This window comes from Anabrus simplex, chromosome 1 (assembly GCF_040414725.1).
Source record: "Anabrus simplex isolate iqAnaSimp1 chromosome 1, ASM4041472v1, whole genome shotgun sequence".
Classification (NCBI taxonomy): domain Eukaryota; kingdom Metazoa; phylum Arthropoda; class Insecta; order Orthoptera; family Tettigoniidae; genus Anabrus; species Anabrus simplex.
Genome location: NC_090265.1, coordinates 1,399,605,666 through 1,399,749,844, shown reverse-complemented (window position 1 = coordinate 1,399,749,844; position 144,179 = coordinate 1,399,605,666).

Sequence of the window (144,179 nt, the reverse complement as noted above, 5' to 3'; positions counted from 1 at the left end):
ATATATAGATGGACGGTTGTTTTACGTTAAAAAGGGCAATTAAGAGTGCTTGCAGCTAGAGCCTGCACGGATGCGGATATCCGCGAAGTTAGTGTCTTGGCGGATGTCAAACTCTATGGCAGTGCGGATAATTCTGCTGATAATTTCTAAATAATAAAGTTTATCGATTTTTACTCAGGTATACTCTTATTTATGCTTGTGGTTAGGTGATGATTGACAGTGCTATGGGAGAATGGTGTTATATTATAAAGAACCTTGGCATCATAAAGCAGTAAATCTGACCGAAGCCTAACTGGCTCTTGCCCGCAATTAGTGGAAGGAAGGAACAGAAGTCAATACGTCGGTAGTTGTCGCAAGAGAAAAACCCTCATAAACCTGTGACTGTAGGGGTAGGTGTCAGGCCTATTGTATTATGTTAACAGAGATATCCGTTTCAATACCTCGGGTGTAATATACTGTACCGGTAGTTGATTATTTACGATATCGGCGGATAACTATTCGGATAACCATTCGCGGGTGCGGATGTAGAAAGTGCGGATGCGGATAATATTTTGTATATCCGTGCAGGGCTCTACTTACAGCCTAGAAAATATTATAATATGTATATAATACTGGTTAAAATAATCATTTGACTTATTATCTTCTTCCTTTTTTTCGCTATTAGCTTTACGTCGCACCGACACAGATAGGTCTTGTGGCGAAGATGCGATAGGAAAGGCCTAGGAATGGGATGGAAGCGTCTGTGGCCTTAATTGAGGTACATCCCCAGAATTTGCCTGGTGTAAACATGGGAAACCACGGAAAACCATCTTCAGGGCTGCAGAAAGTGGGGGTTCGAACCCACTATCTCCCGATTACTGGATACTGGCTGCACTTAAGCGACTGCAGCTATCGAGCTCGGTATCTTCTTCCTACTCCTATTTCTTGATGTATGTAGTACATATGTATCGGTCTCTTCTCGGAGCCTAAGAAATTTAAATTTAAATTTAACTTCCACCGAAGTCCCAGTCTCACCCATGGCAGAGACAATGTGAATGCTGCTAGGGTATGGTTGGTGCTAATTAATAACATTCGGAGCAGGGCCAGTGCGTCTGATTGTTGTGAAACGTGTTGCTCATAGGGTGAGTCGGTGCTGCAAACACAGTTTCTAGCCCAGTGAGGAAGGAAATGTCAAACCACCTCACTCTTCATCTTGCATAGTATGCCATCGTTTTTTGCGATTTCCCTGTATTAATCATTAAAAATAACAATTATAATCTGTTATAATATTACTCCATTACTTTGGGTAGTTGCTAGAGACTGTTAATGTTACTTTTCCAAGTTATGTGACTATGTACTGTATGCTGTGTTTAAGTGTAAGAGAGGGCTGTGAGCCCTAACTTCACCACATGCAAAAGCATAAAATAAATAAATAAATAAATAAATAAATAAATAAATAAATAAATAAATAAATAAATAAATAAATAAATAAATAAATAAATAAATAAATAAACTTTGGCAGTTCTATTTGAGGATCCACTCAGCCTCTGGGCTTACTACTTAAAAGGCAGACACAATATGGGACTTAATTTTCCTGCGTCTGGAGATGACAGTTTGATATTTACCACCTTTTCTCCTATCAACAAGATTTTACAATTCTTTTCATAAATTATAAAAGTTTCGTCTTCCCAGCATTTCTCGCTTTTCGTTCGCACACATTTCACATCCTTTTAATTCAGCTTTTTATCAGTCATCAAAACTATTGATTTTATTAATTTAATGTTTTTACGACTAACAAGCGCATTTCTCATTATTTAAATTGATCAACCACCATAAGTAATGTTATCACATGTCAACTGCTGAGAACTCAAGTTATTTCATTACCTCTAAAGAGAGAAGACTAAACAAACATTTACCTACTCTGTACCAAACTCTGTGCCCTGTCAATCAATCTCAGCAGCACGCGACACTTTGCACAGGTGATACTCGACAGAACATGACTGACGGTCACTCTCCGTGTATTCAAGAAGCAGGAGGATTATTATATCACCATCTCTACACTTATACTTTTAACGGCCTGTTCCTGGTACACCACAGTTACCTAGGTGTTACCTAATTGCGCTTGTAACTTTAACTTCGATGTTAACTTTAATGAGTTTCCGGAAACTTAAATCCAGATTTATAAGCCATGGTAATAAACAGTACAGATATCGTCATGTTTAGTATCTCTCGTTCTTCAATAGATGCCTCTACGTAAATGTTTTTGGGGTTATTTTGGTAATATCTAGTTACTTTTACTAGCAAAAGTTTTCTATAATGAAAACTGGTTGGGAAACATGTACACAGTCATGTCAATCAATCTAATTATGCATGTAATAATCTCTCAAAATATGAATATATGTATGATCTAATAATGCAAAAACTAGATCTATTTCCCCTTCTTTCTTATTCACAGTAAGCAGACTTCGCCTTAAATTTCACCTTGACCGATGTCGTCAGTAAAATGATACAAATACTCCGCAATTACCAAACAGACCACTTTTCACTTATCCAGAACACAACAAGCGTTAAAAGAATAATCATATAAATGAAAACGTGCAGCACACTTTGGAACCTGGAGTACTGAAGTTCTACACTGATGGAGCGATATCCATTTTTCCTCGCTGGAACTGTTGCAGATTTTTTATTAGACTGCAAACAAATCGGAAACTCCCACTTAAAACACGCATATGCTGCTTTTCTCTTCGAGGATGCTGCACATGTACGGCAAGATTGCTATTTCTTTAGTTTTTCTTCCGTACCTCGGCACCGAGGCTTGCGTGGAAAATGTTGCTTATTCCTGCTCGTATCTCTCCGGGAACTCGCTCATTTATCACTCTTCTTTGATAGGTAACTTCACCTGATTCGATGCCAAACCCTTCATGAATTCCATTTGTTTCTGGACTTTCAGAGTACAACTTGAAAAACACGAAAGCATTACAAATTGCGATCTTCAATAACCAAAAGGAAATAGCGCATCACTACATTTTTCATTAGTAGTTCCCTAAGGTAAACCTCGAACTGAGGATTTGTAGTTCTTAATAACTGCAACGGACTAGTCATTTGAGATGTTTACTTACGCTGACCACGTAATATACATTGACAAAACTACTCTCGTAACTGCTGACGTGGGGTCTATTTCAGAAATTCAATCAAACGTAGCGAGCTAACCCTGACCCAGGGTGTGAAGTGTGTTGACACAGATAAGAAGGTATTATAAACTACAGCTCCATACAAGATTTTTAACTAAATAAGTGCAGATGTTTTATGCTTATTGGGAGTCTATGAGACCTCACGTCACTGGTTAAAGGATATAATAAAATTAAAAAAGCAATACAAATCAGCATTTATTATTCATTCATTTATTATTATGCATACCGGTACCTAAGATATTTATTATTTAGCAGAGATATAAATATTAATTGCAAATACTCTATAATTTCAGATTGGGTGTTCACTAACTGTTGGTGGGACTCATGATTCAAAGCCTGGCGAAAGAGATTTTAACCCTATAGCTGCACTGAAAGATCAATTTGATCCTGATGATATATATACAGTAGAGGCGTTATTATTCGAGGAGATTGTAACCGAAACATCTGGGGCAGATGACGACATACAAGTGGAATTAGTGACTAAAGCCGCTGACAACGTGGAAGTAAACGTACTGACAGAAATATTGTCGACTCCAGCACACCCAAGCCCGTTAAAACTACAATGAATGATTATAACTGTGAAGAAGCCCATAACTATTATTTTGGAAACTCATTTTAAACGTATCACCATGTTAAGTCACTGATAACTACGCATCTACAGATAACTGTCATTCCAGAAACCGACCATAAGGATTACAAATCAGCTGAGAAAGTTTCCGGACAAGACGTTTTAATCAAAAATATGGCAGGTTCATTTCAAATTTCGATTATAAATCATACTAATACAACAGAATGGACACCATAACAAGTAAGTTTAAGAAGTGGATTACACACTCTCACTAACAATGTATCTGTAGTTCTAAATTATAAACAACACGCCATTTGTCAACCAGAGGTGTTTTCAATCGTGGTGAATTGGAGAATCAAGTTATCAAGTAATACTACCAATATCTCACGCACGAGTTAATAAGTTCCTTTCTTCTTTTTTTGCTATTTGCTTTACGTAAATCATATCGTCATCTTGGCCGCGGATCGTTAGATTACGAACTACATAGACGATCATTTTAATTCTAAAAATTTTCCGCGCAGTAATTCAAATCCAAGCTGCCTTCGTGAGACACCAGTAGCAATGATACTTGGCTTCAACGCCCCCCAAAATTTGGGATGTGGTTTGGAGTCAAATCGATATCCCCATGTATTTATCAGCTTTCTGTAATTTATAGCTCTGTTTATCAACCAGTCATGCCTGTTAGATAACTGACGATGATATTCAGTTGGACATGACTTAGCAGTCAACGTACTTGAGCCAAATAAACGGTGGCTCAGTGCCAGTTCAGGGGGCTATAGTTAAAATGAATACTGCTCACTTATTTTACTTCCAGTACTGATGTGTCCTTCATTACGAATTTACATATTACATAAGTACAATATGAGCCAGCCCCATCGTGTGGGGATGGCTCCTAAGCCTCTTAACCATAGACCCTGAGTTTGATTCCCGGCTTAACCGACGCTGGAACGGGGTTCACTCAGCCTCATGAGACCAACTGAGGATCTGTGTGATGCTTGCGGAAGTCGTCTCGTAGAGAAGAATCAGGCAATGTGGTTGATGGTATCGGCGTGTTGACCACGTAACACTCCAATACCTATAGCCTATCCGACTAGTCAGCAATTATCCTGGCAGCACACGGCCCTTAAAGAGCTATGTGTTACACAAGTGATAATTAGGTGCAGCTTAATAGCTCATCGGATCTGGATTTATTTATATTTCATCAGTTTTCCTGAATGGGGTGAAGGATGAAGGATGAGTGGTGCTAAAAGGAAGTTCACTTGTGGTAATATTATTGACACCTTGACCAGCCGGTAACAATCACTACCAATTGTTCTCGTCTTCAGAAATCTAACGGTGCTTGAAGTCGGCTACGGCGTCAGAGATAACGTTTGTGGAAACTACTCGAGTATTTAGAGGAGACATTAGCAAGGTACAATTGGATTAGTAATACTACCAATATCTCACGCACGAGTTAATAAGTTCCTTTCTTCTTTTTTTGCTATTTGCTTTACGTCGCACCGACACGGATAGGTCTTATGGCGACGATGGTATAAGAAAGGCCTAGGAGTTGGAAGGAAGCAGCCGTGGCCTTAATTGAGGTACAGACCCAGTATTTGCCTGGTGTGAAAATGGGAAACCATGGAAAACCACATTCAGGGCTGCCGACAGTGGGATTCGAACCCACTATCTTCCGGATGCGAACTCACAGCTGTGCGCCACTAACCGCACGGCCGACTCACCCGGTACAAGTTCATTTTGAGATAACATGTGTTCATTCTTCGTTTTATAATCAACTCAGGGAATAATTTTGCCTGAAGTATAAGCCGCGTATTATCACAATTGAATGTCTAGTTAAATATGCTTCCTCTCTATCAGACGAGGGTAGTTCACAGCAGTTCATACCCCATTCTATCATTTAGTAACATTTAGTAAGTCCTGATGATTCACTTGAGATTAGGTGACATATATAAATCTTCATTACAGATTTTAAGCCTTCAGTCTGCAAGGCTTTGTGAATGCACTAAACGCCTCCACAATCCACCTTTATGGTGACGTTTTGTTCCAAACCTTAAACCTTTAGATCATTAGAAACTGAGTCTAACCATCATCATCATGGTCTCCCTCTATGTCTCTTAATATCCTTGGATATTTATCCGCCTCAACTCACTTCACATGACCCCACTACCGCAGCCAGTTTATGCGTACAGCTTCATCAATCGACTTCATTCCTAACATAGCTTTTATCTCGTCATTCTGAGTGCCTTTTTGCCGTTGTTCTCTCCTATTTGTGCCAGAGATCCTTTTCGGTACTTTAATATGTCCACTTCTAAATTATGAATAAAGCATTTTAAGTCAATCCAGCTTTCACTCCCGTATAGTAAAGTTGATCTGGAAACCGACAGGTGTAAGTACAGTTCGTCCAAGAGCTGAGAAAATATTGTTGATCGCAACTGCGAACTAACTGCATTAGCTTTACTGCACGTTGACTCAATCTCAGTCAAATTAATACCATCCTGAGCGAATAAACATAACAAACACTTGAAATGGTGTACCTTTTCCAGTTTCATATTCTCAAGCGTACATTCATTTGTTTTAGGTTTCTTACCTTCTGACAATTCCTCCTTGGAAAGGCCAATTTTCATATCACACGCATAGCACTTTTTTCACGTTCCAAAATGTTAGATTGCGGGCTTTCAACAGAGTGTGCCATTAAGACCAAGTCGTCTCCATTGGCGTAACTGCTTTAAGTTTTCACTATACTGAATCCCTCCCTTCCACTTTATACCTTTCAGTACATGATCTATGTAAACGATGAACTACAGCGGTGAGAAACTGGAATCTTGTCTAACTCCTGTAAGTACCTTGAACCAAGAACTCACTCTACCATAAATTTTATCATCGCAGCCTAATTGCCAACATAAATGCCTTTCATTTTTTATAACAATTGGCCCTTAATCCCATAGTCCCCCAGTACGGCTAATATGTAGGCCTACACCACCGGTACTCTATCATATACCTTCTCTAAATCTATGAAACATAAACATAACTCTCTATTCCCCTAGTAAAAGTTTTCAATTATCAGGCATGTACAGAATACCTTATCCTGAGAGCCCATCTGCGATCTGAAACCACACTGATTTTCATCAATCTTACTCTCAACCACTGATCACACCCTCCCTTTCAGAATCCCAAATGAAAACCTTACCTGGTATACTGATTAATGAAATAACTCAGTAGTTATTTCAATCCTGTTTCCTTGCTTATAGTAGGTGCAATTACTGCTTGCTTCCAATCGGAGGGTACAGTACCTTACTCATTTTCTAAGGTAATATCATTATCCTATGCAGCATTTCCATCTGCACCTAAGATATTTCACAATTTTTGGTTGTAATTTCATCTGTCCTTGCTAATTTATGTCGTGTCTATTTACCATACTCTCCACTTCTTCAATCATAATTCACTTCAATGTCCTCCTCCGGATGAGCTCGGTTTTCCGTGACGTCAACAAGAAGATTTCCATTTATTTTGAGAAGTCTTGAAGTGATTCCCTTCACCTGTCCAATTATTCACTGGGTTGAATAATGAGCTCACTGATTTATCCAAAACACTACTCATTTCCATTTTCCATCCCTTTGTTGTTACTGTCCAGAAAGCTTTCCCAGCCGTATGTTCGATAATTTCCAGATTATTACGAAAATTATCCCATTATTTCTTCTTTGGTTCAACAATTATTTGTTTCGCTCTGTTTACTTCATCTATGTACAATTCCCTATCTACATCAGACCCTGTTTAGCGCCTTCTTTTTAAGTTCACTTGCTGTCATCACGTCATCATTTCATCAAGATGTTCGCTTTTGCCTTCTGTACATACAGTTGTTCTTAGGCATTCCCTAGCTACTACAGAATCCCTGTTTGTCATCCGCTCTCTTTCTATACACTTAACCTTGAATGTGGAAGAAACTGATGTCCATCCACAGTCGAATATCTTTACCTCAATGATCACCACTCGAGGTATCAAAACCGAGTACCGAACTTTACTGTGACAGATGTTGGGTAACTTTAGAAGAGGAGATGACATTTGTAGACACTGTTTGAACGCTGGGTATAGCACACATAAGTTTTGATGGTGTGATAGTTCGAGTTTTCCTTTGTGGTCTGCAGTGTGTTTTAGCTAGCAATAATTACAATTATAAACACTGCTAGAAATAATACCTATTTCACATGGTTTCTCTCCGTCCCCATAACTTTAACTTCAGTTATACTTAACCAAAGATATTCAAAGGAATTTATATGAATCAACATAGCAGCACTTGTACACTTTTTGGAGATTAGGATTAGTTTCTTACTGAACTGTAAATAATGACTTGAGAAATAATTTCATTATCGTCTTAATGAGTAGGACTGGGCATTCTGTGCCATTATTATGTTATGTTACTCTCGGTGTGTACCACGTCAAATCATTTGCATTTTTTTAGTTATTCCTCCTGTTCCTGGCCTCTTCCCAATTACCTGTGCTCGAAAAGGTTCTCGACAAGTGTTTGCGTGACGTTACATAGTTTAGTCAGAATTAATGAGGCTTTGTTAAAGGTTGTGGGACAACAGATACCGTGTTCGCTGTTCAAAAACTCATTGAAAAATTAATTTTTTTTGCTAGGGGCTGTACGTCGCACCGACACAGATAGGTCTTATGGCGACGATGGGATAGGAAAGGCCTAGGAGTTGAAAGGAAGCGGCCGTGGCCTTAATTAAGGTACAGCGCCAGTATTTGCCTGGTGTGAATTGAAAAATTCAGTGAGAAAAGAAAACATACATGTATATATATATATATATATATATATATATATAGAGAGAGAGAGAGAGAGAGAGAGAGAGAGAGTTTCTTGATCTTGAAAAGGCCTTTGATGTATCGCTCATCAAAGAGTCTGGTATGCTTGCGTGAACATGGGCAGCAAGAGGAGCTCATTAATAATTAGTCCAGAGGTTCTACCGAAACACCTAGCAATCCAGTGAGGTAAGCAGCTTGCATATCAATAGCTTTCCTATTGAAGTTCGGGGTTCACAAAGGCTCTGATATTCACCTTCACTTTTCGTGAACAGACGATCTGAAACATTAGGTCCAATCGTGGAATGACAGTTTTAACAGGTTTGATCTGCAACTTACATCATGAAGACAGAGTACTTGATGACATGCCAAAGTCAGCGTAATATTCTAGTCAATTGTGAGTATATACTGAAGATAGGGTCCTTCAGAAGTCTGGGATCTCTTCTGCACTATAATACCGATGTCAGTGAGGATGCAAGAGCGAGGGTGAACGCTGGATAGATGAGCTGGAGGGAAGTTACTAGTGTGCTCTGTGAGAGGCGGATGCAGAGAAACGTAAATATTAAAAAAATACCGCGCTATAGTTCGTCCGATAGTCCTCTATGAAACTAAGTGCTGGCCAATAGCCAATAACCAACAAAGTAGAACATCAGTCACTCGTCATCGAGATGCGTATGCTACAATGTTCAATGGGCATCTCAAGCCTTGACCACATTCAGAATGTTGCCATCAGATGGAGAATTGGCATCGTCCCAGTTAATGCCAAAATGTGGGGGAATGATTTGTAGTGGCATAGCCATGTCCCGAGTGCTTCACCTAATACTATAGCTATTGGTACTTATCACATCGAAGTAGGCGGACATCGTATGAGAGACAGGCCCAAATAGCGATGTCAAGACACTATTAACGCTGATATGACAATTCTGAGGTTGAAATCAAACGGTGTGTTTGATCGAGTAAAGCAGCTTTCTAGAATCCAAAAATCGGACTCTGCACAAGCATAATAAACACCCCTATGACGATGAAGAATATCAGTTAATGTATATTATTATTATTATTATTATTATTACCGTGTTTTGGTGGATCGGCAGAGGTGAAAGAAGGTGCGGGCTGGAAGGGGTTTAACTACAAGTCCGAAAGACGAATTAAAATTTCAATAAAGGTTGTATTTTCAATAGACAACAAGATTTAACAAATTTTCACTAGGTGAAATAACAATGAAAAATCAAGTACAAGTATAATTTTACAAACTCAAACACCGGTTCCGGGACCTTTACAAGTTCTGGGCTTTGAGCCCCAAATTTCACAATCCTTGGGCAATTAGCCCACCTTTACACATTTGTTCAAAGGGCAGAAATCCCCTTCATACCAGGAGCATAAGCTCCAAAAATCATACCGGGCCTCCTAGAGGCACTTTTACCACAAACAAAGAGCTGACCCGCTCTCAAATTTTCAAGCCTATTGAAGGCAATACCATACTTTACAATTAACTGCCATCAAGGCACAACTTAACAAATATAAACAGGGGTATCTCGTACCCAATCTACTGGGCCTTCGCAGGAAGGAGAACAAAACGGGTTAAGTTAATGGCCCAAAATGCAAGGATGAATGGAGGCGAGTACTTGCACTCCTACAGGAAAGCTTGTTAAAACCTAAGTGGCGCTAGGCCGATTCAACTGTGGCTATTCCCACACTAGGGAGGTGACTCGTATAAGAAAATTTTAATACATAAAGGAAGAGAAGAAAATCGGTTACGAAAACGTAGTCACTTCAGATCAAAATGAAGGGGAGCTCGAGAGGGCTAAAGTACTCTCTATCCCTGATTTACAGTTAAAGTAACATGAAAATTTTACATCGAAATGCTATAGGTTACATCAAAAACGGTTTCGGACCTTCCCCGAGGATTAAACTGCTGAGCTAGCAAGAAAATAAAGATGTTAAACGGCCATTACCTTGTAGAAGAGCTGCTGGCGGATGAAAGAGGCGCTTCCAGCCTCCTGCTATACTTCCATACACTAAGCTAGATGTTGTACGAGTGGCCGAGAGCCAGGAAAATCAGCAGTTTTTATACTCTCAGGGAAGATTCGAGACCTTTCATGATTGAGTAAGACACACCCACATATTGCATCGCTGTGTTGTGATCTATCACGATTGACATAAGATTTGTATACACTGTAAGACAGTTGTATAACCGAGGAAGTTGGTAAATAGCTAATTAGGAGGTAAGCATGCGATGAAAGTTTCATAGGCTGGCGCATCTACCACTAGTAGGCTACAATCTATAACGAGTATGCCTTTACACAACAGCTCCCGTCCTTGGTTTTCAGAACACACTAAGCTACAGAAAATCCACTATCTATACAATCACACAAGTGTACGATGTATAAATCATAGATATAAATTGTACTCATTACCGATTGCTATACATCAATCGAATACGAAATTATAAGTTTAATTCAAAGAGCTCAGCTGAAACTGAAGCATCACACAGAGGGATCGAAATAAAACAACTTTGGAAAAGAGAATTTGCAGGATGCAACTAAATTATACCGACAACAAATCAGAGATGATCTTTGTGTTATATAAAGAACGATGGCGCAATCGGATTGGGAAAGAAATGCTTTCAGATCGAGAAAATGAGCTTACTTTGTTTCTTCCTGGCGCGCGATTCAAGTTGACGAACTCGCTGTACTTGGCAGACACCGAACAGTGTAGATTCGGCTACTAATCGTCACGGATAAATCGTAGCATTACATTTCTGCATTCGGGAGGTGGTGGCTGATCCTACTGTTGACTGTCCTGAGAATGGTTTTTTATGGTTTTCCGTGGTTTACATTATCTTCAATAAGGCGAATGCCAGAACAGTTCCATCTATAGGCCACGGCCGCTCTTCTAACATATGTCACCTCAAATCACAGCAACACATCTCATGGCCTGCGAGAGGGCATCACCCTCCAGGAAGCCCGCTGTATCTCATCGGATAGAGAAAGAAAAACATTTTAATAGTAGTTTAGCTAAATAGCCCATAAAACTGTGTAACTGCCGACAGAACACCACGCTTGCAATGGGCAATTGTGACTATTGCCCTATATGAGACTAACCTACTCCAAAATTATATAGCTTAAGTTAGTGATCGCAATTTTGCGGCCTGTGATTAATGACTGTTTGACTTGCGAGTTTTGAGGTCTGATGGAATTCCAAACAATGCAAATCGATGTTGGTGAAAGTTTGGGGTTTCTGAACTCAAGATCGTAGAGTGTGGAGTAACTTATCGATTTCAGTGTTTGTGAAGTACATGATGGAGAAATGTAAATTCCAAGTACAATATCATTTAGTTTGACCTAGGAACTTGAATATGTCAACGTCACTGGACTTCTGGAAAACAAGAAAACCCGGAACAAATAGCTTTGGAAGAAACTCTTCAAAGCGAGCCAATTTATGAGCCATTGATGCGGATAAATACTATATTAAACTGAATTACAACAGAGAGGTAATTGAAGCTGAAATCAAAGGGCTATCACTCAGGTGACACACATTGATTGCATTAGGTGAGTTTGGGATAGATGACATCCAACTCAGTATGAGGGATACAGTGATCAACAATGAACTAAACATCAGTAACTGCAAATGAGATCGAAATATGATCAATAAGATTTTCAAGGAGCAAGACCTTTCTAACAACTGTTCATGATACTGATCTGAGGTGATGGGTGTATACAAAAACTACCGAAAATGGATTACATTATTTATAAAGTACATTACCCTAGATTTGAAAGTCCAAAATGACCTACAATACCTTTTCACCGAATATGACGTGCCGTGGTCTATAAAATGCTCAATCACTGGAGGAGTAAGTAAGAGAGAAATCTGTGATTTCATTTATTGTTGAACGTACGTGATTTCATTTGTTGATGAACTTACAGAACCAGTCATTCCAGAATTTTCTTTATCTCAAATTCGAAACGCTTATCAGTGTATTTTCAAGTATGAGATTCACATGGACCTTACACCGTCCAACACGATTAGTCAAGACCCGATTTTTAGTGAACTCTGCGACTAGAACATCACGTTTTCATAAAAATCAGCTCATTGAGTCTATAATAGGTAAATTCCTCTCCTTCGTGCTTATTGTCTCACGTGAACCAAAACGTGCATTTGGTTTCAGTATGGAACAGAACCTGGTCCAGATTACAATTTCATATATTATCACTTCAGAATCTAGTGACGTGGTAAATATTTCTTCAAATATAAGGAGATAATTTTCTCTACCTTTGGGAAACTGAAGCCAACGGCTGTAGCCGTGTTGAAACACCGGATCCCGTGAGATCTCCGAAGTTAAGCAACATTGGGCGTGGTCAGGACGTGGATGGGTTGCCACGCGCTGTTGGTGGGGGGGGGGCTTAAGGGAATGGAGGAGCGGAAAGGAACTGGCCACCCTACCGCGCGTAAACTCCGGCTCAGGAAAAACACCTCTGTGGAGGTTCGGACCTGCCTTCGGGCAGAATAACCCTTACCTTACCTTGGGAAACTGAAATATCGTCTGTTCCTTTATTAATTTTCACTCGATCGCCATAACTTCTTTGCAGTTCTTGATAAATATGTGGAATTAAGGACCATTCCACAATTTCTTCACTGATTCAGTCTTCAGATTTATACATTTCCCTCAATGCAAAATATTCGCCGAACACATATTATTATTATTATTATTATTATTATTATTATTATTATTATTATTATTATTATTATTATTATTATTATTATTATTATTAATAATAATTCTTCCAATATAAGAAGTCATTATGCAACTAACTCCAACAATTCTTCTGCGGAATCCTTTTGCTGTTAAAATAGGATTTCATTCTTTCCGAGAAGGCTTGTTTACGTTCTTCCAACCACTTGGTCTGCGCTGTTTTTGTTGTGGTTGCTCTGATGTAGCTTCTCAGTTGTTTACTTTGTGCCTGAAGAAGTTTCTTTCTAAAGTATCTGTTGGACTTATGTTTGCCTTTCAGAGGTCCCTTCTAAGTTCATTAAGCCGGGGTACAGTGTTCTCAAGTGAGGTTACATAATCTATTATCCTCTGTGTCAATCGATTTTCTTGTAACCTAGAGAGATGACCAAAGAATTTCATTCGTCTTTTCCTAATATCAATTTCGATCTTTGTGAACTTTTCTGTTGTTTTGATTGATTGTAACTTGTAAACTTCTTGGGTGTATCTTACTCCTAAGACTTTCCTAATGATCTTCCTCTCTTCTTTTTGATTTAATTATCATTTATTATTATTATTATTGCCCGACTCGTTGGATGAACGGTCAGCGTACTGGCCTTCGGTTCAGAGGGTCCCGGGTTCGATTCCCGGCCGGGTCGGGGATTTTAACCTTAATTGGTTAATTCCAATGGCCCGGGGGCTGGGTGTGTGTGTTGTCTTCATCATCATTTCATCCTCATAACGACGCGCAGGTCGCCTACAGGAGTCAAATAGAAAGACCTGCACCCGGCGAGCCGAACCCGTCCTGGGATATCCCGGCACTAAAAGCCATACGACATTTCATTTTTTTCATTATTATTATTAATGTTATTTGTTTTACGTTCCACTAACTACTCTTTTACGGTGTTCGGAGACGTCGAGGTGCAGGAATTTTGTCCCGTAGGAGTTCTTTTACGTGCTAGTAAATCTACCGACACGAGGCTAACGTATTTGAGCACCTTCAAATACCACCGGACTGAGCCAGGATCGAAACTGCCAAGTTGGGGTCATAAGGCCAGCGCCTTAACCGTCTGAGCCACTCAGCCCGGCTATTATTATTATTATTATTATTATTATTATTATTATTATTATAACCAATATTTCCTTATGAAACTTTATTTTTTAATTATTTTTATCGTTTTATATTCAGTGTTTGGGTAAATTTTCATGTTCGTTTCGTTGCAATATTATTATCTGCGTGTTATATAGCCACCAACCGTATAGTTGAATGGTAGGATTCACTCTATTAAATTCTCCATGTTCTTTAAATGTAGGTAATCTCTGAATACATGTTTCCACATCACCTAGTGGAATAATACACATATATTTTTGTGAATGACACAACATTAGCAAAATAATGGGAATATATTTGGATGATCACGAATTTACTTGTACGCTTCGCAGGGCAATGACAGCAAATATTTCCCTATGAACCTTCTTTCATTCAGGAAAATGATATCATTGTTACCTTTTCCATTCAGTTTTTGGGTAAATTTTCTTACTCTTGTCTGCAACGTCATCAGTTTTAATGTCAGTATTATCATGATAATATGTTACGAGCTCAACTTCGCCTACCTTATGGCTGCTTCTCCGTCTTGATTTAGTGCACACTATATTGCGCTGCTCTATGAACCTTCTGCTTGCTATGCTGTCTCACCACTGCTTCATCTGCTACACCGCCACGCGCAATCTCCGTGACGTCACCTAGTTCTAGTGTGTTCTCGAGCTCGCTTCGCTCCGTGTATATATACTCGCCGCTTTCTCCTGTCCGGCGATCAGGTGTGACTTGGTGTTGTAATCGACAGTGGGAGCTCAAGCCCTGCACCGGCTGGTCCGAGTGCATTTGGACTTTACTTGGTTCTCCGTTACGTGTTGGGTGAGCAGACTTTAACTGTAATTATTTTACCATTCATTTTAATTTCGCCCTCTCATTCATCATATGGGCTTGAATAACGCTTCGATATTGAACTATCGTCCCTTCAGGACACAGCGAAATTTCACGGTGCCAAATTATTGACTTTGACTTTATGATGGAAATATGAAGGAGGAAGCGTGCTGGGCTTCAAGTTTTGAACAGTTGTACTGGAACCTTTTCTCTCGTTTGGAGCGGACATCGTACCCTGGTCAATCCCCTTTCCCTGCTTGAATCTCTTTCCCGATTTTTCCTTCTTTTCGTCTACCTTTTGTTCCTCTAGTAACATATTAATAAATTTGTAGCTTGGTGCTCTGCTAAATTTTTATACTTCATCTGGCGTGTGCCTTTCGATTACTCTGGTGTCTACTTGCTTTAAAAAGAAAAAAAGGTGTGCCTTAGTTTTAGGGGGATAGCCTGTTCTTTTATCAAGTGCCTTTGTGAGCACTGGAAAAATTCCTTTTAACTAATGTTAATTTTCTTGTTCCTGTTTCCATAATTCCTTGCTACTTTGTGGCATTCGCGTGAACATTGGTATAAAATTTTATTCTGGTTTCGTGCTTGGCGCCCCCCCCCCCCCAAGCTCTATTGTGGTTTGGTGATTACCCCTTTAAGATACGTACACTAAACAAAAAAAAGGAGAGAAAACCTGTTGATAATTTTGTACAATTTCCCACTTTAATGGTGTATCAAATGGTCGAAATTCTCATTCTTATAGTGTAAACAATTGTTATTTCTTGGAGTTGTTTTAATATATGTGTTCATTTTTTTTGAAATCTGTGCTTGTGGGAGTTTTCTTGAGTGTTCTCCTCCCCCCCCCCCTTTTCCACGTGTCCCTTCCGCGATAGTTCCTCTGGGGAAAGGCCCCATAATTGAAATCACCACTTGATTTGGGATGTGATCACTGCTATCTGGTTATTCTAGACACGACATTTAGATATTGGTGTTACCTCACTTTACGCCCTTCCCTGCGCATTGCTCTGCTGAGTCCCCTTCCTCCCCGCACCGGCAAGTATTTCTTGAGTCCCTTTGCTTACTTTACGTCGAACTTGGTCGGTTTATGCTTAGTGATTGCTGCAAGCACTCGAAAGTACATATCTGCTTAAATGTGTCAACACTCACCGTAACAAACATGGTAGCAGAGTACTTCCTATTTTGACTGCTTCATTCCTTTGTGTGCTTTCATTCATGGCTTGTTTTTCCGATAATTTCCCTTTAGGGGATGACTCTTCCGTACTATCTTCTCCGCTAACACCAAATTTATCATTACCTAACCCTCCTGTACCGAATCTAATTTCCTTTTCGTCTACCCCATCTTCTTCTTCCCTATATCCGTCTTCCTCAACCCATACACCTCATTTGCAATCCGATGATACTAAACCTTCCGTTTTACTACATCACATGGCCCCGTCGCCCCCTCCTTATTCTCAACCCCCAGTACCTACTACCCCCTCTGTTGATAATGCACTTAATGTACAAATCATTACGCAGTCGTTATTACAAGTTCCCCAATTATCCGCAACAGATCCCCGAAATCTTACCATTTGGCTGTTTTCAGTTCGTAAGTTCTTAAATATAAAAGTTGCCTCCTTTCCCCAATTAATTGGTCTCTTATCCACCAAAACTACGGGTTTTTTCTCCACCTTTTGGTTGGATAATATGTCGAATTTTTCAAATTGGTATGAATTGAGACATGCGATACACAATTATTTCTTGCCCCTAGAAGTCCGTTACAAACTAAGTACAGAGTTCATCAGACGCCACCAGCTACCCAATGAACCTGCGCACGACTATTTGGACTCTATCATCACTTACAGTGACGTTTTGAATGTTTCATATAATACTTCCGAACTGATATCTATTATTCAGTTTTATGCCGCTCCATCATTCCGCATGCTTTTTAATGTTCTTACCCCCCCCCCCCGTTTCCCTTTTTCAACTCTACAATCTTGCTCAACAACATATGATACATTCTCTAGGGGATCGTTCCTACTATGCTTCCGTCTCTCCCCCACCGATCCCTGCTCCTCCTTTACGTTCTTCTTTGTCTGCCGTACCTACCCTTAGTGTCCGTCCTCCTATAACCTGTTATCGTTGTAAATTACCGGGCCATATTGCCCGTCAATGTACTAATTTGCCTTCGGGAAACGCCTTCCACCCGCGTCCTTAGGCAGTAGGCGTTCACATAGGGAAAATCTGCCTCATTCCTCCCAGCTTACCTCCGTACCCCCATCTTCCCAATCCCTTCATAATTCTATTTCTCTCTCACCCCCGAGTTGTCATGTTATGCTCACAGTTAATAACTTTCCTTCTGTTGCGCTCCTCGATTCTGGGGCGACAGTGTCACTCATTAGTTCCCGATTTTATAGCGATTTACTTCACAATAATCCTCATCTGCAATATCTTCCATCTCCCCTTCGATGTCTTTCAGTCTCTAATCAACCCTTAAAAATTTTGGGTAGTATCTTGTTACATATTAAACTCCAGCACCTTTCTTGGCCTTTCACTTTTCAGATTGTGGAGGACTTGTCCTTCCCGGTTATCTTAGGTTATGATTTCTTTTCACATACTGGTCTTCTTCTTGACTCTGCCCAGTCCAAAGTTTCTTTTTCCTTTTCACACAAGTCTGTTCCGTTGATTAATATCTCTGATTTTCCCTCTCCTTCACATTCTCTACTTCCTGTTATTAACTCTATTCATTCTAACCAGGTTCAAGCTTTGCTCACTGAGTTCTCTGACGTTATTACCCCTAATTTGGGCACGGTTAAGAATTTTTTGCACATATTGATCTAGTGGATTCTACCCCTGTCCGTTCTTCTCCCTATTTTCTTAGCCCTCCTCGGATGAACACTTTAAATCAATTGATTCAAACAATGCTTAAAGATAATACTATTATTCCATCATCTTCCGATTTTGCTTCACCTGCCTTTGTGGTCGCCAAGCCTGATGGTTCTGCGAGATTTATTGTGGATTATAGGAAGCTTAATGAGAAAATCGTCTATGACTCCTATCCGATGCCTAAATTAAATTCGGCATTCCAACATTTTTCCGGTTCCAAATTTTTTTCAATTTTCGACCTCAATTCTGCTTACAGTCAACTTCCCTTAGATGATCTCAGTTCTCGGTATACGGCATTCATTACTCCTACTGGGCTCTATCAATTTAAAAAAGTTCCCTTTGGCCTTAATCTTGGCTCCCAAATAATGCAGCGCTTTGTTGACTCCCTTTTTGCTGACATTAAGTATAAGTATCTTTTTCATTTTGTTGATGATATCTTAGTTTTTTATCGGGATTTTGACTCACATTTGTCTCATGTACGCGAAGTCCTTACTCGTCTTCGCAATGTCGGCCTCACCGTTAATCCTTCTAAAGTTTTGATCGCCCAAACTTCGATTAAATTTCTTGGCCACATATTGAGTTCTGATGGCATTGCTGTTGATCCTGATCGTGTCTCTGCCATTAATAAGATACCCCCTTCTACGAACTTGAAACATTTACGTTCCTTTTTGGGAATGGTTGGCTTCTATGCCAAATACATCCCTAATTTTTCATCTATTGCTGATCCATTGAATAAACTCAAAAGAAAAGGGGTCAAATTTCACTGGTCCCCTCAGCAACAAATGGCCTTTGATCTTCTTAAATCGAAACTATCTCATGCTCCCCTCTTACAAATTCCTGATTTTAATTTTACCTTTGAATTATCTACCGATGCCTCAGACATTGCCATTGGTGCTGTCCTTCAACAAACTATTAATGACCGAGCGCTCCCCGTGGCCTACTTTAGTCGCCTGTTATCCCCTGCTGAACAAAAGTATTCTACTTACGAAAAGGAAGCCCTGGCTCTTATTCTCTCAATAGAACACTTTTCTGAATATCTCGACCATCGCGAGTTTATTGTCAGCACTGATAACCAGGCCCTTTCTTGGCTCTTACATAATGCCCCCAAAATTGGTCGTACTGGTCGTTGGTTACTCCGCCTGTCTCGTTTCAAGTTCTCTTTAAAATTCGTTTCCGGTTATAATAACTCTGTCGCCGATGCTCTTTTTCGTCTCTTTGATGACCACCAGCTTCAACCTTCCGAACTTGATTCCCTTCCTATTAACTCTGTTATTTCCGTCTCTTCCTTAACTAACTTTCCCCTCTCTTTTCAATCTTGCTTGCACCATCAACAGCATGACCCTTACTGTCAACAAATTTCCCAAGAAATTACTTCTCCTGATTATTCTGGCCCTTTTCGGGTCCACCACCAACTCCTTCTTTTTAAACCTACTCCTAAGGCTACTCCTCGTCTGGTTCTTCCTTCCACTCTCCGGTCTATGGTATTTCAATATTTTCATGATTCGCCTATCGGCGGCCACTTTGGGAGAGCTAAGACCTACGCTCGCCTTGCCTCCCAATTTTTTTGGCCGCAGATGCGTAAAGACATTTTTTCGTGGGTTCTATCTTGCCCTTCTTGTCAGAAACATAAACCGTTAAATCACCTTCCTTACGGCTCCTATGCCGCTTCTCCCGCCACTTACTCGTCTGAAAAGTATTACATTGACATTGTTGGGCCTATTGTTAAATCCTCTAAGTCCAATTCATACATCTTTACTCTGTTAGATGGGTTTTCTAAATTTCTTATTGTTCGTCCTTTGAGAAATATCTCTTCACAAATTGTTATTAATCATTTGTTCAATTACATTTTTCCTATCACTGGCCTCCCTAAAGTTCTCATTTCTGATAATGCTTCGATTTTCACCTCTAGACAGTTCTATAATTTTTGTTTTTCTCTTGGCATAAAAAAGGTTTGTACTTCCCCCTATCATCCTCAGGCAAATACCGTCGAACGCTACCACCGTAACCTTAAAACATTTCTATCTATTTTTCACTCCCATAACCAGAAATCATGGGATACCGAACTCCCTTCTTTTGTGCTCGCCCTCAACTCCACCATCAATTCTTCTACTGGTTGTACACCGGCTAAACTCTTTCTTGGCCGTGAGTTGAATACCCCCCTTGCCCTTACGTGGGATCTCCCCTCGCTTTTGGATACACCCTCCGATCGTCTTAATCACTCCCACTTGTATTCCGCTTATCAAAAGCTCCTTCAGGCCAGTAAAGTTCATAAAAATCTGTGTAATTCTCGTGCCTTACCTTCTAAATTTAAATTGTTTGATTTAGTTCTTCTTAAAAATCATCCATTTAGCTCTGCACCTCAGAATATTTCGGCTAAACTCTCCCCTCGTTGGCTGGGTCCCTTTCGTATTCTTTCTTTTCCCTCGCCCAATACTGTTCAGCTTCAGTCTGTGGAATCCCCTACTGATCTCCGAAAGGCTCATTTTTCTCGACTAAAGCCCTTCCATACCTAATCCCTACGTTCCCATTTTTTCCTGTGGGGCGGGAGAGGGGTATTGATCGGTTCTTTTATTCCTTTTGTATTTTCTTGGTTTTACGATATTAATTTGCTGTCCATTACTCTCCTTCCTTCATATTTCTTAACAAATTTTTTTCCCTTGTCTCTGCTCACCCAGCTCTTCTCCCACTGCCGAAAATTTCATGCCTGATCCTCCCCCTCTTTTAACTAAGTTTTGTCTTGTTATCCCTTTGGGGTATATTATTGATAAATATTGAGAATTTTTTTTTACTGTCATATTGTTATGCAGAGCACTAGATAATTTGGTTTGATCATTTAAATCATCCTGGTTGTTTTCTTGCTCTCTCCTTTCCCCCCGTCCTTTCCCCCCTTATTCTCCTCTTATTTTCTTTGGTGACTTATTCTCTTTATTTCTTCTTTCCTATGATGCTGCGTCTTCCTGTCTGGCCCTGAGATCGCGCTTCCTTCAGACTTCGTGGGACCTGGTGCTTCTATTGTCTTCATGTTATCGTCGGTTCTGCCTTTTTGCCTGTCATCGTTTTCGCCGCAGTTGGATCTCCGCCACTCTTCATCTTCGTCCGTATCGCTTTGGACCACCGGTACTGCTTTCACTATCTTCTGCTCTCATTTGCCGTCTCGTCAACTTTGGACACCAATCCTTCGGATTTCTCCTGGTGGTGGGAGTATGTTACGAGCTCAACTTCGCCTACCTTATGGCTGCTTCTCCGTCTTGATTTAGTGCACACTATATTGCGCTGCTCTATGAACCTTCTGCTTGCTATGCTGTCTCACCACTGCTTCATCTGCTACACCGCCACGCGCAATCTCCGTGACGTCACCTAGTTCTAGTGTGTTCTCGAGCTCGCTTCGCTCCGTGTATATATACTCGCCGCTTTCTCCTGTCCGGCGATCAGGTGTGACTTGGTGTTGTAATCGGCAGTGGGAGCTCAAGCCCTGCACCGGCTGGTCCGAGTGCATTTGGACTTTACTTGGTTCTCCGTTACGTGTTGGGTGAGCAGACTTTAACTGTAATTATTTTACCATTCATTTTAATTTCGCCCTCTCATTCATCATATGGGCTTGAATAACGCTTCGATATTGAACTATCGTCCCTTCAGGACACAGCGAAATTTCACGGTGCCAAATTATTGACTTTGACTTTATGATGGAAATATGAAGGAGGAAGCGTGCTGGGCTTCAAGTTTTGAACAGTTGTACTGGAACCTTTTCTCTCGTTTGGAGCGGACATCGTACCCTGGTCAATCCCCTTTCCCTGCTTGAATCTCTTTCCCGATTTTTCCTTCTTTTCGTCTACCTTTTGTTCCTCTAGTAACATATTAATAAATTTGTAGCTTGGTGCTCTGCTAAATTTTTATACTTCATCTGGCGTGTGCCTTTCGATTACTCTGGTGTCTACTTGCTTTAAAAAGAAAAAAAGGTGTGCCTTAGTTTTAGGGGGATAGCCTGTTCTTTTATCACGTGCCTTTGTGAGCACTGGAAAAATTCCTTTTAACTAATGTTAATTTTCTTGTTCCTGTTTCCATAATTCCTTGCTACTTTGTGGCATTCGCGTGAACATTGGTATAAAATTTTATTCTGGTTTCGTGCTTGGCGCCCCCCCCCCAAGCTCTATTGTGGTTTGGTGATTACCCCTTTAAGATACGTACACTAAACAAAAAAAAGGAGAGAAAACCTGTTGATAATTTGTACAATTTCCCACTTTAATGGTGTATCAAATGGTCGAAATTCTCATTCTTATAGTGTAAACAATTGTTATTTCTTGGAGTTATTTTAATATATGTGTTCATTTTTTTGAAACCTGTGCTTGTGGGAGTTTTCTTGAGTGTTCTCCTCCCCTCCCCCTTTTCCACGTGTCCCTACCGCGATAGTTCCTCTGGGGAAAGGATTCTAGACACGACATTTAGATATTGGTGTTACCTCACTTTACGCCCTTCCCTGCGCATTGCTCTGCTGAGTCCCCTTCCTCCCCGCACCGGCAAGTATTTCTTGAGTCCCTTTGCTTACTTTACGTCGAACTTGGTCGGTTTATGCTTAGTGATTGCTGCAAGCACTCGAAAGTACATATCTTTTTAAATGTGTCAACACTCACCGTAACAAATAACATGATACAGAAATAGAAATTCTGGAGATGCTATTACTGAATTGTAACACTCATCATTTAATGCATATATTTTTGTCTTCTTCTATGTGTATTTCCATAGAGCGTGCCTGAATGTGATTCAATGCAAGGTAAGCTAAAATAATAATAACAGTTGAATTCCCAAGAGCGGCTTCAGATTAATAACTAAACGTAAACTCATATCCTCGCCCTGATGTGATGCAGCTTTTTTAAAGCTCACCCCCAATACAGGTGAGCTGCATGCACAATTCTAACCAAATTCCAGCCCTCCTGCTATTCTTCAATTTCTGGTAGTACCAGGAACCAACCCCAGGCCCCAAAGAACAGCAGCTAATAGAAAATCAACGCGATTTGCTCTAGCTGATTTCGATCAAAATAGCATAATGTTATTTGTATACCTTGTCCACCCCAACAGCTGTGTGCGTACAAGTGACCTACAATTGAAATTTTTGCAGTTACTATTTATCTCATGTGGATCCCTCAATTTTCCTCCTCTGCGGTTCAGTAAAATAGTGTAATGGTGGATGATGTGTCCCATTTGATTGGCATTCCTGCTCGAAGTCGACTTCCACGTATTGGCCCAGCAAAGTAAGTTGACAATATCTAGTCACCGTGTCGCGGTTATTTTAATGTTAATCTCTATCCCTAACAACCAAACACGTACGTAATGTGTTTACATTTCCATTCATCCATCAATTATTCCTATTTTATTCCCTCTCGTGATTGACATTAACAGTTGAAATTACTAAATTATCGTCTGGTTTACCACTCTCAACATTATGACATAATGGAAGTATTGATCGAATTATTACTCCAGTTCCATTCTGTGTGATTGTAGCAATGTGTACCTGACAATTAAAGTAATTACCACAATGAAATAGCTAACGTTGATGCAGGACGTGTATGAAATTTGGAGCTATTCCTGTTAATGCCTCCCAATTCAATCTGAAATGACACTAACATTTTGTGACGCTTTATCTACTATATTTATCCAAATAATTAGTGCATCACAGATATGAACTACAGTTTACGTCCCACTATATACGTAATTTTGTTTATCGGCATAAACATGGATAACCCCCTAATTTTTATTAAAATCATGCATATTGTGCTACGGGCAAAGACGGTACTGTGGTTGTTATTCTCAGATTATAAAATAACTCAGGTAGATGTATTGTTATTTGTATCCGGTTATTACATTACATTGCCTCGACATGAACTAAGCCATATGCTCATATATGTGGCACATTGGTCTTCTAGCAGTGATAAGCACCTGAAATACCTTATTGTAGTGAACAGAATGATGATTTTCGATTCTACATTTCATGAAAGCAAGAATTCAGAAATTGTTCATATAATTTTGGGAGAAAAAGCTGACTCGTACCATGCGGAAAAATTTCCTATTGAAAAAGAAACTTGAGGTAAATTAATTTATGAGTTCACACAGCTGATAATTTTACACGTTTTCGAGTGATGTAGGAAGAATTAATTTGACGATTGCTCCTCCAGTGGCAATTTGTATTCATCACAGAGTCCTCTCCAAAATATCTATTGGGAATATTAAAATTAGAGAATTTTCATGTTTCCATACGGTACAGTAGCTGACCGAGCCGTATATATGGCAGTTTTTGGTCAGCATTCACTTCAAAATATATTACCATACGATACGATGGCTTACTGATCACTATTAGTATAATTATCGCTATCAGTGATATTAAATAATATCTATATTATCATCATTACCATTGGCTTTACGTCGCACCGACACAGATAGTTCTTATGGCGACGATGGGATAGGAATGACCTAGGAATGGGAAGGAAGCGGCCGTGTCCTTAACCTCGGTGTCAGACCGTTCACATTTCAACGCGTTACGGATCATGGCCACCAACGAAAGCGAAAAGTCTTAATCCATCCGGATTTCACTGTCGTAAAGCGAAGTTAGTCTAAGAACAAACCCGTGTAAAGATAGCTTCGTCCTGGAGCTGACTTACTTCATACAGAGTAATGTTGATAGCAAATTTGAACTAGTTACATTAGCATTGCTGCACCTTGATTCAATCTTCCTGGGAGCTTACACATCATAAATACTTGACATTACCTACGTGTTCCAGCTTTGTATCCTCAAACTGACATCCAATTCTCTTAGGTTTCATGCCTACTGACATCACTTTAGTGTTGTTAAGTCTAATTATCATGTCACACTCGTCATATCTATTTTCAGCGACCAAGATATTAGACAGCAGGCTTTCAGCAAAATCTGCCACTAAGACAAAGACGTCGGCAGAGGCCAAACTGGTTACTATGTTTCTACCCAACAGAATCCCTCCCACATCTTTACACCCTTCACTAAAGTTACTCAACCACTCAACGCGCACATCGTTCCAAAATGCCATTGAACACTGATGAACAACAATGGTGATGGAGTACCTTGAAGCACGAACACATTCTACCACCAATTCTCACCAGAGTCCAATTGTCATCATAAACGCCTTTGATTGCTTTTAATAATCGACCCTTAATCCCACAGTACCTCAGTTTGGCGAACAATTTTTCTCTCGGTACTCCGTCTACATGCCATCTACGAAACATAAGTATAACTGTCTATTTCTCTCGCACCATTTTTCAATTACCTGGCGCATATTAAAAATTTGTGGTCTGAAACCAAACTGGTTTTCATTCAACTTATGCAACCACGCATCGCACCCGCCGTTCCAGAATGAACACCTTGCCTGGCAAACTGACCACTGAAATACCTCGATAGTTGTTGCAATTATTTCTGGTCCCTTCCCTATAGATAGGTACAATGACTGCTTTCGTCCAATCAGAAGGTACCTTACTAAAGATCCGTGCTCATTTTATTAATCTATGAAGCCATTTCATCCCTGTCTTCCCACCATATTTTAAAATTTCAGGTCTAACTTCATGTACGGATTGGGAATGGAGCTTTTAACGTCCTTTCTATATCCGTAAGCGTAATTTCACCAACATCAATATCCTCGTCCCCATGAGCTCGATTGTTCGCGACGTCACCAGAAAAATCATCTTACATCCCTTCCATCTCTCGAGTGATTCCCTGGAATCTATATGTGTTCATCTGATTTATCAAAAACACTATTCGTTTTTTTTTTTTCCCCAGTCTTTCTGAGATTCGTTGTCACTGTTCAGAAAGGTTTTCCTGCCGCTTTGCGTAACCCTCCCAGGTTATTACCGAAATGTTCCCACGATGTTTTCTTGAATTCAAAAACTACTATTTTCGCTCTGTTTCCTTCATTCACATACAGCTCCCTGCCTGTATCAGTCGTTGTTAGGAGCCATTTCTGATACGCGTTCCTTTTACGTTGACAGCATGCTCTCTCTTCATCATTCCATTTAATGTTGTTAACTTTATTTTCCATCTTCACATACAGTTGTTTGTTTCTGCTACAGCATCTCTGTACGTCTCATATTCTCTTTCTACATCATAAACCTGTTTACTCTCCAATCTACGAGTTGGCCGTGTGGTAAGGAGCGGGCGGCTGTGAGCTTGCATCCGGGAGATAGTGGGTTCGAATCCCACTGTCTGCAGTCCTGAAGATGATTTTCCGTGGTTTCCCATTTTCACACCAGGTAAATGCTGGGGCTGTACCTTATCTAAGGCCATGGTCGCTTCCTTCCAACTCCTATACTTTCCCTATCCTATCGTCGCCAAAAGACCTACAGTATCTGTGTCGGTGCGGCGTAAAGCCACTAGGAAAAAAGAAAAACTGTCCAATCTTTGGAAGTTTGTACTAAAGATGTCCATGTACTTCTGTCTAATTTCCACGTCCTGCAGATTTTGTACCTTTATTCGTCTGCAGACAGATTTAGTTTCCCCTATCATGGGCCTAGAGATTACAGAGTGCTGTGTATCATCACAAATCCGCAGATCACCCGCACATTCCACACCGATTTTCTGAATTCAAAGTCTGTTCTTAAATAGTCCACTAGCAAATTTACCCGTGTTTCGCTACGGTATTCTACATTGTATACGGATATCGAAGTAAATTACTGTACATCCGGCGAGTAAGAATTTTTTTAATTGCATGTCTCTTAGCGTTATCCGACAAACTGCATTGGGGGGGGGGGTTCCAATACGTTGTTTCCAATGTAAAGTGTGAATTGAAGAGTTGTAATGATAACGGCAGGCTAACTTGCCTACTGTCATTCAAAATCGAGTTGGGAAGTTAACATTTTAATGTCAGGCCCCGTCGCCTAATGCATGGTCTCAATCGATTTGGGAAGATTTCGTTACCATGGCAGCCCCCCTTTTCCTACATCCGGATAGACTACAGTTAAGGAGTTTTTATGATAATGGAAGGCAACTTCCCTACTGCTAGTAAAAACTGAGTTGTGCTGTTATCATTTTAATGACAGCTCATTTTTCCACTGCCAGTCACACCGAGTTGGTGAGTTTCCATTAAAATAGCAGGTCATTTTGACTAATGCCAGTCACATTTTAGATGGATATATTTGTTTATAATGGTGTACATCCTTGCCTACAGCCAGACAAAATCGGGTAGGGGAGTTTTATACAAAATTTCACCCTCCATTGCCTTCTGTAAGTCAAATATAAATAACATGGTTCGGTTCAACAAAACTCCATTCCACTGTGGGCTTCGCAGCTATCGAAGTCAGTCGCAATCCTTGATAATGCCGAACGCAGTCTTCGGTGGAACGTCAGGATCATCATATGTTCGTGAACCACGGCCTACAAGCCCGAAAAATACAGACATGAATATACTTTAACTTATTTTCGTGAAACTTTACCGAATGTGATATCATTTGCGTTTTAAGATGTTTATTTTCTGGTATTTTCCTGAAACTGTACTTAATGTGATATCTAATCATGTACATTTCCACATTCGATAGATTATAACAACCGTATTCCCCTTTTGAAACTTAATTCTTCATAGATAGAAAGGTCTACTAATCTATACCACGAAAGTCAAGGTAACTGTTTTCTGACACGCCATTCCCACTGCTTTCATGTCCCTTTGTAAGGTACGATTTCCCCTGGATAATACGTTGTGTGTGGTATGTGTGGTTAGTGCCTTCTGGAACTAGAAACTCTAGATGTGTTAACATGCCATTGCTGCATTATATGTGGCTTTAAAGAATTGTGAGGGAGGACATAAGCCTTTTTTTACCGTCTCTTTCGCAGTAGCATACAAACAATATTTATAACTCATATCTTGAACACTAATTAAGACACAGTTGAAAAACTATATGCCATGAATATGTATCCGCAAGAGATACTACCGAGACCGTATATTAACGATAACTGTGAACTAGCGTTTACTGCAACATTTTGGCCTACTTTTATAATATTAAAGGAACGTTTATGAGGGAAACTTTTGTCCGTCTGTTATCTGTGTTCTTCCTTAAAACTTTCTGCTGCGTTCAGGGATTTCTATATTACTTCGTAACATTTTAATGATATGCGGAAGGAGAAGTTTATCATTCTATTTATTTTCCCATTTATCTATACAAATAAAATCGTAAAGACCGTTTGTCTGTACGTTATTTGAGTGAAAGTTTCTAATCGTTATCCATTTCATGTGTAATAGTGACTATTTAACGTAAGAAACTTCATCTTGATTTACCCGTATTGAACTGAGATAATAATTTCGTGTGGCTATTTCTAGCCGAGTGCAGCCCTTGTAAGGCAGACCCTCCGATGAGGATGGGCGGCATCTGCCATGTGTAGGTATCTGCGTGTTATTGTGGTGGAGGATCTTGTTATGTGTGGTATGTGTGGTGCAGGGATGTTGGGGACAGCACAAACACCCAGCCCCGGGCGATTGGAATTAACCCGACCGGGAATCGAACCCGGGACCCTCTGAACTGAAGGCCAGTACGCTGACCATTCAGCCAACGAGTCGGACATTGAACTAAGATTACAATTACTTATAACATCTTAGTTTCCAATACAAAAGCAATGTTGTCAAATGTTTTTACAACATATCTTTAATTGCAGTACTAGTTTCGGCGCTAATTACGGCTCCATCATCACTGCGTGACAGTAAAGAGAAACATGGCAATAGTCTACACATAAAATATAGAACAACATATTCATACACATAACTCCTTAATATCTTGTGTTAAATAGTGTTAAGTTAAAAATTACCCCAGGTTACTACAAGTTAACAACTTGTGGGTCAAAAATTAAAAACATAAGTTAAAAATCTCATCTCAAGATGATGAGTTGGATACATTATTTAGTAATACTTAATACATTTTACGCTCTGTATATCAGTTCGTTGGTTTTGAACTCCAGGGTCAAATACAATATTAGACTTAAACAGTGTAGATCTAAATTCAAATTTGTGGTATTAAAATGTTCATTCCAGAAGAATAATACTTTAAAAATCTTATGCCTATAAAACTCGTTGTGTTTCGTTAATTTATGTTATAAATAGTAAAATACGTTGTCTTCTAAAACTTGGTAGTTGTAGCAAAATGTAAACATTGTGTTGTTGTCTGATTAGGTAGAACTGTGACAACATAGTTGTTCTCCAGCCGCTGCACTAAGTCTACGGCCGTTGAGAGATCCGGTATTGAACTGAGAAGCTTAGTCCGTTCAACATCTTCAGGGCAAATATTGTCGCAGTTCTATCTAATCAGACAACAACACAAGTTTTACATTTTGCTACAACCACCAAGGAGGAAGGCTTCTCGGAGACAGCTCATCGACGGCCGACACACATTATAATTCTGAAAATAAGAGAACCCATCGTGCTTATCAGATATCTGTTCCCTGCGAATGGCACTAGGCTACAGCTAACGGCATTGCACAGGCATGTGATCGGGGCAGTTACACTCACTCGCTTTGACAAATAGGAATCTGTGTTCATACCAAGAATTCCGCTTATTTCTGCAAACTAACCATTTGAGTTCAAGCATTTGCAGGTCCCTATCAGTCCGTGCATCACGGTGACAATCAACAGTAGAGGTGGGGACGGAGCGAGTAATACCGATGAGTAATCCGGTTATAGCGGTAGAGCGCACCACCGATCCCCTCCGCTTACAACTGCGAGTACTCGCGGAGGACCTGAGCACAGTGTAGCGCACAACACACGTACGAAAGTACCTGTATTCAATCTGTGTGTTTCGAATGTACGTATATATTTCCTACGCTTGTTATGTTTTGTAGATAATGTAAAGTCTGTTAGATTATATTTGTGGTGTTAGTGTGATATTTAAACATATTCGCAGATAGTAGTTAAGTTATATTTTTAGAACATTTAAAGCAATTTAAAGAAATTTTTACAGAACGTTGTTCCACAAATGCCACGAAAACCGTCGGATGCCTGGCAGTTTTTTGACATCACTGATAATAGGAAACACGCAAAATGCAAATTTTGTAGCCGCATATACGCGACGGGTGGTGGCACGTCAAATATAATATAATATAATATAATATAATATAATATAATATAATATAATATAATATAATATAATATAATATAATATAATATAATATAATATAATATAATATAATATAATATAATATAATATAATATAATATAATATAATATAATATAATATAATATAATATAATATAATATAATATAATATAATAACTGTATTTATAGAAGCATTCTACTGATAGCTGTTAGGCATTGGGACGTGTAGTAGTATATTGTCAGATATGTTTTGTAATCAGATTTGCAGAGAAGGACATTCCAGTCAACGTTCATTTACGTAATTACTTTTGTCATCCTGTAGATGAAATTATGTCAGTGTTTTTCATTATATTCTGATAAGATTCTTTATATTCAGGTTATTCTTCTCATTAACAGTGTACCGTAACACATGAACTTACGAAATAATTGTTAATACATTACTTTTCTGTTAACTTCCAATCCCCTTGTATACAAACCCTTTCGGTAGGTATGCGCCATACTTTGTTTCACTATTTGAATGAGTTAACTATACGAGTTACTAACATTTATTCCACATACTACCTCCTACTCCCTAGCAGTTACGTATATAACAATTATAGTGAATATATATGCAGTTATTTACAGTTGTTACGTTGTGAGAGAAGGGTATTAATAGGGGGATGCAATACCTTCGCAGTGCCATACCTATAACGTGTTTAAACGTCCCGCGTCAGGACATTCACTCGGTAGTTCACTCGGTACTACCGGATGATGATGTCACAACAACTGCTCCGCTCCGCTCCGTCCCCAGCACTAATCAACAGACTACAGTACCACACCTCAGGTCGACCTGCTTCTCCAACGCCCAACTGTATGTCGAATAGGCCTAACCCCGTGTTAGTAGCAATAAATTACTCTACGCTTGTGTTCACGTAGAATCATTATTTAGCACTGGACTTCTTGTTCTTATCTTTCCAGAACTTCCTCTTTCTTTCACTATGGGTTGGTCTTTTCTTTTGTGTCCAAGAATTTTTGAGTTTCAATATTCTGACTGTTGTGTTTTTGGAACGTATGTGAAAATATTTTCAGTTTGAATGTGGTCCGTGTACTTGCCAGGTGGTCAATATTAATTTCCGCAAGGTCCTTTTATAATATTCTTCCTTAATAGCGTTTAAATCTCCAGGCCCTCGGGCTGAGAAGCGGTCGTATGGTAGACCATAGCCCCTCGTGGCTGTTGCGCCATGGAGAGAAAATATTGTTTAAATGACACCATCAGATGACAATGTAATTGTGCACATACAAATTGCCTATTTGCAGTTTGGATGGAATATTATTAAACAGACATAAATAACGCATGTCTAACTAATGTAAACGACAAAATAAAACAGGAACACAGTCAAAATCCCTTAAAAATAATTACCCTTCCAGTCTGCTGTAATCAGGGCTGAATTTCCCACACTACAACAACAAAGGTAACTTCAAATGCAACAAAAATCTACCTGAAAAGAATAGATAGGGTCTACAGATTAGAGATCCACAAACTAATTCAGAATATGCAATATTCACCTCGATGTATCCCATCTACGATAGTCATCCTTCCATCATTACTGGGTTGCTGGAAAATTAAACAAACAGATTCCTAATCTGCCCATATTTTCTTCACGCGACTTGCGGTAGAAAATAGTTAAAGATGATCTTGATTCCAGAGTCTTAAACACATTACCATGTATCATCGACTTAGATGATCTTTCACTCACATTAAGTGATAATTTGATCTCTACAAGAAGACGCAGGTAATCTATCTATATATATAAAACTAGCAAGATACCCGTGCTTCGCTACGGTATTATACTGAAATTTATAATTGAATGCTTATTGTTTTAGATATATAATCCGCCGAAATTCGAGATCTGACTCGTTTTCTATTATTTTACACCACGTTTCCTCCCATTTTTCAATATTACTTTCCAGCAATCGATTTCGTACTTCCCGGGCTAGGCTCAGGTACTCCTCCTGGTCAGTTGGGTCCGTAAATCTTTGCCATCTTTTCCTTTAATCATTTTTAATATGGATAAAATCCTTTAGGAGATCCGGCGTGGTGTCATATTGGGTGATATGGCGGCACTGAACCCGCGGCCGGACTGCATTCTTAGTCATTACCCGTCCAGGAGCCGTTGCCAGCGCGGTCCGCACATTTGACGACGGTCCGGAACATTATTATTATTATTATTATTATTATTATTATTATTATTATTATTATTATTATTATTATTATTATTATTATGTGTTGCTGGAATGGCTGATGACAGGGAAAACCGGAGTATCCGAAGAAAAACCTGTCCCGCCTCCGTTTTGTCCAGCACGAATGTCACATGGAGTGACCGGGATTTGAAACACGGAACCCAGCTTTGAGAGGCCGGCGCGGTGCCGCCTGAGCAACGGAGGATCCTTGTAAGTACATTAATAACAGTAAAATCAATTGGTCTCACCTCCTTCTACACCCCACCGCCGTTAAGTTTATTTACCGCCAACCCCCCCCCCCAAAAAAAAATTAAAAGAAGGGTTGTTTCTTTATGTTTAAGGGAGATTCCAAACACCAATGTTCACGTCTCTTACCTTCAGTTTTGAGATATAAGTATCCCCATGAAAGTAATTTACTTTTTTCACTTCATTTCACACTACCCCCCCCCCACCTAAATGAACTTTCCCGAAAAAAATACTTGTTTCTTTAATAGTAAAGGATCTTCTAAATACCAATTATCACGACTCTAACTTCTTCAGTTTTTGATCTATGTGTCCTCATGAAAGGAATTCAACTCCTTTTCATTCCCGCCCTCCAAGATGGTTTCCCGCCCAAACCGCGTTTTTCTTTGTTTTTAAAGGAGATCCTAATACGAATTTTCACATCTGTAATAACTTTAGTTTTTATTAGAAGTATGTATTCTCATACAATTAAGCCAATTTATTTTTCAATTCTTTCACCCCCCCCCCCCTCCCGCTTCATTGGATTTTAAGAGAATACGTGTATTTTTACTTTTAAAGCAGATTGAAAATATCATATTTCACGTCTGTAAAATCTTCATTTTTGATATATCAGTAGCCTAATTAAAAGAATTCAACACCATTTTCAGTCACTTTAACCCCCCCTCCACCCAGGTGATATTTCCGAAAACTAAAAATACACGTTTCTTTATGTTTAATAGAGATGAAAAATACCATTTTTCACTTCTGTAACATGTTGAGTTTTTTAGATATACTCTAAAAATTCTCATTTCAAAATTTCACCCCTTTTGAGTTCCCCTTAAGTGGAGTTTCCAAAAACAAATCACCTATGTTTCTTTACATTTACAGGAGATTCCAAACACCCACTTTTTACGTCTGTAACATTTTACGTTTCCAAGATATTCTGTAAATATAGTCTTTCAAAAATTCACCCCAATTTGTCACTCCTGTTTAACCGCCAGAAATTGGATTTTCCGAAAACAAAATATACGTGTTTCTTTATTTTTAAAGGAGATTCTAAATACCAATTTTCACATCTATAACCTTTAAAAGTTTTGAGATATAGATACACTCATTTTAAAATATTACCCCCTTTTTACCCCCTCCCTTAATTGGATTTTCCAGAAACAAACAAAAGTGTTTCTTTATTTTTAAAGGAGATCCCAAACACCGATTTTCAGGTCTGTAATATCTTCAGTTTTTGAGATATAAGTTACCTCATTAAAGGCATTCAACCCATTTTCCACCCCTTTTCACTCCTCCTATTGCGATTTTCCGAAAACAGAAAAATACGTGTTTCTTTATTTTTAATGAAGATTCTAAATACCAGTTTTTACATCTGCAAACTTTAAAAGTTTGGAGATAGAGATTCACTGATTTTAAAAATTCACCCCCTTTTCACCCTCCCATTAATTGGATTTTCCAAAAACAAAAAAATACGTATTTCTTTATTTTTAAAAGAGATCAAAAGTACCAATTTTCAGGTCTGTAATATCTTCAGTTTCTGAGATATAAGTACCGGTATCCTGATTGAAGGCATTCAACCCATTTTTCCCCATTTTCACCCTTTTTCACCCCTCCTATTGGGGTTTTCAGAAAACAAAAAATACGTGTATCCTTATTTTAAAAGAAGATTCTAAATACCAATTTTTACATCTCTAAACTTTTAAAGTTTTGAGATATAGATACACTCTTTTTAAAATTTCACCCCCCTTTTCACCCCCTTAGCGACGGAATATCAAAAAATCCTCTCTTAGCGAGCACCTACATCTTAATATGAATATATCCCCAAAATTTCATTTCTTTATGTCCAGTAGTTTTGGCTCGGCGATGATGAATCAGTCAGTCAGTCAGTCAGTCAGTCAGTCAGTCAGTCAGTCAGTCAGGACAAGTTATTTTATATATATATAGATAACTTGTCTTTTATATATATAGGTAACTTGTCCTGACTGACTGACTGACTGACTGACTGACTGACTGACTGACTGACTGACTGACTGACTGATTCATCATCGCCGAGCCAAAACTACTGGACATAAAGGAATGAAATTTTGTGGATACATTCATATTAAAATGTAGGTGCTCGCTAAGAGAGGATTTTTGGATATTCCGTCGTTAAGGGGGTGAAAAGGGGTGGTGAAATTTTAAAATGAATGTACCTATATCTCAAAACTTTAAAAGTGTACAGATGTAAAAATTGGCATTTAGAATCTTCTTTAAAAATAAGGAAACACGTATTTTTTGTTTTCAGAAAATCCCAACAGGAGGGGTGAAAAAGGGTGAAATTGGGGAAAAATGGGTTGAATGCCTTTAATCAGGATACCGGTACTTATATCTCAGAAACTGAAGATATTACAGACCTGAAAATTGGTACATTTGATCTCTTTAAAAAATAAAGAAACATGTATATTTTTGTTTTTGGAAAATCCAATTAATCGGAGGGTGAAAAGGGGGTGAATTTTTTAAATGAGTGAATCTATATCTCCAAACTTTTAAAGTGTGCAGATGTAAAAATTGATATTTAGAATCTTCATTAAAAATAAAGAAATACGTATTTTTTTGTTTTCGGAAAATCGCAATATGGGGAGTGAAAAGGGGTGAAAAAGGGTTGAATGCCTTTAATGAGGCTACTTATATCTCAGAAACTGAAGATATTACAGACCTGAAAATTGGTTGTTGGGTCTCCTTTAAAAATAAAGAAACACCTATTTTTTTTGTTTCTGGAAAATCCAATTAAGGGGAGGGGGTGAAAAGGGGATAATATTTTAAAATGAGTGTATCTATATCTCAAAACTGTTAAAGGTTATAGATATGAAAATTGGTATTTAGAATCTTCTTTAAAAATAAAGAAACACTTATACTTTGTTTTCGGAAAATCCTAATAGGAAGGGTGGAAAAGGTTGAAAAGGGGTCGAATGCCTTTCATGCGTCTACTTATATTTCAGAACCTGAAGATATTACAGACCTGAAAATTGCTGTTCGGGATCTCCTTTAAAAATAAAGAAACGTGTATTTTTTGTTTTTGTAAAATCCCATTAATGGGGGGTGCAAAGGGGTGATTTTTTAAAATGAGTGTATCTATATCTCAAAATTTTTAAAGTTTATAGATGTAAAAATTGGTATTTAGAATCTCCTTTAAAAATAAAGGAACACGTATTATTTTGTTTTCGGAAAATCCCAACAGTAAGGGTGTAAAAGGGTGAATAATGGGTTGAATGCCTTTAATGAGGCTACTTATATTTCAGAACCTGAAGATATTACAGACCTGAAAATTGGTATTTGGGATCTACTTTAAAAGTAAAGAAACATGTATTTTTTTCGTTTTTGGAAAATCCAAATATTGGGGGGGTGAAAATGGGGGGTGAAATTTTTAAAATGAGCGTGTCTACATCTTAAAACTTTAAAATTTACAGATGTAAAAATTGGTAGTTAGAATCTCCTCTAAAAATAAAGGAACACGTATTTTTTTGTTTCCTGTAAATCCCAATAGGAGGGGTAAATGGTGAAAATGGGTTGAATACCTTTAATGAGGATACATATATCTCAGAAACGAAAGATATTACAGAACTGAAAATTTGTATATGGATTAACTTTTAAAAATAAAGAAACACGTATTGTTTAGTTTTTGGAAAATCCAATTAATGGCGGTTAAACAGGAGTGACAAATTGGGGTGAATTTTTTGAAAGACTATATCTACAGAATATCTTGGAAAAGTAAAATGTTACAGACGTAAAAAGTGGGTGTTTGGAATCTCCTGTAAATGTAAAGAAACATAGGTGATTTGTTTCTGGAAACTCCACATAAGGGGAACTCAAAAGGGGTGAAATTTTAAAATGAGAATTTTTACAGTATATCTTAAAAAAAACTTAACATGTTACAGAAGTGAAAAATGGTATTTTTTATCTCTATTAAACATAAAGAAACGTGTATTTTTAGTTTTCGGAAACACCACTTGGGTGGAGGGGGGGGTAAAAGTGACTGAAAATGGTGTTGAATTATTTTAATTAGGCTACTGATATCTCAAAAATGAAGATGTTACAGACGTGAAATTTGATCTTTGCAATCTGCTTTAAAAGTAAAGAAACGTATTCTCGGAAAATGCAATGAAGTGGGGGGGGGGGGGGTGAAAGAATTGAAAAATTAATTGACTTAATTGTATGAGAATACATACATCCAATAACTCTAAAGTTGTTACAGACGTGAAAATTCGTATTTGGATCTCCTTTAAAAACAAAATCAAAAACGCGTTTTAGGGGGGAAACCATCTTGGAGGGCGGGAGTGTAAAGAGTTGAATTCCTTTCATGAGGACACATAAATCAAAAACTGAAGAAGTTACAGTCGTGATAATTGGTATTTAGAGGATCCTGTACTATTAAAGAAACAAGTATTTTTTGCGGGAAAATCCACTTGGGGGGGGGTTAGTAGTGTGAAATGAAGTGAAAAAAGTAAATTATTTTTATGGGGATACTTATATCTCAAAACTGAAGGTAATAGACGTGAACATTGGTGTTTGGAATCTCCCTTAAACATAAAGAAACAACCCTTCTTTTAATTTTTTTTTGGGGGGGGGGGTTGGCGGTAAATAAACTTAACGGCGGTGGGGTGTAGAAGGAGGTGAGACCAATTGATTTTACTGTTATTAATGCACTTATAAGGATCCTCCGTTGCTCAGACGGCAGCACGCCGGCCTCACGCAGCTGGGTTCCGTGGTTCAAATCCTGGTCACTCCATGTGACATTCGTGCTGGACAAAACGGAGGCGGGACAGGTTTTTCTCCGGATACTCCGGTTTTCCCTGTCATCAGCCATTCCAGCAACACATAATAATAATAATAATAATAATAATAATAATAATAATAATAATAATAATAATAATAATAATAATAATGTTCCGGACCGTCGTCAAATGTGCGGACCGCGCTAGAAACGGCTCCTGGATGGGTAAAGACTAAGAATACAGTCCGGCCGGGGGTTCAGTGCCGCCAAGGCACCCAATATGGCACCACGCCGGATCTCCTGAAAGATTTTATCCATATTAAAAATGATTATAGAAAAAGATGGCAAAGATTTACGGACCCAACTGACCGGGAGGAATAACTGATCCTAGCCCGGGAAGTACGAAATCGATTGCTGGAAAGGAAGATTGAAAAATGGGAGGAAACGTGCCGTAAAATAATAGAAAACGAGTCAGATCGCGAATTTCGCGGATTATATACCTAAAACAATAAGCATTCAATTATAAACTTCAGTATAATACCGTAGCGAAGCACGGGTATCTTGCTAGTGTTATATAAGTATCCAAGCGGTACAATTCGGTACATTATCAGCATAGGGTAACACTAATCTGCACTTTTAGTACCATAATCGGGGGATACTTTTACCCCTAGGGGTTACTTTGACCAGAAAGACTGAAAAATATTCTTTGTTTACTCTTTCTGAACTCACTTGGTTCTAATGACAATCGAGAATGCAGATAGTTTTGTTGATCCCTACAGATGGCTCTGGTAACTTAATCTTTTTTATGGTGTTGGACAGCCTGACTGTTTCTTGAATATTCATGTCAGTTTCTCGCTAAAAAGTGCATGTGGAAGAAACATCAATTGTAGCCCATCTAGGAGGAATATTCTGCAATTCTGCACCGCTAGGTATGTACATATGTAGTTTATCTTTCAAAATATATCCTTAAACATAGGACTTAATAATGGATTACGTCAATTCCAGATAAATTATTTATACATGCTCCATAAACTATGAAATTGGGGATACTTTGACTGGGCAGTCAAAGTTACCCAGCGTAGTCAAAATAACCCCAGTCATGTATAAAAAGTGATAAAACATTTCCTTTATAGGTTATACCCTTACATAATGAAGCCACGTGCTAGGCGATATAAATCCAGCATTGAAGAGGATATTCAGAAAGCAATAGATGATGTTAAGGGTGGCAAGTTATCAATGCCCAAAGCTGCAAAATTCTACAACATTAGCGAAGGAACACTATTCAATAGGATCCATGGCAAACACTACAACAAATTTGGCCGTCCAACAGTGTTTGCAGATATAGAGGAGGAAGCTTTGTGCAGTATGTATTAGAAGTGAGTGAGTGAGGTTTCCCTTTTGATCTTCAAGACTTGCGCTATCTAGGTAAACTTTTTTTTTTTTTTTTTTTTTTTTTTGCTAGTTGCTTTACGTCGCACCGACACAGATATGTCTTGTGGCGACGATGGGACAAGGAAGGGCTAGGAGTGGGAAGGAATCAGCCGTGGCCTTAATTAGGGTACAGCCCCAGCATTTGCCTGGTGTGAAAATAGGAAACCACGGAAAACCATTTTCAGGGCTGCCGGCAATGGGGTTCGAACCTACTATCACCCGAATACTGGATACTGGTCGCACTTAAGCGACTGCAGCTATCGAGCTCGGTAGGTAAACTATATTTAGATAAAGTTGGGCGTAAGGTACCTAAATTTGGTCCAACAATTTTTCCTGGTATAGAATGGGACACTGGTTTCATGGAAAGACCCAAAAATTTTCTGAATCGTAGAACATGTTAAAATTGGAAACTTTCGAAGGTTGAAGTGACTTCAGAACATACGCAGGGGTATTTTGTTCACCTGAAAAGTTCTCTTAAGGAAAGTGGTTCTGATAAATGATTCCATTCGAGCGAATATTTTATTATGATGGAACTAATTTAAGTGATTACCCAGATGTAAAGAAATGTTTGTTCAAGCATGGCAGAAAGTATCCTGAACGGATCAAAGGCTCAAGCAGAGCAAGTGTGTGTGCAATGTTTTGCGGCTCTGCAGCTGGATTCCTTCTCGCATCTTATGTTGTCTATAAGTCTGAACATTTGTGGGGAAACTGGATGCAAGGTGGGTCTAGGAACACGCGGTACAACAGAAGTCGTACTGGGTGGTTCGATTCCACAATATTTTTGATGATGATGATGATGATGCTTGTTGTTTAAATGGGCCTAACATCTAGGTCATCTGCCCCACAATCTTTTAGGACTGCTTTCAGATAAACTTCATTCCCCACGTTAGGCACTTACTTACACAGGGTAAAGAACCAAGGTGACGAAAATTGCTGGAGAGATAAGCAGGTATGTCTTCCGAAATTACCTGGTACACAAGAGTATTTGAATGTAGTTTACGCCTGTCGTCTAGTCGTAACCAAGATAATTGTTTATAGTAGGGAGAAACTCAAGCGTCATACCGTAAATCCATACAAAATTTGTATAGATTAATCTAATAATGTGCACTATAACACTGAATATTTAATAGGTATTTTATTTTCCTGTTTCACTGTACTTCAGGGCGACACTTAGTTAGGCAGTCCAGTGTTTAAAATAAGATGTTACCTTAGTAATTCGACTCCTTCAGTCGATTCTATTGAATCGTGCCTAATATAGCTACAAAATGTAACCGTCAAGCCAGCCAGGATCAGGAAACACAAGCATGTAACTTTTCATTTTACCGTCTGATCAGAGAACTCCTCAAGAATCTAGAAATGTCACAATTACCCGTTCATCTGCACCACCTACAGACTTCATTCCGTGGACAAGCTTAGAAATAACAATTCTCTTGTACAGTACTTAATTATTTTAATTTTGAAAGGAAATGAACTTACGACCCCCATTGGTTAATATGACCCCTTCCTACATAGAGTCTTAGAAAATATTGTAACGTGTCTTCCACAATCGTTTATTCATTTGAATTGATAAATAATCACATCAATATTCTGCTATCTCACCTTTCTTAACTAAAAACCAGGAGTAAAAGTTCGAATATCTTCTCCTGTTCCTAGAGATGGCACCGTTCTTAAGTGCCAAGGAAAGAAATATGAAGGCTGCAAGTAGAAGCGTGTCTGTGCATACGAAGTATACATCTGACCTTGTCCCCTGGCCCGCCAGATAAACGGAGCGATGAGCGCCACTAAAACAATGATCATATTTTATTCAGACAAATGAGAAAGCACAAGAAAGTCAGTGTCATAAAACAGGAGGAAGATTACAGAACTAAGTGGTTACATTAAAAGTAAAAAGCCACTTGCCTTCCCCGTCTCAGTGGCTAGTGAAAAGAAAAACTTTTTCTTCTTGTATGGAATTTTAATGTCTACAAAGATCTGCTGATATGAATGAACGGACGAACGTTATACAGTTTAGTGTAGAAGTTAATTATACAAAGTGAGCCTTAGAGTAATTTCATCAGAGGATGGAGATATTTTAAACGTAATTCCTTGCTTATGTTATTTAAGTAGGGATGGCACTTACACGTTTTAATATAGACTCCCTTGACCTTTGCTTTCAAAGCTAAGAAGATGACTTTACTTTGACCTTGCTCTATTGATGCATATGAACATCCTTATAGTTTTGGCTACCTCAAAGATATTTCCTTTTCATTCGTTGGGTAACAGCATCGTCTTCATCATCATCATCATCATCATCATCATCATCATCATCATCATATTTATTCTTCTTCTCCTTCAGTTTCTTTGCCCTAAATTCTTTCTTGTAACTCTCCAGCCAAGTCTAAATTAGTCTCCTATTTCATATATCTCACTTTACCTCATCGTACAAGGTGTTTCATACAGAGTCTTAGACAACGTGTTCGTCACTAATATACTTCCCATATCTCTAAATTGAATACGTTTCATTACTGTCACACGTGAGTACAAGCAATTATTCTTCTTTCTCGCAAAATTACCTTACCTCATTTTACCTCCCGCAGATATACTCTCACTATCATGGGGCATCTGCAAAAATATCCTGATTGTGACACATTTGCAGTCGTTTTCAATTTTTAGCACTTACTGTTCCAACGTTCTTCATCGTACGGTGAATATAATAAAATACGCCCATTGTTTGTGTTTAGTGACTAGGAGAATATACACGAATTATCATTATCTACCAGGAACCGGCCAAATATCCAGCCGAATAACGTTCGACCGGGGGGAGCTCTGGATCTTATGCTGTAATACATACATGTAGAATTTCCTGGAAAAGCATTAGAGTTAAACATAAAAGTCATACGATCTTTTCTCTCAGAAACTACATTATAAGCACTCATGCAGGGCGCTTTTTGGCGATAGTATCAACCATTTGCCCCATCTTTTTCTTTCCAGCGGATGAAAAAGGCACAAATTCAGTAAAACCTGCATATTGATGGCCACTACGTAGGATATTTGTATTATTGAACAATTAGAATAGGCTTGCATTTAAAATTATTATCTGAGGTATATCACTACCGAATTTCACCTCAATTGGTCGATTAGGTTTGGCGTGATAAAACGAGAAATGAAGAGACACAGTCTCATTTTAAATTAACCGACGTAAAAGTAATTTCATCGATAGTCCGGTGGCCGCTTGTTCGCTAGACGCGTACTGGCGTATAAAAGGAAAAGCCAAAATATGTAACGTTTCTGTAATATTTGTTGTAACGCCCTAAATCTGGTTACTTCAAATCTTACAATTATGTGCTTGGTATCATTATTTTTAAATTTACCCATGTTTTATGTACTACGGTTTTAAATTCCTTTTAATTTTTAAGATACTATATTAAAATATAACAGAAGTTACAAGTTTTAATTTAATTTCTCCCAGACTTCCGAGTGTTTTGGAGCTTTAAGCGTTCTTGAATTTTCTCTATTAGAAATTTGGTGTCAATTAGGAAAGAAGGATGTTTTGTTGTAGGATACGTCTACACATACCACATACTATCAATATGTCAGCTATAAGGTTCACATCAATATATATTTATCTTTTCCATGCCAGGTAACCATGGCATCTGGTCTGAGAGTAAACTACTTTGCAATTAATGTATTTTCTGTTCAATATTTTAAAATAAAACGTGCCTGGTCATGGGATAAATCCTTATCAGATTGTATGACAAAATTTCATGAAATTCTTCGTTGGGGTTTATAGGCTACGAGATGTCCGTTCCAAAGGTTTTTCATCCTATTGTATAGAAAGATATGTCGTGTTCTTTCCGGGGTATTTACATGTTAAATTTGGATTAAATTTCTTCAATCAGCTAAGCTAATGTTGTTAACCTGTCACTTAATGACATTCCAAAACCATTATGTTTGAGTGGGTAAACAGGATATATTGCACCTGCCCCGGGCTCGGCAGAGTGATGAATATAAAATTTAATTTCACAAATAAATATTTGGATGGAAACCTTTTGGATGAGAAACTTCGGTGATCAAACCCGGACATCGAAGTCCCATCCTCCCTACCTTCACCTGGCATTACGGCTTCGCTCAAGAGCATGCGGATGGATGGTGAGGTTCGTAAGTAATGTGGGCAGTTAATCTAAATATATTGAAAGCAGGGTGCTGTAGTCAGAGGAATACGATATATTACTAAATAAGAATGGGTTGTTCCCAATTCAAAACATAATTTTAATAACTATCAGAGACACACGAAAATATCTGTAACACACGAGAAATGTCATACAGTTGCCCGCGTGCCAATTTTAAATACCGAATTATTTACATGGGAAATGCCGTTTGTCAGTCTTTATCACTTCTGAATCTCATTCTGGCATTCCCAAATCAACTTATTAACACTGTACAAATATACATCACACTCCCTAATCAATAGGATACGTCCCATTATCTAACTTTCGGTACCCGCAGGTATCCTATATATTATTACCTGACAACACATATCAATTATATGAAAAGGATGGCATTCTCGTGAGAAAATATCATCTCATAATGTCATCGTATTTAGACATTTTATGACACACAGTTCCGCATATTTGCCCAATCATGAAAATCATGTCGTCGTTTATAGCTAATAAATCTACTCTTTCACATTAATTATACATCACACTATCGCCTATACGTATTTCTCCGGGTCATTACCTTATTTCAATATTTTACAAAGCGGACATACGACGTTGGTATCCTGTAAATCACCATACACCGAAATAACACATAAATATAAACACATGTAGGAATGAAGCAATCATGTGTAAATACATCAACACAAGATCTAACATACACTCTTTAATGCCTTCTGAAACTGTGACACATATCAGGTCTCCCGGTGTCGATCGAAGGACGTCGATACAATCCGGTGTCGAACCATGTTAATTTGATTTCGAGGTGCTACCTGAAATCCCTTATACAATTTCATTTGAAAATTAATTTTGAGGATTACTTCACCTATCGTATCATGAAATATACAACGTTGATTGTAACAAGTTATTGGCATGTGAATATTTCATACAGTGCGAAAATGAGGGAAACATTCCTATGTAATTCATGCGAGCATTTTGACAGACATAACGGGCCTGCCTCGGAGGCCTGGGCACTTTACCTCCTGCCCTATATTCTGAAGGCCATAAATCTCTTTCTAAGAAAGCCCGTCTTTGTCAGCTGGGAGAAAACTTTCACTTGACCCCAGACATAAATACGTAATTCTCAGTTCAATTTTCTCGTAATCCCCAGGTAAATAATCACTTATGGCTACCTTCAAATATCATTTCATCTCAATGCTTTGACCATATTCTGTATTGGTTCACTTCATTATTATTATTATTATTATTATTATTATTATTATTATTATTATTATTATTATTTGTATTATTATTATTATTATTATTATTATTATTATTATTATTTGTATTATTATTATTATTATTATTATTATTATTATTATTATTATTATTATTATTATTATTATTCTGTCATCTTAAGCATTTTCACATGACCGTTTCGCCCTACATTTTACACATTTTAACATCAAATCCACGTTATTTACACATTGAGAAGATCCTAAATCTACAGGTATTTACTTAACATAACGCTCACTGAGGTAACTATCTCGATCATTGTTCGCACCTCTAAATCATGTCTCCTCCTTCCAGTTATCCATTATCAGTTATCAAAAGGGAGGTGACTGTAAACATGCATTAAAGTCGTGAAGCAATTAATATATATATTAAAAATTGATGGAAGACCCATCTCAGCTAATTGACTTGGAATGGATAATGAAGTCCGCTGAATTATCAACTAGACCCTTACGAATACTTCATTCAAACATAACTCACTATGGGGTCTTAGACACTATATCATGCAAACAACCACGGAATAAATTTGTGATTAACCCATAATCACAGACGACAAAAAGAAATCAAACTAAAAACTACCTCATTGAAACACGCATATTGCGTCACCTATACGTTATCACATATATCAAAATGCATGCTGAAAAATTATATTTACAAAGTTAAGTTTTACATATTAATGCGACACTTCTGATTTTCATGCCTAGGAATATCACGTAATGTACTCATCAATTGCTGTGTGTAACCATGCTGTCATCGGAGGATATCAAAATGAATTTAGGCCTCCATCACTGACGCCTCGTCAACAGGTAGTCCTAGGTTCATATTCTTCGGGGTTGAATCCATGCTGTCTTGAACTGCAAACTCTTATTTTAGGAAGTTCTGTGTGGTCCTTGACATAAATAATGCAGGCACACCAGCGCGTTCTGGCAGGGTAGAATCCTGGGTTCGACGAGCACTTACACACGTGTGAACAAGGGAAGAATTGGTAATCGAAGCACTGTCTATATGTCTTCGAATAACATGATATTGATACACCCACACATAGACTCCAATAGACTACCCGAGTAGCGGTTGCACCCCCTGAAGACCACTACTCGATTTCCTTTCATTATAAATCGATACAATTATTGGCTTTATTTGTTCCTACGTGAGCGTCACTTATTCATTTATGGAACACTTCCTGGCTAGTCTAACAACCTATTCTTGTTAGGATTATTGTCTCCTACACTGCACATGCCTTAAATGCCGGTACAATAATTATTTGTGCTCTATATTCAATAACTCACTACGTCGTGACGATTACTTGAATATTATCCGTTCTTTGAAACATGTCCCTGCGAGCTGTCACTGATATTTCCTGTCTGCATTCCTTTAATATATATTGGGATTAGAATTGTATATATCCACATACCACAATGATTATTTCACACAAGAAAAATGGGATTGTATTAGGAACATGTATCGGGCTAACGAAGAGTAGACTTTCTATCGCACACTCACTCTCCTTCCAGCCTAATGAAGTGCAGTCGAAAAACATACGCAAACGCACAAATTCAACGTTATAAAGAAGTCACACACGCAGTGCACACTCACGAAAATACCAAAACAATTCACCGCGGAGTGGCCGAAACTGACTAATGACTGGTCCGGAACTGGATCCGTGCCTCTTATACAAATAAAACCCAGTATAGAAAGACAACCCAAGACAGATGTAGTTGAAAACACAATAGTGCTTATTAAATTACACTTTGGCTAAAGCAAGGATAAAGCAGAGTATAACATACAGTGGAAACGTAGGGGAAGTGAATACAACTTACATGCATAATCATGGAAATTTTAACATTGCTCGACATGTCTGGGAGATCGTTTTAATGTCAACAGCTTCTCATTCAATTGTATCATATTTTCTCCACATAAATATCATAATTTAGAAGCTGGAGAACAATAATCGATTTACGATATAATGAGATAATCTCAAAACATTTCTTTCATTATGCGGAGAAATCGTATAGTAACGAACTGGTAACCACAACCTTATCAGAAAAAAGGGGGGGAGGTCACACACATCAAGTAAGAATTCTTCTTCTTGCATAACCACTATCCACACGAAATTAGCATCGAGTATAAAGATATTACATGGGAAAGAAAGTACTTTTGCCAAAAGATGAACCGTGAAATACAAAGAGGTTATAGGGAAGTGAGGGAGGCTACAAGTTGCCACAGCTAGACCAAAATGAAACATACTTCCAGAGCATAAAATAAGAAAAAGAGAATGAGATCTCAAACTGCAAATAAAAATGGCAGGATCAGCCTAATATTGGGGAATTAAACAAGCAATATGCCCACCCAAACAGAAAAAAGAAAATAACGACCGTAAGGAAATACGAGAAATAAAGATAGCACAAACTCGTCATTCAAACTATCCATTCATATATGAATACAAGTAGACAAAATGTCCAAGGTATCATAAAAGTAAAACAGACACACACTGCGATGGAATCTCAGCAGCACAAGCATGTAAGCTCATAGTATATGGGCTTGATCTCAAAGATTAGATCCATGTTTCAGGGTGGCCAAAAATATAAGACAAGGCTCACCCCATTGCATAAAATCACAGAACAATCATACAATTGGAGACATTCATATCTGCTCTAGTGGCGAAAATGAATTGAACCAAGATAGCGTAATATGCACACATAACATAATTAGCCCAAGATTACACATCGAGAAAGGAGACCTAGGTACAGGTCTCGAATACACAACCAAGGCAGACAGACAATGACACACAAAATGGGTCTGTGTTACCTTCTTGCCCTTACATAGCAGTATAAATACATTCAGGAACAAATAATAATTCGAAAAGAAAACAGAGAATATCACATTGCAACGATAAAATGAAAAATAACACAAATGGGATCACAAAGACATTAAATCGAGTAGCGTGGCAACCAAAGTAAAAGGTAAAATAACAAATACCTGCCGTCAGATTACGTACACACAAAGTGATCCTGAACATAAAGTCAGGACAGAGAATTATGTAAGGCAAGGTTTGCATCTCTTTCAAAAACCATTTGTACAACAAGATTCACATTTCGTAAGACCATCTCGTCATCTTTTTGTTCAAAACCCCCCTCCTGTTCAAAGATATAATGAAAGCAAGAGGGTAGGGAAGAACGAAATGACTTGGAATATCAAAGTGGCATGGTAGCGCCATCTGTCAAGTTAGGGAAGAAGTAATTGTCAAATCCATGGAAGTTACAATATTGGAACAATAAACATGTGGTATAGCCTCTAGGAAATAGAACAATAGCACAGCTAGAGCGATGAAGTAAAAGAGCATTTGGTGCGGCACAACTTCCGTCTAACACAATATCAAGCAACAGTGATTTACACTGGATAGCAATGAGTACCACAGGTTAATAATGAGCGAATTAGTAACACTGTCTGACACACTGGGTACTGGACGAATGAGGTAACGAATGAGTAATTAAGGGCTGTCCTGGTATCCTTTTATAGGAAATGCGGATCGACGAATAGGGAGAGGGTAAGCTCCACCAACGGAGCACAAATCACTCTGCTAATAATGATCCATCAGGGTCGTATAAATATTCATTTTGTAGACCTTGACTTCATCTTTTCACTGATCTACTTTCGTGTAAATCGCTTCGCTGATCCTCTGTTAATCTCTGTGGTTTCAACAAGGAAATTAGTAGAGGTGTCGACTTCCCTATCTCTGTCAAGATAAGCTCTAGGGGAGATGTGCCCCATCACCGTACATCTGGCTAATGTGCGTCATTACTAATACGTTCGTTAAGTAATAAATCTTCTTACATAATCAAATATTGTAAATCATGCTGATTTCAATGACTCCTTACTTGTAAATTTCTAAGGCTTGTACCGACATAGTATTATTAGTATTATCACTTGACGTGCGGAATTTGTGAGTTGGTATTCATGAATATACAGGAAAATCGCTGAGAATATACAATTCTCAAGTTAGAACCTTGTAAAGTTAACTCCGCTTCCTCACATAGGCAGTCTCTGTTTCCTTTCCGCTCGCACGCTCGGGAGAGTACTTTCAAGGTTTCGCTGTATTGAGAGATTTCTCCCTGGGTACGCGCAATTAGAGCTTCACCCTTGTTACGAGCAAATATGTCATCTAATGACGCGGAAAACGGCATATACTGTACGTCCCGCTGGGTTTCATGACATGCCTGTTAGTATGGTGTTGAACGGTTACAGTATCATCACATTCATTCTCTGGTGAGCGTCTGACAAAAAATTTATCTGTCCTGACTTACGAGTACATTGCCCAGGAAGCACCATCGTGGGCCTTATTTATACGTGAGGAAAAGACTGAACCATCTGAAGACATGTCCGCAATACCAGAAGAAACGCTTCTATGGAGAAATAGAGATTATAAAATTCTACAGCTTGTGACTGTGGAGCTCAAGAACTGACTTCGAGAGACATTGTGAAGGACTACCGACTGAGAAGGTACCACGGACTTTTCAAAGATCCCATCGATGGGATACGTTCAATTCTAACCTGGCTGTAGTCACTAGTTATAAATTTATTAAAAAGACTTATTAGCCCAAGAAGGTTATTCCCATCCCCTTTAAGTACATAAATATGTATAGAGGTTATGCGGTGGCCCGTTCCAGAACTTGTCTTAACCACCTTAAGCGAATTTTTTAGGAAAAGCCGAAAACGGGTTAATTTTGTAACTTTAGGCTCACTTATATAATTGTTTTACCATGTATTCAAGTATAAGATCAGAGGGTCATGTTAGAGAGGAATTATAAATAAAAATTAGTAAAACATCAATAAATTCAATTTGTATTTTGGATAAGACGAGTTTTTGACCGTCCAGTCAGTAAATCTTCCCCTGTACAACTTATTAAGAAAAAGAAAGGACAACGTTTGTTAATATCATATAATATTGGTAATAGAATACACCGAACCATCTGTAGTACGGTACGGTGTTAGATTTCATGCAGCCTTTCGCTTCAAAGGAATAATTATAACATGCGAAAATTTCTTCTCAGTAAAGAATCTTCTCTCCAAGAAACTGATGAGGGAGAACGTATCCTTAATTGGTATACTGAAAAAAGACCGAAGATAATTTCATCTGTCTGAGAAGTTTCGTGTTGGATCAATTTACAACCGCCTGTGTGTCTCTCACATAATAATCACTTCCTATCAGGGAAAGATGCCCCCTCCTGAGCACGTTGAAAAATGTCGCAGTAGTCTAATAAACAACAAAGGAACTCCCCGAAACCGCGAGTTTTATAATTCTACTAAGAGGGGAGTTGACGTTCGAGATTAAATGTCTCGCCTGTATAAATGAATAAATAAATAGTTGTCTTAGGTGGCTTAGGTACGTTTCCTCCTACGTACAGGGCTTAGCTGGAATCAATGATTTGATTCCATACAGTTGGGTCGTGGGTATAATTGGGGGTTCAGTCTAAAAATATCCGATTCTCAAAATAACCAAAATTGAAATTGACAGAAAACAGTATCAAAATATCCGCAAGAAATGTGTAGCCGAGACAAATAAGCCAATGAGTCTCAAAATATCTGAAGAGTGTAGGTAACTGTATGGGAGACAGGGGCTTTAAAAATAAACAGTTTTTAAGTTTACAAGCTGAGCATCATATCTTAATTACGGTGACGGTGAGGATGAATTGTTACCTTCATACATTTTATGTAGAAGATTTTCTCGACCACTTCGTCGACCAGTGGTTGAAAAATCCACTTGATCTGTGGAATTATCATGGAAAACGACACCGAAAAATCAATGCTGTTTATGGATGAATTCTTTGTTCCAATCTGATAAAAGGAGTGGGTACCTTGTCTGAAAACATGCTGAAACATCCAATATTCAAATAGACAGGATGGATATGAATCCCGAAGATTCGAAGAGAAGACTACTGCATTTAAAACGAAAGAACCAAAAGCTTTACAGATAAATAGACTAAACTGAAGACATCGACAAAGTTTTGAGAAAAATTTCGTCAAAGAAATAGACTGAAAATGGCTGCAATATTATCACCTAGAATTTGTAATAGTCCGCCTCTGTGGTGTAGTGGTTAGCGTGATTAGCTGCCACCCCCGGAGGTCCGGGTTCGATTCACGGCTCTGCCACGAAATTTGAAAAGTGGTACGAGGGCTGGAACGGGGTCCACTCAGCCTCGGGAGGTCAACTGAGTAGAGGTGGGTTCGATTCCCACCTCAGCCATCCTGGAAGTGGTTTTCCGTGGTTTCCCACTTCTCCTCCAGGCGAATGCCGGGATGGTACCTAACTTAAGGCCACGGCCGCTTCCTTCCCTCTTCCTTGCCTTTCCCTTCCAATCTTCCCATCCCTCCACAAGGCCCCTGTTCAGCATAGCAGGTGAGGCCGCCTGGGCGAGGTACCGGTCATACTCCCCAGTTGTATCCCCCGACCAAGAGTCTGAAGCTCCAGGACACTGCCCTTGAGGCGGTAGAGGTGGGATCCCTCGCTGTGTCCGAGGGAAAAACCGAACCTGGAGGGTAAACAGATGATGATGATGATGATGATGATGAATTTGTAATAAATATTTTCATAGTCACCTTTGTAAATAATTTGTAAATAATAACATGTTAAAAAGATATAGCTACATTCAAAAAATGGTACTAGGGCTATGATTCACCAGTTCATGTCATCCGTGGGTTGTATATGTTTGTGTACGGCTATATGGCAGACATTTCAAGATGTATGTACCATTTTAGATCACTGCACGCAGTCCGTCTGATGCTAACAGGTAAATCTTTTCGCGTCCTTTTTGTATTACTTTGTGTATGTTATAACAATATCATACACAGTTCAAAAAATAGGGGAACATGTTTTAAAAGTATGCCATGCTCCACAAAACAATACCTCACATCCAGGTATATTACCAACTAAACCTTTATTCTTTAGCGCTGAAGTATACAAAAGAACATCGATGGATTCACGTTCATTTTCAGAACACAAGGTCACGTTGCGGTATCAGATCCTATTCTACAATCCGAGCGTGTTCGAGGTCTTGGAGAGTCTGTGGTGGATCAGGACGCCCATGGACACTTCTGTAAAGCCTATCCCACACATGCCCGATGGGATTAAGGTCGGAACTCACTGCTGGCCATTCCATCTCTTAAATGTCCAGTTCTCGCAAGACAGATCGGATGATACGCGCTACATGATCCCTAGCCATGTCGTGAGTGATTACGAATTCAGGCCTAACACCGTATGCAGCAACCAACACATGCTGTAGCATTATCTGCTCAATGTACCCCGTAGCGATAAGATTACCGCAGACGACGACAAGATCCGTACGACGATCAATAGTGATGCCCCCCACACCATCACAGAGCCTTTTCCGAATCGGTCGCCTTCCTGGACAGCATTTGGCGTGTACTGCTCACCACTGCGTCTTCCCTACACGTTGACGTGCATCACGCTGTGTCAGGGGAAATCTGGACTCGTCTGTGAACAACACAATTCTCCACTGGCGAAGTTGCCAGTTGACGTGGGTACGAGCAAACAGAAGACGAGCTGCGCGATGTTGCTGCGTTAAACGGGGCACTCGAACAGGATGTCTAAGTCGTACGGACACTCCTCTTAACCTGTTCCTTACTGTCTGGTCAGACACCGTGACTTCAGTGACCCTCCTGAGGTCTTGTGGCAGTTATTTAGCAGTTGCGAAATGACGCCGCAACGCACAGATGATCAGATATCGGTCATCCTGTTGGGTTGCCATGCGTCCAGGACCTTGTCCAACACTCCATATGAACTGGCCTGTTTCATGGTAGCGATTCCACAAGCGTTGAATAACTGGCGGAGAGACATTGAGATCCACAGCAACACGACGAAAAGTCCATCCTTCCTGGATCATAGTGGCGGCCCTTGCGACTTGAATCTAGTTAAAATAACTCATGGGACGTGCTATTTTGCGTACAATGTGTTTAAATGACCGCAGTAGCCTGTGTACCTCACAACGACACACGGACGCACCGCTATTCAATTTGTTTTGAGGGGTCACCTGACAGTTCAGTGCATGGCTACGCCTAAAGATGGAGTATTACTTTGATTTGACATACTCTGAGTACCTAAGGTCTCAAGGTTGCTGTGCGACCATTGGAACCCCATCTACCAAATTAACGTTCACATACCAGACGTTACAATACATGTTCCCAATTTTTTCGAACTTTTTTTAAGTGCCGGGTGTTTTAAAATAGTACCACCGATGGAAATTCGGATATTTTGAGACTCGGATAATGTGAGACGTCACGAAATTAGGGAGGAGGACTATTACCTCGCCCAGGTGGCGTCATCTGCTATGCTGAACAGTTGCCTTGGGAGGGGATGGGAAGATTGAATAGGATGGACGAGGAAGAAGGAAGGATGTGGCCGTGGGCTTAAGTCAGGAGAAGTGGGAAACCACGGAAAACCACTTCGAGGGTGGCTGAGGTGAGAATTGAACCACCCTCTGCTCAGTTGAACTTCCGAGGTTGAGTGGACCCCGTTCCATTTGTCTTACCACTTTTCAAGTTTCGTGGCAGAGCCGGGAATTAAACCCGTGCATCCGGGGGTGGCAACTACTCGCACTAATCACGACACCACAGAGGCGGACTACAGAGATTTTACACCAGAAAATGTTACCCGACGGTCAATGTAGTACAAGAGCTCTCCTCTCCATCCGTGTTATCAAAGAAGGGACTTGTGTTTAAACTCACTGAAACATCGGAAGGGAGGAAAGTGCACAGAACCTGCCGAATTAGAGGCTGCAAGGATTGCAACAAGAAAAATGAAAAGTATGTGCAGTAGAATACATTTGCGTTAGCCATGTGGTTAGAAATTGTTTAGCAAATCTGTTGTAGATGTTTGGTTAATGTGGCGGATTCTATTGAAGTGAAAAAATGTTCACTGTTGATGTTTTTTGCTCTGAACATTTTACGTAACTTTACAACTAGCAGTTGTGTAAAATGAACGCTTGCTTATGTTGCTTCTTTATTATCTCTTTAATGTATAAAAATTGTGTGAATATACATAAACAATTATAAGCTCTACCAGGAAGTTCCAATATTTGCAACCGAGCGAGTTGGCCATGCGGTTAGCGTTGTGTAGCTGTGAGCTTGCGTTCGGGAGATGAAGAGTTCAAATCCCACCATCGGCAGCCCTGAATATGTTTTCCCATTTTCACAACAGGCCTCACTCCTTCGTTGGTGTTTGCTTGGGGAAGTATTTCGTAGTCCGCCTCTGTGGTGTAGTGGTTAGCGTGATTAGCTGCCACCCCCAGAGGTCCGGGTTCGATTCCCGGCTCTGCCACGAAATTTGAAAAGTGGTACGAGGGCTGGAACGGGGTCCACTCAGCCTCGGGAGGTCAACTGAGTAGATGTGGGTTCGATTCCCACCTCAGCCATCCTCGAAGTGGTTTTCCGTGGTTTCCCACTTCTCCTCCAGGCAAATGCCGGGATGGTACCTAACTTAAGGCCACGGCCGCTTCCTTCCCTCTTCCTTGCCTGCCCCATCCAATCTCCCCATCCCTCTACAAGGCCCCTGTTCAGCATAGCAGGTGAGGCCGCCTGGGCGAGGTACTGGTCATTCTCCCCAGTTGTATCCCCGACCCAAAGTCTGAAACTCCAGGACACTGCCCTTGAGGCGGTAGAGGTGGGATCCCTCGCTGTGTCCGAGGGAAAAGCCGACCCTGGAGGGTAAACAGATGATGATGATGATGAAGTATTTCGTAACTTCTCTCGAGGTCACGGCCGCTACTTTCCCAATACTAGCTCTACCCATTCTTTACGCTGCTACTGTCGTCACCCCTGAACATGTTTTCCTTTGTTTCCCATTTCCACGCCTGGCAAATACTGAGGCCGTGCTTTAATTAAGGCTGCGGTCACTTCCTTACCACTCACAGCCCTTTCGTATCCCATCGTTGCCATAAGACATACCTGTGCCAGTGTGATATAAATCAGATAGTAAAAAAACAAAAAAACTCACCAGAGTCGTCGGCGTATGCCAGTTTACTATATTGCTATCAAACGGAATTCCAAACCAACTATTTCATACCTTCCAATAAATGATCCGTGTGTACTGTTGACTCCAAAGGACAAAATGTTGAAATTTGTGACGTCAATTCTTGGGATTCTGCCTCCTCTAATAATAACTGCCTAAAGTCACCGTGATCCAAAATAAAAAATCTGAAATGTTCTTTTCAAATACTCTGAATGTTTATGATTTAAAGCAACGAATTTGAAGGTACTTTTCCAATCCACATTGTGATCTGGGAACCATAAACAGACACCATTCTAAAGTCTGAGGTCAGGCCACATTAAAACCCACTTCTAAATATAACAAACAAACTACGGCGGTTCTAATATTTCACCCTGCGGTATGAGAAATGCACCCACCATTTATTCACCGAAGATTTATGTGTCCCCCGACATAATTTGTTGGCACTCTACTGTAATTAGTCTTCGCAGTGGCACATAGCTGGGGAGGAAAATACATCATCGTAATGAATACTGGATCACCAGCTTTATCATTTCTTCTCGCGGCTTATCGCAGGGTTCCTTTATCCCTCCTTGTTCCACTTGCGTTGGCGTTTGCTTGAGGGAAAGTATGCTGGAGAGATATTTCGTAATTTATTTTGATGGTTTGCCACGCGGAGAGAAGAGATATTACCAGAGCTGTACAGGAGTAATATAAAATTTAAGTTCAATCTACTTCCACGTGTTAAAGGAAATGAGCATAAATAGTACAGGGTGACCCAACTGTCCGTTGACATTTTAGGAGGCAATACTTCACATGGTATATTGAGGAGGAGAGGTAATAATTGACACTCATGATTGCCACAACATGGGGTTTTATTAACACCAAAGTAAAGTAAATAAAGCTTCATTATCAGTACCTTTTCTGGTAACGTCAACATGCCACGATTTCAGGCGAATCTAACGCTCTCTCTCACGACAGCTCCTTTTATACCACACACAGATCTGACGTCTTGCTGTCCAGTGCCATCTGTTGGTCTTTTTGTGCACTCGTTGGTGTCATTAAAACCCCATGCCTTGTCAAGCATGTGTGGCCATTTGTACCTGACGTGTTGCTCTCCAGCGCCATCTGTTGGTCATTTTGTGTACTTTAATTTTTATCCATAAAACTCCATGTCATGTCAATCACGTGTGGCAATTAGCACTTCTATACCTACGATATTCCATGAAGTTTTGTCCCCTAAAATATTAACGGATTTTGGGTCAACCTGTACTTTTGTGAATAACAGCTACACCGTAGGTTGGCATTTAAACTGATTACGAAACTTTTCCTTTTAGTTCCTTACAAATGAGGGCATGAAAGGAGGTGGTAGTTTCACGTGAGTGTTGATGTCGTGATCCTAGGTAAGTGGTTGTGCTTCACAGGGACATGTCTTTCCATTTCCAGAGCTTCACAAATTTTAGTTGAATTTCAAATGAGAACGCATCCGCGATAAGCCAGTTACCATTTTATTAGACTATTATACCCCCATTTTTGGATAAATTTGTGGAATAACAGAAACTAGTTGCGTAAGCGCGGTACATGTATAACTGTAATATCGTCAGAGAGATACATGGAATAAATCACTGATCTTTCGCCCACTCTTACTGTATGCAGGGGCTCCCTGGTTGAGGTGTTGAAGGCGTGCTCGTTTAACCCAGAAAAACGTGGGTTCAGTTGCCCGTCACGAAGTCCAAAATTTAAGAACCGAGATATCCATTTCCGGAAGTGCACGTGGCCATGAAATTCACTCGACCTACTAAAAGGTGAAAGGGGAAAGGTGACCGGTCGTAAAGGTAACCACTCCACCCCACCGAGTGCCGAGGTTACGGATAATGGCAGCCTTTACTTTCCACCAGTCCTAGGGCTTACATGACCTGTATAGAGATAGCTTTTCTTCTATTAATGATTTAGAAGGTACAGCTCCGATTGAGCCAATAGTAGGTTTACATCGTTATTACTGAAGATATTTTAATTAATATGAATGTAACAAATTTTAAAAATTTCGCTTTCCTTTTGGTGAATGAAGTTTGTCATTTATGACACCATTTTTTCGCAATGAGTGAAACGTTTATCACGTTTGGCCAACTGAGTAAAAATGGGATTTTATTTTTCAAATAAATGTAAAGAGTATACACCTTGAAAACTAATAAAATACTATTTATGATGTGAAAGTAGCGATCATACAAGACAAAGAAACGTAATTACAATTCCGATGTTATGATTTCTACAGCTGAAATGCGATTATTTAAGGCCAAAGCAAGAAAAATACCTCAAAAGACCTACTTACCCCTCATTACTACGATATCGCTTGTAGCTGGGCTGGTCAGGAACGAGAATGAATAAAAATCCAGAAAATCGAACACAATGTAAAATAGTCGTCTGTAAACACGTACATCAATTCATTTATATCGACCCCCAACATAAAATTTGCGTTTTCTAATGTTTTAATTCTGAAAAATTAGGACTTTTGAGAACAATGTATATATGAGCGATGGAGTAATAACAGTGAAAGTGAAAATGCTCAGCCTCTTTCCAGTCATTCTACCGAGTCTAGAATGGTTTTAATGAAGCCCCCTTCTAACGGGATGGATAGGAATTGTACCGGTTGCCGAAGCCTGTCCCACTCCTCGGGGCAATGATTAATGAAAATGAAAATAGAATTATATTGGAGAGTGTCACTGTAATGAAAGATGACAGGGAAAACCGGAGTACCCGGAGAAAAACCTTTCCCGGCTCCGCTTTGTCCAGCACAAATCTCACATGGAGTGACCGGGATTTGAACCACGGAACCCAACCATGAGAGGCCGGCAAATTCTACAGCCCGAACTACGGACGTCCTAAAATTATAATAATAACTAGCAGATGTACCCGTGCTTCACTACGGGATTCTCAGAAAGACTGACTCTGTGGTTTTCCTAACTGAAGTCAACATAGGTCATGACAAAAACGTCAGTAGGAATGTAGCGATTAAAAGCAATGTTATCATATAAAATACTCGATTAAATGAAAAACCGCACTTTTCCTCACTTTTAACGAACAGTACTACGGTACCGATCGAACAGTCCGAAGTTCCAGAGCTGGAATGACCAGGCCGTAGACTGCCGTAAACACTCCTCTGCCATTATTCCGTAAAATATGCACACTGATCGTTCCAATCAGGGTAGGGATTGAATAGCTCGAATGCTAAGATAAACCAGTGTGTTACGTACCAGTAGTACCAGAAAATTTATGAACCATAGGAACTGCGTGCTAAAGAAGGAAGTTATCTAACTCCCCAGCTACTTCAGGCCAACATTCAGGCAGGCTGTTATTCTCGGTACGACCGTGCGTGTTGGCCGTGCGGACAGGGGCACGCAGCTGTGAGCTTGCATCCGCGAGATAGTGGATTCGAAACCCACTGTCAGCAGCCCTGAAGACGTTATTCCATGGTTTCACATTTTCACACCAGGCAAATGCTTGGGCCGTAACTTAATTAAGGCCAAGGCCGCTTCCTTCACACTCCTAGCCTTATCCTATCCCATCGTCGCCATAAGACCTATCCATGTTGGTGCGACGTAAAGCGAATTGAAAACCAATACTCGGTACGCAGCAGTAATCCTGTATATCGGCAACAGAAGAAACAAAGCACATCACAACAAACAATGGTCAATGTAATGTTATTGTTGATCAATTTTATGACCTTTCCATATTGTAGCCATTCACATTTAGTTCTCTTTAGACCCTGTGATATTAGGGCGTCTTATAAAATTATTTATAGCGTAGATTGTAGTTCCCTATTCTCCGACTTTACATACCGATTTTCATTAAATTCTGTTTAATCATTTTCTCATGACTGGGCGCCGATATGCACTTGGTAACAAAAATACAAATCTTATAAATAAAGTTGTAGGGGGTCCGCTGTCTGTAATTTCGTTTGTTTTGCCAATTTTTCAGATATTTATCCGTTTTAGGTCAACTCAAGACGTAATTGGTGGTTTTTACTTTTCGTGTCTGTATGTCTGTTCCACCATCGCGGCAAAACGGCTGGATAGATTTCAACCAAACTTCATATTTGGAGTATTGTTTATCATATGTGTTAAGATCACCTGCACTTCTACTACTTCCTTTTTCCTTAAGTTATTAACCAATCAGAAATGCTTGTATGTATTTTTCTAGCCAAGTAAAATTGGGGGTAGCCTATGTACAGGCTTTCTGCCTGCGTCAAGAGAGTTCGGGAACCCTACTCCTGAGTCTCTATAAAAGCTGTTCTGTCACATTCATCGCTCCGATCTAAGTGTGTTTGTGGCATAGTAGGGGCAGGGGGAGCCTTTCCCGTCGCTAGAAGGCCCAACAGCTCAAGGTAATGGCAGAGATCGTTTAAAATATGTGTTAGCTCCAGACAGATAACTTGAGGGGAATGTTTGAATCTTATTTCTTAATGTTAATTTATAAATATCACCTTTTAAATGGAAAATTTTCAGGCAAGTTTAAGGACTCTATTCAAATCCCGGTTAGGAAATATGTAATTTGGGGAACAAAGAGTGTTCACCCTCTTTAATTCCCATTCAACTCGGTTTATGGGTTACTATGATTTTCTAAAGCTCTAAATTCTTCAAGCCACTTTGGAACTTAATATTTCGCAATATAGTCACCCTCTGTAGTACAGGATTAGGCTCTGTAACTTCGGGCCATTTGCCCATGTAGGTTTTTTAGTGCATTTCATAAGGAGTGCAGTATTTCGCCTCCCAGTATTTTGTTCATGGTCGATCTCTTAAACCTTTTCTTTAGTACACTAAAGCCATTTAAAATAGGCACTTATTGCTTCTGTTTAAAGTGTCATTAGTTATCGGGCTGAAGTTAGAGTACGCACTGTCTTGAAATTTATCTAGTGTAAAATTTGACAGAATACTTGTGCCTCCAAGAGGCTGGACTGTAGTAAACTTTTGCAATGTCCGTGTGTGGAGCCAAATGTGCTATTTGATACAGTGTAACTTTGCTACAAAGGTCATTGCTTGTAAAGTATTGTGTCGATAATTTTCTCTATGCTACCTGATTTTTCGACTTATACTCCTTGTTATCCGAGATGACGATCTCTTTAACTGTTAGTAGTTGTTGCTAATTGAGATTATCTATAAAACTTTAAACTAAAAAAATGGAAATAAACAAAATTTCAGAATTTCGTGCTTTAAATTATGCTTTAATCCCTTCTTGGTTCACCCATTCATCCTGGCACCTTCTTACACGTCTGTAAACCACGGAATTTCCGTAACAATAATAATAATAATAATAATAATAATAATAATAATCAGCAGCAGCAGCAGCAGCATTATCTTCATCATAATCATCGTCATCATCATCATCATCATCATTTGAAGGTGCACAAGGAGAAGAAGACGGATTACGGTATAATGTGACATTTAACGTGACTTTCTTCATGTATCGGTAACGTTATTTTGTACATTCATAACTTTATGAAGTTTACTCTGAAGTGGCCATTGCATTGAGAAAGAAATGAACAATCGATGTAATATTTCATAACATTTCTGTTCCCCTGAACCATTCATGGCCTTCTATACATCAAACATAGCCTTCTCCATTGCTTCAGTAACACGCATCAATTATACCTGAGAGTACAGATATTTATTACTATAACGTAAACGTACATATTCTAACAGTCCTAATACGTTATATATAAATGTACTCTTATCGATGTGTTCCTTTCAATAGATCCGATATTTTTACTGCGGAAATATTATGTATAACAATATGTAGGCAACTTTCGTTGCCTGCATTTTGTTGCACTCATGTAATATTTCCACCCATGAAAAATGCCCACTTCACGCACTAGGTGCATAAATAACAGCTATTATTACACCAAATCCGTGCTGGAAGCTACAAAGTTCAACAAAATTAGAGGAACATGTCTTGTAACGTCTGGTATGTGAAAGTTAATTTGGTAGAAGGGGTTCCAATAGTCGTACAGCATACCTTGAGACCTTAGCTACTCAGGGCATGTCAAGTCGAAATTATACTCCATCTGTAGTCGTAGCCATGCATGAAACTGTCAGGTGACCACTCAAAACAAAGTGAATACCTGTGCGTCCGTTTGTGGTTGTGAGGTAAACAGACTACTGCGGTCATTTGAGCACGTTGTACGTCAACCAGCACATCCCATGAGACATCTTAACGAGGTTCAACTCGCAAGGACCGCCACTTTGATCCAGGAAGGATGGACTTTTCGTCGTGTTGCTGCGGATCTCAATGTCTCTCATCGCTACAGTGAGGCAGACCAGTTAACGAAAAGTGTTGGACAAGGTCGTGGACGCATGATAACCCCACAAGATGACCGATATCTGACAATGTGTGCGTTACGGCGTCGTTCAGCAATTGCCAGAGAACTGCAGCAGGGTCATTGGAGTCATAGTGTCTGACTAGACAGTAAGGAACAGGTTAAGAGAAGTGTCCTTACGACCCAGACGTCCTGTTCGAGTGCCCCGTTTAACGCAGCAACATCGCGCAGCTCCCCTTCTGTTTGCAAGTACCCACGTCAACTGGAAACGGAGTACTGTGTTGTTCATAGACGAGTCCAGATTTCCCCTGACACAGCGTGATGGACGTCAACGTGTATGGAGACGCCGTGGTGAGCAGTACATGCCAAATATTGTCCAGGAACGTGACCGATTCGGACAAGGTTCTGTGACGGTGTGGGGTGGCATCGATTTTGATGGCCGTACGGATCTTGTTATCGTCCGTGGTATTCTTAACAATGCTGGGTACATCGAGCAGATACTGCCACAGCTTGTGTTGGTTGCTGCATACGATGTTGGCCCTGCATTCGTACTCATGCACGACAATGCCAGGGTTCATTTAGCAAGCATCACCAGAGCTGTATTTCGCGAACTGGATATTCAAGAGCTGGAATGGCCAGCAGTGAGTCCCGACCTTAATCCCACCGAGCATATATGGGATGGGCTTTACAGAAGTGTTCGTGGGCATCCTGTTCCACCACAGACTCTCTAAGACCTCGAACAGGCACTCATTGAAGAATGGGACCTGATAACGCAACGTGACCTACATCGACTTCTACGGACCATGCTACTTAGGTGCCAAGCTGTAATAAATGCTCGTAGATGACATACACCACACTGAATCTCTCCAACTGTGATAAAAAAATCCACCCTGGAGGACAGTCACCCCTTTGTTTCCGCCCCTATTTGGACATTTTCATTTGTACTTTGAAAATGAACGCGAATCCATCGATGTTATTTTGTATACTTCAAGGGTAAAGAATAAAGGTTTAGTTGGTAATATACCTGGGTGTGAGGTATTGTTTTGTGTAACATGGCATACGTTCAAAATATGTTCCCCTATTTTCTTTGAACTGTATGTGATCTGAAAATCGTTTGAATTTTCTTGAAGTTACTGAGTTTTTTTTTTCAAATTTACTGTTTCTAATTGTCTGTCATCTTGCATTCGGGGGATAGTGGGTTCCAGGCCCACTGTCGGCAGCCTTCCGTTGTTTCCCATTTCAAGACCTAAAGCGTAACCGGAGTGAGATGCGTCGTTGCAGTCCATCTTGCAATAATAAAACAAAAACTCGACAAGTTTGAGTTTTCTAGCCTCTCGCTCCAACTCCAAGCACGTAACCTACAAGAGGAGCCCTTGTTAAACTGAGCAACCCAGTGGAAGGTTGGGTATCCAACCCCAGCGGGAAACTGGGTCTGTGAGCAGATCAGTGCGGGAGGATAACCACTCTATCATTCATTAGGGTGTGGTGATTACTACGGTATATATAGCATGTTGTAGTGCTTGTAGCCATAGGAGCGCAATCAGGGTTAGCCGACAACTAGAAAGACGCTCCGGGAGGATACCATCTTAATCTCCAAATGTCGAATAAGGTACAACTCCAGCTACACCAGATTTTGTTCATAAGGTCTAACAACCTCAGCACTTTTTGGATCTCCAGTCGTCGTAGACTCTATGCCACTGGGCCAGCGTCGTTAAACTTTCAAAGGCCGTGTGACTGTTGATATTCACCAACATTCACAAATAAAAAGATTTCACGCACTGACGTCGTTTGGAAAGCAACACCATTTCCAGACCTGGCAAATGCTGGGACTGTACCTTAATTAAGGCCAGGGCCACTTCCTTCCTGCTTGTAGCCTGTTTTTATCCAAACGTCTCCTTGAGACCTAACTGTGTTGGAGCGACGGAAATCAAATTGTAAAAAAAAAGAAGTGTATGATTTTGCTGGGTGATCTCAATGCAAGAAAACCACGATAGTCCCTACAAGAATGAGCATAACACTGGTTGCTGATAAAATAGGCATTTGAGGTAAGGATGAAAGGGAAATGCAAGTACAATAAGTGAGGAGTTTTGAAAATGACAATGGGAATTTTGAGAAAAGTATAAAAATATGTTAGCAAGAAAAAGAGTAGAAAGGAGGTGAGCATTAAAGATTAGCGATACTGATTATTGGAGAGTAACAATTATTAAGAGGTTTATTAATGGAAAATTTATGTTTGATATGGCAGTCAACTGTTGGATAAACCTGGCATTTCTTATCACAGAAAAATTGAATACCAGAACAATGTTAAATACGGCGCAAGGAACGTTCCCAGTCCACTGTATAACATAAGGAGTTGTAATGTAACCAAAGATTAGAGTGAGTTAACGCCGACAGACTACCTGATGTAAAGGCCAAGGAGAGAGGAGAAACGTGTCACAGACGTCGATCAGAGGTATGCTTTTGTTGGATAGTTCACTGTTTTTACCAGCAGTATTCAAATCCGACTTCTAATTCTGACTTCAATGTGGGTGGTACCACTGGCAACCTAGTATTTGAAAAGGTTGATGAGAAATGCTTGTCTGCGGGAAAATTAGATTTTAAAGAGTAAATTCTCCCGGCTCTGCCTGCAAGCTGTAACTGAACAAGTGAAGTGGTGGGTAAAACATAGACCCAATCGGGAAATGCTCTATATGGAGAGATTCTTTCAAAACAGACGACTGTGTGGTGACATAATTACTCCGCTCCCTTTGTTTCACGCTACGTTGAAATGCAGGAACACGACGGCCTGATCTAGATCTGTCGATGGATGTTACTAATACCAACGACTGTAGTGAAACCGCAGCTCGGTGATCCAACCACCAGTGGATGGTAGGATTTATCTCCACACTGTAATGTAAAACGGAAATCATGGAAGCCAGGGCAATTATCGCCAAGTTCAATCGAAACCACCAGAACGTTGCTTACCGTATCTGAATTTCTGAGTAAATGGACATTCAGCATTCCGCAGGGTAGGTAACACAATGAGAATACCTTACACCACAGTTGAATTCCACCACCTGTAAATACAATCTAGCAGTTGAGTGTGCATTCACTATTCACAACTCACCCATGTGGAGGCAACGTTCTTATTTATTCCCGTCGTAGGACTTCCTAATAATTACACAGTAAATAATTCGTGAACCGGCGGTCAATTTGTATCAAGGAGAAATGTATATTAAATTATAAATGCCGATAATTATACTAAACTTGTCTTAGGACATTGAAGTTTAGATGTTATATTTTGTTACGTTATACTTGATAGATTTGGGTGTTATACATAATAGACGGAAATTATTCATAACCAGCAAATGTACCCGTGCATCGCTACGGTATTCTATATAGTATACGGATATCGAAGTAAATGACTACCGAGCTCGATAGCTGCAGTCGCTTAAGTGCGGTCAGTATCCAGTAATCGGGAGATAGTGGGTTCGAGCCCCACTGTCGGCAGCCCTGAAGATGGTTTTCCGTGGTTTCCCATTTTCACATCAGGCAAATGCCGGGGCTGTACCTTAATTAAGGCCACGGCCGCTTCCTTCCAATTCCTAGGCCTTTCCTATCCCATCGTCGCCATAAGACCTATCTGTGTCGGTGCGACGTAAAGCAAATAGCAAAAAAAAAAAAAAAAAAAAATAGTACATCTACATGCTTTGAATAAGATTTCTTTAATTGCATGTATCTTAGCGTTATCCAGAAAATTCAGGGGGAGGTTCCCATACGTTGTTTCCAATTTAAAGTGCAAGTTGCGAAGTTTTGATGATAATGGCAGGCTCAAATGCCTACTGACATTCACAATCGCATAGGGAAATTGTCATTGAATGGCAGGCCCCATTATCTAAAGCGCGGTCACAATCAATTTGCGGAGTTTTCGTTGCAATGGCAGGCCCCTTTCCTACTTCCAGATAGATTACAGTTGAAGAGATTTTATTACAATAGCAGGTACTGCCAGTCAAAATTGAGTTGTGCTGTTATCATTACGATGACTGGCCCCGCTTATTAATGTCAGTCACACCGAGTTGGTGAATTTCCATTATAACAGCAAGGCCACTATGCTTAATATGTTACATTTTAGATGGGTAAGTTTGTCTAAAATTGCGGGCACTCCTTCCTGCTCCCAAACACCACAATCGGTTAGGGGAGTTTTGAACAAAATTGCATGGTCCCTTGACTACTACCAATCAATTAGAGACAGGGATTTTTCATTACAGTGGTAGTGCCTCCTTACTAATGCCAGTTACACAAGAGTTAGGGAAGGATCACATTCCTACAGCCAATCAAATTCGATGCGGAGAGTAATGATTACAATAGCATACGCCATCCTGCTGAGAGTCACTATCGATTTGTAAAATTTTACTTATAATAGCAGATACACCCTTTCTACATCGCTACAAATCGTCTTCAATGAATATATATATATATATATATATCGGTATACGAAGTATACGCATGCTTACAATATTTCAAACCTTCATTTACAGATTAACTGCTGCTAAACGATACACCATATCGACAAACGGATTGTACCATAAGACGCCACATTTAGCGGTCTAAATGGCTGGTCTTAAGATATTTTCTCCTGTCTCATGTATTTTTGTGTAAAATTGAGTTAGAAACGTTGAATAGCGGGAAATTTGGGTTCGGTTTTCTCACAGTGCATTATTTTTGGGTAGTAATATGACAGTTACAAACACAGAATTTGGTTCATGTATGAATACTGGGTGGGCCAATGTTCGTGTAGAATTAGATGATTCTATCTTTCGCATGAGTGATTCCAACTACGATTTATAGGAGCACAAAGAGCAAAATGTCGATATAGAGAAAAGTCATAGGACTAACGTTCCAGATCACCACAAACTGAACGGAGATTGTGCTATCCGTTTTGTAATAGGACTTATCCTTTAACCGCGATATACCTCGAAACTGAGGTCTGCACCGTCATTATAATTGCCTCAATATTTTAGTATTCTTCGGGGATAAGAAGTAAAAAAATTAAAGATGTTGAAAGTTTTCTGTCGGTTACCGGCTAAAATGTATAATTTTAGTAATTTCAATTTTCTATCTCGTCTAGCAGATTGTGCTGCAATCTTGATTTTGGGCGAGGGGGGAAAACTTAGGACTTTCAGGAAACTAAAGCTAAAAAATGTGCAGATGGTCATTATTACCCCTTAAACGGATAGCTGTACGAAAATTTCAAGAAAATAGTGAATGCAGAGACACACGGTTCTTACGATTTCATTTATATAGATAAGGAATCTCCTCCACGTACAACACCTTTTGGGCTATGTCCGCTGGACTTAGCCTGCAAAACCGACCGTTCATGAAGTCTTCCTTATTAATTCTCCTGCCGAAAAATTTCCCACAAGGAAAAGGTTTTAGAAATGGATTTCCATCAAGTTTGGTTGATTTACAGTCAGGTTGGTCTTGTATATATTGTGGGAGAGTAGAATTACCGTTTCGGTTCCCTACAGACCCCCAATCCATTGCGGGAATTTGATATGGTATTGACGTTAAACACTAACTTTGGACAGGTGGATGCTAAACATAAAGTTTGTTTGAAATATATTCAGTAGTTATCAAGTTATATAAAAAAAGTTATACACGCGCCCGCTCTTGAGGTAAGTCCGGTGGGACTTGTACCGAATAACGGTCCGTTAATTATACCTTCCTGATTAATCCTCGTATCAAAATGATGCACAATAGAGGAAAGTTTTAAGAAATTGATTTCCAATTAAGGCAGGTAGATTTCCATGACGTTTGATGGAATATATTTTGTGGGAGTGCAAAATCACGGTTTCTGTTTCATATAAACCCCCAGTCTGTTCAGGGATTTAGAAACAATATTGATCTTAAACCTAACCAAGGGCAGGTGGATTCTAAATATGAAGTTTGGTGGATATATATCCATTAGTTTTCAAGTTATATACAAACAGACAAACAGACACCAAAGTTATAAAATATGCAGATGTCATTATTACACGTGAAACGGATAACTGTACGGAAATTTCTCCAAATTGGTCGATGTACAGCACACGTTCAGTACGATTTTATTTATATAGGTTACAAAGGGAAATGGTTCATATTTGTATTCTTAGCTTGCGTAAATCAATCGTATTTAGCAGGTTATATGAAAAATCACCGTTGGTTGACGGTAAAAAATAATAAATTATCGTTAGATGTCAACAATTGGCATGTGCTTATGTTAACAATGTTACAGAGGGACACTTCATTTGACGATGAAACCAGGGAATTTACGGAGTGAGTAAGAAAATGTGCCATTGCAGGTGGTCAATTGTATGAGAGGTGAACAAACAATGAAAACCACAGTTTAACCAAATATACTGCACCCGTACTCCCAGGCTTGGATTATATTAAATTTACGATTTCATATCTATTTCATTCTGGGTGCTCAACTTCAGAAGAAAGAAAAATAGGTGCAAAGGTACAAGAAGCAGGATGCTGAATCTTGTTTGTTTGTTGGTCTTAGATACTGGGCCACAGATGACTGCAAATAGATGAGGTGAAGGCAACTAGTAGACTTGTCGAGAATTAAGACTCAATTTGAGTGAGAGAGAAAGCTATATTACGATCTCTTTGAAGATAGCCCACTACACCTAAAAGCCCATCTCGAATGGTGGATTTCAAGGCATCGGAACTTCGACACTCATTTCTCTATGACATAGACCGGGCTTTATGAATGTATTTCTGACAGTAACCCGAAGTTAATGTCAACTATAGTTACTTTTGGTGTGTTACGAATTAAGGGAATTTGCACTTACGATCATTTAAAATACGGTTTGGTTACTCTGGACAAGTGCGTTACATTGTCCTTTGTGCCCCAGGCATCATCACGTGACGGAGTGATGAAGTCGGTCGGAACTTTGATGCCGAGGACTATAATACTAGTGACGCGTACCATTTAATTAATATCCTTCGCATGTCCAAGGAACTCCGGATGGAATATTTGCCAAGTGTAAGGTGTCAAAGGACGAATTGTGAATCCAAGAAATTTTGATACAGACCTTCTGTGACTGTTATCACATGCTAGTGCGTATCTTGGTTTTTCTTTAAAACAGATGGAGCGTGCGATAGGGCGTCTTATTCTTTGAATCGTTGACCGGGTCGGCCCTATTATAAGCGCGCGGGTTTTGTCAGACAAAATGAATCTTAGCACAATCTGTGAAGTTAATATTTTAGTGACTTTTATATTTCCATCAAGGAAAATGTTTGAAATTTTTTTTGACTTCGGAGAAATCAATTCATAGCAATTAGCTTGCACTGGTGTCAGCCTGTGAAAAGTGCGTTAATGCAGGTCACCAACGATAGAATTGTACAGGCATGATTTAAAAGGCTCGACCGTAGAAATGAATAGTAAAGAGGACAGGTGTTTCATTGAGTGATCTTAACTAATCAAGAATGAATACGGTGTGAATGAATACAGTACTTCGAACTCTAATAAACTGTGAGTAGTCCTCCGTACGGTGGAATTTATAAGGTAAGTTCAGAAGATCATTTGATATTGTATTCTGAAACACGCAAGTCGAAGGACCATGTCCGTGCCATGCTCTGTCATTCAAAGAGCCGATCCAGTGTTCAAGAGCAGATTGTAAAAAAAAGTACTGGAAACCCAGAGGGATGCGTGATAGGTACAGAACTATGTGAATATAAAGGAAATAAACAAAATATACATGAGTCTCAACAACAAATGGTAACATGTATTTAAAGGACAACAGGCAGTGAGAGAATCGATAGGATTGAAATTGAAAAAAAAAATATTTCGATGTTCATAAAGGAGGTTACTCAATTAATCAAATGGGCCACAGAGAATTACAATCGAATAAAACGCTAGAGTGATAATTAAGCATTTCCTAGCATCGGGGATGCCTACAAAATACAGTGACCTAAAACCAACAAGAAGGGAACAGGGAGAGGGCAAGCCGGGGGAGAGAGGTCGAATCCTGTATCAGTGCCTTATTTAATGAAAGCCAAAATGAAGCAATTGAGCACAGTTCAATGCTTAGGATTTGCTTTAATGATACAGAAAACAAGTCCTTCTCCACGTGTTTCCGGACGATATTTTCCACAAAAATAAATTTTAAACTATTGAAGATTAAGTTCTCACTATTGAAGAATAAACGTGATATTAGATAAAGAAAGGAAACAGAGTTCAAGTGGGGTCGGTAGACGAGGAGTGGGTCTCGGCCCCGAAGTGGTCACAGCTGGTCCGCGGTCCATCAGCCCTGCATTCTGACCGGCCAACCGAGCATCTTATCCGAGCATATTCACCGTAACAAATATCCTGGTTTGAGAGACGGTGTCACCCTGAGAGGAGGAATGAAAACATTTTAGTAGTAGTTCAAGTAGACATGGCTGGTCCGTGGTCCAGCAGCTCTGCACTCTGACTGGCCAACCGAACGGACACGTCTCTACCGTGGCTATACACCTCTACATTCGAGAGACGGGACAGGGCTGGACATGACGGCTGTTGTGAGAATGGTTTTCCGTGTTTTTTTCATTCTCCTGCACTAAAGCGAATGCCGGGACAGTTCCTAGTATAGGCCACGGCCACCAACCTTTCGCCTTCCCCGAACAGCCCCTTCACAGTAACAAATCTCCCGACCTGACAGACGGCGTCACCGTCTAAGAGGCCCGCCTCCCCCTTCAGGAGAGGAATGAAAACATTTTAGCAGTAGTTCAAGTCAAAGTCTGAAGGGCAAAGCGGGAGACAACTGTGAGGAAGTCAAGATACTTCGTAAGTAGCTACTATTTAAGGAACTGTTGTCATCCATTCTCAAATATAAGTTTGTATTTGTATGTGTGTGTACTAATTGGGCCATCATACATTAGATCGATAAAACAGACAGGATTGTATTCGTAATAATAATAAATCTAGGAAGGGAAAATTTTAAGAAAAATATTTGGCCCAGATCGTATAGAGGGAATGTGGATGAAAAAATAATCTCAGGAAATATATTGCCATTATGAAAAAATATCTCGCACTTTTCGGAAAAGACGACTGAATTTCTTGGACACATTATCAGAATAAACACCAAGAACACCTGGCTTAGTGAAACTGAAACGGATGTTCAGGAAATCAACATCTCAGATGCAAATTCAGAACCAAAATCGACAATCACCGATTTGAAGCCAAACCCGACACCAGAGCCACTATTACTTGGACAGAAGAACGAAGGAAGAAGCTCAGCGAGAGAATGAAGATATTTTGGGAGGAGGAGAAGGCCAACACATCAGCTAAGCTGGTTCAGTCGAAATCCTAAAAATGGTATAACGATGTAAGGAAATAAGAGGAAAGCACTCTATCAAAAGTGAAATTAAGTAGAAAATTTTCTAAGTTGTTTGAAATTAAAACTGGTGTCAGGGTTATTGCCAATTCTCTTCAAAATTATGTTAGAGAAATTAATAGGGAATGGGAAAAACTTTCCAAGAAAGGCCTTTTAAACCAATTAGACCTACACATTGCAGGATCGAAGAGCGGTGTCAAAATCAATTGCCTAGCATTTGCTGATGGCCTAGAAATCTTGTCCAGAAATATAGATATGCATATGTATGTTATACAGTACTCGCAAATGTACCCGTGCTTCGCTACGGTATTCTACATTGTGTACGGATATCGAAGTAAATAACTTTTTTAATTGCATGCCTCGTGGCATTATCCGAGAAACAGCATAGGGAGGTCCACAGACTTTGTTTCCAAAGTAAAGTGCGAGTTGCGGAGTTGTGATGATAACGGCAGGTCCATTTGTCTACTGCAATTCACGAAGGAGTTAAGGTTTTTCGTTTAACTGCAGACCCCGTTGCCTACTGCGCGGCCACAATCAATTTGGGGAGTTTTCGTTACAATGGCCGGCCCCATTTCCTACTTTAAGACAGATTACAGTTGAGGAAGTTTTATTGGAATGGCCGGTACCTTCCCTACTGCCAGTCGAAAGTGAGTTGTGTTGTTATTATTGTAATAACAGACCCATTGTCCTAATGCCAGTCAGCTTACTGCCAGTGGCACCTAGTCGGCGAGTTTCCATTATAATAATAGGTCACTATGACTAACGTCAGTCACATTTTAGATGGGTAAATTTGTCTATAATGGGGGGGCACCCTTGCCTACTGACAAGTAGAAAAAGACTGCACACTCCCTTTCCTTCTGCTAGTCAAATGGAGAGAGGAATTATTCATTACAATGGTACAAAGGAGTTGGAGGAGGACCCCATTCCTACTGCCAGTCAAAGTCAATGTGTGGAGTACTCATTACAATACCAGACGCCCTCCTGCTGACATTCACTATCGATTTGTAAAGTATTAATTACAATGGCAGACACACCCTTTTTAGATCGCTACAAATCGACTTCAATGAGAAAAATATTGATCGACATAAGGAAGTATATACATGTTCACCATCATTTACAGAATAACGGCTGCTAAACGGAGAATCATATCGAAAAATGGATTGTACGATAAGACGCCTCTGACCTTGTTTAGCGATGTAAATGACTGGTCCTATAATATTTTCTCGTATATCTTCTATTTAAAGGTAAGAATATTTTAGAAACGTTGAATAGGGTGCATTTTAACAATTTACATTATTTTTCGCATACTTATATGGAAGTTAGAATCATGAAATTCGGTCAATGTGTGTGCCAAATTTAATGATCTTATATTTCCTATAAGTGTGCCAAACTATGACCTATACGTGTAAAAAGCACAACATTTACGTACAGTCGAGAAATACAGCCAAATCTAACGTATAAGAGAAAGAGAGAGAGAGCTACGACAAAAAGTTATAGGACCAAAAGTTGTATATCACTCCAAATTAAACAGAGATTGCGTCATCCGTTTTGTGATACGACTTACCGTTTAGCCACCAAATACCTCGGAAAGAAGGTCTGCACCGGCATTAAAATTGCCTCCATATCTCGACATTTTTCGTGGGTTAAAAATAAAAATTTAAACATCTCGTAACTTTTCCGTCGGTACAGGACAAAAGCTATGATTTTGCCAAATTTAATTTTCTTGCTCACCTGGCAGATTATGCCGCCAACTTGATATGGGAGAGGGGGTTAAAATTAGGACTTTCAGGAGAATTTTAAGCACATGAAACGTAAAGTTTATCGTTTTGTATAAATATATCCGACTGCGTTCTTATGAAAATTTGAAACTCCCAGCTTATCCCCCTCAGAGAATTTTGAGAATTTTCGATATTTTTAGAGATCTTGAAGTGATCAACTTGTATGGTACCAAATTTATAAATATATATATACAGTACAGTATATATAGATCACTCCAAACAGACTTCCATTTATTAATATGGATTATATTTCACCCCCTACTGGTTGTAGGGATGTCTTACTCCCACAGTGTATTCTGCAGGTAGTAAGTCATACGTGTAACCATTTTGGTTGATAGCCACGCGTAATGTACATACGTCTATTACCTCGGTCATCTTGAACAGTTTATTGTTTCACCATTTCTCACCCATTGTGCCAAAGAGGGATGAACTTGGACTTTAAAAAATCCGGAATGTTACTGTTCATCTCAGTGAACCAGAAAACTATGGATTAGACGTTATTTTCTATCCCCCCAGAAAAGGGAGCTGAACTTTAACTTGTAAAAAAATCGGGAGTGTCACTATACCTCTCAGCGACGCCGAAAACTGTGGTTACGACAATATTGTTCATTATTTTTATATCTATCTGCCATCTTTCATTCCAGCAACCCTCTCCAATATCATTTAATTTCATTAATCGTCCATTAAGCATTGCTCCAGAGGAGTGCGACAGGCTTCGGCAGCCGGCACAATTCCCATCCTCGCCGCTAGAAAGGGGCTTCATTCATTCCATTCCTGACCAGGTCAAATGACAGCCGGGCTGAGTGGTTCAGACGGTAAAGGCGCTGGCCTTCTGACCCCAACTTGGCAGGTTCGATCCTGGCTCAGTCCGGTGGTATTTGAAGGTGCTCAAATACGTCAGCCCCGTGTCTGTAGCTTTACTGGCACGTAAAAGAACTCCTGCGGGACTAAATTCCGGCACCTCGGCGTCTCCAAAAACCTTAAAAGAGTAGTTAGTGGGACGTAAAACAAATAACATTAAAAATGACTGGAAACAAGCTGTGGATTTTTCGTTCACTTATCCAGTTACCTTCTTTTAAAACATTTATCTCTACCAAATGATTCATGCCAAGAACATTCTTGCTTTTTAAAAATGCATGTTCCAGTTTAAATAATAACTCACTACGTAATAAGAATAAGAATAAGAATAAGAATAAGAATAAGAATAAGAATAAGAATAAGAATAAGAATAAGAATAAGAATAAGAATAAGAATAAGAATAAGAATAAGAATAAGAATAAGAATAAGAATAAGAATATTTTCACACCAGGCAAATGCTGGGGCTGTACCTTAATTAAGGCCACGGCCGCTTCCTTCCAACTCCTAGGCCTTTCCTATCCCATCGTCGCCATAAGACCTATCTGTGGCGGTGCGAGGTAAAGCCCCTAGCAAAAAAAAAGAATAAGAATAAGAATAATAAGAACAACATTGGTTTTGCCTCCCACTAGCTACTTTTTGACGGTTTTCGGAGACACCGAGGTACCAGAATTTTGTCCTGTAGGAGTTCTTATACTTGCCACTAAATCAATCGAAACAAATCTGACGCATTTGAGCACCTTAAAATATCACCAAACTGAGCGGCGATCGAACCTGCCAAGGCCAGCGCCTCAACCGTCTGAGCCATTCAGCCCGGCTGAAATTCAATTTATATTGTCATGAAATAATGTAACCCATTTCCTTTTCAAGTTTTGTCTGCAGTCTCCAATGGATGGCAACATGTGCAACATTTTAATTTGACGGACATTTTGATGTATTTACTCTACCAGATTGAAAGGGGAATCGGAACTGTCTTGGGCGCCATATTGCTGTTTAAATTCATTTTGTCAAATACACGCTGATTGTTTCACCAGAGATCCTTTTCCTCTCGGTATTTTATAAATTTACTAACTGAATCAGAGAAGGAGCCTTTTCCGATCTTCAAAACTTTTAACCCTCTTCTCGGGGCTTGAGCCAGCGAGCTCGGACTCCGGCAGGGAACAGATGTGAAGATTAATTACGAATTGAAATACAGAACTAATTACTCTTAATTTACGTTTAAGTTTACCGACAAAGACGGGGCTCAACTTGGGCAACACTTGACTGCGACCAGCATTTACTTATCTCTCCGATCTGAGGCTAAGCTCTCTCACAACACTGTATATGTTGTCTGGAGACTGAGAAAGCTGCAATATGCGTGTGGTAGTTCGAAATGAAGCGTTTAGGGATGCGGCTAGAAAGATCCACCATTGATGTAGCGATATCCGACCGTAAAACCAACAGCCCAGAGACTATTTAGATCCTCAAATAACACAACGTGCGCCTCTGTGGTTAGTGGTTAGTGTGAGTAGCTGCCACCCCCGGAGGCCCGGGTTCGATTCCCGGCTCTGCCACGAAATTTGAAAAGTGGTACGAGGGCTGGAACGGGGTCCACTCAGCCTCGGAAGATCAACTAAGTAGAGGTGGGCTCGATTCCCACCTCAGCCATCCTGGAAGTGGTTTTCCGTGGTTGCCCACCCCTCCTCCAGGCAAATGCCGGGTTGGTACCTAACTTAGGCCACGGCCACGCTTCCTTCCCTCTTCCTTGTCTATCCCTTCCAATCTTACCATCCCCCACAAGGTCCCTGTTCAGCATAGCAGGTGAGGCCGCCTGGGCGAGGTACTGGTCATTCTCCCCAGTTGTATACCACTACCCAATGTCTCACGCTCCAGGACACTGTCCTTGAGACGGTAGAGGTGGGATCCCTCGCTGAGTCCGAGGGAGAAACCAACCCCGGAGGGTAAACAGATTAAGAAAGAAATAACACAACGGAAGGTTGTGCAGTTATACGAAAACCACAAAAACCGATGGTGAAGCGAAAGTGTACTAATGGTGAGGAATGAGGTTGTTCGTATTGTTTTCTTCCATGAACCATAAAATGCTGTTGCAATCTCACAGCCTATGGTAGCGTCTTTCAGAGTATCCAGACGCACTAGCCGTGTCCTGAATTCTGAATTCCATTACTCAGCACCATCCATACCTCAGCAGCTTCCCTAATGTGAAAGCCATCGATGTGTCTAAGAATCAGTGAATGCTACATTTTTTGCTAAAATAGTTATAAAAATTCTTCATTTACCGTGAAATAGCCATTCGTGTTGGGAGTGGCATTGGGGATGATAATCTCCCTGAACTTACATCAAGACAATAACCGCCATCATGAAAACGATAATAGGCTACTTTAGTTTCTGAATTGAAATTAACTTAATATGAACTACCCCGGAGGATCAGTGTTCAACTCCTGGTCCCTAGTTTATATGTTCTATTCCTGCTAAGGCAGTTGATTTTTAAAGCGCAGTCAAACATTTGAAATCTTTTGGCATTCTATGTCATTGTTGTTGGCATGTTTACGATATCTGATGTTGCTCTCAGAGGTGTTCGGCAAAAGTAAATTATGTTCCCTACTATACAGATTTGCTCCCTAGGTAAATTTTCAGTGTCATATTCTTCGATTCAGAAGGTTTGTATTCGATTCCGTACCGAATAGTCGCATACGGAGAGTCTGGTTAATTCCTACAGCTTGGGGCGGATTGTTTGTTTGTCTCGAGACGTACCTCTTCACACACACACACACACAATGCACCGTTCTAACAATCACGACAATAGTGAATGTATCCCTCCAGTTACGATTGGCGTCAGGGAGGGCATCCACACGTAAAACAGTTTGCAACCCATGAGGGTCTGGTAAAAGTTGTGAAGGAAGAAATTGAAGAAGTACTATAACCGTGAATATCATCTCAGATAAATCTTTCTCTTCCACATTCTTCTATTCCTTTTAATTTAACATCTCACATTCTTTTATATCTTCTAATGTTTTTGGTTTACTACAATCCTTGGCACAGATTCTGAGACGGCGGTTCGATATTCACGATACGGCAATTCTAACATGTGAAAAAATACGAAAATGTGCTCCATAACTGTTGCCAACCTTTGGGAGGATACGGCACGGGAGGAACAAAATCATACAAAATATTTATCTAACAGAATTTAATGCCTCCCTAATTCCAATCCAGGTAATTCGTTTTATTAACTTAGAACTTTGTGATAAATAAAGATGAATTCAAGGGGACATTTTATGTTCAACGATGTTCAATTGGAAGAATAATTTCATTAAATATTTGTCATGCCTGTTGTTTAATCTATCACTTAGAACTCACCATTCAAAGAATTTTCAAGCGTATTAGGTTCTTATTTAAATTACGATAACTGTCTATATAAACAAGTGGGAAACAGAGTAGATATAATGAGCCATATTTGATAACAAAATTGACTGGTACATTGATTTTCTAAATCTGTAGGATTTCAGTTAACGGACTGAGTTCCTCATTTCTGTTGTTTTATGGTAGTTTCACGTAATGAAATTGAGCATTGATCGAGGTGGTTATTGTTTTAAAGGTACTTTCACAATAATTACACTCTTTTAAAAATAATTGTAAGAGTAAGGTGTCTTCCGAACCAGAGAACTCAGAAATCTACAAAAGAAAGTGAAAATCAATGAATAGCGTGAAAGTGAATCCGTAGCTTCACAAAAGTAATACCGTCGGGTTAGGTAGAACAAAGGAGTTTGAATAGAAACGGTGAACGTGAGAATCCTGGGACTAGTAAAGGGAAGCAATGCCGGACTCAACTAGAGTTTCCGAAATTGCCACTTTACTCTCTTATGTGTAAAGCTTCCACGGGATAGTTCTCTTATGAATAACTGATTACTGGTACGAACTAAGTTAAAATCTCAACTCAAAATATATGTTGTGATTGTACTGGTCACGTCTAATTTGTTCATAACTATAACACCGGTTGATCACAGGTATTGACGCCTGAGTACAGATAGAACTGCATAGCCAATCTACCACAAATGAAACACATTATATTCTATCACACATCATGCACATGGTTTCAATGACGATGAAATGAAATGGCGTATGGCTTTTAGTGTCGGGAGTGTCCGAGGACAAGTTCGGCTCGCCAGAAGCCGGTCTATTGATTTGACGCACGTAGGCAACCTTCAAGTCTTGATAAGGATGAAATTATGTTTAATACGACATTTACACCCAGCCCCCGTGCCAACGAAATTAACCAATTATGGTTAAAATTCCGTACCCTGCCGGTAATCGAACCCGGAACCCCTGTGACCAAAGGCCAGCACGCTAACCATTTAGTCATGGAGCCGGAACTTCAATGACGATATTTAACGAAGTCTCTTAAAATTAAAGATCAATGATAATAATAATAATAATAATAATAATAATAATAATAATAATAATCGTATGGCCTCAGCTACCGTGTGCAGACATTTCAATTTGACGCCATCTGGCTGTCTGCTCGTCAATTTCGACGTTCTGTTTTACTCTAGGCCCCCACTAGATGGCAGACCGAGTAAACCGAAACTCTCTTGGGCGTCTATGGCTGAGATTTAATGAATTTTGTCGGGTAAACACCATATGTGTCACCAGAGATCTTTTACATGCCGACATCGTACAACATGGAGTGTCGAATGGACATTTTTCCGCCCTTAAAAAATCCGACTACCTCTGCCGGGTTTGAACCCGCTATCTTGGGATCCGGAGGCCGACACGCTACCGCTGATCCACAGCGGCAGCTAAGATCAATGATGAGAACAACAAACACCACCAAATTGGAGAGCGTGATTTGATCACATTTAAACTGAATGTAAGGCTCGTGTACGTTTGTTACAGTTCTTAGAAAGTCGTTTGTACACATATTACGTTCTCGCGATGTAAATTCAGGAAGTGTACGAAAAGAAAGCAAGAAAGACATGTTTGGACTTAATTCTGTCCCCCTGTGGGTGAGGGCGGTAGAATAACACCCACAGTATCCTCTACCTGTCTTAAAAGGCGACTAAAAGAGGCCCCAGGGGCTCTGAACTTTGGAGCGTGGGTTGGGGACCACGTATTCCTCAGCTGAGTCCTGGCATTGCTTCCACTTACTTGTACCAGGCCCCTCACTTTCATGATGTCTGATCTCACCTGGTCAACTCTTGTTCTTTTCCGGCCCCGACGCTATTAGGTTTGCGAGGGCTAGGGAGTCTTTCACTTTCACGACCTTTCTGGCCCGTGTCTTTCTTTGGCTGATACCTTCATTTTTCGAAGTGTCGGGCCCCTTCCATTTTTCTCTCTGATTAGTGTTATGTAGAGGATGGTTGCCCAGTTGTATTTCCTCTTAAAACAATAATCACCACCACCACCACCTACTTAATTTCGTGGTAACGATTGTAATGCTTCAAAGCGCCGGATGAGATGCCAATGTGTTGTCTGTTGGGTGATACCATAATTCTTTAGTACGCGGGTAAAAATACGAGAGCAAGCCCGTAAATCGTGGCAACAGTTATTTGTTTTATGCCAGAATTCAGGATCACCCCAAAACTTGCAAATATATGCTGAGTATCGCTTTTAGGAAAACTATAATTAGTTTATCATCCCGTCTTAACTATATCCAGAGGAAACAATGCAGGAGGTTGGACCCTTCAACGAACGAAGGTATCAGTAAATGAAAGAGTAGAGTTACGAAGGACATGAAACTGAAAGAGTCTCTATACCTCGCAAGTCTAATGCTGTTGTGGCAGCAAAGAGACGAGCGTTAACCGAGTGAGGTAGGTTAGGAAGGATCATACTGAGTAGCCTGACACAATTGCACCGCAGTACTTCTATACTTCGCTGTGAGTGGAAGGCTTCTGTATACCCGCTAAAGGACACGTTACGTCCGTTCCGTAATGTGGAAAAGAATTTTTAGCTTGACTGGCGTAGGGGTGTAGCGACCCCATTGCCCAGTGGGAAACCGCTGCAGTCAGCCACCTGAGTATTGGCGGAAAAACCATAGCTTTTGGGGGGATGGAGGAAATACCTACTCCCAGCTCTGACCAACTAGGGTGAACATTATCCTGGAAGAATATACAAAATGCCCTCTGGGGTTCATTACTTCAGTTGTAACAACGCTACCGGTACTGCAGTAGCCCAGCTTAATACTTCGGCTTGTGAAGTAACCATGTAGCACATGATATTCACTACTTTACCCCCAGGGGGTTAATCCTCCGTCGACCTCGGTCGACGCAAGCAGGTTGTCGGATTCTGGGGAACCTGCATCGTATGCGGAGGGAGAGTCGAAACTCCTCAATACCTCAACGTCCTCAATACGCCGGACACAAAAGATCAGACCAAAGAGAACCTTTAAATTAGGAACCATCAACATACAGACCATGATCAGAGTGGAGAAACTGAAACAAGTCCTAGGTACAATCAGAGAACATGAAAACAAGATTCAGAGATGAAAATACGGTGGAATCACAAGGATATGTAATATTGAAGGGAAAACTGGGTATCAGGATGAAGCAACAGCCGTTTATGGCTGGTACGGCGTTTATAGTGGACCGAAAATTCTTGAGTAGTATCATTGACTGGAGGGGTGAGAATGAGAGTATGTCATACTTGATGATGAAAATTGGCAATAAAACGTAGACACTTGTCAATGCACATGCCCCCATAAATGATAAGGACAAGAAAGACAAGGCAGGGACAGAGCTCTTCTGGAACGCACTGGATAAGGTAGTAACGGAAGCAAACAAGAGAGGTGTCACGATCTTGCTGGGGGATTTCATTGCACAGCTAGGCATTGAAGGGAAATTCAAAGGCCCTCTAGGGGATTACCCTGCGCACAAGAAAACAAATATGAATGGAGAAAAGCTTGCGAATTTGTGCAAAAGACGTAAGATGACAATCATGACCACACACTATAAAGCCAAGGCGAGTAAAAAGACAACCTGCCTAAGTGCGGGCAATATAATTGGTAAAAGGCAGATAGACCACGTAGCGATCCTAGAAAAAACCATGCGGAGATCATGAACATCGAAGTCAGGAAAAACAGCAGAATGGAGTCTGACCACTATCTCACTGAAATCAAATGTAGATGGATACCAAACAGACTATCAGAAACACGAACACAAACTCACACCAGATCGACAGAGAACTGCTGAACGAAAAAAGAGATCAACGCATGAAAGACCTGGCAGTGAAGTGTAAATGGAAAACTTAAAGACAAGGTTATGGAAGAATACAAACGAAGGGCCTCTAATAACAAGATAAGGAAGCATGAGTAATGGACAGAAGAATGTGAAGAGGCAGTAGAGTACAGGAGAAAGATGCGGGTAAGGAGGCAGACTACCAAGATGGAAGAGGACCTGTCAACATTTGAGACAGCGAGAGGGATGGCCGCCAAGACGATCAGGAATGCCAGAAGGAAAAGGTGGAATGAGAGACTGGAAAAGGAAAATGGCGTATGGCTTTTAATGCCGGGAGTGTCCGAGGACATGTTCGGCTCGCCAGATGCAGGTCCTTCGATTTGACACTCGTAGGCGACCTCCGCGTCGTGATGAGGATGAAATGATTATGAAGACGGCACATACACCCAGCCCCCGAGCCAGCGTAATTAACCAATTATGGTTAAAATTGCCGACCCTGCCTGGAATCGAACCCGGGACCCCTGTGAACAAAGGCCAGCACGCTAACCATTTATCCATGGAGCCGGGCGAGAGGCTGGGAAAAGCTGATGATGCGGTTTAAGAAAAAATCACGATCATTCTTTAAAGAGATAAAAAGCAGGATAAAGGGTTATGTGGCGAAATAAACTTTTGTGAAAGGACAAGGTAGCGAGTTGAAAATAGGTGGAGAAAGACATTCGCGATGAAATTTCAAGATATTTCAAAGATCTACTGAGCACAGAAGCACCCATAGGGAGTAGCCTATGACACTACAGTACAACAGAGACGAGCACCCACCAGAACAGAAGTTGTGAAGGCAATCAAGGATCTCAAGAACAACAAAGCGGTAGGTAATGATGGTACATGCGCCGAGAAGATCAGAATGGGGTGGTCCTGCAATGGAAGAAAGCATGTGCATAATAATTATGGACGTCTGGATAAATAAGAAGGTACCTAGCGACTGGAAAGAAGCCATAATTATACCAGTACATAAGAAAGGAGACAAAAAAGTAATAGATAACTACAGAGGTATCCCGCTGCTAAACATTGGGTAAAAGATACTCTCGAGATTACTGCTGAATAGAGTGGAAGCACAGCTTGAATCGACCACTGGAGAATACCAGGGTGGTTTCCAGAAAGGGAGAAACTGCGTAGAACAGAGCTTTGGACTCAAGAGAATCATAGAACACAGACACGGGAAAGGAAAGGACACAATAGTGACATTAATTTGTAGACTTCGCAGAAGCCTACGACTCGATAGACAGGAGCACACTACTGAGCATCCTACGCGACACAGGATTGGATTCTACGACGCATGAATTGTTGGAGGAAATATTGGAGGCTATAACCGCTAGAGTAAGATACCGGAGTGTGTTGTCAGTCAGTTTCGAAATTAAGTCAGCTGTCCGAAAAGGGGATGGTCTGTCGCCAATATTATTTAACCTAGTTTTGGATGAAGTGGTGAAGCAGTGAAGACAGTTGAATAGAACCATGGGAATTGAAGGTGTACGGATTGGATATAAGATCAAAAACAATGTCATATTGGATTGCCTTGCCTTCGCAGATGATATGTTATTGTTACATGAGAAGGAAGAATACGCGAAGTTGGCACTAGCAAATCTAGCCGAGACTGCAGCAAAGGTTGGTCTAAAAGTAGTCTACAACAAGGCGAAGGTACTGAATACGAAGACCGATTAGAATGTAAAAGGCCAAGTGGTAGAGAGATTCGACAGCTTCCGGTACTTACGTGAGAACATCACGAGTAAAGTACAAAGCAGCAAAAGTACCACAGTCAGAGCTCAAATGCTGCTGCAACTACGATATGCAGCCATGACTACATCTGGAAAAAAGAACCTCTCGAGGAACGCCGAACTGCGACACTACATGATAACCATCAGGAATGCTCCATTATATGCAACTGAGACGCTGATATTGGGCAAGAGAGCATGCATACAATTGGTGAAGGAGGAAAATAGAATCTTGAGATATATATGGGGCACCAAAACGCAAAATGTAATCGGGGTACACAGATCAGATATGAGAGTATAGAACCAATCTCGAGTGTGATACGAAAGAGAAGGTTAGGATTTGTTGGACATCTCACTAGGATGGATGATACCGAGCTCGATAGCTGCAGTCGCTTAAGTGCGGCCAGTATCCAGTATTCGGGAGATAGTAGGTTCGAACCCCACTGTCGGCAGCCCTGAAAATGGTTTTCCGTGGTTTCCCATTTTCACACCAGGCAAATGCTGGGGCTGTACCTTAATTAAGGCCACGGCCGCTTCCTTCCCACTCCTGGCCCTTCCCTGTCCCATCGTCGCCATAAGACCTATCTGTGTCGGTGCGACGTAAAGCAACTAGCAATAAAAAGGATGGATGATAGTAGGCTGACAAAGAAGATATGGAATGCAACCTGTTTAACTGGAAATAAGTGGATGAAGGAAGTCAGAGAACATTGGGAGATTACTGGCAAAAAGGAAAAAATATCACTGATGACAGTACAGGATAGGTCCAAATACAAAAACTCGTGGAAGGTCACAGATGGATGGAAACCGGGATCCAGATTCAAATCACGGAAGCAGAGAGAAAGAGGAGAAATGAGAGAATGAAGAGGTATTGGGAAGAAAGAAAACGTGCCAAACAAGTCACTCGTGATCCTCAGGGGTCTTAACGAACCGAATAGAATAGCACTCTTGACTGTGATTCCATTGTCGTCGTCGTGTGAGATGCAATTTTGTGTGCGGCAATGCCTTATCACACCATATTATTATGATTCAGAATCTTCTTTTCCTTTTTCTACCGCTTTTCCCACAACTGTGGGGTCGCGGGTACGAACTGTGTCGCACATGTGGATTTGGCCCTTCCTGACGCCAACCCTATATGGAGGATAATATTATGATCCAGAATGAGGTTTTATTTATTTCGTATGGCATGAGGATACATTGTTACAATTTGGTTATTAACTATATTTATATATTTGAGCTCATCAATATCTGCATTGCTGCTAAAGCTGAATGTCCAGTTTTGTTAGCCAACTCACAGCTTCATCACTGGCCTCGTGGATATCCTTTATTGTCCCACTGAATCTTCGGAGTGGGCACTCTGTGACGATATGTTGAACGGTCTGAGGCACATCAGAGCAGTCGCAATAAGGATCGCTGGTAATCTTCCACTTGTGTTTCCAGAAGTTGCATCTGCCATGTTGAGTTCTGATCCGATTAAGTGATGACCAGATTTTTCTGGGTAAGTTGAAACCAGGAGGTTGCATAACTGGATCCGAAATTAGACCTAATCTGTCAGGGTTTGAAGCTGCCCACCCATAGCGCCAGGCAGTGTTAGTATGAAATTCATCTTGGACTAGCCTCTTTCCTAGTAACCAAGAAGGTTTCCTAGATTTCAGCCTGAGATCTTCACGTAGGCAGTCTTGATGTATTGGTAGAAGAGGATTGTCACAGCATTTAACCCATTCTTTCTTCAGTGCCATTTGTCTTCGGAGATGAGGAGGTGGAATATTTGAAAGAACTGGTAACCACTCCAAAGGTGTGGATTGGATGGTTCCTGATATAGCCCTCATTGTATCGTTTAACTGAGTGTCTATCATCTTTGTATGGGCACTGTTGAGCCATACTGGGCAGCAGTATTCGGCTACTGGGTATACTAACGCAAGTGCTGTAGTTCGGAGGGTGGATGCAGATGGGCCCCAGCTTGTTCCTGTGAGTTTGTGCAGGATGTTATTGCGGGTTTTGATCTTGGCAGATGTTTTGCGTACATGTTCGCTGTAAGTCAAGGATCGATCCAAGGTAACGCCTAGATATTTTGGATGAGGATTGAACTTCAGTATATGACCTCTGAATTGAACCTGTGGGGCATAATTAGCTTGTCTGTTGCTCAAATGAAAGCAGCTGACCTCTGTTTTTGTTATGTTTGGTTTCAGTCGCCAGGTTTTAAAATAATTATCAATTCTGCAGAGATCTTTAGTGAGTGTGGTTTCTGCTCCAGCAAAATCACTAGACTGGGCTGCCAAACAGATGTCGTCAGCGTATATAAACTTCCTAGCATTAGTTGAAGGTAGATCTGCTGTATATACGTTGAAGAGCAATGGGGCTAGTACCGATCCCTGTGGTAATCCGTCACTCAGTTTGTAAGTTTTACTTATGTTGCCATGTAGGTGTACTTCCATCATTCTATTAGCCAACATATTATTCAGCAGGGTGGCAAGCGTCTTACAAGGGATTAACTTCAGGAATTTGAGGATCATTCCTTTTCGCCAGACTGTGTCATATGCTGATGACAGATCTACGAACACTGCTACGGTCTTCTTTCGATCTTGAAATCCCCTCTCAATATGGGTGGTTAGGGCTAACACCTGGTCGGTACAGCTGCGGCTTGGTCTGAAGCCAGCTTGTTCAAGTGGTATGTGCTCTAGGATTTTGGCTGAGATTCTATTGTATATTACTCTCTCCAGAATGAGGTGTTCATATGATATTTGAAAAACTGAGATGTACGTAATATCAGAATGTTCATGTTTCACATTCCACAGGTACTGTGCATTTGGCACGTTATGACGAAAAATATTACAGTCACGCATCCTACATTCCTAAGTCTGGTTTTAGGGATTTCAGGTAATTAAAACGCTGCAACTCCACACTACTTACTTTGATCTGTTTCTTGATCACCCCAGAAAGTTTAGTGATGATTGCCGTTAGGCAGCTTATCATACTACCTTGGAAATAAAAATACACAAAATACGAAGTCAGATTAAGACACAGTTTTGTCAGGGAATATACATTCATTGCTCTTGATAAACTTTACGTTCGTAATTTAACACATCTCTGAACTACCTGCAGAAACAGAATACGTTAAGTCCATTACTGATCATATGTGCAGAGTATTCAGAGGTCCATTAAGCAGTGATTCATAGTATCCAATTCGAATATGGCTCGTTAAAAACAGTTAGGTGAAGTGTTATACGTATAGGAAGGAAGCTTGTACAGCAAGTTAAGAGATTGGTATTCGTTTGTTCTACTATTTGTCATTCCTCCGTGAGCAGGTTGGAGAGGCCCCATTGTTTTCATAATATTCAAGGGGAGTCCAATGGAGGAACAAACATGTTGCAGATCTTTTGTACTATGATAAAACCGCCATCTTCAGATAATAGAGCACATTTTTTGGAGAGCAGACACACATCTTCAACATGAAAGTAGACTCAGTGTACACTGGAATAGAAAATGCTAAGAGATTTGTCCCAGTATACTGTCCCCTTCAAAAGTGGTAATAATTTAATAAAAGGAAATGATTTATTTCATCAGCGTGTTGGAACATTATTTAATCGCCAAGAGGGTGAGATTCTGTATTTCCGTGCTAGTGCGAGCCAGCCACTTGCGGACCGGTTTTTCCCGACCTACTTGGAGAGCGAGGAAGCAGGGTGTAGTTCCTGTTATGTGGCCTTCAAACACATGTGTGCGTACCACATGACCCGGCGAGCAGCCTGATCTCAATCGATCAATAAATGGAAAGTCAAGTGACGTAAAACTGGAGCAACCAATAAAAATGACAATCTTCACAGGAATGCAACAAATCCACCAATTAGATGTAATTAAGGGGCGCACCTACGTCTTAGGATAGGAAATTAATGATAATTCCAGAGGAAAATTTTTGAGAGGGTTTTGTACTTCTGGACGCTAAATTTGAGCATTACTCTAACTGCAGCTACGGAAGAGACTGGACGTCGTTTGCTTCACTGGAAGACTTTACATTAGAGAAGGCAGCGATGACCGTATAAACAGCAATTCAGACACTCGGAAAATTTAGCGACGATTTTATTTAGGGTTGTCCTAAGATAAGTGTCTACATCCAAATTATAAAGCATCGTGAGTGTATCCTGGGCTATTGTTAAGACTTTTGGTTAGTTTCAGCTTTCTACGAGAACTTGGAAGAAGGAAGGTCCTTGGTTCGAGTTCACTGCAAGATGGTTATCCAGTTCGGCGAAGAATACTACAAGTTCCTGTGTATCTTCAGCTCCTCCATGAGTCACTAAACATGTAAGGCGTCGGACATGGGCGAGACTTCGTTCGATGGAAAGTGATGTGACCACGTGCTAGGTCATCAGCCAAAATCCAGTTCACACCAGCCACATGAGTATTCTTTAAGAATTCAATTTCTTTCTATCTTTGTAAAATGTTTGTAAGCGTAGCCTTACCTTATTCATTTAGATTTCTGTTAGTTTTGCAGTAGTTAGACTTTTCATTCTTCTTTCTTTGGTGAGAGGTAGTTAGTGCCCTGGAATGAGTGTGTGTTTGTTCTATTAGTTAGAAATGAGTGTATGTCATCGAGAGAGACCTCAACTGTCCTAAGAATTTAGAAGGCAGGAGAGATAAAAAAAAAATGAACCCCGCGTTAATTTTGATTGGTTTTGAAATAATTTGGAAATTAATTGAGACAAATTAGGACAGTGTTCTAGTGTTTTTCTTAGTGTAGAATTTCATTCTATGATTGTACGACATGTTTGTGGGTTCGAGTTTGTTTAGAGTCATCCGAGTAACTTCATACGACAGCTTTGCGAGTCAGATTATGCACGGTCAGGAATGTAATAATAACAATAATGAGTAAAAATAATTAAACCTAATTACGCGCTAAAATGATTTAATAAGGTCATGGGTTTAATGTTAGTTAGTTTTGGAAAGTATTATCGTGTGCTCACTTTGTGTAAAGTAAGCCTGGGACATGGCAATTCTCCGGACGGAGTACTGACGCATTAGATGTATGTTTTCTGCGCTATTAATTTGAGTATGACTTACAGATGGGCATTATATTTTGAGTAATAATTTATGCATCCATTAGAGTCAATTTTGGGAAGAGATGTGTCACTGGACATGATTTCTTCGAACTTCAGTGCAGAGTAATCGAGAGCCACGACATTATAGGTGAATAAAAATAAATGCCGCAACCCATGTACCGTAAGCGCGTATTCTAATATTTTGACCTGTGTTGTAGTTTTTTCTACTTGCTTCATTGGGATGATTTCTGTTTAAAATATTCCTTGAACATCGTTGTATAGTTATTTTCTACGTATAAGTGATAACCTTAATTCTATCACATTCTAAATTGATACCTGGGATGTGCGTGATAGTGTCATCTAGAGAATGATTTCCCTAATTTGCAGTAAATCCTGAATTTAATAATAATGGGTTAGTGTTCGTGTAAATAGTATTATAATAATGCCGTGTACCCATGTGTGAATGTGTGATGTGTTATTTGATCATATTCTGTGTTTTTTTGAATATTTCTTATATGATTTTGTGACGATATTCTCCATTATGTGCGTCAAATTTTTGACCGATTTGTATTATTTCGCGTGTCCGTAATTGGATCAATTTTGAATCTTTAGAAGATTTTATTGTAATTTAAAGTAGATTAGGGCCTAATTCACTAAGTTAAAGTGAATAAGAGAAGGCAACGTCCGTGGACTGATGTCACGAGATTTAATTATTAGTTATTGTACAGTCATTTTCTGCATAAAATTGAGTAAAATTTAGGTTGATATAAGTTCAAGTACAAATTTATTACAAGACGTTTATTCAATTAATAATTATAAAAATGAAGTAATTGTTAAAGGGAAAGTCTAAGGAAGACTTGCTAACCATAAATTGATGAATTAAATAATTTCCAATAATTTAAATAAGGAAGAGAAAATAATCATTTTCTTGTAAAAATAAGCGAAATCCAGATGGGATATTTTAATTTAAACAATTTGATTATCATCATAGGAGAATGATATCAGATATTATTTTGTTTTTCAATCAATTTTTCAGTAAATTAATGATTCCTATATTTATTATTGCAGAAACGAACAGTCGTTGAACTTTAATTTGAGCGAGATCCCTCATAAAAGATAGCACGAGGAGAAGATATTTCAAGAATCAAACCCAGATTTTGTGAATTTAATTGTTTTATTTAAAAGAGTGTCAGTTTTAATAAATGTGTAAACCTATTTTAGTTTCCTTTCATTTGTCGCTAGTCCTTCATCTATCCCTGCCTTTAAAAATTTCTGCACTGCCGATAGCGAACGGTCCACCACTGAGACCCTCGCTCTCCGGCGAGCTGAGCCCGGCATAAAGGGGGCAATACGGAATGCAGGATTGTCTGGTAATAATTCAATTTACTCGATCAACAATGCTTCCGAAGAAAAACTATTCCTGCAATTTCATTGTCAGATAATTAGTACTACAATGAAGAATGCTCCTAAGACTCTGTTTATTTGATATTGTCCCTGAAGTGCTACACGTTAGGTGCAATAATCTGCTAACATCTCACGTTATAACTGATATCTTCCAGGACATGCTGTTGATAATGGTCGAAGCGATTGTTCTGAAGATGACTGGTCATTTCTACCATCTTGAGAAGTAACCATCAAGTCACATACATCAGACAGTCTGTGATCCATGAGAAAATCAGTTCGTTTGTTAATTTTGTATTTCAGTACGTAGATATAGTTTAAAGTGTAGTTGTATTCATGCAGTTTTTAAATTTAAAAAATGGTTCCACGGCACAGACATATTTTTGGAATCCATCCATAGGTTGAAACTGATTTATCTCAAAGTTACAATTTTGACTTGGTGCCTTTTATTTTCAAGACCGAGGTATGCAAAGATAGACCCCGGTAAAAATGCTAGTACTAACGAAGTTTGAATACGTTTATATACGTTAACCAGTTGTGTACCACACCGGGTTCAAAATTACTGCGTTAATCGCACAGAAAGCTGACCAGCCCATCCTACTTCTCTGTTGGCATCTAGAACCTGTAAGGAGATACATTTGGTTTGGTATTATATTCCCGCCAAAATGTACGAATAATTCCAATCAAAGTGACTTAGATATCATTATAACACTTCACCCAGGTGCATTAGTGAATTGCCTCTTAATGGGGTCCACATTTCATATTCCGACGTTACCACATAATTTTTTCTAAAAGTTAGGATCTCAGACTGTGTACTGAGGAACAAATCACTGTCTGACGCAAAGTTTCGATCAAGTGAATTTGGCTCGGTATGCGAAATAATTCATTTCCTATAAAGGAATAACTGTTCGTACTGCATAAGACGCTACCATCGAAAAATAAACCAGGAACGTACAAAGACCTGGTGCAACATTTTTTTTCATATCTGGACTAACAACAAATTTACACCGGTAGTAGTTTTCTACCGTTATCGCAAATGTAATACTAATATAAGCAGGAGACAATATGAGTTTAAATTTACGTCCTCACGGTAAGAGGTGCGTTTTGTAGCTTGTAATATGCAAAGAGCCAAGATTACTGCAAGCTTATGAAGCAGTCTGGATGAGATAAAGAATATTATCTCCTTTTGCGCCGAGCATCTTACATAAAGAGGTCTATACATGTGTATCCCTGGAACAGGCAAGAAGACTTACATGGAAATTTAGCCTGCAGTAGCGGCGCGGTATTCATAAATGAGTTTTGGAGCGGAAGGTATTTTTAGAAGAGGACTAGAAGGGTAGCTAATAGAACGCCTGTGAGGGGAATGTCGCTTCTTATGAATGACTGTCTCACATCCGACGCCCTCCCCCTCCCCCATTCAGGGCATTATGACTCGGAGGCACCCATCATTTTACATTCACTTAATACTTTTATTTTCTGTACCATATATCATTAGTTTCGTGACATTAAGCATAACATTTCAGTGTCATGATTTATTTTTACCACAGTCTGGCCTTATCGTAGATAGGAGTTCGTGACAGTGATGAAGTTTCGCTATATACCATATCAAATGTGACACAATCGACACTCCATTCCGGTCTTTCCTTAACATAAATAATTAAAATAGAAGATCATGTGAATTTTGATTCGAAGTGTACCATCTTAGCCGCTAAGTAAAATAAATACAGTGTGGGCATATACCTGCACTTCCATACAATCGTTACTGTTGCTTCATGCTGAGTGGCTCGGACAGTAGAGCGCAACCTCTCTGAGCTCAAGTTAGCGTGTTCGATCCGAGTTCAGTCCGATGGTATATGAAAATGCTAAAATTTTATTAGAACGAGAATGGTCTCATGCGGAACAAAATTCCGGCATGACTGAGTCTCTGAAGACCATAAATGTTTATAGTGAGTCGTTAAACCAATCATGTATGTCTGTTAAGTCTTATGCTTATACGGAAACAGTAAGAGCCGATAATAGCACCATACTAAGGCGGACGAGGAATGATGGGAAGTGAAGTAGTTAGGCATTGCTTTCCAGAATGGCCTAGGAAAGTGAAAAGCATCCTTCATAAAAATGTTATTACTAATTCTCCGAATGTCATTACTCAGCAGCAGCTCAATTACCGTCACAACTGTTAATGAGACTACGAATCCAGTGGAATCTACGATTTAGTCCAGCCTGTGCCATGAGGCAGATGCAAATACATTGCATCTAAAAAGAAATATTCACTGGTGGATTATCGCATATGAGGAGCCTCCTGGCCGTGGCGGTAAAGGCGTGCTCGGTTCACCCGGAAGGACGTGGGTTCGAATCCCGGTCAGGAAGACGCAAACTTTAAGGAACGATATTTCCACTTCCGGAGGTGCATATGGCCCTGAGGTACACTCAGCTAACACCAACAATGAGTACCAGGGGGCAAAGGCGGCCGGGCGTAGAGCTAACCACTCTACCCCATCACGTGCCAAGGTTACAGATAGTGGAAGCCTTTACGTTCCACCCCTCCAAGGGCCTTCATGACCTGTACGGAGATGACTTCGCTTTGCTTTGAATTATTACATATATTTTACCTTAAGACCAGGACACTGCCCTTGAGGCGGTAGAGGTGGGATCTCTCGCTGAGTGCGAGGGAAAAACCGACCCTGGCGGATAACCCGATAAAGGAGAAGAATAAGAAGACTCCTTAGAGTAGTGATATATTAATTTACCACCACCAGTTTCTCACGAACAAATGCTAGTGTGATTCATTTTCAGTTCTCTGTATGAGGAGAAAAATGGCTTCTCGTTAGTTTACTCTGCATTTTAAGTAAATTACAACCATAATGAATAGAATAAAAAGTCCGACGATTTCATCTTCATCACGTGTTAAAGTCCTTGGATGTCCTCTGCCACCTTTAGCGCTGCAGTCGCTACCAGTCGAAACTTGGAGCGTTATTTGTGGTACGCAATACGGCAGTCGACTTGAAATTATTGCTACTTGTTACGGTCGTGACATTTCTTTACATTGGTTATTTGTAAATATACTGTACTATCTTTCGTACAGAGACATTTGTTGTCTCACACGTGACTAAAATAAGCGTGTGTAAATGCCTTTGCACTGGTAAGTTCCAGGTTGGAAGTCAGGTTTTAAGACCCCAATTCTAATGAAGAAAGACAATTCTTCCCGTCACCAAAAGACGAGAGTTTATTCGCGAGTTGGTCGAAACGTTCTTCACGCCAAGATTTCCCTTTGAGCAACAAAAGTTTTCTGCATCTGCATTTTCCAAAATATATTTGCGACATGTGATCACTTCACTATTACAGCGATGTAGAAGAACTTCAAAGGCTGAAGTGGAAGCTGGATCTCTCAGCAGTTCCACACATTCTCCCATCTTCCAAAGTATATGTCAATTCAAGTGCAACACTGGTTAATGAAAAGGATCCCCCGCCCCGGAATTCACCATCTGTCTTCTCTCGATCATTAGCAAATCGCGTGATAAACCAGATAAAATCAGTGAAAGTCACACACATGATTTCAGCAAATCTTCTTAAGCTACCCAAAAGGTGTCAAACGTTTCCGGTCGATGAGGTAAGATTCTGCATATAATTAAGAATATAATTAATTGGGTCGCGGCTATTTTCCCCAAAATACTATGAAGTATGAAGTATTAATTGGGCAGTGATATGCCACAGAATTTAAGAAATGTGTATATGTCATTAGTAATTTATTTCAATAATGCACGATCATTGGAGCAGAGGAGGCTTAGAATGCCGTAAGATCTAATTCACACAACAGCGGTAAGTTCTGCATGAATGTTGTAGTATTGCAGGACTGAAACGGTTATTTCACATGTTTTTGGAAAATTATTTATGTCAGACGTATCTCCTGGCTGTAAAACGCCTAGTAAATATCGGATTACTTGGCTAAAATATCAGTTCACTTTTAGGTTACGTGTTAACTTTTACTTGGGTCGCGGCTATTTTCCCAAAACTACTATGAAGTATGCAGCTCAAAACGAGCAAAAATATTTACTCTTTGAACTAAAATACAAAGGAACCAATATAAGTCAATAAAGTAACAACTCATAAAATATTCACTGGCAAATATCTCCGGTAAAATGAAATGGTGTATGGCTTTTAGTGCCGCCAAAGTCCAAGGAAACGTTCGGCTCGCAAGTTGCAGGTCTTTTGATGAGGATGAAATGATGATGAAGATGGCACATACATTCAGCCCCCGTGATAGCGGAATTAACCAATTAACTTATTGTTAAAATTCCCTTCCTCGCCGTGAATCGAATCCGGGAACCCATTATCCAAAGGTCAGCACGCTAACGATTTATCCACACAGCTTCTGGTGTCAAGGTCGATCACAAAAGTGGATTATATTTTCATCGCGAACACTTTCTAAATGAAACTCTGTCAGATGTTCTTAATTAAGCTAGTAAGCACTGGAGGGCAACAAATAAAAACTAAAATTTTAAAAATATTAAGAAGCACTTCCTACAATTCAATCAATAATTTAAATAACCTTAAGGCCCGGTCTAGAAAGCCAAGAATAACGGCCTAGAGGATTCGACGTGCTGACCACACGACACCTCGTAATCGGCAGGCCTTCGGGCTGAGCAGCGGTCGCTTGGTAGGCCAAGGCCTTTCAAAAGCTGTAGTGCCATGGGGTTTGGTTTGGCTTGGTTTGGTTTGGTTTGGTTTGGTTTGGTTTGGTTTGGTTTCGTTTCGTTTCGTTTCGTTTCGTTTCGTTTCGTTTCGTTTCGTTTTTATGCCTTATGGCGGCCATGTCTATACATTCAGCAGTACCGAGCGAGTTCGCCATGCGGTTAGAGGCGCGCTACTGTGAGCTTGCATTAGGAATATTTTTCAATGGTTTCCCATTTTCACTACAGAAAATGCTGAGTCTCGCCATTTCCTATCCCATCATCGTCATAAGACCTATCTGTATCGGTGCGATATAAAGCTAATTGTAAAGAAAAAAGTAATTCAGCAATGGCCTACTGACTAGTCTAGCACTCTGCAGCGGCGGAACATGTGAATTAGCCCGAGTCAGATCACTACATTATTCTATTCTCAAGTAAAAGACAACGCCTGTGGAGGTAAGAAAGTATATCGCTGCCCGTTTGGCGGGAACAGAGTGACTCTGCTGTTTGTTTATGCGAAGTTAGAGTCGAATTTCTACATTTCTTCGTTATTTCACAGAGCCACGGTAAATTCCCAACAAATTCTGATATAACATAGTTTTAGCATCATCATTTACAGTAAATAAATTGTTTTATATTCCGAAGCGTATAGAGTATTTTTGAAAGCATGTACCCACTCTCTATTGAAGCGCAGTTCTGCAAACTAAAGTATTCAGTAAAATTGACAAGATATCCAATAAATTTCCGTATATATATTTGTTAGTGGTTTAATATCTCGAAAACACATCGAAGGTTTTCAGCAGCAGAATGATGGGGAAAGGTTGTTGCCACCTCTTACCCACTACTAGTCCTTTCCCATCCCATCGTCGCCATAAGACCTATTGTACCTGTGCGGGTGCGACGTAGAGCAGATCGTAAAAGAAAGAAAAGAAAACGTGAACACAACGAAAACTGCCTCGATGGACTACATATCCATATGTGGCTGGCAGGCGTGACCAGTCTTCAAATTACTAAACATTTTGTAAATAAAAAAAAAAGTAAGTGATTAATTAAAACGTTTCCGCCTTTGTGACGTAGTGGTTAGTGTGATTAACTGCAACCCCCGAAGGTCCGGGTTTCATTCTTGGCTCTGCCACGAAATTTGAAAGGTGGTACGAGGTCTGTAACGGGGTCCACTCAGCCTCGAGAGGTCAAATGAGTAGAGGTGGGTTCGATTCCCACCTCAGCCATCCTGAAGTTGTTTTCCGTGGTTTCCCACTTCACCTCCAGGCAAATGCCGGGATGGTGACTAACTAAAGTCCACGGCCACTTCCTTCCCTCTTCCTTGTCTATCCCTTATAATCACCACATCCCCCCACAAGGCCCGTGTTCAGCATAGCAGGTGAGGCCGCCTGGGCGAGGTACTGGTCTTTCTCCCCAGTTGTATCCCCCGACCCAAAGTTTCACGTTCCAGGACACTGCCCTAATGTTCTAGAGGTGGGATCCCCCAATGATTCCGAGGGAAAAGCTAATATTTCTAATTATAATGCATGGTAATTTCACGTAATGAAATGGCGTATGGCTTTTAATGCCGGGAGTGTCCTAGGACAAGTTAGCCTCGCCAGGTGCAGGTCTTTTGATTTCACGCCCGAAGGCGAACTGCGCGTCATGATCAGGATGAAATGATGATGAAGACGACACATACAACCAGCCCTCGTGCCAGCGAAATTAACCAATGAAGGTTAAAATTCCCGACCCTGCCGGGAATCGCACCCTGAACCCCTGTGACCAAAGGCCAGCACGCTAACCATTAGCTATGGAGCCGGACATTCCACGTAAATTGTGTAGTTCAACGGCTGTACTAGGTATACGTCTTTTTTGCGCCTGAGTCTCACCCGCTCTAGAACCTGTCTTCATTTCGCGACAAAGCCGGAGTACAGTAGTTCTTTACACTACTTTTATTACACCAATCAGAGGGAGAGATAGATATATGTTAAATGGAGGAATTATTTTCTGACATTACGTTTAAAATATAATTTTATCCTTCTTAATCTGTTTACACTCCAGGGTTGGTTTTCCCTCGGATTCAGCGATTGATCCCAACTCTGCCGCCCCAAGGGCAGTGTCCTGGAGCGTGAGACATTGGGTTGGGGGATTCAGCTGGGGAGAAAGACCAGTACCTCGCTCAGGCGGCCTCACCTGCTATGCTGAACACGGGCCTTGTAGGGCCTTGTGGGGGATGGGATGATTGGAAGGGATAGACAAGAAAGAGGGAAGGAAGCGGCCGTGGCCTTAAGGTAGGTACCATAACCGCATTTTGCCTCGAGGAGAAGAGGGAAACCACGGAAAATGTCTTCGAGGATGGCTGAGGTGGGAATCGAACCCAGCTCTACTCAGCTGACCTCCTGAGGCTGAGTGGACCCCGTTCCAGACCTCGTACCACTTTTTAAATTTCTTGGCAGAGCCGAAAATCGAACCCTGGCCTCCGATGGTCGCAGCTAATCACACTAACCACTACACCACAGAGGCGGATAAAATGTAATTTTAAGACATGTATTTCCTCTACCTTCACATGACACTTGTTGCATGCCCTTCAGGATGTTCTACACAATTTAATTCTAAAATGTCTCTAATGAGAATTAAATGTGTTTGTTCGGGCTATGTAGTGCATGCCACATATTTATCTTTCCATTCCCACATGTTTACATCATATCATAAAGAGGAGAAAGTTACACTACTAAAATTTAATTTATTCACACAAAATGTTGAACAAGTGAGATGAAAATATCGGACACTGACATAATAACCTATTCATCTAGGCAATTGATTCTTTCCAGCGGGTGTCGAAATTTTTAAACGTTTTACATAATCTCAGTGGCAATGTCACGAAATAATTTGGGTTATCAGATTGTGTAAAAATTCGTATATCTAAGGTATTACAGAGGAGATTGCAAGAACTACAAATACGTGCTTATATTAGTTTTGCTCCTTGGCTGAATGTTCAGCATAGACTTCTTGGGTTCAGAGGTCTCCGGGTTCGATTACCGGACAAGCCGGAGATTTTAACAAATGTTTCCCTTGACGGTGATGTTCGTAGAGTCATGAACATTACTGTTACTCACATTCTCCACCCCACACAACACTGTCGTTCACCACAATAACACTCAGTTTCCTATAATGGCAAACGCCGCCAACACTTATCGAGGTGTCTGCTTTAAAAGGGCTGCACCAGGCCAGAAATAGACACATGAAAGTAATATTATTTTCTTTCCTAATCCGTTTCCCCTCCAGGGTTGGTTTTTCCCTCGGACTCAGCGCGAGATCCAACCTCTATCGCCTCAAGGGCAGTGTTCTGGAGCCCGAGGCTTCGGGTTGGAGGATACAAACGGGAAGGAGGACCTCGCTCAATTGCTTCCACTTGCTATGCTGATCAGGGACCTCGTGGGGAGATGGGAAGATTGAACGGGCTAGACAAGGAAGAGGGAACGAAGAGGCCGTGGCCTTGATTTAGATACCACCCCGTTATTTGCCTGGAGGAGAAGTGGGAAACCAAGGGAATCCACTTCGAGGATGGCTGAGGTGGAAAAATCCCTCTCTACTCCGTTGACCTTCCGAGGCTGAGTGGACCTCATTCCAGCTTTCGTAACACGATTTCAAATTTCATGCCAGAGCGGGGAATCGAACTCGGGTCTCGGGGGTCGCAGCTAATCAAACTAACCATTGTTTTATTACGAAAAACCGCATAAATTAAAGGAAAGGGGAGTGAATATCCTTTAAAGAGCCTCCGTGGCTCAGGTGGCAGCGCGCCGGCCTCTAACAGCTGGGTTCCGGTGTTCCGGTCAATGCATGTGAGATTTGTGCTGGACAAAGCGGAGCAGGACAGGTTTTTCTCCGGGTACTCCGGTTTTCCCTGTCATATTTCCTTCCAGAAACACTCTCCAATATCATTACATTTCATCTCTCATTCATTAATCATTGCCCTAGAGGAGTGCGACAATCTTCGGCAGCCGGCACAATTCCTATCCTCGCCTCTAGATGGGGGCTTCATTCATTCCATTCCTGACCCGCTCGAATGACTGGAAACAGGCTGTGTACTTTCACTTCAGTGAATATCCTTTAAACGATTCAGTGGAAAGAGGGTGAAGGACCGCCTCTATGGTGTAGTGGTTAGTGTGATTAGCTGCCACTCCTGGAAATTTTACATTTGAAATTTTAAATTTGAAAAGTGGCACGAAGACTAGAACGGGGTCCACTCAGCCTCGGAAGGTCAACTGAGTAGAGTGGGGTTCGATTCTCACCTCAGCCATCGTCGAAGTGCTTTTCCGTGGCTTCTCACTTATCCTCCAGGAAAATGCCGAGATGGTACCTAACGCAAGATCATGGCCGCTTCCTTCCCTCTTCCTTGTCTATCCCCTTCGATCTTCTCATTCCCCAATAAGGCCCCTGTTCAGCATAGCAGGTGAGACCACATGGGCGAGGTACTTGTCCTCATTCCCAGTTTTATCCTCCCTACTCAAAGTCTCACGCTGCAGGACACTGCCCTTGGGGCTGTAGAGGTGGGATCGCTCGCTGCGTCCGAAGGAGAAACCAACCCTGGAGGGTAAATGGATTGAGAAAGAAAGAATGAATTAGGGTCAAATCCTAAGGAATGAGCATCAGTATCAAATAAAATATCAGAAATATATATACACTCAACTCTCGATTAACCGGGATAATGTAGAGTTAGGGCTTCCGGAATAAATAAAACCGTGGTTAACCCGCAAAAAGTTTAAAATTGTTAGTGTTTTTAATATCATGGTTTAGCCGCAATGCGTTTGATCCGATTACGGTAAATCGAGAGTTCACCAGCCCCTAATTCTTTCGGAGGTACGTAACCCAGCTAACGAGTATATCATAGTCATCCGAAAAACATAAGTACCTGCTTCTTCATTGCCTTAGTACAACAATGCGTTTATATAATTTTTGCGAATATGATAGGAAGCATTTAGGACAGTGTTACTTTTATTACTTAAACTATAATGAATATGAAAACGATCACAGCCGCGAATTACACTGTCTTAGGATTGAACGGGAAGTGTCTATAAGGATTAAAACATGCTAACAATGCAACGTGACACGGTTGTTGCATCAGCCAAGCTGCATGGAAGTAGGTTAAGCATCAGATTGGTAACCATTTTTTTCGATTAACGCCGCTTACAGAGACTGCAATATGACCGCATATCATCTTGTTTAAAGAGTGAATTTTTATTTGGTCCGTTTTTATCCGATGTTACATATCCAGGTTGTACTACAACGTGATTATCTGTAGGTAGGAAATAAGGTACCCTGCATATTCAGAGTAACAACTGTTCGAAATGCTAACATTTCACGGTGTTCATTTAACATTTTACCTTTACGGAGCACCGTATTTCTGTCTCTCTTCCGTTCTTAATCCGTTTACCAACCAGGGTTGATATTTCCTTAGGAATCAGCGAGAGATCTCACCCTTACCACCTCAAGGGCAGTTTTCAGGAGCAGAAGACTTTGAAACTGGGATACAAGTGGGGATGAGCACCAGCACCTCGCCCAAGCGGCCTCAACTGCTGTGCTGGACAGGGAACTTGGGGAATGGGAAGATTGGAAGGGATTGGCAAGGAAGAGGGAAGGAAGAATTTTTATTTACAAGTTGCTTTATGTCACGCCGACACAGATAGGTCTTATGGCGACGATGGGATAGAAAAGGGCTAGGAGTGGGAAGGAATCGGCCGTGGCCTTAAGTGTGGTACCATTCCGGCATTTGCCTGGAGGAGAAGTGGGAAACCACGGAAAACCACTTCTAGGATACAACTGGGAAGAATGACCAGTCCCTCGCCCAGGCAGCCTAACCTCTTATGCTGAACACGGGCCTTATGGGTGATGTGATGATATGAAAGAATAGACAAGGAAGAGGGAAGGAAGCGGCCGTGGCCTTAAGTTATGTACCATCCCAGCATTTGCCTGGAGGAGAAATAGGAAACCACGGAAAACAACTTCGAGGATGGCTGAGGTGGAAATCGAACCCATTTCTACTCAGTTGACCTCCCCAGGCTGAGTGAACCCCATTCCAGACCTCGTGCCACTTTTCAAATTTCGTGGCAGAGCCGGAAATTGAACCCGGGCATGCGGGGGTGGCAGCTAATCACACTAACCACTATACCACAGAGGCAGACGTCAAAGTCATCAATGATGGTTTACAGTGTTAATTTAACTTCGTTACATTACAGAGCACGTGGCATAACATATTCATTCGATCGTATTACGGTTACCTGTGTTATTTCAGGGTACAATAAATCACATGTTTGCAGGATGGTCCATTGTATTTGGAGCGGAATTCTGCATAGTAGTTTCTCTTTGGTCCACCTCTGTGGTGTAGTGGTTAATGTGATTAGCTGCCACCCTAGGAAGACCGGGTTTGATTCCCGGCTCTGCCAAGAAATTTGAAAAGTGGCACGAAGGCTGGAACTGGGTCCACTCAGCCTCGGGAGGTCAACTGAGTAGAGGTGGGTTCAATTCCCACCTCAGCCATCCTCGTAGTTGTTTTCCGTGGTTTCCTATTTCTCCTCCAGGCAAATGCTGGGATGGTACATAACTTAAGGCCACGGCCGCTTCCTTCCCTCTTCCTTGTCTATCCTTTCATATCATCACATCACCCACAAGGCCCGTGTTCAGCATAAGAGGTTAGGCTGCCTGGGCGAGGGACTGGTCATTCTTCCCAGTTGTATCCCAACGTTTCATGCTCCAGGACACTGCCCTTAAGGCGGTAGAGGTGGGATCCCTCGCTGAATCCGAGGGAGAGTCCAACCCTGGACGGTAAACAGATTAGGAAAGAAAGAAAGAAAGAAAGAAAGTTTCTCTTTGCAAGGTCTATGGATCAATTTTTAGTGATGGCACACAGGAAGGGGAGGGTCTCATTGGCAATAAGGAGAAAATTCAGGTTATTTGGTGTTCATAAAACTAAATATTTATAAGTAGTCTGCCTCTGTGTTGTAGTGGTTAGCGTGATTAGCCGCTACCCCCCTAGGCCCGGGTTCGATACCAGGCTCTGACACAAACTTTGAAAAGTGCTACGAAGGCTGGAACGGGATCCACTCAGCCTCGTGAGGTCAACGGAGTAGAGGTGCGTTCAATTCCCACCTCAGCCATCCTGGAAGTGGTTTCCCGTGGTCTCCCACTTCCCCTCCAAGCAAATGCTGGGATGGTACCTAACTTACGGCCACGGTCTCTTCCATCCCTTTTCCTTCCCTCATCCTTGCCTATCCCTTCCCCCACCAAGGCCCCTGTTCAGCATAGCCGGTGAGGCCGCTTGGGCGAGGTATTGGTCCTTCTCCCCATTTGTATCACTGATCCAAAGTCTGAAGCTCCAGGACACTGCCCCTGAGGCAGTAGAGGTGGGATCCCTCGCTGAGTCCGAGGAAAAACCAACCCTGGAGTGTAAACAGATTAAGAAGGACAGAATTATATGGATCTTTAGGTTATACGCGTTATTTGGGTTGCCTGTCCCCGAAAAAAAGAGGAGCTGGTGAACCTCCAGGTGTATTACTGGGTTGTTCGTTGGAAACTAATGTAGGATACTGTAGTATTATTATGTATTTAGCGCGTGGCGTTTAATGCCGGTAGTGTCCAGGATGAGTTCGGCTTGCCTCGTGCAGGTTCTTCTATTTGACACCCATGGTCGACCTGCGCGTCTAGGCGTCAGATGGCACAATGGAGACATTTCCGCTGGTTTTATGACAGCGGAGTGCTTTTGTGAACGGTACGTGTCTACTGTAGCTGCACATTACTTGTATATATCTATATATATAAAATAAGAGTTTTGTCTGTACATTGCTCAGAATTTGAAAATAATGGTATTTCTGTATCGGTCATGTCCATAGTAAAAAGAAAATGCACTTTTTACTTTTCCGTAATTTCTGTCTGTCTGTCTGTCTGTCTGTCTGTATGTATGTACACGCATCACGAGAAAACGGTTGAAGAGAATTTAATGAAAATCGGTATGTGAAGTCGGGCGATGTGCCTCTACAATCTAGGCTATAAATCATTTTACTCACACTGAGTGAAATGGTAGTTTAGGGGAAGGCCAAAAATAGAATTCTCAACTATTTATGTTATTAGTGGTCGTATTTTAAAGAAAATGGGTATGCAAAGTTGGGAAATAAATTGCTACAATCTAGGCTGTCAATAATTGTATTCACACTGAGAAAAATGATAGTTTAGGGGAAGGCCTCAAATTTAATTCTCAAATATTGTTGTTATTAGTAGTCCTATCTTGATGAAAATCGGTATGCAAAGTCAGGAAATAAGTCACTATAGTCTAGGCTGTAAATTATTTTATTCACGCTGAGTGAAATGGTAGTTTAGGGGAAGGCCTAAAATGTAATTCTCAAATATTTCTTATTAGAGGTGTAATCGATGAATGCTACATAACTAAGGTTACATAGTATTAAATTTCCTATTATTCATGTCTTATACATTGTTACCGTACTGGCTATGATCACAAAGATATTCATGAATTTGGATTTTTGTTACTAAGTCCATATCAGCGCCGAGTAACGAGAAAATGGGTAAACAGTATTTAATGAAAATCGGTATGTAAAGTCGGAGAATAAGAAACTAAAGTTTACGGTATACAATATTTTACAAATCACAGAGTCGAAAGAAAACTAAATGTGTAGGCCTACAATATAGAAAGCTCATAACATTGATCAACAATAACATTACATTGACCATTGTTTGTCGTGATGTGCTTTGTGTCTTCTGTTGCCCCCATCTCCGGTAGATAGGATTACTGCTGCGTACAGAGTATTTTTTATTTGATTTACGTCGCACCGACATAGATAGGTTTTATGGCGGCGATGGGATAGGAAAGGGTTAGGAGTGCCTTAGGCCTTAATTAAGGTACAGGCCCAGCATTTGACTGGTGTGAAAGTGGGAAAACTACGGAATACCATCTTCAGCGCTGCCGACAATGGGGTTCGAATCCACTATCTCTCGGATGCAAGCTCACAGCTGCGCACCGCTAACCACATGGTCAACTCGCCCAGTCGTACAGAGTGTAACAGCCTGCCTGAATATTGATGGGAAGTAGCTGGGGAGTTAGATAACTTTCTTCTTTAGCATGCCACTCCCCTGGTTTATAAATTTTCTGATACTACTGGTACGTAACACACTGGATCATCATAGCATTCGGGCTATTCAATCCCTACTCTGAGGCACTGATTGGAATGAACAGTGTGCATATTTAGCGGAATAATGGCAGATGAGTGTTCATGGCAATCTGCGGCCTGGTCATCCCAGCTCTGGAACTTTGGACTATTAGATTGGCACCGCAGTCTAACCGCAGCACTATTCGTTAAAAGTGATAAAACGTGCGGCTTTACATTTGATCGAGTATTTTATATGATAGCATTGCTTTTAATCGTTACATTCATACGTTTTTGTAATGACCTATGTTGATTTCAGTTAGGAAAACAACAAAGTCTTACTGAGAATCCCGTAGCGAAGCACGGGTACATCAGCTAGTAGTAAATATACGCACCAGAAAGTTGACTTCTATTTCCACACACACACTAACCTCTCTTAGTCCTCCTCATAGTATTCACCGTCCGACTCGTTGGCTGAACGGTCAGCGTACTGGCCTTCGGTTCAGAGGGTTCCGGGTTCGATTCCCGGCCGGGTCGGGGATTTTAACCTTAATTGGTTAATTCCAATGGCACGGGGGCTGGGTGTATGTGTTGTCTTCTTCATCATTTCATCCTCATCACGACGCGGAGGTCGCCTACGGGCGTCACATAGAAAGACCTTCACCTGGCGAGCCGAACCCGTCCTGGGATATCCCGGCACTAAAAGCCATACGACATTTCATTTCATAGTATTCACCACTGGTCTGAATGACTCGGGCTGTTGAGGCGCTGGCCTTCTGACCCCAACGTGGGAGGTTCAACCAGGCTCAGTCCGGTAGTATTTGAAGGTGTTTAAATACGTCAGACTAGTGTCGGTAGATTTACTCGCACGTAAAAGAATTCCCACGTAACTAAATTCCAGCACTTTGGCGTCTTCGAAAACCGTTAAAGTAGTTAGTGGAACGTAAAGCGAATAACATTATTATTATTATTATTATTATTATTATTATTATTATTATTATTATTATTATTATTATTATTATTACTAATATTGAAATGCCTTTGCTTCTTAATCTTCTTCATCTATATACCCTCCAGGGTTGGTTTTTCCCTCGGACTCAGCGAGGGATCCCACCACTACCGCCTCAATGGCAGTGTCCTGGAGCGTGAGACTTTGGGTCGGGTGATACATCTGGGGAGGAGGACAAGTACCACGTCCAGGATGCCTCACCTGATATGCTGAAAAGAGGCCCGGTTGGGGAATGGGAAGTTTGGAAGGGGTAGACAAGGAAAACGGAAGGAAGCGGCCGTGGCCTTAAGTTAGGTACCATCCTGGCATTTGCCTAGACGGGAAGTGGGAAACCACGGAAAATCACTTCAAGAATGGCTGAGTGGGAATCGATCCCACCTCTACTCATTTGACGTCCGTAGGGTGAGTGGTCCCCGTTCCAGCCCTCGTACCATTTTCCAAATTTCGTGGCAGAGCCGGGAATAGAACCCGGGCCTCCGGGAGTGGCAGCTAATCATGCTAACAACTACACCACAGAAGGGGACGAAATGCCTTTTACAAGATTATTTCCGTTGTGAAAAGTCACCTGTTGAACATTCAGATATTCGGTTGGTGAAATTTTACATTTTCACTGTCGTACTATACGGTGGAGAAACCACGACACTGACTGCAATCACTACAGAAACAATTAGAAGCGTTTGGGATGTGGGTGTTCAGACACATATTAAGAATCTATGGAACAGACCACATATTAAGTATTACGGAGACTCAGAAAAGACACAGGAATTATTAAAGCTGTGAAGGAAAGGTGAAAGAAACAGAAATAGAAAGTAACAGAGTGAAACAAATAGTTGTTGAATCCTAAAAGAAGTCGTGGGAAGATTTTGGTAATAACCTGGAAGGGCTAGGTCAAGCAGCAGGGAATCCTTTCTGGACAGTAAAAAAAAAGAATCTTAGAAAGGGATGAAAGGAGGAAATGATCAGTGTTTCGGTAATTGATGTGAACTCATAATAGATTCCAGGAAATCACTGGACAGGTGGAGGAAATACTTTGAAAATCTTCTCAGCGTAAAAGGAAATCTTCCTGGTGACATTGCGAACAATCGAACTCATGGAGAGGAGGAAAATGATGTTAGTGAAATTAGGCTACGCTTGAAGAGGTGGAAAACGTGGTGAATAAACTCCATTTCCATAAAGCAGCAGGAATAGATTAAATTAGACCTGATATAGTGCAGTAGAGTAGGAAGGCAGGGATGAAATGACTTCAGTGAGTAATAAGATTAGCACGGAGTGTTGGTAAGGTACCATCAGGTTGGACAAAAGCAGTAATTGCCCCTATCTGTAAGCAAGGGAACAGGACGGATTGCAACAACTATCGAGGTATCACACTGATACGGGCTTTTTTGAAGGGATGGTGCGAACAGTCATTGAGAGGAAGTTGGATGAAAACCTGTGTGGTTCATATCACAGAGGGGCTCCCACGATCAGATTTTCAGTATGCGCCAGGTAATTGAAACATGCTACGGGAGGAATAGACAGTTATGCTTATGTTTCGTAGATCTAGAGAAATCATTTGACAGGGTACCGAGGGAAAAGATGTTCGCCTTAGTGGGGGACTATGAAATTAACAGTAGATTATTAAAATTAATCAAAGGCACTTGTGTTGGCAATCGGGCTGCAGTGAGAATTGAAGGTAGAATGAGTCCTTGTTTCAGGGTACTTACAGGGTTTAGACAAGGCTGTAATCTCTCACCTTTGTTGTTTGTAATTTACATTAATCATCTGCTGAAAAGTATAAAGTGGCAGGGAGAATTTCAATTAGGTGGAAATGTAGTAAGCAGTCTGGCCTATGCTGATGACTTGGTCTTAATCGCAGATTGTGCCGAAAGCCTGCAGTCAAATATCTTGGAACTAGAAAATAGGTGCCATGAGTATGGTAGACAATTAGCTTCTAAAAGATTAATTGATGTCAGTAGGTAAGAAATCCAAGAGAACTCAATGTCAGATTGGTGATGCAAATATGGAGCAGGTAGCTAATTTGAAGCCTTAGGGCTGAGCAGCGGTCGCTTGACAGGCCAAGGCCCTTCAAGGGCTGTAGTGCCATGGGGTTTGGTTTTGGTTAGCTAATTTGAAGTATTTAGGATGTGTGTTCTCCCTGTGTGGTAATATAGTAAGTAAAATTGAATCAAGGTGCAGTAACGCTAATGCAGTGAACTCGCTGTTGCTGTCAACAGTGTTCTGTAAGAAGGAAATCATCTCTCAGACGAAACTGTCTTTACATCGGTCTGTTTTCAGACCAACTTCGCTTTACGAGAGCGAAATCTGGGTGGACTCAAGATATCTTATTCATAAGTTAGAAGTAACAGACATGAAAGTAACGATAATGATTGCTGTAACAAACAGTTGGGAACAATGGCAGGAGAGTACTCGGAATGAGGAAATAAAGGCTAAGTTGGTAATGAACTCGACGGATGAAGCTGTAGGCATAAACCGGCTTCGTCAGTGGGTACATGTGAGATGAATGGAGGAGGATAGTTTACCTAGGAGAATAATGTACTTTGTAATGGAGGGAAAGAGAAGTAGAGGGAGACTAAGATGACGATGGTTAGACTAAGTTTTTAACGATTTAAAGATAAGAGGTATGGAAATAAATGAGGTCATATTGCTAGTTGCAGATAGAGGATTGTGGCGACGTTTAGTAAATTCACAGTGGCTTGCGGACTGAACGCTGAAACGCATAACCGTCTAAAATTATGATGTATGTATGTATGTATGTATGTATGTATGTATGTATGTATGTATGTATGTATGTATGTATGTATGTATGTGAAGAAAAGAAAAAATTAATATCTGGGGCACATAGTGAGGCATCCTGAGACGTTTCGATTCCTTCATTTAATACTTGGTGTGGACTGCCTCGGGTGACATGGCTAAAAAAACTTAGAGAACGACATAACTATTTCAAACAGCAGTCAACAAAAGTAAAATTGCCACGTGGACCGCCAAAATCCGGCAATGGATCGGCACCCGAAGAAGGAAAAACTTTTTTTAACGAACTTGTTGTTATTAAACTATCAATAAGTAGATTGTTAAAATTATTTAAATTTGGTATCCAATTTTGTATCCCTGTGTGTGACAAATGTTACTACTGCTATGTTCCGTGCCTTATTCCTCGTCCCCCGATTTCTATCTCCGTCATGCTTGCGTTCTTTCGCTGATAAGTAGTTGTACGGTATTGGCTATAAACGTACGAAATACGTAATTTCTGTACACCTTCTTGAACAAAATTCATACTCAGCGTCCTGTTGATTAATATGTTTATAAGTAAAGGTAAGGGTGTATTCTGCCCAAGGGCAGGTCCGAACCTCCCCAGAGGTGTTCCTGAGCCGCAGTTTACGTACGGTAGGGTGGCCAGTTACTTTCGGCTCCTCCATTCCCTTACCCCCCCCCCCAATAGAGCATGGCAACCCATCCAAATCTTCACCACGCCCAATGCTTCTTAACTTCGGAAATCTCACGGGATCCGGTAATACATTTATAAGAGGACGATAATTCAATAGAGTGATGCAACACTTGCAAGCTGATTTTGAATGAGTTGGTAGTATTGGATATATTACTATTGGTTTGTCTATGTTCCTTCCCTTGGAATATAGGAGTCATTATCAGCTGAAAAATATTCTCAAAATGACAGCAGATGCTTTGAATATTAATACGATGCGGAAAGTTAAGTCGAACCTCAGTAGCATAATAAAACACCGGACACCGGTGGGAGCAGGTGTCTTCGGGTACACAAACACTCATTAAACTTTAGAACCTGCCATCGTAAAAGTCACTTGACCAACTTAGTAGCAGACCCTCCAATAAATAATTAATGAGAAATTTGTCGCTTCCTTAACGGAGACACCAGGATGTCTGCACTACATCGCATTGTAGAAGAAAATACAGTATTTTATATTCGATTTGACTTGTTCAACGTTCTATTGCTGTGAGTTACATTGTAAGTTACTTTCTCCAGCCATAATTACTGTTACAAATTATTGCAGTAACAATGTAAGTAGCACAGACTGGAAAAGAGAAATACACTTTTCTGTATGAATTAACATGTATTTATACAAGATCTTTAGGTATACTATGATAAATTACACCATAGATTGCGTAACGCAAGAAATTCATAGGATAACTGGATAGGATAGTCCTCATGGCTATTTCTAGATTGTCAGTATTAGGATGTATCTTCTTACAGAACACTTCATCAAGCAATGAAAACACAATTCGTAGATTTTAGACTATCAGACGGCCAATCACCTACCGAAACGAAGTAAAAAACATTGCTTGTAACCATTCTTGACTGCAATAGCTTTGTGCACTCGAGTAGACACCTGCTGACAAATCCAATGCCAACCAACAAGGCCGTAGCCAGCTGCAGCGGGGGCGGGGTTAGGGTGTCAGAAACCCCTTCCCCAAAATGTTAGGGTAAATTAATATTTATTTATTTATTTATTTATTTATTTATTTATTTATTTATTTATTTATTTATTTATTTATTTATTTATTTATTTATTTATTTATTCAATTTTCGTTTAAGGAATTCTGTAACTTTATTATACTTGCACTGTCTGCACAGCGAAATGCACGCTTGCTTCTTCCCTTCTATGAGAAAACGTCTATTAACCACTCGCTTCTTGGAAATCCTCCCGCCTAGAGCTAATAGTACTCGTCCCCATCGGTCGCCAACACGTGTTCAACAATGCGGAGGCTGGAAATAGAGGCTGAAGCACGCCACCACTCCAGTAGTTGAAACATATTGTACCTAACCGCTCCTTGTGTGAGTTGTTAGGCACTGACTGTTTTATAAGTGAAATGAAATAAATTAAATTGTCATTTTTTGTGTGCATTTGTCACACAAGAGGCCCACAAGAATGAGATATAATTAATAAGTTTACATGCTTACGAATATAAATGTAAAATAATAATATACATTAAATGAATGAATGAGACAATAATGTGCAAAAAGGGCCATAGCCCTAGTGGCAAATGTCCTAACCTGTCTTAACTAAACTACTTCCCCTTTTCCATACATTCGCACTAAGCCAAGCATTCACTAAAGTTTTTTTTTTTTTTGCTAGTTTCTTTACGTGGCACTGGCACAGATAGGTCTTATGGCGACGATGGGACAGGAAAAGCCTAGGAATGGAAAGGAAGCGGCCGTGGCCTTAATTAAAGTACAGCCCCAGCATTTGCATGGTGTGAAAATGGGAATCCACGGAAAACAATCTTCAGGGCTGCCGACAGTGGGGTTCGAACCCACTATTTCCCGGATGCGAGCTCACAGCTGCGCGCTTCTATCCACACGGCCTATTCGCCTGGTACTAAAGTATTTATAAAGTATTCCTAGATGAGAATGAAAGATGAAATTTGGCACCGATAAAGTAGTTAGTGGGACGTAAAGGAAATAGCATTATGATTCTTCTTCTTCTTCTCATTTTATTATTGGCCTTAGATAACTTATTTGTTAAGAAAGCAAACCCTCGAAAATAGTTGTGATAGGAATAAATAAATAACTAATACGCAATCCTCCTTATACAATTGATGGTGACGATTTAGAACTTACTCATCATCTACATATTACAACATTCCATTTGACGAACTGTCGCACATCTCAGCTCTCATAATTAGAGAAGTGGTGACTTTATGTTTCATCTCAAGATAGAGCGGGTATTTGTTAATGGATAACGTTGTTGCAATGACGATGAAATATCCTACAAATTTATCAATATATTAGATTATTATGTAAATATTTTTCTTCTGCTAAGTATTTGTTTTTTAAATTTGGATTAAAAAACCGACTTTCTCCAGCTCGAATTAGAAACTAATATTACAACAGATTGCACTTCTGGGAAAAGAAAACATTAATTGCTCAGCTAAAGAATTTTACAACGTTAAATTTTCGAGATCCTCATTAGGCCGAGTAAGGTGCAACTTGAAGGAAATTTCATCATCAATGGATTTTTCTTGATACTCTGAAGGAGGAATTACGTTCAATTTTCTTTCAGTATTTGAAGTATTTTAATAAGAATGCGTTGTGAACGGTCGAGAAATGTTTTAATGATTATCTTCGTTCATTATTTAAAATTCTATATGGAAAAATCATGTTATTTTAATACTGGTGAATGGCATCGGGCGACTGCATGTTTAAAATGAAGGTGGGAATTGGGTATCATATCGTTACGAATAAAATTCCATCTGTTTCATTGCTCTAATTTCTTTCAGTATGACCTAATAAATGCGCAAGCACATATTTAAACACACACAATTGTAACCAGTTATGAATGGCTACACTTACTAACTATGAGTCTATTCACAAGCCCCTCTTTCTTATGGCACCGCAGATGGTCCATCCCGTTGTTACCTGAGGACGGCTTATCCTAACAGTCACTTGCCCAAGTCCAGTCAACTCATACAGCAGCTGTGTGTAGGCCTCTGGATTTTAACACAGTGCCACTGGCTACACGACACACGATGACTGTTCATTGGCTTGACTCCACAAATGGTCCAGTAATTCACAGAGCCACATGCAGTGAACAACTAAATAGCTCAAAGTATCCAACAGCAGGATAATACTCACAACAGCGAACATTAACATAGGTCCATTTACCTTCACAATCGCCATAGCGGCTTCCCTCGCTGAGCCTCAGTTCACAGAAATAAACGAACACACTGTACAGTCTTCCGTTCTTTCGTGCCCACCTACTCACTGGTCTGTCCGACATCCCAACAACAGCACGTTCACAGGAGCCTTGCATTTATATCTCGATGTTGGGCCACTAGAATATTCAGGGTTCGTCTGGAGATCGAACTTTCACGTCGTATCCTCCAGAAATCACATGGAGGAACTAGATGAAGGGAACAATAGAGGAAGGGCCGTGGGGTGTACTTAGGCGGGCTGGGAAGTTCCGCGAGCTTGCTTAGTCATCCTCTTTCAGGTAATACCGAAGGGGCTGCGACAAGGCTGACGGTCGCTTAAGCACATAACATCGCCCCCCTTCGAGAGCTGATCTTCCCGATTAGTTACTTTCTTCATCTGCTCCAGGTAAGGTGCCAATTGGTCCAGATGCACCACCATAATCTTCTTTCTCGGGCTCGTTGTTTACGATAGATGATGTCATATATCCTCTTGAATACACGTTATGAACCTTCCCACGCCGTCTGGAGTTTGGGGGAAAACCTCTCTTCATTATGGAGTTATGCAGCCCTACCCGGTCTTCTTCCAGATATCCGGTAGCGTCCGTTCGTTGGTCGTATCGTACCTTCATTCGGTCGCTCACTATTTTAAATCTTTTTTGGACAGCGGCGTGTACACCATAGAACATAGAACATCTCCTTATTGCCCACCCTAGTATACACCATCGGCTTACAGGCAATAAAGACAGAGCGAAACACAAAAAGCAATATCTACTATATCTCTCTTTAAACTACTTAACTACACACTCTAATTTAGTGGCGCCTCGCACATGCGGAATACCAGACACCATGCACGGCACCATACTTCACTAAATCTACTGAGCTGCCTCTAACATGGGCGGATATCCTAACCGCATGTTAGGGCACCCCTACATCAACTCTAACGCGCTAACTATTTATTCTACTACCTACAACTAATTAACAGAAAAACTGGCTGTCGCAATATCGCCCTGGCAAGGAAACAGCCCGTCCAGCCCGTGATACCACTGCCAGCCACACCCCGTGGGTCAGATATCTGCCCCAACCTACAGCTAGTTGGCAAAGTGCTTCCCTCCCATTCTTCGCGTGGCGAATCACATGAGGCGGAAACCAATCCATCATGCGACCCGTCACGCTCTTATCTATTGTCCCACCTACTGAATCCGAGTCGCCTTTCTTACACATTACCTGCATCCATCTTTGACTCTCCTGTTCCACCACGTGCGGACATGCTTATTGTTTTCACCCAGGGATGGGTCAGTCCCACCCCACCCTTCACCTATTAAAACTCCCACTCCCTATCCCATATCTTTCAATCTCTCTTTCTCACGTAAACACTCCTTTATCTACCTTATTCGTAACTTATCCTCTGCAGTTTACACACTGCTTGCACATTTTCTTCCACTATGTCCTAGAGTTAATATTTAAACACTTTTAACAACACCGAACTTGCCAACAATTCAACAGTTTCCTTATTCCTCACAGTCCTTCCATCTTATTTGCGTCTCTTAGTCTAAAACCAACTCACTAATTGCACATTTCTTTACATTACCAACTCAATAACTAATACCAACTCTTTACAGGTCCTCTCTCATCTTCCTTTCACCTATCTTCTTTATAACAAGGTTTTCCTACCTCACACTTATCTAGCATTTCCTACTCATCTCTTGATAGAATATTTTACTAATATTTACAGGCTTTTTATTGTATCTAGATTATCTATAATATAACACATTTATCAACTCATCCTCATCCCTATCTACCTATTACCAACTCATTTCTTAACACCAATACCTCCCTCTTCTTCCAATCTCATCCAATACTTCATCACCCTCTTAGCTATTGTAATTTCTATCGATTCTTTACATACTAATCTAGCCCCCACATTTGCAGTGCGTGTACACCACCTAGTTTCCTTGCTAGACCGAGACAGTACTCGTCGGTAGAGGCAAGATGATCGGCAGGTCGACCGAACACTAAATCCACCCGGAAGCGCATTTCTCTCCCAAACAACGTCCTTGCTTATATGCATCCAGTGCGCTTCAGCAATCCATCCCTGATCACCAGGGAGTCCCATTGCGAGCAGTACGACTTAGTTTTAGGGCTGAGGTTACTGATGTTTTTCTATCCAGGTCTCGGTATGCGGGCGATAATCCACTCGGCCAGCAGTCCGATGTACTCGCCATCCCTCAGTGCATTAATCCAGGCTTCGCGACTCCAGCTTCCTTCGAACTCTACGGTGGTCCTTCGGCAGGGAATGCCGTATTCACCTTCCCAATTGGAGCAGAACTTGCAGTATTCGGGACAAGGCCTTCGAGGCGGAGCGTCGTTGTTGGAATATAGTTGACCCTTGTGGTGTTCGATCATATAATTTTCCTGCTGCAGTCTCTCAAGCCATCATGCGAGCTGTCCTTCCGTGTTCTTGAAATTTAGAAGCGACCTGAGTGATGCAGGATCGGTTCTCATAAGGAATGCGTGGCCATACAGGTACTTACGAAAATGTTCGATGGTCTTAACAATGACAAGCAACTCATTCCGGGTGATGTAGTAATTTCTTTCCGGCTTGGAGAGGGCCTTGCTGAAGTGTGCAACTACCCGCTCTTCGTTGTCCAAGATGTGAGACAGGACGCTCCCAATACCAAATTCACTACCGTCCGTGTCGAGCACAAATTTCATCACAGCTCTGGGATATACCTATACTGGCGCTGTACATAGTGCGTGCTTCAGGTGTTCAAAAGTTTTTTGGCATTCCTCTGTCCAGGTGAACCGTTGGTCATTCTCCGTATGACGATGCAACGGCTTTGCAATGTTGGCATATACCCTGACGAATCGACGGTATTAGGTGGACAGGCCAAAATAGCTTCGAAGCTGAGACTTGTATTTAGGTACTGGCCACTCCCTCACCGTCATGGTTTTCTCAGGATACGTTCGTCTTAAAAGATATGGCCGAGTTACTGTGCATCCTTTCGGAAGAGCTGGCATTTATTTGGGCTCATTTTCAGCTGGGCTGCTCTCAAATTTCCCAGAATCTTGTGACGTACCCACTTGGCCTACAGATGTATGACAAAATTACAACGTGGCGGTCACTTTAATATTAAAATAAATAAATGATATGTCATTGTTTCTCCATAAACAGTATCCCAAGGGCGCCAGTCTTCAAGCTTATGGCTTAAAAACAAAAGTAGATAATTAATAATAATAATAATAATAATAATAATAATAATAATAACAATAATAATACGTAATGAGACTCAAAAAACTCCCAGGGGTGAGGTGAACGGAACACAAATCATTAAGTACACTAACTTGCAATTTAAGGATCATTAATAATAATTTCAGAACATAAAAATTAAAACAGCTATTTATTAAGATGAAAAACGTGACGTAACGGCGTTTTAACGAAATCTGAACTTACGGAAGCAAAAGAAAAATTGAATGAAATTAATTTTAAAAATGAACTGTTGCGCGAAGACTTGCAGTAACTTATGCCATAAGCTCACCATATGTAGACTCTCTTGTCTTGAAGCTGATGATGTGTGGATCTCGTACCGGCTGCCTTCTCTGTTGTTGGATTCCAGTCCTACTTCTACATTTCCTGTCCTTAACACTTCCTACTGTACTCCTTACATAAAGTAGTAATGAGTCCTAATTTTAAATGCAAAAGCACCTTGGGTTATGTTCATGGAGAGAATACACTTGTATTCTTCCGTATTACGGAACAGTAGCGTAGCTAAATTCATAATAAAAGCTCTCCTCCCCTATACTAGTCAGAACCGGTCTCCCGTTGACTACCTCTCTTCATTGAGATAACAATTCCCAATGAGAGTAACTTTTGAGCAGAATATACTCAGATCCGAAGTGAACTAAGTTAAAATCTTCTACGACGTGCAGACGTAGAATCGTAGTAAGAGTCTCTTCCAAGAGTGAGAATCAGAATGTTCAATAAGAATGTGAATGTGAATCTCAATCTGAATAAGAATGCTAATAAGAATGTCCTCTCCAGCTCTTGTCGGTGGTATATATCGGTTCAAAAGTCTCCTTCCATCAGCCATATCACATGGTCCAGTAAGATTCGAGGTCTCATCCCTTCTCCGATGTATTGCTGTGAATCCATTACGTTGCTACATTACGATCATTCAAATAGGCTGAACTTTCCCGCTGAAATAAAGCGTCCCGAAGCGGAGTTTGAAAAGTGGGTGTTAATAATGTATCAACTGTCTCTTCATGAGGTAGAGAGGGTAAGGTCTCTCGTAACCTAGATGACGTACTTATCCTGGAATTGGGCTTAAATTAGCCTGCTGACTCGGGTCACCTCACAACGGCCATTGGAAAATTTACTGCAAGTTATAAATACGCATGATGTTGAAATACTTCACCGAATAATTTGTTCGTCCAGAATACGTTATAGCCGCGATACAAAGAAATTAAATGATGATTGAAATGGATGATAAAAACCCTATATATATTATAACCTTCCAATGTATATCAGGATGAGATTGGTGAACACATTGGAAGTTTATGTTGAGAAATAATGTCAATGAAATCTTATGTCCGGTTATCACACCTCCAGGTGAATTTGAGTTCGGTTGACTTGTCCAATTATGTGAACGGCATCGCTGAATTGAAGATAGCGGCGGATTTATAACAAGCTCTAAACCCCGTGGTGCCTTGGAAATATTGGTAGGCAATTAAACATCGTGGAACATAGGGCAGGATTAAATGAATAATACACATTCCTCAAGCAAAGTTCCTGAAATGCGCATGAACGGCAGAATATCAATGACAGAATGTTACTGAGGGCCATGAAATGTGCGAATAATAGGTTTATATGAGAGGGCCATACCTTGTACATCTAGTCTCGCACGATTCGACGATCGAGATGATGAATGAAACTGTCGATTACTAACCTAAATACGAGGCAGCAATTATTAAATAAGTTCCTTTGCGAGTACAGCTGATTTATACGAGATCGTTACGCATTATGTGTCAAATGTTTCCAATTGTCAAGAACATATGGGAGCTGGAAGCATAGAAGAATTCTAAAAAGCAAACCGTCTGCGATTATTATGTTGTTGTAGAATTTGTTTTGTCTCTGAGGAAGTTGACTCTCAATCTGTATCTTAAAAGGATCGGAAGCGAAAATTCGTGAGAGAAAGATTGTGTTGAAGAGATATATTAGCGTGATATTGGCATATTATAAACATATATTATATTGTAAAACAAGATATCTTGTTATCAAAAAACATAAAGGCAAGTGTGTTAATTGAACTGTAAAATTGTAACAAGGTGTATGACCCTGTCCTAATTGATATCTCTGAGTTTCAGGTAACATGGAACCGTCAGTTATTGGTTATACATATGAGATGACTGCACGTATTAACATGAACAACTAAAATAGAGAGACCTCGAAGGATCTGGCCAGGAATGTGATGGATACTAATGGATGAATATTATAATTCAGAGCTGAACACGGAAGGTGGCACCGTCTTGGAGCAACAACCCAGGATGAGTACTTGAATATCGTCTATATATTCCGCCATGTAGTTGCTTATTTTAGATGTAGAGTAGTATTTATTTTAATGTCGATTTGACATGTATAATTTTCAACTTGAAGGCGACCGTTATTTGTTAATCATTGCGTTGTATTACTTATGATCGTTGCGTCTAGTGCGGTGAGTCAATCTATGTTGTGATAATATGCGATGGGTCGTGTGAGCTTTCTTTTAATGTCTTCTAGCAAGGATTTACGGAATGATTTTCGGCATCGATGATATTGGTACCGTAATGGTGTTATTGTGATGAACGTTAACTTAACTCGGGGCTCAAAATACTTCGGAGGAGCTCGGTATTTGCGACGGGCGATTCTATGGTCTTCAAATATTATGTGCTTGTGCAGAAATACGGTGTTTGATAATGGAAGTGTGATATTATTGTGGTGATATGGTGTTAATGCGGCAACGTATTTAGTAGTCTTTGACGTAATTGCCTGAATAGATTATTCCTAGGTATTGTGAATTCGCTGTGCATGACGATTTGTGTGACGTGATAAGGTGTTTGATACGGTAGGATCTTTGAAAATATGTATGCGGATAATGAAATGTGGATGGTTATAGACGTGTCATTAGGATTGCGTATTTTATGATGATGTAATGTGAAGGTCCTGATGATGGCATTGGCGTTAGGAATTGTGTTGGTCATGCGTGAATTTTGATGTTGTTGTGATGAATGATTTATTTAGGCACGAGGCCGTATTTAAGAATAGTGTTGTAGGATTTTGCACTCACGAACACTAATAGATGGTCGTCACATTTATCCTATTTAAATACAAGATTGACCAGAGCGCACGGTTTTAAAGGGATGTTTAGGATCTTCACAAAATAAACGGTAACGTAAAGATATTGGGTCATGTCGTAAAGGGAATATGATCTCCTATGGTAAGTAAATCATTTCTTAGCTAGTTGGATATTTTGTAGATAATTTGAGTTGATGCCTAGTGCTGATGTAGTTATTTCAGGCCAAACTTCGCAGTGGAATCCGGAGGCGCAGAATCAACGTAGTTAGAGAAGGTAATTGTAGATGCTGCAATGTCTATTGATGTCCTTTATCTAGGTGCAGTCTTCGATGAATGTTCGAGAGGATCGAGTCTGTCTTTTAATGCATGATTTTGATGGATGACATACTATGCTACGATCCTGTGTCTTTCAAACATTTCTCTTGCATTTATGATGATTTATGAATTTAGAATAACGGTGTTTTCAAGTTGCTAGGTAGACAGTTTACCGATAAATAATGCGGTGATTTAAATTAGAATGACGGAATATTATGAGATATTTGAGTAGGAACAGCATTCAGAAGTGGACGATTCTATAATTCCCGGTTGTTTATTTCGAAATGCGTGATGGATAATAGATCTTTCACTGTAAGCCTTCAGCAGTGGGACACTTTGTCTCTTTTGTTTTCGATTTCCTCTTGATTGACGATGTTATAATTTCTTTGTAACAAGAGCAAGAAGTTAGGTGTTTATTTCAATTTTAACGTAACATTGACTTTTTTTCTTTCTATACCCGTTTGTGTTGCTAATAATTTGCTCATTATGTAATTGACATTCGAAGTTATTTTGAAGTCATTAAACGGAAAATCCTTCCATAAATGATACATTTTACAGAGTTCTCATTTGATGTAGCGTAGGAATACTAGGATAGATATTTAATTTAGGATAAAATGAAATGATGGTCAATGTATCTTGGTGAATATGCCAATATCCTAGATCTCTTAGCATTCTGTTGCAGAATATTCACGTAATTTCGGGCAGGAAATGATGATTACTTTCTACGTTTAAAATATACTGATAACAGTCCACTATATAAACCTGTGACCCGACTCGTCGGACTTGCACGTCCCTAGAGTGGAGGCTTCATGGATCTCCGACTGCTTTGCTTTGCCACGGCGTAACCCAACACTGAGATACAGAACTGAAATGTGCAAAATGTTCACAGGGATTGCTGTCAGGGTTCATATAGGGTATATAATTTTATTTGTCACCCAACTGTGGGGCTAGAGTTGAATTATTTTATCACCCAACGGCTAGAGTCGAATTATTTATCGCCTGGCAGTGGACGTGAGCTGTATACATCATCGTTTAATGCCTATCAGTGGAATTCAAGATGAATAGAACAGAGTAGAGATTATTTCACTAAAAAAAAGAAAACTCGAGACGACATTGGTAATCAGAGAGAACATTGAATTTATAACGTCGTTGGTGAAGGATGTTTGAAATATTTATTTAATCGTATATTTTATGAATAATATTGGAAGGATTTGTCCGTTAATCAGTACTACGATTTTACTTAATTTTATTTTATGACATTATGGAAGGATATTCCGTAAAACTTCAGCTCTTGTTAATCGGGATAGTGAGTCATTTAACTTGGATAACACGATATGTTGTTCCGTGTCACTTATTGTTGGATGTCCGTCATATTTCGGGTCAGATCCGGAGAGACCCATATGTTTAATTTATTGAATTTTATTTGTGAGGTTGTTAGGCAAGTATAGGTGTTGTGGGAACACTGGCTAAGGACTGTATAGAGAGATTGAGAGTTATATATTCTTAATAAGGAACGATATAGGAAATTAGGATGGCGTCTCTTGCACAAGTAAAGTTATTATTGGAGGAGCTCGTTGGGAAAATGAATAAAATGCAAGAATCGCAAGAGAGTACAGAAAAGAGAATTCAAGAAGTACGAGAATCGCAAGAAAGTACAGAAAAGAGAATTCAGGAAGCACAAGAAAGTACAGAAAAGATAATACTGGAAGTACGCGAGTCACAAGAAAATACTGAGAAAAGGATTCAGGAAGTACGTGAGTCGCAAGAAAATACGGAGAAGAAAATCCAGGAATCACAGGATACTACTAGAGCAGAAATCCACGAATCACACGAGAAAATGCAAGGAACTTTTGACAGAATCACTGATATGGTACAAGAAAACATGAAGGTAATGCAAGAAGAAATTGTATCGTTAGGATCGAAAGTCGCTGAAGTACAAGGAGAAGTATTAAATTTAAAAGAGGAAGTGAATGCGACAGTGAATGAGAATAAGAGAAATTTTCAAGAAAAATTCGAAGAATTGAAGGTTGATTTTAAGTCGAGCATCCAAGAGTTGCGAGTCCAAGTTGACCATGATCTTAAGGAGCTCAAAGAAGAAGTAGATGTGATGCAAGAGAAGATGAAAGAGTCTGATAATAATTGGGACGCAAAATTCAAGAAAGTAAAGGATGAAGTCAATATCACCAATGAGAATATACGGAAGGAGATAGCCCAAGCAAGAGAACAAATCAATGACAGATTCAATTTGATAACGGAAGAATCCGACGAGAATAAAGCTTCGATGAATCAGCAAATAAAAGGATTAAAAGACGATTTGAACGCTATTCAAAAGGACGTACAGAATTTGAGGATTGAAATTGAAACAAACAGAAATTTGGTATCATCTTTGACCGACCGACAGACAGTAATTGAGGATGGAAGGAAGACTGAAGTAAACAGTCAATTTGAGATACCGCAGCTTAGCGTTGATATTAACGGCAACGGGACAGTTCATACAGGAAGTGGAACCCAGATTGTTAACATTATACGTACTTATGAGGATAGGCCTAAGAAATTTAACGGGAACATAGGATCCAGTATGACTCCTCGTGGTTTCCTAAGAGAGATAGAAGAGTACTTTAGGGAAGCGAAGGTATCCACGGAGCGTCAGTTAAAGACAGTGGAGAAACACCTAGAAGGTGCGCCACTCATTTGGTTTAAGGCTTTCCGCTACGTTTTTGAAGATTATGCAGGCTTCAAACAAGCTTTCTTGGACAAATTCTGGGGAGTCGACGTTCAACAGGGAATCAGACTCGAACTATACTCAAAGAAATATTCTCTATCGGGACCGAGTAGATTTGCAGAGTACTTCACGATGCAATTTCATCGGTTGAAAGAGCTTGATTCTCCACCTACATAGACAGAAATGGTACGGGCAATAGTCAAACAATTCCCCGCGGATATACAGAGATTACTGACGGCGGCGAACATTCAATCAGCCGTGCAAGCGGAGTCAATACTTCGACAAATTGACAGCACGACAACGCATACTAATAGCCGCATAGTAAGACACGTCGATCCGACGGTAAATGTTGTAACACCAGCAGGAGATGAAGGTGTAGAAAGGAACGAGAGATACAACAGTCATGGTCAAGGAGATAGACCTGTGGCGAATGAAGGCTACAGAAGAATGGAACATAGGGATGAGAAGAGTGATAAGACGCGCCAGAAGTGGACACCGTTTCGAAACGAAGAACGAAGATATCCTAGGTACTACAGAAATACAAGGTGGAATCGGAACAGAGACAAATGGCCGTATCGCAGAAACAGGTATCGAGAAAATTCAAGACAGTCAGATATTCGACAGGACGAGGAGATAAACAAAGAAAGGGAAAGGTACCTTAGCGAATTAAGAAAACAGCAGGAAGGCAAACAATGGGAAAGAGCAATATTAAATCAAGATATGAATGCTGATTGCGTGGGCGCGACTAGTCTGTTGTATCAGCAGGAGCAAAGAAAAGAAAGCGCCGATAAAACGTTAAATCCCGCAGCCACACCATTTGACAAGAATAATCAAGGCAATGACGGGGTGAAAAAAAACTTCATTTTGGAATCAGCAATAGATGATAGAATTAGTAAATTAAATCCAAATTATAAGCAACACGAATGGGTTATAGCTGGAACCGAATCGTGGGAATTTGAACCCGAGGAATTGCTGCACGAAGACGGTCAACCTGAAGGAACGAAATTAAAGAGAGGACTACCCGTTATTTATGTCACAATACTGGGTATTCGAGTGTTGTCATTATTGGACACTGAAGCGAGTATTAGTATCATCTCCAAGCTATTATTCTCAGAGATACAAGACAAAACACACTTACCTGTAATTCCGATAGCCAATATGAAAATCAAGGGCATAATCCCAGACAAGGTTACGAAATGCAAGATACAAACTTATTTGCCAATAGAGATTGGAGGAAATTTAATGGAACACCCATTTGTAGTCATGGATAAAATCCAATACAACTTAATTATTGGATCCGACTTCATCAGGGAAAACAACATAATAATTGATTTAAATAAAGAAGAAATAAGGATCAGATGTGACGGTGAAGGAGGACAGGATATTACAGCTAGAATAGAGAACAAGGAGACGAGTGAGCTACAGAAAACCATGAACATTTCAATAAATGAAGCTACACATGTTGCCGAGAAGATAATGGAAAGATACGACACAGAAGATGCTGTATGTGGACACACAGTTGACAATGGAATAGGAGGAAGTCCTGAGCAGCAAGGGATAATTGAGAATCTGCTGAAAAGGTATAGCAATGCTTTTAAGAACCAGCCTGGAGCAATAAAGAACTTTGAGTACAAGTTACTGGTGAAGGATTGGAGGCCGTTTAAGATCAAACCGTACCCGATACCAGATAAATTCATGCCCGAGGCTAGGAAGGTAATACAGGAGATGATTGATAATGGCATAATATCTAAAGCACATTCACCATTCGTTAGCCCTCTGGTAGTGGTAAGAAAAAGTAACGGGTCGATTCGTGTGTGTATTGATGCGAGACAGGTCAACGCCAAGTTAATTCCTGAGTATGACAAAGCTCCAGTAATGAAGGAGATAATAAGAAGATTTCGGAACAAGAGATTTTTCACGATATTAGATTTGACTTCCTCATACTTCCACATAGTCTTGGAGAGTAAATCCAGACTATTTACTGGTTTCATGTTTGATAATCAAACGTATATCTTTGAAAGACTCCCATTTGGCATTTCTAACTCCGCGGCCGCGCTTATACGAGCTCTAGACAGGAACTTGAAGCCGGAAGTAAAGGAATTTATAACCATTCATGTTGATGACATCGTACTGGCGACAGCAACTTTCGAGGAGCATGTAGTCAAGTTGGAACAGCTGCTAAGTAATTTGGATGAGGCCAGATTCAAAATCAATCGGTCCAAGTCGAAATTCTGCCAATCCGAAATCTTGTTTGTTGGACATGTAATTGACGGAACTGGTATAAGACCAAACCCAGTTAAGATCCAGGCCATATGTAACTTTCCGAAGCCCAGAAGGATTAAGCATATCCGACAGTTCTTGGGAATGACGAGACTTTTCGCTAGCCACTGTCCAAGATATACAGAGATACTAGCCCCCTGCAAGATTTACTGAAGACCAATAATCGCTGGCGGTGGAATGAGAGTCATGATCGAGCTTTTGCTAACGCGAAGGAATTACTAGCTAACAGTATAAAACTTGGATATCCGGACTTTGATCGTGAGTTTATTATTCAATCCGATGCTTCAGCAGTTGGAGTTGGAGCTGTACTGTATCAGGAGAATAATGGGGAGAATAATATAAACTATTTGGCCTTCGTTAGTAGAAAATTGAGGAACCATGAGCTTAAGTACACGACTACTGAACTTGAGATGTTGACCATTGTTTACGCATTACAACAGTGGAGGAAAATAGTGTATGGGTATCCGGTAGTCATTAGGACGGACCACAAGGCACTAACGTTTGTGTTAAAAACCACATTATCCAGCGAGAGAGTATCACGATGGGCACTTTATGCGCAGCAGTTTAATTTAAGAATTGAGTTCTGCCCGGGTAAAAATAATGTGTTGGCAGACAGTCTAAGCCGAAATCCAACAGAAGAGCCTCTGGAAGTCAATATGATCGAAGTAACTCAAGAGGATGAGCAATGTTTAGAGAACTTAAAACGATTGCCGGAGTTGCAACTTGAGGATTCATCTCTGAAAGAGGTTATTGAGTATTGTCAGAGAAGATCAGCTAATGATGGGCCCGAAGATCAAATAAATCATTATGTGCTGGCGAATAACATCTTTGTATAAATACATAGATAAAGATCGGAAGAAATTAAGAGTGGTGGTGCCACGCAAATTAAGATGTAAGCTCATATGGTACATCCATAGGATGATTGGTCATGGTGGACTAGATAAATTAGCGGCTACAATAGGAGAGACGTTCACATGGACTGGGTTCCGGAGAACCATAGGTAGAATAGTAAAAACCTGTGATATATGTCAGAGGGTGAAATACAACTCCGTATTATTGTATCAACCACCGATAGCTGTAATACCAGACCGTCCTAGGGAAGTATACGCCATGGACTTGTATGGGAGTTTACCCGTAGGTAAACGTGGAAACCGTTTTGTATTGGTAGTCCTCGATGTGATGTCAAAATTAGTATCACTTCAGTCCATTAGGAAGGCCAACTCTAAGTCCATTATTAGGAGTTTAGAAAGAATAACGATACCAAAAATGGGTAAACCGAAATGCATAATAACGGACCATGGAACACAGTTTACCTCAAACGAATATGCGGAAGCTTTAAGGAAAATGAACATTCAACACCGGTTTAGTTCCATAAGACACCCTGAATCCAATGCGGCTGAGAGGGTCATGAAAGAAATTGCGAAATATTGTAGATTTTCTGCCATGAACGTCATTGGACATGGACTTCATGTTTACCGACAATAGCCGACTGTATAAATTTTACATGGCACGAGTCTATCGGCAATATTCCAAGCATTCTTCACATGAACGAACAACCAAGACGCCCTTGGAACGAGATCATTGCTAGACCAGTCGAAGAAAGTCCTAGCATCGAAGAGAACATAAAGCAAGCTCAGGCATGTATGAAAAGGCAGGCCGAAAAACGTCTCAAGAAGTTAAGGCATAAGAAATTTCGAGAACCTTTGGAGGTTGGAACCTATGTTCTCGTAAGAAAACCAGCCGTATCCTGTCCTATGGAAAAATTCTATTCCAAATTTGCACATTTGTAGATCGGGCCATTCAAGGTTATTGAAGCGTTGGGCAATAACGCATATAAAATACAGAGTTTGGATTCCAACAACATTTCTATTTTCAATGCTTCGAGTCTTAAGCAGTACAGTTTCCCTATCGTTAATGAGGAGGAAGTTAATATCATTCTGGAAGACGAAGGAAACGGAGATGCTTGGGATGTTTATTCGCTGACCGACGGATCAGATGACGAATGATGAAGTTTAAACAAGACTGGAAGGCAGGATATTGTATAACAGTACATCAAGACCAGAGTTATTTTCGATCATTTCAGACGTGATAAAAGACGATTTCATTGAAGAAGAGAATTATGATTAGATCTTGCATAAACATGAAATTTCTCCTTTCATACGAAATTTCATTTTTGAGTAGAGGGGGAATATAACCTTCCAATGTATATCAGGATGAGATTGGTGAACACATTGGAAGTTTATGTTGAGAAATAATGTCAATGAAATCTTATGTCCGGTTATCACACCTCCAGGTGAATTTGAGTTCGGTTGACTTGTGTAATTATGTGAACTGCATCGCTGAATTGAAGATAGCGGCGGATTGATAACAAGCTCTAAACCCCGTGGTGCCTTGGAAATATTGGTAGACAATTAAACATCGTGGAACATAGGGCAGGATTAAATGAATAATACACTTTCCTCAAGCAAAGTTTCTGAAATGCGCATGAACGGCAGAATATCAATGACAGAATGTTACTGAGGGCCATGAAATGTGCGAATAATAGGTTTATATGAGAGGGCCATACCTTGTACATCTAGTCCCGCACGATTCGACGATCGAGATGAGGAATGAAACTGTCGATTACTAACCTAAATACGAGGCAGCAATTATTAAATAAGTTCCTTTGCGAGTACAGCTGATTTATACGAGATCGTTACGCATTATGTGTCAAATGTTTCCAATTGTCAAGAACATATGGGAGCTGGAGGCATAGAAGAATTCTAAAAAGCAAACCGTCTGCGATTATTATGTTGTTGTAGAATTTGTTTTTTTTAGCTAGGGGCTTTACGTCGCACCGACACAGATAGGTCTTATGGCGACGATGGGATAGGAAAGGCCTAGGAGTTGGAAGCAAGCAGCCGTGGCCTTAATTAAGGTACAGCCCCAGCATTTGCCTGGTGTGAAAATGGGAAACCACGGAAAACCATTTTCAGGGCTGCCGATAGTGGGATTCGAACCTACTATCTCCCGGATGCAAGCTCACAGCCGCGCGCCTCTACGCGCACGGCCAACTCGCCCGGTAGAATTTGTTTTGTCTCTGAGGAAGTTGACTCTCAATCTGTATCTTAAAAGGATCGGAAGCGAAAATTCGTGAGAGAAAGATTGTGTTGAAGAGATATATTAGCGTGATATTGGCATATTATAAACATATATTATATTGTAAAACAAGATATCTTGTTATCAAAAAACATAAAGGCAAGTGTGTTAATTGAACTGTAAAATTGTAACAAGGTGTATGACCCTGTCCTAATTGATATCTCTGAGTTTCAGGTAACATGGAACCGTCAGTTATTGGTTATACATATGAGATGACTGCACGTATTAACATGAACAACTAAAATAGAGAGACCTCGAAGGATCTGGCCAGGAATGTGATGGATACTAATGGATGAATATTATAATTGAGAGCTGAACACGGAAGGTGACACCGTCGTGGAGCAACAACCCAGGATGAGTACTTGAATATCGTCTATATATTCCGCCATGTAGTTGCTTATTTTAGATGTAGAGTAGTATTTATTTTAATGTCGATTTGACATGTATAATTTTCAACTTGAAGGCGACCGTTATTTGTTAATCATTGCGTTGTATTACTTATGATCGTTGCGTCTAGTGCGGTGAGTCAATCTATGTTGTGATAATATGCGATGGGTCGTGTGCGCTTTCTTTTAATGTCTTCTAGCAAGGATTTACGGAATGATTTTCGGCATCGATGATATTGGTACCGTAATGGTGTTATTGTGATGAACGTTAACTTAACTCGGGGCTCAAAATACTTCGGAGGAGCTCGGTATTCGCGACGGGCGATTCTATGGTCTTCAAATATTATGTGCTTGTGCAGAAATACGGTGTTTGATAATGGAAGTGTGATATTATTGTGGTGATATGGTGTTAATGCGGCAACGTATTTAGTAGTCTTTGACGTAATTGCCTGAATAGATTATTCCTAGGTATTGTGAATTCGCTGTGCATGACGATTTGTGTGACGTGATAAGGTGTTTGATACGGTAGGATCATTGAAAATATGTATGCGGATAATGAAATGTGGATGGTTATAGACGTGTCATTAGGATTGCGTATTTTATGATGATGTAATGTGAAGGTCCTGATGATGGCATTGGCGTTAGGAATTGTGTTGGTCATGCGTGAATTTTGATGTTGTTGTGATGAATGATTTATTTAGGCACGAGGCCGTATTTAAGAATAGTGTTGTAGGATTTTGCACTCACGAACACTAATACATGGTCGTCACATTTATCCTATTTAAATACATGATTGACCAGAGCGCACGGCTTTAAAGGGATGTTTAGGATCTTCACAAAATAAACGGTAACGTAAAGATATTGGGTCATGTCGTAAAGGGAATATGATCTCCTATGGTAAGTAAATCATTTCTTAGCTAGTTGGATATTTTGTAGATAATTTGAGTTGATGCCTAGTGCTGATGTAGTTATTTCAGGCCAAACTTCGCAGTGGTATCCGGAGGCGCAGAATCAGCGTAGTTAGAGAAGGTAATTGTAGATGCTGCAATGTCTATTGATGTCCTTTATCTAGGTGCAGTCTTCGATGAATGTTCGAGAGGATCGAGTCTGTCTTTTAATGCATGATTTTGATGGATGACATACTATGCTACGATCCTGTGTCTTTCAAACATTTCTCTTGCATTTATGATGATTTATGAATTTAGAATAACGGTGTTTTCAAGTTGCTAGGTAGACAGTTTACCGATAAATAATGCGATGATTTAAATTAGAATGACGGAATATTATGAGATATTTGAGTAGGAACAGCATTCAGAAGTGGACGATTCTATAATTCCCGGTTGTTTATTTCGAAATGCGTGATGGATAATAGATCTTTCACTGTAAGCCTTCAGCAGTGGGACACTTTGTCTCTTTTGTTTTCGATTTCCTCTTGATTGACGATGTTATAATTTCTTTGTAACAAGAGCAAGAAGTTAGGTGTTTATTTCAATTTTAACGTAACATTGACTTTTTTTCTTTCTATACCCGTTTGTGTTGCTAATAATTTGCTCATTATGTAATTGACATTCGAAGTTATTTTGAAGTCATTAAACGGAAAATCCTTCCATAAATGAAACATTTTACAGAGTTCTCATTTGATGTAGCGTAGGAATACTAGGATAGATATTTAATTTAGGGTAAAATGAAATGATTGTCAATGTATCTTGGTGAATATGCCAATATCCTAGATCTCTTAGCATTCTGTTGCGGAATATTCACGTAATTTTGGGCAGGAAATGATGATTACTTTCTACGTTTAAAATATACTGATAACAGTCCACTATATAAACCTGTGACCCGACTCGTCGGACTTGCACGTCCCTAGAGTGGAGGCTTCATGGATCTCCGACTGCTTTGCTTTGCCGCGGCGTAACCCAACACTGAGATACAGAACTGAAATGTGCAAAATGGTCACAGGGATTGCTGTCAGGGTTCAATATATATATATACATATTAATTCAAACATGACCTATCAGTGATTAAATATACACATCTTATCAATTAATTTCATAGTTCAATAATTAAAAACATGCAGTGATGTCCCAAACATCACAATCTCCCTCAAATTATTCAAGTGCTCGTCGAAGGTGCTTCTGAGGACGATGACGTCATCCAGGTAAACACAATGCAGCCCTCTCAGCACAGTCTCCATCAGCACGATCCGAATGGCATTTCTTTGAACTGCCAGATTCCATGCCGAACTGAAAACGCAGTATTCTCTCGGTATTCAGGATGAATCTCTACTTGCCAGTAGCCACTTTTCAGATCCAGCGTAGAAAACAACTTCGACCCTGTTATAGCATCCAGAGCGTCATCAATCCGGATAGCAAGTAGCTGCCTTTCTTCGTGACGTCATTTACTCTCCTGTAGTCGACACAGAATCGAGTAGACCTGTCCTTCTTCTTCCCTAATACTATCGGGGAGCTCCAGGGGTTTTAGAGGGTTCTATTACTTCCTGTCCTTTCTTTGATTCGATCATCTAGTCCACTTCGTATTGCTTCGCGAGTGGAACTCGCCGAAACCGAGCCATGATCGGCGCACGGCCACTGATATCAATCCGATTTTGTACGTGTTTCGCACAGCCGAAATTGTTGCTGTCCAGGGAGAAGACGTCTTGATAATCTAGCAGTAGGTCTTGTAGCTTCTCTTGTTACCCGCGTTCTATACCTTCCGCAACGCCTCTGAAAAGTTCTGCCCTTCTCTCGCTCCTTTGTCTGGCTGATCGGAGTCGATGGCTTCGCAGCGAACAATCCATACAACGGGTTCACAAACTGCCTTTGTGTATGGCGACATCGTAGTAATTTTTCTTCAGTCGAACGCAAGGCTGACGAGAAGTGCTAATCAAGGTTTTGGCGATCAGTAAACACTTTGTTTGACCGTTCTGTCATTCCGGATCAACTATGGACGTCAAATCTCCAGCAGCCCCATCCAAGTCTACAGCCACCTTGGTCCTTGCTGGGATGGTCAGGTCCTCTCGCAGCTTAAAATGATGTAAAGCAGTGCCTTCTCACGCTGGTCTCATGGCAATTTCTTCAGCCCCGTACCGAAGCGTGCAGGCGTTCATATTTAGGATGGTTTTATGTTCGTTCAGAAAGTCAAGTTAGTTGATTATCTCGTTCACGATGTCTGCAACGGGAACCCGGTGCTTCACTATCCGCCACTCTGCGGAGTATTAGATCACGGTCCGGCCGTGGACAGGCGTCATCTCTGCTGTGGCAGTAGCCAGGCTCAGGTTCACTGACAGGGGTCGAATTCCTCACCGCTGGGCAACTGTTGGTTTCACTATGGTCCTCGTCGCTCCAGTGTCAATCAGAATACTCCGCGCTATCCCATAGACGATTCCGTCTAGCATTAGGCTGCTACTATATGATCGCAATCTGGTTATGCGGGCGCGGGCTGCTGGGGCTTGACGACTTTCCTGAGTCAACATTCACTCCCAAAGGCTGGATAATAGTATATTTTGGCCATCGGGACGTCAGATGGAGGCTCCTGTCTCCGGTGGTCTTCGCAGTTTCGGCTTATATGGCCCTTGGTACCATAGTTCCAACAGATGACAGGTCTTGGACGTATCCGATGGCCCGAACGTTGTTCCGTTACCCCGTTCGCTGGGTTCTGCTTGGCTTCATAGCACCTTCCCAAGGCTTTGAGGAAATCGATCATGGACTTGTCGTTCTGCGACCGTAGAGTTCCATCCACTTCCAGGCGGCACACCCTAGTTTGTAAACTCGACGGCTGTTTCGCTGCCTTGAACTCCAACGCCTGGGCGAAAGCGTCTCCTAGGTTCATGAGGCGGACGAGGCGAAGGGCCTGTTGAGTATCTGGGTCGCGTAGTCCGTCTATGAAGGTCTGCATATCCGACTGTTCGAGGAACTCTCCTGGTGCGAATAAGCGAATTAGGAATACGCAAAGTACTTAGAGGCGTGCATTTGCCTTCCTTTATGACCAAACTTATTAAATTATTTTACTGTGTGCTTCCTTTCTGTTTACGGGAGAGGCTATTCCAGTCTTCTTCTTTGGTCTTTCCTCTTAGTCAACTTGCCATTTGTGAATTTTGGATGTGAAGATTGCCCTATTTTGGACATATGCTGGTGTAATTCCTGCCTGTTTCAATTCAGTTCTGATTTCGCTAATCCATTTCATTGTGTCTGTTTTGGTTTTAGTCCTGTTTTCGTAGAATTCATACTTGTTACGTAAGTGCGCCTGGATACATTTTAATATTGCCACAGAATCTCAATCTGTGTTTTCTAATGTCACTGTGACTAGTTGTGTATTCTTTCATTACCTGTCTGCCTCTGAATCGGTATTGTTCGTGGGCGAGTTTTTGACCTAGAAATTTTCTTACGATTTCGTGTTCCTTTTCTTCAGTATTTTCAATACCTTCCTTCCTGTTCAAAATTAGAATTTCCTACCTATTATTATTATTATTATTATTATTATTATTATTATTATTATTATTATTATTATATTTTAGATGAGAAGAACGTACAATACTATGAGCCCGTTCTTCTTTTGCGTGACTATACATCATATTCTTACAGAGTAAACCACTATAGCGTTGGAGAATTTGATGTAAATACACTGAGGAAAACTTCCTGGCACGAGGATGGCTGGAAAAAATTCTTATGTCCCTGAGTACTAGCACGAACGAAAGGATTGAGTTCATTGTCTTTAGTAATATAACAGGAGTTCCATAATGTAGCGTATCTAGAGAGAATCAGGAGGCTAAGTAGTAGGCCGTATATTTTGACAGTTGAGTGAATAAATACAAAATACAAAATAAACACAAAAGTAAGTAATGCGATTAAAAGTGCATATAAAGTATGTAAAACAAATCAAATCGTTCATAAACCATGCAGGGAGCAAAATTTTCAGCACCGAAATATGCTATAATTTTGCATTTTAACTCATTGGGTCACAAAGAAATTAAACACACAGAAGGAGTGGACCAATATTAAACCATTTCGGTATGCATACATACATACCATTAAAGTTTGAGTAAATGATTAGATTCAACAAAGATCTGTAATTTGTAGATCGTCGCCATAAGATCTGTCTGTGTCGGATCGACGTAAAGCTCCTAGCAAAAAATTTAGAACACTCACCAGAGTGCACGCGTGATGGCACCGTCCTATTGTTGATAAGTTGTTACCAGTGAACTGCTGGGAGTCAGACAGTTAAGCAAGACGTGCGGAGAGGACTACGTACAGTACGAAGCACCCGCGGTGCCTCGCAGACGCGTTAGACAGCCTATCCACCAACTGACAGCATTTGACAGAAGCCACATTGTGGGACTGCATTAGGCTGGTTGGTCACATTGTGCAACTGCCAGGCATGTGGGCCATTCCGATGTAACAGTGGCTCGATGTTGGACTCAATGGGTACATGAGGGCGCCTAGTCACGTTGTGCATGTTCGGGTCGACCAAAAAACACCACCCCGAGGGAGGACCGTCGTATGGTGCACCAAGCATTGAGGGATCCCATAACTTCAGCACCCGCCATCCGCGAACATGTAGTGGAGACTCTACAACGTCCTGTGAGTTCCCGCACAGCACCTCGATGACGCGCATCCGGGTATTGGTGTCCTACCTCCTTATATGTCGGTTGCTATTGACACCAGAACGCCAGTGCCTGCGTTTGGACTGGTGCCTTGCCCGGGAGGCATAGACAGAGGACGACTGGCATCTCATCATGTTCAGTAATGAATGCCGTTTTTCGACAACCTCCAATTATCATCATGTGTGGGTTTGGCAGCGTCGAGGGCAGAGGTCACATCCTGCCCATATTGTGGAAAGACATACAGGAATAATCCCTGGCATCATGGTGTTGGGAGCCATAGGACATGCGTTCAGGACTTTGACGGCATAGCGATACGTCACAAACATTCTGCCTAGAGCATGTTGAAGTTCACCCGTTGCCAACAAGATCCCCGGACTTCTCCATGTTTGAACACATGCGGGATGACATTGGAAGGGGAATCCGTCCCAGTACCAACCTGGAAGCACTGTTGCAACATCTGTGGATGAACTTGCCTCAGGAGAGCACCCAAAGACTTTTTGACACCATTCCGAACCGCATAAGGGCATGCATTCCGGCCTCTGGAGGTGCGACTCCTTACTGACCTGGTGCCAATATTCCACCTGTAACTGCCAATGGCCTTGTCTCTTCATCCCATGTTGTAATCAGGTCAATAACGGTACATGGTCTTTCAGACTATGTACTTTCATTCACTTTCAGCTACTCCTGAGTGCTTAGCTCTTCTTGTCAGGCAGTGTATATCGGTGGTCAGCCTCATCAATAACAAAGTTACACAAATATATTACTGAAAACAACTGAAGTATGATATTACTGTAAATGCAATACAAAGATGTGTCTGATGAATATGGATGCGATGATACGAAAGTGATAATATTAAAACGATAAATCTGTCGAGGTAGACAACTGTCGATTTGTTGAAGTTCCTGATATTATTTACACCAGATTGGGCGTTGGAATCATGAGCTAAAGAGTCTACATAATTCAGCCTTAGAAATACACCTGCTAAGGAATTTGAACGTACAAAGTGTATTTTAATAAATTTCAATTTTAGAAATAGCTTATTGGGCATTTACTGGCGATAACGTTTCGTGCTTTTCGGGTGATTAAGCAAATTCCGTTTCTCCATTTCCGATTTAGAATTTTCTCTGGAAAATGATTTAAAACGTTTTGTGCGTGAAGACTAGTTTATAACCAGCCTAATTTTGTCATTAAGTAATACGTGGTTGCCAGCCATTAAGAATTTACGTAGGTAGTTTCCTTCCCGGTCCCTTCACTATTGTTATTTCGTCTCGGTGTTTTCCAAATTCGTACGTTTCTCGTCGCCAGATGTTTCATTCCAGGCTTGTGTCTAGGCCATACACCTGCCAATGCCATGTGTTACGTAAACACGTTATGTGAACCGCTTGGACTGATTGTGATGTTTCGGTCAGCTTCCGCTCCGAACGTTAGCGTTGCCACGTCCTGGGGGCCATCTGGTGGCGAATGAACGTACCATTTTCCACTTCTATTGTAATTGAAAGTGTCATTATTTGAGAAGCCTTTCTCGTAGACAGTCGAGATTTCCTCTGAGGACGCACAGCACAGTTCCCCGCGAAACGTTAAGAATTTCACCTTATTTTCTAGACACGGCATGAGCCCAAAAGCCTATACAGTATCAGCCAAATGTTTATGTAATGTGTGTGTGTGTGTGGTGTGTGTGTGTATGTGCGTGTGTATGTGCGTGTGCAGCTGTAGTTAATTCGCCCTGATATTGGAATCGGAGCCCCGACATTTTGAGTAAGTAACTTTCAGGAATTCACGTCTTGTAGAAGGGAATTATAAAACTCATATTGGTCAACAACAGGCTTTGATACACGATATTAAAGCAGATTACTTTCGTCCACGCACAGAACATTTCAAGTAGTGACAGTGTGAACGTCTTCTGGGGCAAGTTAAAAAAGAAATCTATGAATTGCTATATGAAAGCCAAATGACTGCATCTCCGAACCATCCCTTCGCTGATGAGGAAATAATGTGTTTACTCTGCGAGTCTGTCGCTTTAGACGATCGATAGACAGCGGCGTGATCCAGAGCATTGGGAAAAATACCACGGGAAACGAACGATCAAATTTCCCAGTCGCCTACCGTAGCCGATATAGATCATTAGCGTGTTTTAAGACGTCTTCCCTGATGGATAAGGGGAGTGAACGCACTGACTATGGGACGAATTCTTAGTAACGCAGCCGGACCGAGTCGCTTAGGCTGGAGAAATGCTTGCCTATTGTGCACAAATTTTCAGCTGTTGACTCTAGTGGTATATGGAAGTGCACAAACACGCAATTTTACTGGCATGTGAACGAAATCCTGCATGGAATAAATTCAGTTATATCTGAGTGTCCCCGAAAATAATAAAATCAATCAGCGGGACATAAATATATTTATTATTATTATTATTATTATTATTAGTAGTAGTAGTAGTAGTAGTAGTAGTAGTGGTAGTAGTAGTAGTAGTAGTAGTAGTAGTAGTAGTAGTAGTAGTAGTAATATTAGTATAACCAATTTTGTATTCAGTAAATATATTATTAATGTGCGGGTATGGTATTACGGTGATTTCTTAATGATGATAATGATAATGATAATGATAATGATAATGATAATAATGATCTGTAGCGGACTAAGTATATCTAGGCATAGGATAGAAAAAGTCTGCAGACGAATACGGTAGAAAATGTACGGAACGAGCAAATTACACAGAGTACATGAACATTATTAGTACTGTAAAAAGTCACAGACAGTAAGCAAGTTTAGGATATAGAAAGATAATGTGTGACATAGATGGATGCTGTAGTAGAAACAAGTGGGAAATTCCTAGGAAAAATAGTGTATTAAGATGGAAAGAAAAGCGACCATCTTGGTGGAATGATAAAGTGAGAACAGCTTGTAAAAGTAAAAAGGAGTATCGGACCTGAAGCAGACAGGGGATTGCACGCAAATGAAAGAAACAAGGTAAAACAAATAATTATTGAATCCAAGAAGAAGTCGCGGGAAGATTTCGGTAATAACCTGAAAATACAAGGTCAAGGGGCAGGGAAACCTTCTGGACGGTAATAAAGATAGAAAGCGAGGGAAAAAAGAAATGAATATTGCTTTGAGTAAATTCAGGTGAACTCATAATAGTTCCCAGGGAATCACTGAACTGGTGGAAGGAATATTTTGAAAATATTCTTTGCGTTAAAGGAAATATATCTGGTCACGTCCCGAACAACCGAGCTCATGGGGAGGAGCAAAATGATGTTGGTGAAATTACGCGTGAGGAATTGGAATATATGGTAAATAAACTCCATGTGATAGATTAACAGGAACAGATGAAATTAGACCTCAAATGATGAAATATAGTAGGAAGGCAGGGATAATTTTCCCAGATTAGAATGTTAGTAAGAAAAGCAGTAATTGCACCTATCTGTAAGCAGGAGAACAAAAAGGACTGCAACAACTATCGAGGTATTTCACTGATCAGTATACCACACAAGGTGTTCAGTAGCATTTTGAAAAGGAGGGCGCAGCAGTGGTCGGCTCTGAATCAGCGTGAAGTAAACATCCGGCTCTCTCCTGACGAGTAGAGCAAGAATGTGTGATTTAGCACAGTATTATTTATATAAATCACAAAACTGAAACAGTGAAATATGTCAGATTTTAACATAAAAAACTGAAATGCACTTTTACGGAAAAAGTGAACAAACCAGAATCTGCTAAACTTCACGAGTGGAACTCAGGTAACTTACGTCTAAACGTAAACCAAATAGAAGACATCCAGCTGGACAATATAGAGAGTGCAGTATACGTGAAACTTGAGAACATACTCCTCGTGGAAAAAAATCATCTCTGCGACGAATGGGATCTCGCAGGTAAGAAAATTTTGTGGTTTCTTATCGCAAGTGCAAATTATGTCTACAGATATAGATAGCCAACTAATCCAGATAATGAACCTTCTATTGAGCTACCTAAAAAAGGAATATATTTATTATTCTCTAGAAATGACGAATGGAACTTACGTTGGCCGTAACAACCACACTCTTATAAGTTCGCAAACAACAGGGTTGTAGGTGAAGACTCATTACAGTATCACACTCAACATCTAGTATAGGAGGGAACGTTGGTCAGTAACGTACATATTTAATTATGACAGTGGTATCACAGCATTCCATGTAGATCTTCAAACTCATGTCCCACCAGTGATCAGTATTGACCGATATAAGGTTCAGATAGTTTACAACGGCAACCGAAGCCTTGTTTTTATTGCAACGCTCCTGATCACAGAATCTAATCAACAGGCTCGTCATGAAAAGAAAGCAGCACAGGCCGAGAACATCACATCTTCATAGCACAGCCAGGATGACCTCACAGCTACACAGCAGCTTGACACTGTACAGCTCGAAAGGACAATATGCAACCATGTAAAATTTCTTAAACTCCTTCCCAAAATCTCCTAAACGGAACCTGCGAAGCTCGTTGGCCGTATAAACTACACTCTTATAAGTTCGCGAACAACAGGGTTGTAGGTGAAAAATCATTACAACAACACAATCATCTAGCAACAGAAATTTGAAGCATCTTACGCCCAACAAACATAGCGAAAGTCTGATCTTCAGCGCACCCAGAGATTTGTCTGACGAAATGGTTGACCGTATGGGTATACAGCAAGAGTAAATAGAAGGTTTAGGAACAAAAACTATTCGGGGGAAAAACGAAACAGCACTCTCCAAGAATCCCACTAAGCTGAAAACAACGAGACCATCGGGAGATGGCATTCACAAGACCCAACCTTATTCACACTCAAATGGTCCCCCTCGAGAATATTAAAGAAAAATCGGTTCGGAGTGTTCAATATTATGTTTGATATATATTGCATTGCCGCGTTTGTTTTCATTTACGCTAAATAATTGTTTGTAACCAAAACTCGGAACGAGATCTTCTATTGTCACTTCTTCCTACAGCATAAGTATATCTGTCTACACGTCGGTCACGGATTAAATACCCCATTAGGTAGATTTTACATACCGCTTGAATGAAATTTATACTTCAAGTCATACAAGTGTATGTAATTAACAGAATAATAATAATAGTGATAATAATAATGGCGTCCATAGAGACGTGGTAGAATGTAAAGCATCGTGAATAGACTTCGTTCTGCAACAGTGTGCTATAACGGGGAGACACAATAATGTCTCAGTACTAAGTTCATTTAGCGGCCAGTATTCAGTATTCGAGAGATAGTGGATTCAAACCCCACTGTCGGCAGCCCTGAAGATGGATTTTTTGTGGTTTCCCATTTTCACACCAGGCAAAGTCTGGGGCTGTACCTTAATTAATGCCACGGACGCATCCTTCCCACTCCTAGCCCTTTTATATCCCATCGTCGCCATAAAATTTATCTGTATTGGTGCGACGTAAAGCAGCTTTTAAGAAAAGTTGATTTAGCTGCTTGATAAATACCGCGTACCTGTGAGCTTGCATTCGGCATTTTGTGGGTTTGAACCACGGATTCAACAGCCGTGAAAATGTGTTCCTTTCTTTAACGCCAGCCACATGCTTGAGTTGTAGCTCAGTTAGGACGAGGAACACTTCTTTCACAATCCTAATCCTTTCCTATCCCATCGTCGCTAAAGAAACTGAGCTGTACAACGTTATGAGACTAGTAAAAGACATCAACAGCAAGAATAACACACCTGTTTATATGCAACTGAACTCGTACAAAAGTAATGATATAATGCTAATAAATGTACCTGAATTTGCATGCTGTTCTATTAATATAATAATTTCGTGTGACTATTTCTAGCCGGGTGCAGCCCTTGTAAGGCAGACTCTCTGATGAGGGTGGGCGGCACCTGCCATGTGTAGGTAACTGCGTGTTATTGTGGTGGATGGTAGTGTTATGTGTGGTGTGTGATTTACAGGGATGTTGGGGACAGCACAAACACCCAGCCCCCGAGTCATTGTAATTAACCAATGAAGGTTAAAATCTCCGACCCGGCCGGGAATCGAACCCTGGAGCCTCTGAACCGAAGGCCAGTACGCTGACTATTCAGCCAACGAGTCGGACTGTTGTTCTATTAATCAAAAACAGCACAGTGGAGTACAGTACAAGTTAACAGTCCCCTTTTATGTGTATGTGTCACAGTCAGGTGGTACATACACGGAAGGGAAATGTCTTGCGTCTGTAGTCTGGCTACATCATTACACACTTACATGTGCACTCTTTTCACTGTTTTACCGATTAAAAATTAAGAGTTGGCAAAAGTAAATAAGCAGACAGAAGGCAGACTGCTGTGGGCGCTATGCACTCAAGAGACGCGATCCTCATTATGTCGTGTGCTTGTCGCACACAAGAGGACGCTGTAGACAATGGTGATACGGTAGCATCGTCCCAGCGTCCTCTTCACGCTTAATTGGAGCAGCTAGGAGGCGAGCGACAACGCTAGTGTAAAGTAAACCTTACAGAAATGTCTCCATTCCGAACCACGCACAAGGTGATTACTATTGATTTAGAGAACATGGAAAGAGCAAAGCAATGTTCTCTGTAATAACAAGTAGTTCCGTAAATAATTGAACAACTGCCTTCTATGCTATATTTCTATGATATGTTAGTTCCTTCCCATTGGAGGCCGTAACATTTAGTTAGTAATTTAGCTCATTGTCTGAGTCATGCAAAATTAACATCAGGATAATCGTTTCTACAATAATAATAATAATAATAATAATAATAATAATAATAATAATAATAATAATAATAATAATAATAATAATAATAATATTAATAATAACTAGCAGTTTCCCGCTGTCTCCGCCCGCAATGTACAAAGTATGGTGTTGTACGTTACTATCCTCACGGATGTATTTGCAAAGTTTCGAGTTAATGAAATAAAGAACATGATCTGCTGTGGTAATAGAATGTAATATTATGTCAACAAAACACTTGAAAATACATCACACAAAGAAAGTGAATTAAACGTTCTTTGGAACAACACTACGCGCCGAACTGTTAAAAATCCAGCAAAGATCTTTATCAAGGAGACAAATGAACTCATAACTTTTCTCAGAACCTACCAATTTAAGTATTTATTACCTCAAATGGAGGATACTCAGCCTGGTACGAGTGTGCTGGCCCCACTCACATGCCCATCGATTGATAACGTTCTACAGAGTCTCTCAAACCTTTTGGGTCAAATTAAAATAAGTGATAGTGGGTCCACTACCGATTATACTGTGATAGGAAACCAATGGTCGGAATCGCATATTTAATGTGTTACGGACATACACAGCGTGCACGTATAACAACAACGTAACTCATAGTAATTGTTCAAAATGACGACCACCAGTCTCAATGCATGGTAACGGCGCGTGAAGTTCTGCCGCACTCTCTCAAAGATCCCTGGTATCTGTTGTACCAGGAGACAGACAGTTTGGACCATAGGAAGCTGGTCTTCATCCGTTTCCATGGGGGTTTCATTCAACAACGACTTGACGTAACCCCAGGGGAAGAAGTCGTGAGCTGCGAAATCTGGCGATCGTACCGGCCGTAGGGCAGGACCTCCCATTCCAATCCAGTGATGAGGGTACGTATTGTTCAGGTGCTGGCGGATATTAACATCGAAGTGGGCTGGTTCACCATCGTGTTGAAACCACATCCTTTCGCGGAAAACAAGGGGTACAGTCTCCACAAACTGTGGCAATAAATCTCGCAGGAACACCAGGTAACGTGGACCAGCCAAACGGGGAGGCAGCAAGTAAGGTCCTATTAGGTCATCATCATTATCTAAAGGCTTTGCCTTGTCGCTGCAACCATTGATCTCTTCTCTCTGCGATCCTTTTCATCTCTCCATAACCCTGGCATCCCATTATCTCAACTACCTCTTCAACGATCTTCTTCCGTGGTTTCCCTCTGCCTTTCTTTCCCATCACCTTGCCTTCGAACACGTTCTTTATGAAATCATTATGCCGGAGAATGTGACCAAAAACTGACGCTTTTCTCCTTTTTATCGTTGTTATTAAATGCCTCTGGGTGTTTATTTCTCTAAGCACTACTTCATTAGTTTTCTTCTCAATCCAGCTGGTTCTTGTCATCTTGCTCCATAGCCACATTTCCCCTGCCTCTAGTCGTTTCACGTCCTCCTTCAAGAGAGTCCATCCTTCACAGTCATATAACAGCACACTCCAAATGAATGTTTTGATAAACAATTTCTTTTGTTCATTCTCTAAGGATTTATTAATTAAGAGCTGCTTCTTCTCCTCAAAGGCTTTCTCACAAAAGGACATTCTTCTTTTTATTTCCACAGTGCATCTGTTGTCATCGGTAATAACTGATCCTAAGTTGCAGAACTTGTGAACCTGTTTTGTTAAAATATTTCCAATTCTTTGATGTGCCTCTGGCTTCATTTTAGATTTGCTTACAACCATAACATTAGTTTTACTTACATTAATGTTAAGTTGGAAATCTTTTAAGATGGATGTTAATTTGTTGAGCATGATCTGTATGTTTTTCTCATTGTCAGCCAGAAGTGCAATATCGTCGGCAAATCTAATACAGTGTACGTACAGTTGTTCCATTTATTTTAATGCCAGGTGTTTTTGATTTAAACAATTCCATGGCCTCTTCAATGTACAAATTAAATAGAAATGGCGATAAGGAACACACCTGTCTTACTCCTTTCCCGGTCCTCACCTTGCATACTTTTTCATTACTTTCGATGTTTATTCTTTGATTGGTGTAGAGATTTAGTATTGCTTTTCTGTCTTTCCAGTCCAAATGAACATCCTTCATCATTTTGAACAGTATTTTCCACTGAACATTGTCAAAAGGTTTTTCCAGGTCTACAAAAGCTATATATGTATTTCTGTTAAGCTATAGTCTTCTCTCCAAGATGGTTTTAAGTGCTATAATAGCTTCTCTCCTTCCTACTCCTTTCCTGAACCCAAACTGATCATCATCTAGATTCTGCTCAATTTTCATTTTGATTCAGTTTTTTAATATGCATGTGAATATTTTTGCTGCACGTGAAACAAGGCTTAGTATTCTGTAATTTGGAGCATTCTGTTGAATCTCCTTTTTTGTGCAGAAGTACTGCTGTGCTTTCTACAAAATCCTCTGGCATATCTCCATTTTCATAGCAGTACTGGGTGATTTTGAAGAGTTCATACTTCAGCTTTTTTCCAGAGTTTTTCCATAGTTCAGCAGGCAGTTTGTCTGGTCCCGGAGCCTTTTTCAGCTGTGGCAGTGCTGTTTCGAATTCACTTCTCATTATGGGAGGACCTAGTTCATCATGTAAAGCCTGCTCATGTTTTATGATGTACTCATCTACATTGTCAATTTCTTCTCCATTATATAGATCCTCCAAATACTCTTTCCATCTCTTCATTACCTCCTCATCTTCTATTAACAGATTTCCTTCCTTATCTTTTATAACACTGGATTTAATTTTAGCCTTGAATTGCGTTCTTTTTACTTGATTGTATGCTCTATCAGCATTTCCGATTTTCATATCATGTTCTATGCTTTTACAAATGTCATCCATCCATCTTTCTTTTGCCTCTCGGCACTTCTGTGTAACTTTTTTAGTTTCTTATAGTTTATCATTCCTTCTGGAGTATTTTTCCGGTGTTCTTTATTTCTTCCCTGAATGAGATTTAGTATTTCTTCAGTCATCCAGTTCTTCCTGGGTTCAAGCTTCTTTCTTTCTAGCACTTCATCTGCTGCCATTGTAAGTGAAGCTTTGACAGCATCCCAATCTGTTTTGTTATTGTACATGATCGTGTCTGTCTTTTCTTCAAATGCTGCTTTTGTTAATGGATCATTTAACTTTTCTAGGTTCCATTTCTTTCTTCTTTGTTTCCCTAACTTCTTCAGCCTAATTCGACATTTTGCTAATACTGGGATATGGCCGCTGTCAATGTCTAAGCCAGGATAGCTACGGCATGACGTTACCTGATTTCTGTACCTTCTCTTAACTAGAATGTATTCAATTTGGTATCTGTTATTATCTCCGAAATCCTTCCACGTGTAACGTCTTCTATTAGGCATATCAAATACAGTGTTCATTATGATCACGTCCTGTTCTTCACAGAAGTCCATCATACGTTCCCCTCTATCATTTGTTCTTCCTAGACCAAACCTGCCAGCAACTTTTCTAGTAATATTGCTGCCTATTACAGCATTGAAGTCTCCCATTGTGATTATGTTATCTTTGTCATTGTTTAATTTAATTATATCTTCTATTTTATTATACATTTCCTCAACTTCATCGCTATCATGTCCAGTAGTAGGGAAGTTGGTGATCTTGGATAATGTCCGCCCATACATTGACAGAGAATCGTTGCTTGCGACCTCCTATGTGGGTCGCGTGGGGATTGTCCTCACTCCAGGCATGGATATTGTGGCTGTGTGAAACACAATCACGGGTGCAAATTTCGATACTGCAGCACTGCGACAGAAGTGAACGCAAGGCTCAAATTTCGTTGGTCCCAGTGCTTGCACACTTTCTGTATGATAGGGGTGTAATAGGTGTTCCACCAGTACCCTCCACACGGTATCCTTCAAAGCGTGCATTTCAAGGGCACGTTGCTGGGTGCTTGTTGTTGGGTAGTTGGCTACACGATCCAGCACCATCTCCTCAAAGTCTGGTCTTCGGACATGTCTTTGCCGACAACCTTGGCCGTCCCTCTGTGGCGTGAACGAACCCGTCTCTCGTAAGCTGGTATCCATGAAGATATATATCTTCTAACTAGCCTGTCAGGAAAGCGTTATCTGTAGACTACATTCTTGCTAATTTACGGTCACTACTTCCTGCTGCACCGTACATTAAATGTATGTCTGCCAACTCTCGCGACGAGAAACGTCCCACTTTGACTACGTGCAATGCACTGTACACAGTGACTCACCTCACAAAGGGCACATCACAAGCTGTCTCATGCAATGGACAACTGACAATAGGGATAGTGGTGTGCGTGCGGCACAGGTTAATGCGCTGGTGCAGTGCTTTAGGTCGTCACATGACACACGTCATATGAGCTAAGTTGTGTACAGAAAATTTGTTTGATGGTCAGGGGTGTACGGTGTTTATCACCCGCTGCCTGTTTCAGTGTACAACAGACACTTGGAATCTTTAAGAGAGTGCGGCAGAACTACTTGCGCCGTTGCAATAGGCCTACATGGAATGAGACTGGCGGTCGTCACTTTGAACGATTACTATGAGCTACGTTGTTGTAGCATCTTATTTGTAAGTTAGAAGTAACGGACATGAAAGTAGTGAGACCGGGCGAGTTGGCCGTGCGGTTAGAGGAGCGCGGTTGTGAGCTTGCATCCGGGAGATAGTGGGTTAGAATCTCATTATTGGCAGCCCTGAAGATGGTTTTCCGTGTTTTCCCATTTTCACACCAGGCAAATGCTGGGGTTGTACCTTAATTAAGGTCACGGCCGCTTCCTTCCAACTCCTAGAACTTTCCTGTTCCTTCATCGCCATAAGACCTATCTGTGTCGGTGCGTCGTAAAGCCACTAGCAAAAAAAAGTAGTGAGAATGATCGCGGATACAAACCTGTCGGAACAGTTGCAGAAAGGTACTCAGGATGAGGAGATAAGGGTTATGTTAGCAATGAATTCGATTGATGAAGTGTACGCATAAACAGGGTTCGGTGGTGGGTATGTGAAGCGAATGGAGGAAGATAGATCACCTTGGAGAACGATGGACTCGATCATGGAGGTTATGAGAAGTAGGGAGGAACCAAGCTGACGATGTTTAGACGCAGTTTTCAATAATTAAAAGAAAAGAGGTACTGAGTTAAACGAGGTCATAGGGCTAGTTGCAAATAGAGGATTTGGGCGGCGTTTAGTAAATTCACTGGGTATTGAGGACTGAACGCTGAAAGGCATAACAGCCTATAATGAAAAATATGCGTGAATAATAATAATAATAATAATAATAATAATAATAATAATAATAATAATAATAATAATAATAATAATAATAATAATAATAATAATAATAATAATAATAATAATAATTGTACTGGGCGGTACACCTCCACGCCGCTAGTTCAAATATTGCGCCAGTTGAAACTCCTCTACAGGAGAAACTCTGAACTTGAAAATCTGTATTAACTCAACGGTTATTCAGAAGATGTCACTACTGTAAATTTTGTAATTTTGAAGTGTTCTGAATTGTGTCTATTTTGATATGTGTTTGTTTGCTCCGTATCAAGAAGTTTGGACATTCTCTAACAGATGTCTCTACCAAAAACTATGATAACGCATCTGGTACTATGGAATGAACTCCCTTGCAGAAATTTTGTATGCTTAAGTTTTGCCTCTACTAAATTTTGTTCTGTGGTTTGTGGGTTGGCAATATTAATCCTTTCTTTCCGCCAGTTTTCAACTCAGCCAATCCCGAATTTCTGTATTTAATTTTCCACATATCATAGCTTTCTTCTTCAAATTTCCATGTGTAATGCTTAGTCTCCCAATAAAGTCGGGTCGGTGTGTCTACTCATTCTTGAAAGGTCTCGAATTTTCCACGAGGGTATAAAAACTGCTGATTCTCTTGGCTCGGGGCCACTAGTATAACATCTCAGTGTGTGAATATGTAGCAGGGGGCGGTAAGTGCCTCTTTCTTCAAGCAGCAGTTCTTCTACAAGGTAATGGCCTGTTAACATCTTTATTTCTTGCTAGCTCAGCAGTTTAACTCTCGGGGAGGGTTCGAAACCTTTAGTATGTAGCCTACCTTTTTAAAATGTAAATTCCTTTTCTGTCTCTGTAAAATCTATAAATTTCTTTTACTGTAAAGCGGGGATAGAGAGTGCTTTACCCTCTCGAACTCCCCTTCATTTTGAAATTGAGGTGACTACGTTTTCATAACCGTTCCTTCTCTTCCTTAAAATATTAAAGTTTTCTCATACGGGTCACCTCCTTAGCTTGGGATTTGCCCCTGTGTTTCGGCCTAGAGCCACTTAGGCTTTAAAAGTGTATTTAGGAGTGCAAGTTCACGCCTCCAATCCCTTCTGTACTTTGGGCCAGTAACTTAACCTGATATTTAGTTTTCTTCTTGTGAAGGTCCAGTAGATTGGGTACGAGGTACCCCTGTGCCATTATATGTGTGCCTTGAGGGCAGTTAGTGTAAAGTCAGTTTATGGCCTCTTAAATAGGCTTGAAGATTTTGAGAGCGCATCTGCTCTTTCTTGTGTGTGAAAGGTGCCTCTGGGAGGCTTGAGTTAAAAGTTGGGAGCAAGGGCTCCTGCATTTAGGGGTTTTCTGCCCTTTAGCAATTGTAGTGGTGAGCTGAGAGCTCAGAAATTAATCTTGGGGCTCGAAGCCCAAATCTTGTAACGAACTGCAATTTGTTAATTTGTTGATCTGCTACTTGGTACCTGTTATACTCTGTTATTTGTTGATTTTGAAAAGAAAATATAACCTCTGTTATTTTAAATTAATTTTAATTTTGTAGTTGAGACCTATTCCAGCTCGCACCTTCTTTCACCTCTGCTGATCCACTAAAACACGGTAATAATAATTGTACCGGGCGGTACACCTCCACGCCGCTAATTTAAAATGTGCGCCAGTTGAAACTCCTCTGCTGGAGGAAGTCTGAACCTTATTGACGGTATAAACTTTCAAGTTTCTCAGAAGATGTCACTACCTGGAAATTTTGGAGTTTTTGAACTGTGTCATTTTCGACGTATTTTTGTTTTGCTTGTAGTAAGAAGTATGAACTTTCTCTTCTAGAAGACACTACTGAAGATCAACAATAGTGCACCCTAGTGCGGAGTGAAAGAACTATTTTTTGGAGAAATTTTTATTTCAAAAGTTTGTTTCTTGTTAAATTTCTTTCTGTTATTGTTTAAGTTGGCTGTATACCCCTCTCTTTCCCCTTGTTTTGTATTTAGCCAATCCCGAATTTCTTTTATTAATTTCTGACCAATCGGATGTATTTTCCCCCAACTTGAATAGGTTGCTGTATCCTACCCAATAAAGTGCTTGTGGGAGGGTGTTTTCATTCCCCTAACGCCTCGAACCTTCCGCGAGAGTATATAAGCTGCTGATTTTAGGGTCTCTAGGCCACTTCTGTTCCATCTTTCAGTGTGTAAAGTACATAGCAGGGAGCGGGAAGCGCCTCTTTCTCCGG